The sequence below is a fragment of the Paramormyrops kingsleyae genome, chromosome 14, assembly GCF_048594095.1.
Source record: "Paramormyrops kingsleyae isolate MSU_618 chromosome 14, PKINGS_0.4, whole genome shotgun sequence".
In the NCBI taxonomy this organism is placed as follows: Eukaryota; Metazoa; Chordata; class Actinopteri; order Osteoglossiformes; family Mormyridae; genus Paramormyrops; species Paramormyrops kingsleyae.
The window spans coordinates 14,726,437-14,850,334 of record NC_132810.1 but is presented as its reverse complement, the minus strand read 5'-3'; the positions used below and the strand labels follow the sequence as shown (position 1 = coordinate 14,850,334).

The following is a 123,898-nucleotide window of genomic DNA, read 5'->3' as shown; positions in this document are numbered from 1 at the left end:
ATGCTCAAGTCCTCTGAAGCTCTTCTGCTGACTGGCAGTGTGATGTGTGATGCACGCTTGCAGCAGCGTTGCAGGCATGGTGCAAGATGGATAGTTCCCTCTTTTGTTTTCCGTTTTTTAAAACTTGGTTGGTCTCTTCACATTATGAGCCGTTGACAGATAGTACCGGCTCCCTTTCTTACTATTTATCAGGTTAACGTGCACTGTGCTGCCTTTCAGCTTTAGGTCTTAGGTCTGTAGATACAAAAATTCTAGCTAAACCCCGTGCAACCAGGTTAGACTCAGTACTACCATGAATTTCAGAAGCCCTGACTGCCAGCTGGTTCATTAGAGGAAGGCTCCTGCCGATTCGGGACCGAAGGCTCCTGCCGGTTCGGGACCGAAGGCCCCTGCCGGTGCAGGACCTACCACAACGATTGGGTGCTCCACGGATTGTGAATTTGATTTTCTCAAGTTTCAACAATGACAGTACATCACTCAGCCGAGAGGGACAATAGGTGTGCAAGACCTAAAACCAAAGCCAATACGGTCCACGTTACCCTGATACAGTTGTGCTCATAAGTTAAAAAACCCTGGTAGAATTCGTAAGATGTGCACCATTCTTTAAAGAAAATGAGTGATCATGCAAAACACACGTCACATGATGTCAATGATCAGCTGACATGATCAGTCTTTTTCGTCTCAAGAAAGAAACAAATCGATTCACAAACGTGCGCGTAGAAATCTGCATCAGCTCGGAGTAAAGGGTAGAGTTGCCAGCTTCTATACTGTTTAGGTTTAGTATTAAATGAGATATCGAGAGTATTCTGGCTGAGTACTGTGTAGCAACGATAGATTGAATAAGAGCTTTATCCATTATGAAGTCATCTATATGGAAGTAGGTTCGGGTTCCATGTGAGAAAAAGGAATGTGAACCTCCAGGGATCAATGTCACAATGTTGCTCCACAAAGGAAGTAAAGGGTTTGAGACATTTTACATTGTGTGCGGGGCCTAGATTTGGAGATCCTAGATCTGTCAAGCAAGGGGTTAAGAATGCAGGTTAGATCCCCACCAGGGGCGGATCTACCGGGGTGGCACGGGGTGGCAATTGCCACCCTGAGAAAAAGCCTTGCCACCCCATTTGCCACCCCAGCACTATTATCTCTGTGTTCTAAAAATAAGAGTTTCCCTGACCGATTTACAGCAGCAACGCTCTATTATGATGACATAAAAATAGCATATACCCGCAAATAACAGAACAAAATCGTCTTTCTATTAAAGCGTAGTCCGAACAAACGACTCTTATGAACTGCTTCGTTTTAGTGAATCAAAGACATTTAGTGCAACCAGCGGGATCATCACAGAGAAATTCCGGCATTTTTAACAAACCGAAGCAGTTAATTTTGATATCTTCGCGTATATCAATGACTAACAGTTTAACTGTAAACTATTTTCAAAAGTATGTTGTTCAGTAGCTTGCATCTTCAAGATTGTTCGAACCTTTGATAAGTGGCGTCACGTGGCAACAACGCCGTGTCCAGTCCATCGATATGCTGGAGTTGAGAAACAAAACCAGGTACTGAATTACTTTCATACTTAACAAATGAATGTTTAATTAAACATGTCTTAGTGTTGCCTGAGGTAGATGCTTGCTAGTTATATGACAACTAAACAGCAAGTATGTCTAATCAGTTCTATTGAACGTTAACCTGTATTACCTTGTTAGCTAGTGCAGCAATCAAAATATTCCATAGGAGCACATGAATTTACTGAGTTATTGTATAGCTTAATGTTTTCATATGTATTCATTAGGGAGGTGAAATTGTTCAGTGTAGTGCATGTTTAGAAAGCTATAAAGTCTAAACTGAAGATAATCAAAAATTACCTAAGGTCTACAATGACAGAGAGTAGATTGTCGAGTTTGGCTATTCTCAGCATTGAATCAAAACGCACCAGGGCCTTGAATTTAGATGACTTTGTTAAAAGATTTGCTGAACAACATAGCAATCGTCGCATTCAGTTACAGTAGGTTTAGTTACTTGCATTCTTTAGATGTGAGTAGTAAATATGTCTGCAACTGTACACATATGCACCAAAGCTGCTTGTTGGATGGTTTAATAGACTGCTGGTCATAACCTTGTTACACCAAAATTTGTAATTTAGTTTTCGGTCCATCCAAATTTGTTGGTTTTGTTAAAAAAAGAAGAGATACTTGGATTTAAAGGGACTTTTGTTGCTTTACTTGCACTAAAATTATTGAATTTGTTTTTATGTCTCATCCAAGATATTTGAATACTTTAAAATGTCATTTTGTTGCTCTTGTTGCACTGAATATTGTGATTTATTTTATTCATTTTGAAGACATATGTTGGTGATTTAAATGTGGTTTCTGTATATTTATTATGTGTTTTTGACTTAACGATCCATTGAGATTTTGTATCGATGTGCAGTCTGCATTGTTTGTCATGCTTAGTAAATTAAACTTGGCATAGACTTAAACTCACTACAGGTTTGCGTAAAACACAATAAAGAGAAGTTAAATATACCGTACCATCTCATTTAATTTATCTGACTTTCCAATCCAGATATCATATTCAACTCAATCACAAATCAGCCTTTATTTCATTTTTATAGAACAATGTAAAAATGTGCACCCTAGTGTATACACCGAATAAAGAATAGCATTCCTTGAATCCACAAAAACCATGCAAGGATGCTTGCTTCAGTGTTGCCACCCCTCATAATTTTAATGCCACCCCCTTGCCACCCCATGAATAATTTTCTAGATCCGCCCCTGATCCCCACCCAAAGCACATGGGTATCTAAAGGAGGAAAGGAGGAAGTTGTTTAGCCTGCTGGTGCTAAGAGAAATGATCTGCCATCTCCCCCTAGCCAAGTTAGCCATGTTAGCCATGTTAATGAGTCAGATATCCTCAGTGCTGCCAGGAAAAGGGCATCAAACACAAGGACTGCCATCTCCGTGCTGCCCCCATGTGGTTACATTAAGTATTCCGATAGACAGATTAATAACATGACCAGCAGATGGCGCACCTTTACAACAAATGCATCAAAATTCATACTGTACATGTCTTTCTGGGTCATGAAAATGAACCTGAAATTCGAAATTATCTCTATATCCTTATTATACTTAATGGATACCACTGCAAAGAGGCTCTGGTCCAAGTGCCTGTAAATGAAATTACACTGTGAGTGCAGTGGACAGTGGACACTGTGGAGGGGGGGGATGCACCTAATACCAAGCGTTGGTCCCAGGAGTCCATAAGGGGGGAAACACTATGTCCTGCGACCTTCTGCCAGGGAATCTTCACACCTTAAATTAGAGCCAGGATTTGAGGGATGACCAGCAGTTAGGGAGTGAGCTTCCAAACATCTGAGAAATTGCAGGATATAGCCCCCACCCCCAAGAAAATGCCTTCATGCAACCTGAGTCAGTCTAGCATGGGATAATGTGTTCCCGCTCCTGGAGAGATGCCAGCAGTGAGCTGACGTGTGATCCCTAACTCATAGGGTCCACCTCATTGTCTCAGTAACTTAACAAATGCAGCCATGTGACAGTGGTCTGGAGGGGAACTCGCACTGGACAGCACAGATGATGCCTCACTGAGCAGCGTGGGGGTCTAACTGGCTTGGATTTCCTCTAGCACTGGGGGAAAACCCAGTTCACTGATTATGTGTAAAAACATCAAGATGCAACAACCTGTTCCCTTCTTTCCACATCACTTCAGGTATGAATAATGAATTCGCTCTGGAAGGTGGAGCTTACAAGCTGTCCTGAAGAACCCTTTCTTGACAATTCTGCTGTCATATCTTACCAGCATTTGCTGTTTCCATAGATACCATGTAATGTCTTGTTTCCATGATGTCTTACAGTCAGTTCATTAGTGTGTGTTGCCAATTACTATGCCTGACAGGTGCAAGCCCATTGTGAGATACACATCTGCCAGGACAGGCACACGCCCATTGTGAGATACACATCTGCCAGGACAGGCACAAGCCCACTGTGAGATACACATCTGCCAGGACAGGCACAAGCCCACTGTGAGATACACATCTGTCAGGACAGGCACAAACCCACTGTGAGATACACATCTGTCAGGACAGGCACACGCCCACTGTGAGATACACATCTGCCAGGACAGGCACACGCCCATTGTGAGATACACATCTGCCAGGACAGGCACAAGCCCACTGTGAGATACACATCTGCCAGGACAGTGTTGCTGCATTATCAAAAATTTAAATGCTTCTTAGTTTATTCTACTTTTCGAAGTTCAGGGCCATCAAATTGGAATTAGTGCCGAATGGTTTGAAGTAGCATAACCGTGCAGAAAACTGGCAAACTCCCCTACAGGACATCAGAGGAGGACACAAATCCACCACTCCCAGCTCTGATGCTCGCTCATGTAACGGGCCATGGGAGGAGGAGTAGCTCAGTCAAATCCACCCAAGCAGAGCACTGAGGTTCTGCTGGGTCTCTGTGGACCACACACAAACATCTCGGTATAGTTCTTAGTGGGCCACTCTAATTGCTTTCCCTAATTAAATTCCTGGCATTAACCTGACACCAAGGTTTGCTGAAGCGTACAGCGATGCGTGGGGTAACAGAACGGATGCACATCCTGGTGACACACATGAGCTACTGGACACTCTGGGCTCCTGTCATTCTCCACCCATCGCTCACACACCTCATTGCGGCCCTAATGAGGTGCCTCCTCAATAAAGAATCTTGATCTTGAATTACGGGGATGAGGGGCCCCTGTGAGAGAGATGTGAAGGGGGCCATATCAGATGGATATGAGGATATGATAGCTGATGATGATTATTAATATTTGTTTTATTTTTTGGTACCTTTTATCCAGTACAATTGCATTTTTAAAGGTGAGTATCTGTTTGCTTCTCAACCCCTGCCTCCGCACAGTGTTCTTGTGGTCCCACACTGCTTCATAACAAACCTGCGGAACCTTCTGACTCTAGGTTCTGGTGTCCATGGAGATCCTCTGTGCGGTTTAAGTAAGGAAACCACAGTCTGCTCCCAGGTTCTGCTGACACCAGCACCTTGCCTGCACCTGCACCCCTGCTGTACCAAAGGTGGTGGCGACAGCGGGGCAGCAACCTTCTGTGTCAGCATTTCTCACGAAGAAAGACACGGCCTGCCTTGGAAATCACTGCAGACGGACACATGTGGCTTGATAAATTGCATTTTAATTCCGCACAGACACACAGCAGGCCGCAATGCTCCAAACACTGAGCACAGAACCTGACCGTGCTGAAGGGGGAGCCTGTATCTGGGGGTGGGCCAGTGGTGGGGGGGTGCTGAGTCACGCTGCAGCATGTTTCACACAGTGTACATATGACAGCAGGTGAGGCTGAGAAGGCACAGCACGGGCATGTCTGCAGAGGAAGCGCATGCGAGCGCATGCCGTAAACACCAAGAACAGCATCTGGCACCTGCAGTACTCGCATGCCGTAAACACCAAGAACAGCATCTGGCACCTGCAGTACTCGCATGCCGTAAACACCAAGAACAGCATCTGGCACCTGCAGTACTCGCATGCCGTAAACACCAAGAACAGCATCTGGCACCTGCAGTACTCGCATGCCGTAAACACCAAGAACAGCATCTGGCACCTGCAGTACTCGCATGCCGTAAACACCAAGAACAGCATCTGGCACCTGCAGTACTCGCATGCCGTAAACACCAAGAACAGCATCTGGCACCTGCAGTACTCGCATGCCGTAAACACCAAGAACAGCATCTGGCACCTGCAGTACTCGCATGCCGTAAACACCAAGAACAGCATCTGGCACCTGCAGTACTCGCATCGTTAATCGTATTTAGATTGTACGACCTTCTATCTGAAACTATATGACAGAACATAATATACACAGAACAGGGTGCCCAGTCCGCCATGCGGATAGCCGCTGGGTGGAGCTTATACAAACGCAGACATTTTTCAACTACCTCGTATTTACGCCTTTCTGCTGTGTCTTGCATTGAGTCTCTGTCATTGTTTTTCCTAACTGTTAATTTTCTATTGTTAGGGTGTCTCCAACTGCAGCAAGCTATGCCAACACTGATCTCCACCGGCCTTAGTCGTGTGCCAATACAGATGCTGATTCTGAAACACGGCTGCCATGTTGCTTTATTGTAAATCTGCAACTTTTGAAGAGCTAATTATAGGTTACATCATTTGTGTTGTCCTTCTGTGTTAAATAATAGGCAGTGTTTGCCTCAGCAGGTTAGTATGCTGTGCCTGTGATCGGAAGGTAGTTGGTTGAAATCCCAGAGTGATTTCATCCTTGGGCCATGAATCCCCAGTGTGACCCTGCCCCCAGTGTGACCCCGCCCCCAGTGTGACTCCGCCCCCAGTGTGACCCCACCCACAGTGTGACCCTGCCCCCAGTGTGACTCCGCCCCCAGTGTGACCCTGCCCCCAGTGTGACCCCGCCCCCAGTGTGACCCCGCCTTCTCAGTTTTATATTGCTTTAAATAAAACTGTCTGCTAAATAAATAGCAAATGTAAATATAGATGCTCCTCTACTTACAAACTTTCAACTTACGAACTTTCAGACATACGAACGAAGAGGTCCAAATTGTGTTCATTGGGCTCCCATTTCCTGTCCGCAATATAAATTTCTTTGCTGACGTCTGGCCGCTACTCCCACCGCGCAGCAGCGTAGCGTGCGTACTCCAAATATCCTAGTTCTTTGTACTTGCGTATACCCTTAAAATGATGTTGAATAACGACTTACGAACTTCGAGTTACGAACGGCCATTCGGAACATATCTCATTCGTAAGTAGAGGAGCGTCTGTACAAATTGAATAATTTAATATGTCAGTTAAATGAAAAGAAAAGTGGACTGTACTTCAAAGGGATTTAATCCCCTGGACCCTGATGATGCTGAGGGGACCAGTAACTCATTTTCTCTTGGAAATGATGCCCTTTGGATGCAGCCACCCCCTGCCGTGACTCGACAAACCCCGGGAGCCTCTAACAGAAATCAGCGTCACTGAGGCGTGACACACAGTGCAATGCAAATGTGTCCCCCTGTCCCCGAGTTGGTGTCAGCACCAAATGTTAACCGAGGACAGAGCAAAGCCTGATCTGATGTATAAACGTATAAAGATATTGGAAAAACTGTGTAAACAGCCAAGATGCAGCATCCTGCTCCTCCGCCCTGCCACCCCAGCGGCCCACGGATCTGCATCGTCCCGCCAGAGTCCCGGCGATCGCCAGTCACACAGAATCTGCTGGAATGCGCGATGATCCGTGCCCTCCTCTTAAAAACGAGAGGAGGAAAACAAAACAAAACAGGAAGAAGATGGCAGCATCCACCCAGGACGCACAGCCTCCACCTTCACAACTCTGCTTCTTTTACGTGTCAGGTGAGGAGCATCACCCCAGCATGGTGCTGCTCCGCGTCTCCTTTGGAGCCCATCTATGCTCCAGCTTTATTTGTCCAATCAGGAAGCGGGTCCTTGCGGTGGACGGACCTCGGCAGAGCGTGCTCACTGTAGGGGATGGATACGTGTGCGACAATGCTGCTCTCTCTCCGTCTCTGTCTCCATCTCACCCCTCTTGCGTTCCTCATCCCTCTTCCTCAGATGGATTCGAGAACATCGCAGGGCACAAAGCCCGTCTTCTTCCCGCTTGTCACCCGCAGGAAGCCGTTGCTTTCATTCTCACCGCTCACACAGACCTGACGGACACATAAGGAGAAGCTGTGATTTAGAACAAAAACAGTTCATGCTGCCCCATCTTGCTGGGAGCGCTGCGGTACCACACCTGGCCCTCCTTCAGCGTGATCTGGCCCTGCTCCTTACAGCCGATGAAGGTCTTATAGCAGCGGAACACTCTGTCGCCATGCTGCAACTGCTGGGCGAAGGAGGCAGGGAAGTAGCCGATCCGGTTGTCCATTACGCCCTGTGAGGGTCATGGGGGAAAAAGCTGATTCAGACGCAGACCCAAGGTGGAGAACACAGCTCGCAGCACAGCTGACTGAAGGCCAGTTTGAGGTTCCAATTGGCTTGTTTGAGGTTCTGGCCAGAATGTTCCAGCCAGCCTATTTGAGGTTCTAGCTGACCCATTTGAGATTCCTGCTGGCCTATTTGAGGTTCTGGCCGGCCTTTTAGAGGTTCCAGCCAACTTGTTTCAGGTTTTGGCCAGCCTATTTGAGGTTCTGGCTGGCCTGTTTGAGATTCCGGCTGGCCTGTTTGAGGTTCTGGGCCAGCCTTTTTGAGGTTCCAGTCAGCCTTTTTGAGGCTCCAATCGGCCATTTTGAGGCTCGGGCTGGGCTGTTTGAGGTTCCAGCCGACCCATTTGAGATTCTTGCTGGCCTGTTCAAGGTTCTGGCCAGCTTGTTTGAGTTTCCTGCCGGCCTGTTAGAGGTTTCAGCCAGCCTTTTTGAGGTTCCGACCAACTTGTTTGAGGTTCCGGCCAACCTGTTGGAGGTTCAGGCCGAGTTGTTTGAGATTCTGCCCAGCCTGTTTGAGGTTCCGGCCTGCCAGGCTCAGGCCGGCCCAAGCCAGCGGCATTTTGATTGCCACCTGCTGTGAGTCACGCGGTAGCTATTCTGACCTGTTATCTGTGTACTAGGCAGCACCCCTGGCTTCTGTGCCGTCCCTGTAATTACTGCACACACCCGTGTGACTTAACTGCGCTCGTCAGCAGAGCACGCCAGCGTTCATGTGGCACCTGAGATGGGCCTAGGTGGCGCTGGTTAGTATGCTACTCCCCTCAGACCTGCTGATCTCTGACCAGTCACTGCCTCATGCTAACCCCACTACTGCTGCTAAGAGTGACGTCTCACAGTGCTGTTTGAGGCACTTTCAGCACCCCCAGGGTGCTGGCTGCCGCCTCTGCAGCTTGGCCCGGTCGGTGTCCCTAACCGCCATTCTTACCTTCCACCAGTCCTCGCTGGAATTGTCCATGAGCAGGATGCGGTCGCCAGGCCTGTGGGGAAGGAGGACTTAGTGACCGATTCCGTCATCACATCTCTCAGGCTGGCTGTCTGACCTCCATCACGGCCTCCCTCTGCTCCCACCTGGGGTCATGTGTGATTTAATGGGAAGGGACTGCCCATGACTTTAACAAAGTCGCGGTGATGACGTCCCCAGCAGGGGGCGCTAATGACACTGGCACATTCTGCACAGCCATATCCCAAAGCTGTGGCGCTGATGTCCCCAGCAGGGGGTGCTAATGACACTGGCACACTCTGCATGGTCATAACCCAACGCTGCGGTGCAGACGTCTCCAGCAGGGGGCGCTAACGACACTGGCACACTTGCTGTCTGAAACAATCTGCCTCCTCTGAAACAGAAATGCTTCACTTACCCTCCCGACTTTACAGCATCGTCAGTAACTGAGCGACATCTGCTCCCATCTTCTCAACCCACCCCCCCCCCTTATGTGACCCCACCCCGATCCTTATCATCTGTCTCTCCCAGGCCAGTTCAGTGTGTCACACACTCGGCTTAAACGCCTTTCTAACGCCCTGAGTGCTGGGGCGGGTTCACCCTTCAAAATCTGATCTGCTGTTTAACTGAAAGTCTGATTGTACTGACACTTACTTGTGATTTTTCTCTTTCTGACGCTCATTTCCTCTTTATTCACTATTGTCTTTCTTTGGACTTTTTATGTCAAGTGGGTGACGTAAAGGGGGAGTTTTTCTGACAGCGCTATCTGCGTGTCTGACAACAATATGGTGTGAAACAGTATAATTATAATAAAACAGCTAAAAAAGAGACACATTCTATAATGAGGTGTGCTGTTTTGATGCCATAAAACACAAAAGCCACACATGAAAGCACCATGAAGGTGACGATCATAAAGAAATAGGGATAAAACTCAGCCACGCCTTTATACTGCCAGCAAATCAGCTGCAGAGATACTGCAGCCTCAGCCAATCATTCACAGGCATGGGAGGGACAAGTTTTCCCTGAACCGTCTGTTACTGGAGAACATCTGTGGGCGTGAGAAGGTCCAAAAGGCACGGGGAGGGGGTTCTCTGCTGAAGGCCAGACCCAAAGCAGGAGTGGACAGGAGAATCACACTGACCGAATGTCCAGGTCCTGGCTCTGCTGGGGGATGAACCTGTACAAGGCCACATAGGTGTCCAGCAGGTGGCGCTCCTCCCTCCGCAGGGTCCTCTTCACCTGGGAGGTGAGAGACGCTCAAGCTCATTTCATCAGAAGGTTCTAGAGGAGCAAGGAGGCTGTTCTGCTGCCACTCAGCTGCTTAGAGAGCAGCGGCCCGTGGTGCGGGTCTGCAGTTCTGGGGATGATGTTCTTGGGCGGGGTCTGGTTTCTGTCTTCAGCGGACGATGAAAGCCCCTTCCGGAAGGATGCCTTTCCAGCTCTCAGACAAATAAATGACCTTTTCCCAGCTGCCCAGAACCCCCCATTGGCTGCGGCGTTCTCAAACGAGGGGCTGTAATGCTGAGGGCGGATTGGGAGGGGGCACATGTTTGTCTGGGAATGGATTATTTAATGGGTCACCACAGCACTACAAAGCGCTGACCCCCCCCCCACCCCACCCCCCACTGCAGGCCTCCTCAGCTTTTGGGCGGTCCAATGAGGGTGTGTAACAATGCACATGTGACACAGACACCGAGCACCAAGGCCCCTGTCACCTACTGCCACGCGGGTGTGTGATGTTCCTTTTGTCTGACGCCCCCTCTGGATGAGAGTGGTAACGCGGAGACGCCTCGCCTCACCGAGGGACGTTGGATTCTCATGTCTCCTGCTCAGAGTGGTCACTGGTGCAGCGGCTGTGTACAACTGGTGCTAAAACTGGGCTAATATTTACCCTGCTGTGTTTGGCCCCGGAGCCAGCAGAGATCCTGGGGGTCTGGGAAGCTGGAGAAATTCAAACAATGAGACAGGCTCAAAGCCTACACTGCAGTGAGGGACTTTAGGGGTCAGGGTCACAGCCCACTCTCCAAACACACCCCCCGCCGCACTCTCAAAATAGCCGCCTCACTCCCACTGTACCCTGCCGCTCTCGTTACCTAACGGACGTCTGGGACGTCATCCTGGGGAGGCACCTACGCTCCCGTCACCCCCAGCAACATAGCCACCGCGCCCAGCCTCACGCCCAGCAGGGGGGGCTCACTGCTTACCGGCGACTCATCGGCTTTCTGATCTCCGGTGGCAAAGTGATCCGTTCCATTCTGGAGGGGCACGAATACTGAAAAACAAAGACCCAAAAGGACCCAGTGAGTGAGTAAGCCAAGGGCCCAGATGCCTACAGGCTGGGACATGGCAGAGATCACAACCCACAACTGGCATCAGGGAGACCCCCCCCCCCTTCCCCAGAGGTGACCCCTCATACACACCTGTATTTGGACGCCCACAGTGTGAATGAAGCATGCACTTCCCCTGTAAAGGTTAAGTGCGCAGTGATTTCTTGTCATGACAGTGCACATAAAATCGTGCCAATACCTGTGTTTAATCCTGCACAGCATCACAGTGGCACAGCGACAGCCCCTGCTGGCCAGCTAATGAGCTACAGCAAGGCTGCTTTTAGTGCAGAAGACAAGACCTTAAGGTGTGTAGTGGAGGGTGCAGTGGAAGGAGCCCCCCTCGGCCTGCAGTTGTGCCACACCCACCCCATACTGCCCCTCCCCCACGGGCGGCGGCACACCCACCGTTGTCGCTGTGCTTCCTGCCAAGATCCACTCTGCTTGCACGCCCCACCGCCTCCTCTGGAACTCCTGCCAAGTCGCTGGTCTGTGCAACAGGGATGGACCAATCAGGGGCCGGTTCCACGGACACCGTGGCCAATCAGGGGCCGGTTCCGCAGACACCACGGCGATAAGGCTGACGTGAGGATGCTTTGTTGTCTCTCCTATCTGAGGAGACGGGAGCAACGTGCTTTGGGCCCATTGTCATATGCAGGGCTGGGGGGGGGGGGCTGCCGGTAGTCAGGGTGCCTCTCTGGGCTGCTCAATGCTCCCAGCTGCCCCGGGATGCAGGCAGGGTGACAGGGACACTTCTCATGTCCAGAGAGGACCTAATGGCCATGACCTCTGATCTGCGTCACCAGTCGGTCACTGCTCTCCAAGGGACTAGTTAAGAGGTTTAACCACCAGGCTATAGGTTCAGGTCCTGTGGGGGAAATTAAGCTTAAAAAATATAACTAATTTGTATTTCTCCAGTAGATATTAGATTATAGATCTGAACTGACTGTGGGGGGTTCAGTAATGTCATGTTACTGCTGCTTGCCTACATGGATGTTAATTTGGAGACCCGACTGCCCATCCCTCTCTCCCACCCCCCCTCCCTTGATTGTGAGATTACTGAATTCCGGTGGGGCGACTCTGAGCCGGTGCTGGTCCGCTTGGTCTTCTGGGCCAGCGAGGTTCCGAAACGCAGGGCCTCATACACCGGATCCACTTTGCTGCCGCATGCTTGGGGGACGCAGAGGAACGCGGTCAGAAGAGACGGGGACGCCGCTGTCATGGTCACAAGCGGTCACCAGGGGGCACTCACCAATGGGCATAACTTCTTTAATGCAGCCAAACTGCTCCTGGATCAGCAGCGGCGAACTGCTGTAGCGGCGAAATCCTTTGGGCTGGGAGGGGCAGAGGGTCAGTGGGCAGATCACACAGCATGCAAAGCTCCTTAGCCCCCAAACTGAGCCCTTCCAGGCAGAGCCAGCGCCCTCCCACGGGTAGCTGACCTCTGCCGGGCCACCAGGCTACAGCAGCAGGCTTATCGCAATATGCGTCACCATTAATGTTGTAATTAGACATAGGTGCAGCACCGACTCTTAATAAGACATTCCAAGGCCTCATCTGCATTGTTGCAGGGATCACTGGCACACGCACGCAGCTCTGACTCGCATGCAGCTCTGACTCGCACGCGGCTCTGACATGCACGCGGCTCTGACACGCACACGGCTCTGACTCGCACGCGGCTCTGACACGCACACGGCTCTGACACGCACACGGCTCTCCCGGCACAGTGGGTTCATACACTAGGCACTCCCATGTACTTTGCATTAGCCAGAAACACAGTCAGACTTTGGAGCTGAACCTGCCCCACACTGCCCCGTTTCACCTGTTACACGCATCACGCCCAGGGCCTCATCACGCCCGTTACGCCCGGGGCCTCATCACGACCGTTACGCTCGGGACCCTGTCACGCCCATTACTCCCAGGGCCTCATAATGCCCCTTATGCCCGGGGCCCCGTCATGCCCGTGGTCCCCTTACAACTGCCACGCCCATGGCCATGTCAGCTTGGGCCCCTGCCTCCACAGGGTTCAGAGGGCATGTCCCCCACAGTCCATCGCCTCTCCATTCCTCTTCCTTCCTTCCAAGATTGATTCTCACCTCCCACGTGAAAGCTCACTTTCCACGCTGCATTTTCAAGAAAAACTGGTGCAACTTTTTTTTTTACCAGGGTGGAATGGGGGGCTGGAAGGAGACATGGGGATGACTGTGGATCATTTGGGGGGGGGGGGGGGGGTGGTATGTCCCTGTCCTTTTCCTCCCCGCAGAGGGACATGGGAGGTGGCTACGGCATTCTGTCCCACACGCATAGGTCTGTTTGCTCATTGGTTTGTTTGCTTGTTTTGTTCTTAACATAACACCAGTTCCGCCCACATCTGCCCCAGGCCCTGATCCATCCTGCGGCTGTCCGTCATCACAATCAGAGTCATGCTGCATGGGCTTCCGCTTCCTGTGGATCCATATGCCAGGGAAGCCTTTTACAGGCACAGAGATTAGCTGTTCTCTCACTAGCGCCTGTTCTGGGCCCAGAAAAGCAGCGTGGATGTTCCCACATCCCGCATGGAGCGCTGGCGAAGGGGAAAATGCCGTCATCACATAGTAATGCCCTTTTTACGTGTTTGGGCTCAGTTTAGTAGCCTGCCACAGGACTGCTGAATCACCGACAGACGTCACATCACCGTGTTAACTTACAAAACAAAATATATTAGAGCTCATTCCTTTACGGGACCAGCCTGCAATTAGCATGTAGTAATCATCAGCTGTATATTTATCTGACATTCTCGTTAGCAGAAAAAGACAATTCCCGTTATAAAAGTTTTAAAATGCTTCTGTTCAAGCCTCTTCACGGCCTCCATCTGGTGCTGCGTATTAATTATTTATCCTTATCAATTAATCTCAAAGCGCATGGCTGCCGTAGTAACGTCTAAGCAGGCCGGCTTCCTTCCCCATATGCTGCCATATGGAGGCACTTTCTTCCTGGCTACAAACACTTTAGTCAAACTGGCCAAGAGAAATAAACAGAGATACATGTTCTGTTTTCAGCCCTAAGTTTAGCGGCCCCTAAAGATAGCACTCTGCTCCAATGGGAACACTCCTCCTCTGTGTGTGACCCAACAACCTTATTTTCCATTCTGGAAGGATGCTGCCATGGGGGGGCGGAGGGAGCGGGGGTTGTGGCAGGTCACTGATTTTCTCCATGTGCTTTCCCAGCAACAGGACCGCACGTTAACCCCGACCGGGACCATGACCCTGTCCAGGACCGCACAAAACCATGACTGAGACCATAACCCCAACCAGGACTGCACATTAACTTTAACTGGGACCAGAACACCGCCCAGGACCATACGTTAACCCCAACCGGGACTATAACCCTGATCAGGACTGCATGTTAACCCCAACTGGGACTATAACCAGGACCAGGACTGCACGTTAACCCTGACAGGGACCGTAATCCCAACCGGGGATAATCCCGCCTGGCTGAGTTGCTGCCTGGCTATCGTACCAGGGTGTCTTTTCCTCCACTCACTCTTCCTATCCCCTCTACCTCCTTCCAGCAGAGTGGGCCCCCACCCCCAAAAGGTGGACCCCCCCGCCCCGTGCGCTGAGGGAGGATTGGGGAGGCGTGAGACTACGCCCTTCCCACCCTCCAATTACTAGATCAGAGAACTGGTGCCGTGTTATAAAAGTGAACCTCGCCTGTCGCAGCTGCCGGAGGGACGTGCTATGCCGGTGAATGCGACGCCCTCCTGCAGTGTGACTGCAGTGCTGCGCCGGTGGGGTAATGAATTAGGGGGTGGTGTTTACGGGCTGCACTGGAAATCCATCCTGATCCAAGAGACACCTTCGTCTGGTGCCTGGATGAGCCACGCACTCATACGCAGCACCTAAATTATACAGAGATTTCTGATCACAATGGACCCGCTGGATCAGTGAGATAATCCACTAGATCTTCACTGGAAATGGATCCCCCTGGTGCAGGTTCCTTCCGAATGACTTTCAAAGGTGCTGTAAGCACTGTGCTGATGTCTGACGCCTTCCTTTCACATCCACCTTAGAAACAGGACAGCAGCAGCCTAATTCTCAATGCGCCACCGTTCCACTGCACCGCATTTCATCGCCTGCGATCATTTTCCAACAGGCCAGTCAGGCAGGTCATCCAGATTCCCATAAAAAAAGTGGAGAAAGGAGTTTAATTCCAGGACCGGCAGGTGGAACACCCACGGCGGTGACGGCGGCGAGGAGAGCGACAGAGCTCACCAGCTTGCCCATGCAGCGCTGCTGGCCGGCACCATCAGTGCATTTGTGGTGGATGCTCATCTTGCAGGCTTTGCAGCGCAGGCCGTGCTTGGCGGTGCTGCCTGTAGTGCTGCCTGTAGATGATAGGGAGCGTCAGAATGCCATGGAGAACGACAGGAAGCCACAGGGAACCAGCAACATGCAAACCAGACAGACAAACTGGGATCCACTGTTACAAGACGGGACCTGATGTGATGTGACTGTGACAAACAGACAGACAGACAGACAGACAGACAGACAGGCAGACAGACAGACAGACAGACAGACAGACAGACAGACAGATAGATAGATAGATAGATAGATAGATAGATAGATAGATAGATAGATAGATAGATAGATAGATCTGAGTCTGCGAGAGTGAATGGTGTGTGACTGTGCCCTGTGATGGGTTGGCGCCCCATCCTGGGTTGTTCCCTGCCTTGCGCCCATAGCCTACCAGGATAGGCTCTGGACTCCCAATGACCCTGAATAGGACAAATGGGTACAAAAGATGTATGGATGATGGATGGATGGATGATGGATGAATGGAAACAGCAGAATGAAAGTGAAAGGTCACTGGGTTTCTGCTGCTGCTGCACTGACAGGACTCTGGCACAGGCTCCTCCTCGCTCCCCAAACGACACGCCACACCCTGCATGCTGCTCTGCGAATAACCAAGACGGCAGCAATCGGAGCCACTTCACAGACTGAGCAGGAGGGATTTCTCACAGGGTTAAAGCGAAGCTCCGAGACGAGGCCTGATCCGGCCCAAAGTGGAAGCAGCGCACAACCCAAAAACCAGCCCTTCGTGGGGTTTAACCTCTACTGATTTGCAGTGAAGTATGACTTTGGTTGCAGCTGCACACACCTGAAGAGGAAGGTTCTGGAAGCTGGTGAGGGAGTTACTGACAAGCCCCTCTAGTGTTGCTGGATGTGGGGGGTGGTTGAGATCAAGTGGGAGGGGTTAATGGGTGACTATGAGCAATAACTGACAGACCTCGCTGCCCCCATTGTATGGCCTCCTCTCTGTAACTTGACTTTAAAAGCTCCCCACAGTCAGGCTGACCCCCCCAGCTTTCAAAGACCTGAAGGTGTTCAGCCTCCAATCAATGAAATGTGACAGAGAGACCCCCCCCCCCCATGCCATCACAGACGTGTGACTTGAGCAAGTAATCACAGATTCATGAGGCTTAATTACTTCCAGAACATTCTCATTTGGGCAGGGGGGGTCATGAATGCTCAGAACAACTGAAATATACAAGAGAACAGGACCAGTCACCTAATCTCTGTTGCCCTATAATGTCAATGTAATGTAAGTACAGTAATTGAGCAACCAAATATTGCGGTGCTGACTTCCTGTTCATACTCATCAGTGTAACAGCTCTGCTTTTATGGTACGGCGGAATTGACGTATGTATGCTGAGGTCATTCTGTAGGCTGGAAAAAAGCATCACTGAGGTGTGAGTCACTGTAACGCGGTTCATCACTGACAGCTCACTCCCTACAAGTGATGTCTGCTGTGAGGCCAAGCCCACGAGTCTCAGCTTTCCGGCCCACGAGTCTCAGCCTTCCGGCCCATGAGTCTCAGCCTTCCGTCCCACGAGTCTCAGCTTTCCAGCCCATGAGTCTCAGCCTTCCGGCCCACAAGTCTCAGCTTTCCGGCCCACGAGTCTCAGCCTTCCGGCCCACGAGTCTCAGCTTTCCGGCCCACGAGTCTCAGCCTTCCAGCCCATGAGTCTCAGCCTTCCGGTCCACAAGTCTCAGCTTTCCGGCCCACGAGTCTTAGCTTTCCAACCCGTGAGTCTCAGCCTTCTGGCCCATAAGTCTCAGCCTTCTGGCTCGTGAGTCTCAGCCTCCCAGTCGATGAGTCTCAGCCTTTCAGCCTGGGAGTCTTGATGTTCTGGCCTGGGAGTCTCCGCCTTGTGGCCTGTGAGCAGTACTGGTCCTAACCAGTACTGCTGTCTCTGCCTTGTGGCCTTTGAGTCTCGGCATTAGAGCCTGTGAGTCTCAGCCTTGTGGCCTGGGAGTCTCAGCCCTCCAGCCTTGCAGATGTGTTGGCCTCACCTGCGATGTGTGAGGAAGGCCGTCACCCTGGCAGGGCTCATATCGGGTGAGCAGGAAGCCTTCCTTCACAGCCCTGGCTATGCAAGCAGAGATTATTCATCAATGACGTAGAGTACTGCCTGTGAAGTGGGAGGTAAGATGAAGTCCTCATATCAGCATCACTGTGGGAATGTTTCCTTTCCTCCAAAAGCACAAGAGGCAGGAGATGGGACATTCTGAACACAAACAATGTTTTTTTTGGCACAGCTGTTCTTTGAGGGGTGGGGGGGGGATTCCTCGCTGAGCTGCTAGCGCGTGCTGCTAAGCTAAGCCGCCTCACCTGTCCATTTGTCATTCACGCCGCAGTGAAATTCCAGCACCGCACCAAGCAGGAAAGTCACCTCCCTCCTTAAGGATGCCCCCCCCCCGCCATTGGTAAAGCACAGCCCCTTTTCTACTGGGCTAAGAGGTCATTTAACACAAAGGTCACATGTAAACAAAGGCTCAGGTTTAAGCAAACTGCATAACAGGATGATGGGCTGTGTTCACCTATAGCATGGAGGCTGTGATTATTTAAATGCCGTGATCAGTGCAGTACTGGCTTTGCAGTGTCACTGCTCTATCCGCAGGAATCACACTGAGGCAGTGGCTCAGTGGCAGACGACACAAACAGGCTTCTCAAGTTTGGGGGGAGGGGGGGCAGCCCCCCCATTAATGCTCCGGAACACGACAGACTTTGGTGTCATTGCAGAGTTCCACCTGGAGGGCACCGCTGCCCCCCCCCCCTCACTAGGACAGGGAACACGACGGCCAGAGCACGAGCCTATCTGTGTCGCGTTAAACGTGACCCCCCCCCCCCCGCGCTAGGACAGCCTTCACGACCGGGGCGGCTCACACTACCCGTGGGTGTCCCTCTGCAGCTGGGCAGCCGTGCCAGGCTTCGCACCTTCACCCAGGTGACAAGGGGAGCTCTGCTGCCAGCCCCCCCAGGATGGGCAGCTTACCGACCGCGCCCAGCCCCCCCAGGATGGGCAGCTTACTGACCGCGCCCAGCCCCCCCCAGGATGGGCAGCTTACCGACCGCGCCCAGCCCCCCCCCAGGATGGGCAGCTTACCGACCGCGCCCAGCCCCCCCAGGATGGGCAGCGCCCAGCACACATCATAAGCACCAAACAGGCACAGGATTATCCAGCCATAACCAGGACTTAACCAGCCTGCCAGCTGTGTCACTAGCTGTAGATGACAGTATCTCTTTAGCATCTAAATTATGTTTAATGTTTACTGATCTCCTCCTGCTCTGAGCCCAACCCCCACCCCCCCACTGCGTGTATCGCTGGAGGACAGACTACACAGAAGTCTCCTTAGTGCACCGTCTTGCTGACGACCTTCCACTCGCTTACGGTTTGTCTGAGGTCCCAGGAGGAAAGACTGTGAAACTTTTGACACGATTTACCCAAAGCGACCCGGCTTGGGCAGCCGCTTCGCGCGAACAGCTCGATCCGCACCCAGCCTGCCATTCATTTTCTGCTAAGTATGAGAAATGAAATTACACACTTACACATTTTATGTTTCAGACTCACAAAGAGCAACAACTGGACACCAAGTGCCCAAAACAACAGGGTGATGGTAAAGGCAGTAGAGTGATGGAAAAGGCGGCCGCCTGGTCTCTGACGGGCATGGGTTCGAATCCCTGGCTTTAGTGTCTGCTGTCAGCTGCACCCTCAAAGTTGTCATTATGGTCACTGGCGATGTGATGATGTGAGATTAATGGAGCACATCAGCAACACATGTCAGCAACTGCGAGAGCAGGAAATGTGACCGGAATGTTCTGCTGCACCTCCCCCCTTGCTGTCTCTCTTCTGGTGGCCCTTTCCTAATTACCCTCCAGATGTCACCCCGCCTCCCCCCCCAGCACGGACATGGAAGCCCAAACGCAGAGTCCACACAGCAAACCCCACCCCCCCAACCCCTACCACAGACACAGGGTGTGAGTTCCAGGATGAGTCCTGTCCCTCGTGTGCCTGTGAATGTGGTTCCATCCCGAAAAGCAGATGGTCATGAGGACTGCGGATAACAGCACAACAGGGCCGTGGTACACACCCACACGCAGGCGCTAAGGAGGGCAGAGGGAAGCGGAACATCTGCTCTGGGACCTCAGGAAGTCAGGATGGGGGGGAGCAGCTGCGACCTTCTGACTTTGAGAGCACCCAGACCTCCAGGGGACGGGGACTCCCGAAAGCTTGCCGCTGTGGGACGGAGAGTGGGTCCCACGCTCACCTACGATCATGTGGTTGCAGACGTCGCAGAAGATGGGCTTCTTGAAGATATGCTCCAGGAAGCTGTGTGAGGCGGCAGCGGCCGCCTGCAGGGGCGCCCGGCCCGGCGAGCACACGGAGACAGGCAGGGGCTCCACCTGCAGTCGGATGTCCCCACTGGCCCGCTGGAAGAAGTTATCTGCACTCTTGCTGCGGAGGCTCTTGGTCTTGAAGGAGAGGGAGCGCTTGAAACGCTGCAACTGCGGTTGGGGGTGGGGGGGGGGGGGTGGGGGGTGGGCAGGAAAGAGTTTAGGCTTTTAGACACACAGAGAAACTGTCTCCCTGTTACCTGACTGGCATGGCTCACCATGTACACTCTGGAGGTGGGTGGAGCCTGTGCTCCTGCCCCACCCACTTCCTGTATAGACCCTCTAAGCTGAGCCCAGAGCAGCAGCGGATCATCAGGGAAGCAAAAGTGTCACGAATCTCTAACTGGAAAGAGTCGATATGGGGAGGGGGGTGGTTATCCTGACGCACCCCCACAGCTTTTAATCTTCTTCTGTTGTCACTCTAGTGCCATTAAACTGCTGAGTTCCCCCGCTGAGCCCCCGCCCCCTGCCAGAACAACCAGCCTTTTAATGATCCACTTTGGCTGTTTGCTTCTTTCATAGCCTTTGCTGTGAAACGAAGCCCTTTCTGATGAATTTTTAATGAGTGATCGATGACTGCAAACGCCAATGGGAATAAATCATTTCGTTAAACTGGCAGGACTTTAAGCGCTAATAAAATGGAGGCTCTCATCTCGCTGTGAAGCATGTGGGATTTTATTCGTTATTTTATCCTAAATGTCAGGCAATGAAAATACTGCTTATAACACGCAGCACAAATACCCATTATACACACACACACTGTATATAACACACTATATATTACGCTGATTTGGGGGCCATTCAGCATCACGCATCACAGGTGTTAATGAGAGAGCAAACGCCACGCGATGCGTGCAGACGGTAACCCTGCCATAAGCTCCAATGTGGCCAGCCAGCTCATGAGCCGAGAGATCTTGGAGCTCCCGGCCTGCTGGGAGAGTGGGGTGCCATGCGAGAACAGAGATTTCTCTGCAGATTTCTCTTGACCCGAGACATGAAGCAAGACCGGGGAAGGGGGGGGGGGCATTTCTGCAACATGCAACAGAGTACATACTCCACGCTAATCATCTGGGACTCTCCTTCAAAGCCATGCTGTCAGGAATCTGCCTCTGACTGACAGGAAGGCCCGCCTCCACCTTCTGTGATTGGTCTTTAACTAGTATTCTCGTATTTTTGTGGTCATGTGACACTCTGCATGGCAGAGCTCCATTTCCGTCTGTAAGCGGACGTCAATGTCGGCATTGCTGCCCTCTGACCCAGAACAGGCCCCCGAGCCCTGACCGCCAGGGTCAGGAACGAGGGGGGGTCATACTGGCAAGCAGTGGCTGCCTCACACTGCCGCCCCCACTTATTGTCAGGGGGCATTCGATCCACCAACACTGCCACCCATTTTTGACATCATCCTTTGTGAGGAGTGAATTAGAAAAATGTGGAAAGTTTCAGCAAGACTGACATTCTGCCCTCAAAAATGATCTGCTGCCCTGCCCGGTACATCGTGGTTGCTCATGGCGCTGTGGAGCCCCTCCCCAGCAAAGCCACACCGCAGTCCCAGGTGAGCACACGGGCCCTGCCCACAGCCGCTAACGGGTAGCTTGTGGGGGCGGGCTGCTGTGAGCCTCCAAGCAAGACACTTCCGTTGTAAATCCCAGCAAAGGTGAGCGGGACAGAGCAGCCATGCTGACCTGAAAACCACACTCAGCTAATCACCCTGCCCAGGACGGGGACAGGGATGAGGGCCGGGTGACCGGGGGGCCACAGAGATGCCTCCATCCACTGCAAGTGTCCACAGGATTTTTGAGTTTGGTTGAGGGTCTCACTGCAGGAAACATGCTGCAGAGTTCCCCAAGCTCCATAAGGAACATTCTAGAAGGTCCGTCCATGTACCTTTGTGTGGGTTCACATGTCAGAAGGGGCACTTCAGTTGTGGTTAATTTCAGTACAACATAAATGTACATATTACAACAAAGTTAGATAAGGCACTCCGATACGGGGGCCAGACAAGCAAGTTAAACTTGACAGTAGTGATGTGAACAGGTATGGGTAGAGCATGTATTATAAGGAGAGAGACAGAACAGAGGGTCTCTCAGCAATCTCCCGCTTACCTACAGTGTTGCGCGAAAACTAAACTGGTCAACAAATGACCTACAAATGGTCGTGAACACTGTCAATAGTACATCCCCCCAATCCCCCATCGACACTGCAACTGGTTAACAATAACAGACACATGCCGACTCGGTTGTATGAATTATTCTTACTTCTGTATTACTTTATTCTGTCGTTTTCTCGTGTTTCTATTAACAGCATTGTGGTACCAGTGAGAATATGAACTTACAAGGTTGCAGGGTCACACTCGTGAAGAAGCATAGATGCACATGCCGATCGCCTGAACTCTGTCGGCTACGCCTGGGGCCGTTTGAGCATGAAAATAAATACTCTTGACATTATGCACATGCGACATGCCATGTGAATAGACAGTAAGGCAGAGTGGACCTGTGAAGCAAACTTGATTTTCAGCGAAGTGCGATCGACGTTTGGGAAACACGTTTAACTGCGAGCCGATGCGGCGGCTGCGATAAGCACTATTTGAAATTCAGGACCATCTGCTGTATGCATCAGTGCAGCTAAAGCCTTGCCAAGCAGACAGGTATGATTTTTTCAAAGTGATTTTGCGAAGACTTTTTTAGACGTGGCAGCTCTCCCCGGCATCGGCATGTTCGCTGGCGAGTGATGCGTAAACACGAAAGTGACGCATGTGTCCCAGTGAGAGCATTGTCCGGAGTGCCGAGTCGGGTCATCTTCGCCTACCTTTGATTCCTGCTGGTTTATGCTTGAGGTGGGCGACTGCGGGAGCTTCTCCCGTTCCTGCTCCTTGCCCGTGCTGTCATCTTGGATCGCATCCGCTGGGGGAATCATGCTTCCAAACGCTTTAAGGAAGTCGGACGGTCGCTCTTCAGAGCTCGGCGCTCTCTCCCGGTGGTGTGTCCCGAAGCGGAGATGCCAGATAGACGCGATGTCTGTTCGGTGGCAGAGGTATTTACGATGGTGTCCGTATGGATGTTTCTTGAAGAGAATAGGCAATCCAGAAACAGAACTTTGTCACCGAATTGTGACAGTTTCTTCAAAATGCTGTGTGATCTGCCAAAAATGATCAATCTGTAATCAGATCATTTAAGAAGTATCGCTCACTAAGAAACGGCACTTTCCTCGTCTTTCTGTGGCATCATGCATAAGCCCTCCAGCTCGCGCGCAGAGTGACAGACAGCCACGAGCACGCGGATGAAGTGCCGCGTGAGCAGTCAGCTGGAGGTGCGTGTGGGCGTGGTCTTCGCAGGGCGGGGTCTATGGGTCCCGTGGGCGTGTCATGGCGCAGACAAACCACGCCTACAATTAACAATACAGCTGCTATTTACGTAACGGCTCGCTCCTGAGCGTCGCGGTACGTTTATCTGGAAGTTGGAACCATGCAACTATAAGTCGCTAACGGAAGCTATTGGGAAACGTACCTCAGGTCGGTGTGGTCGAGGTCAGTGGTCTCGTGATTTTTGTGGTCACCCCCAGGGCTGTCACGGTCTTTATGGTTCCCCATCTGTTTATTTTGTGTTCACGGTCCCAGTGGACGTGGTTTGTTAATGAAAGCCCTGGAATTTTGTGTTGGTTTTTCCCGAGCTTGAGACACTTAAGTGTTTAAACGACTTTTGGCTAATGTTTGAAAAGCCACGAAGGTGCGAAAATATGAGGAGAGTTGATAAACTTGGCATTTGACGCTAATGTATGCATCACAAGTTGACCCTCGGCAGGAGTAAAATAAAAACAGAGGAAGATGAATTACCGGTAATGAGCCGCCTGGGTGTCGAGACCCGTGATAAAGACCACCGGCAGGGTCCTGAAATTGTGATTCAAAGTCGATAAATATAAAACTCCACTTCATCAGATTTATGGGCAAAGCACCTACAGTTTATAACCCATACAGGTTGCAGCACAAATTAACAGACTGCTAGCTTGACTACAGTACATCCATTAGAGTTTTCTGTGTAATTTTATATTGGAAATGAAGCAATCATTCACTAAGCCAAACGCAGCTACTCCTCAGAGCAATTTTTACACGTAGTATCACATATACACGGACTGACTTTAGTAAGTTGATAGGCTATTTATAAGCTGCATTGTTTTTTTGAAATGCTTGCTTTCAATGGGGCTCGCGCTGAATTTGAGATTAATCGTATACGGGAAATTGGGAAGGAAATGTGGAATACATGATTTTATGTCTTCCAGCGTCTGGAGTATAAATGTTTAAACCCATCCGCTGGGTATAACTGAGTATAAAATAATCCCGGAATGCCTGGTCAGCAATCCCCGGCGTTCCTTTAATTTAGGAATCCCTCGGAGACCGGCCGGGCCAGGGGACACGGGACCGGGGGACACGGAGCGAAACGATCAGCCGTGGCGTGACGTTTTTCGTGCTCCATAAGCACGGTATTCCTTCTCTTTCTCTAAACTAAATTATTCATAAATTACGAATGAAATTATCCAGTTATCGTATCGGTAAACATTCAGGGATGTTGCTCCGTCAGACTTCTAACCTTCGTACTATAGCAGGCCCCGGGGGCGTACCTAGCGGTTCCCCCCTGACAAAATGTCACCTTGGTCCCCGGCCAAATATTATATATAACTTTTACGGATTGAAGACCCCTGTCAAGTGCTGGGCCCCATGAATCTGCCAAGGGTATCCATGCCACTCTGATGCCTCTGGTGGTCATTGTAACGTTTTCAAACATGTGGCATATTTTGGCCACAGTAAATGCTTAATAAGGAAAGTTACTTAATCCCAGTAATGGCCTCTGTAATGTAATGAATTATAAATATTATAATCTTACCCTGCTTTGTTCCTATAGCCTCCAGGATAGGCTCTGCCCCCCCCCGACCTGAGTAGGATAAGCGGTTACAGAAGATGGATGGATGGATGGATGAATGAATGGGAATCTCATGTGCTTTAGCGTGATTGGCGGTTCATAATGATTAGTAATTGTATAGCAAAACGATGAATATGCCACTTAAGAACATTCTTATACAAAATATGAACATGTATACTGCTTTAACTGTTTACTGAAGTGAACATGCACTTCACGATGGAAGCACTCTTCTCTTGCGAATGGAGCGCGGTTGTATTTACGCCAGCGGCTTGAAAGGCCTGGCCAAACATGGTGTGCTCGCGCCGAACCCGGGCCCCCCCTCTCCCCGCTTGTTATTATCAGCAGAGCTGCTCCTCCACTGAGACTTGCGTCACCGTCGTCTCCTTTCCGAGTTAATTTAGACTTCTCAACTGATGGGTCTAATTCTATGGACTCTTACAGGTCGGCCTTGATCTGAGAGCACCAAACGTAGCCAGGGGATAGTTTCCATTAGTCATGTATGTCCCTCAGGCTTTTAAACTCTTCCTGTCTTACAAAGGGTTAATCCAAAGCTGTCATGTTGGGTTTATGTGCCTGTCTTTACATTTTAGTTTTCCATGTTTTAAAATTCAGACCTGGGTCAGTCTCACCTTTCCTTGTTTACTCTGTCCCTTGTTTGACCAGGGAACATTCTGGATTCCTGCAGCAATGGAGGGGAACTTATGGCTGTAGGTCTCAAGGTAGAGTCGGGAAACACAATGCTTTCGAGTAACTGGCTCCAGGACAAGATGTGGGTGACATAATTTTTTTTTTGTGATTAATATTAATATAGTTTTTGAAGAGTGTGAGGGGACCCACGTCCTACTTCACTTGATGACGCCCATCTTCACACTCACAATTAGCATAACTTCGCAAGCAATGTTACGAGAACATTGTTGGCAAACGGTGATAAGTGGCAGAGTGGTGGCTAAGCTGATGGGGGCCCACGGGCCCCTCCCCGCTCTCTGTCCTCCTGTGCAGACCCACAGGCCCCTCCCCGCTCTCTGTCCTCCTGTGCAGACCCACAGGCCGCTCCCCGCTCTCTGTCCTCCTGTGCAGACCCACAGGCCGCTCCCCGCTCTCTGTCCTCCTGTGCAGACCCACAGGCCGCTCCCCGCACTCTGTCCTCCTGTGCAGACCCACAGGCCGCTCCCCGCTCTCTGTCCTCCTGTGCAGACCCACAGGCCCCTCCCCGCTCTCTGTCCTCCTGTGCAGACCCACAGGCCGCTCCCCGCTCTCTGTCCTCCTGTGCAGACCCACAGGCCCCTCCCCGCTCTCTGTCCTCCTGTGCAGACCCACAGGCCCCTCCCCGCTCTCTGTCCTCCTGTGCAGACCCACAGGCCCCTCCCCGCTCTCTGTCCTCCTGTGCAGACCCACAGGCCCCTCCCCGCTCTCTGTCCTCCTGTGCAGACCCACAGGCAGCTCCCCGCTCTCTGTCCTCCTGTGCAGACCCACAGGCCGCTCCCCGCACTCTGTCCTCCTGTGCAGACCCACAGGCCCCTCCCCGCTCTCTGTCCTCCTGTGCAGACCCACAGGCCCCTCCCCGCACTCTGTCCTCAGTGGGTCAGGATGCTGTCCTTGTGATCAGAAGGTTGCCAGTTGGCTGTCTGCAGCTGACTGTCTCTCCTGACGCCTCATAGGCTGACTGCCGTGGTCACATCTGCAGCTGGCTGTCTCTCCTGACGCCTCATAGGCTGACTGCCTCAGCTAGAACTTACCAAGGTGTGTATCCCCCAGTGAAATCACACCTTTTACACAGTCCCAACTGCTTTAATATGCAGCAAAAGCAAGTGATGGAAGGGAAGGCTTCACTGTGTGCCTTTTTAAAACTATGGCATTTATCCAATGCCATTTTGCTGAAATACACGAGCTGTGTGTAGGTCCTTCACCTGACAGGAGGACGTTATATTTAGCTCCAGTGTCCCTACATGCCTCTATACTGAATAACTGACCCACTAGACCTCAGTATTATAAACTGTAACATGGTAACTGAAGGTTAACTTTATGTTTAGCTGCATAATGGGAATATGGCTCAGAACGGCTGTGATTTTTGAAAGGCGCCGAGGGAAATGGCCCAGGTTCACACAGAAAATGTAGTTTGGTGATATCTGTGATGCTTGATGTGTTCGTGATTACAGTGAGTTCTCATTGGCTGTGAAAGATATATTAATGAATGATTTCATTGTCATAACCATTTGGCTGGATGTGTTCAGCTGCATGTTGTTTTCGCTGGACAGCCTCTGTCACCGTAGCACAAAGCATTTAACTGGGAAAGATTCTCCCAATAAAGTTTACAAGAAAGGCAGCAAGCAGAAAGCTTCTGGATAGCAGTCCTGTTTTACTAGGCAGCTCAACTCCGCATACCGATCTCTGTGCCCGTTCTGTGCTTCTGGGACAGTGTGAGTGCCGGTGCTGGCCGGCCCCGCGGCTCTCCGTCGGTGCCGGTGCTGGCCGGCCCCGCGGCTCTCCGTCGGTGCCGGTGCTGGCCGGCCCCGTGGCTCTCCATCGGTCCTGGCAAATGGTGCCATTCCCCGTTTTTTTTCGTGAAAGCAGGACGGAGCAGCGAGCAGAATAACCTCAGTGGGTCACTTACATAACCCCGACTCGGTGTCCTGAAATGAAACAGCACCAGTGCATTTATAACTCCACTTCAATGTAATTAGATCTTTTTGATTATGATTTCTAATTCCAGAGACTGTGAAAGGGGGTCACCCAAATTGGGAGAAAATGATCTTCGCTCTGGGTCTTCGATCCCTGGATTGGCGGTGGGCCAGGCCGTCACGGAGGTTAAAACCCGATCTGTTTTATAGGCCGGGACACAGATAGACCGATAAATCAGGGACATTTGGACTGGGGTCGGGTCTGGTGAGACCTGGTCTGTGACGCACTGTTTGGCTGAAAGTGGTGGTGCTGGGATGGGAACCAGCGGCACGGTGTGTGTGTGTGTGTGTGTGTCTGTGTGTGTCTGACGATCTCATCGCTCTCAGTAGGCTCTGCATCCAGGACAGATGGCAGCCATGACCATAACGTGAGAGATCGAGAAGAATATATTTGGTTAGTCATCTGTCCATCAGTGGAGACAGTGCCATTGGTAGTGGAGTTGGGTATCATCTGAATAAGCAGAAGATGAGAGGAAGAGACGAGTGTGAAAGACGTGTCTCTGACTGTCTCATGGCTTTGTCTGTCGTCCACTAGGCCAGCAGCTGCACACAAATGTAATTTCAAAGCTTTAACACAAATATATCTGGGAGGGTCGGGTTGGTCCCCAACCTATAGTGGCCTCTGCGTGTCAGGAGATTGGGTCAGGGGCCCAAGGTCTCGTGGTCCAGTTATTAGGTGTCATGGCTCTCGTCAGGCCTGTAGATTCTCCATGGGGAAGTGTATCTTCAGTGTCCTGCGTGGGGGCTGGTGTCTGGCTCACTGAGGTCACTGCGTGTGAGGCAGCATCTACGCTGTAGCCTGGTGAGATCCAGATCGTCGTGTCAGTTACGTAATTATGAGCTGACCTAGCAGGGAAAGCAGAGCGCTGCGGCCCCCGGGGAGGTACGGCGGCCTCTCCCACCCAACACTGTTCCAGCAGAGGCGCTCCTTTACTCGGACGTAGACCGCATTTCTCACAATGCTCTGGGGCTCACAGCCCTCGTGCAGCTGGGGCAGTTTCTGTCTTGCTTTTCTGAGCTACCTCTGTCTGCCTGCCGTGATGGTTTGCTGGGCATCTCTGTCAGGACGTAGTTGGCTGGCATTGTTGAGCATCGGCATGCCCGGCACAGAGCTCAACACACACCACTTTGATCAGTGCCACAGCGAAGCTGTACGGCACGGCGGCCAGCAGCCAGACCCTCATCCTGGCATTCTGTGGGCATAGGTGCCAGCCTTCGAGGACCCCCGGCTTGTCTGCCCAGAGGGACTTGCAGCTGTATAACTGGGTCAGAAATGAGAAAAGTGGGGGGTATTTAGGATGAAGACGCCTGAGAATTAGCTTAGCATCATGGTGACATGCCGCAGTCCACCCCGAGGTCATATCAGGGTGGCCCTCTTCCCTGCCTGCTGGGGGCGCTGGTGAGCAGATGGCATTGTTGGCAGGCAGCGGGGAGGCAAGGAAAGTGACTCTGTATGTAACTTCCAAACATCATACCCTATGGACAGGAACTCTGTGTACCTGATGGGGCATGGGACCCAGAACAGGCACCTTGTATAAAACTCTCAGCATGTCCCTCAGTTTGCATAATGGCCTGGGGGGGGGGGCACAACACACTCGATGCTAAAACTCCCAAACATATGTCACAGGTGTGCGATTTCAGCCATGTGCGATCCCAGTGAGGGACAGCGCGCCCACGTGCGCGAGGGGAACCGCACTGCTAGCGGTACGGTCTGTCCCTCGGAGGACCTCACGCTGGGGAGCTTTTATTTCTGGCTCCACTAAACTGGGGAGCTTGTAGAGGCTGTAAGCGGACGCTCCCGCCGGCCGCCTGCTGGTTCGTCACATGGCGCGTCAGTGTGTGCGGTGAGGTGCACGGGCGGTGCCTGGCAGGCTCATTTGCATCCTAACAGTCGCAGTGATACAGGCCGTCTCCGGCTCTGCGTAACAGCTTGTTGGGGACGTGGCTCTGCTTTCCACAGGGATCTGTACCGTCCGCCTCAGGACTCGGGAAAAGGACAGTGAATAGTTTTTCTGTTATAAAAGTTTGATTTGGATTTACGATGACTGATAAGTCGTCATGACGACATGAGCTCTTCCACGTCATCATGCACTTTCTCCACTTCTAAGTGGTTCCATAGCTGGCTAGTTAAGGCGCACACTAGTGTGTGATGGACTGACCCCGGCAACCTGGTGTGCCCCGGTAGCTGAATGTCATGACCAGGCTTGAGCCTTGTGGTAAAGTACAGGAAATGGGCTTGTGTAACTTCCTGTCCAGCTGGCGAGATCCCTGTCAACAGGAGCCGCACAGCCACGTGCCTCCGTAGCTGCATCCCCGCAAGCTGGACCATCAGGGGTCATATGTCTTGCAGAAATGTCCCCGCAGCCAAATCTGACCTTTACACTTCCCCATCCTCGTCTGACTCTGTAAGCTTTGTTTTTATCAGGCACTTTGTGACGTGACTGACATCAGTGGGACTTTTCCAGCACGATTGAGCATGGCTGCCTGCCACTCTCGCTTCCATTGTCCGACGTTTCTGGCATATTTGCGCATAACTGTTGACATACTAACTAAGCACCTGTGTCTGGCTCTTCTCACACTGACCAGGCGGATGGCGATGACCCCACCTGGCACGTAGCGCCTCTTCGGTAAGGCTCTCTCGCTTTCTGTGACCATTTCACCTCTCCTCCATCTCAAGGGGATTGAGTGGGATTTTGGCTGACCCCATTAGGCAGAGAAGGATTGGAAAACCTCAAAAACAGAGGATGGGTGCAGGAGGGGGCGGTTGGATGCCCCCAAAGTAGGTGGGGGCCTTTTCAGATGATTTTCTGAGGAGTATAATCCCTGTGGTATAGCGGTGTGGGGGGGTGAAAAGGCCGGCAGGTCACTGAGCCATCAGCACTGCTGATCTCAAGAAAGAACATCAAGGCTTATTCGGGGGTGGGGGGGTGGAGTGTTTTATTTATTTGGTCCAATTAGGGCAGGATGATGACCTGACTGGCCTGAGCCTGTCTCAGTATCTCCCCTAAATAGCACATCACTCACCCCCTCTAGAGCCTCTGGGGGCCTCCTGCCTCACACAGAACCTCAAGGGACAGATCCACTGCATCTGCATCCCGCTGCCTCCAGCATTTAGCCTTGGCCCGACAGAGCAAGCATGCTGTGATTTTATGAGCGTGGCCGAGGCCGCCTTCTGCGCGGTGTGATTTTATGGGCGAGGCCGCGTTCTGCGCGGTGTGATTTTATGGGCGAGGCCGCGTTCTGCGCGGTGTGATTTTATGGGCGAGGCCGCGTTCTGCGCGGTGTGATTTTATGGGCGAGGCCGCGTTCTGCGCGGTGTGATTTTATGGCCGAGGCCGCGTTCTGCGCGGTGTGATTTTATGGGCCAGGCCGCGTTCTGCGCAGTGTGATTTTATGGGCGAGGCCGCGTTCTGCGCGGTGTGATTTTATGGGCGAGGCCGCATTCTGCGCGGTGTGATTTTATGACCTAGGCCATGTTCTGCGCGGTGTGATTTTAGGATTTTATGATGTTAAATGGCCTCAGAAGTGAGCTCCCCACCCCCCCGCTTGGTGTGCAGTGAACTGTATCTCCTCCTACTATATTGTGTTGCACACTGCTGTGCATATTCCACTTCTGCACTTATCAGTATGGTGAATAATACTTATTGCTCTTATTTACTGTACTGCAGTCTATTTGTGTATCCTTATCCCAAGTGCATCCTATGTATTACTTTGTTATTGGCCACTTCACTTATTCTCATCTGACACTGTCTTACTCTCACTGAACTACAAGCGGTTTAAGGGCCCTGTCTGGAAGCTGGGAGATATGTTCAGTGAAATTTCTCTGCCTGTCATTTCCCCCCTTGAGCTGATATTTGCCATCTGTTGACAGGGAACACATCTACACGTGTCATCGTAACGACATTTATTTATTATGATTGATTAGGGTAGCAGTACTCCTACACCTGGCAGGGGTCTCCCCTCTAAATGTGCGCCTCCTCCTCGCTCCAGGCTCCCCCTGGGCTGGCTTCTCCTCCTCACTGAGCCGCAGAGTCATAAAAAGGGCGCATTAACGTTTATAGCCTTGTGCCCTGCCGCTGCAGACATCAGTCTGCTGCCTGCTGTCTGCTTTTATTTCCTGAGTAGATTCTTGCAGTGGCAGTGCATCGAGCTTCGTAAATGGGGGGGATGGGACTCGGGCTACAGCCCTGGGGTCGGCAGCATATCTCCTCTGAAAAATGCATATCTGTGTTTGTTTACGGAGCGACAGTACAGTGGTGTCCGCAAACTAAATGGCCACAGCCGAGGCTGGCAGGCGGTCTCTCCTCTGAATTGGACCGCTTCAGGACCTGTGTGGGACCTGCAGATCTAGGTGTTCATTGCCTGCGTTTTCATTGGTCGACACCGGTCAGTCAACAGTCAAAGCAGACAATGTGTTCCTAGAAGTTCTAGATTGCAGCTGTATTATTTATTTATTTATTTATCAAGAAGAGGGACATCTAACCCTTTGGAATGAAATATACAAAGGGAAAACTTTACAATACAGAACATATATTTAACCCAGTCACACTGTGCAGTCGTGTGGTTGGCTTTGCCCATATTTGCTCGTCGATGAGCGGGCCAGTAGCTGAGCTCCAAATTTGGCAGGCTAAGAGGGTCCGCACACGACACTTCAACATACGGTAGATCCTTCTAGGACTTCTTACTATTCAGTAACACTCAGCTATAATCAGAGAGACCTACTTGAGTAACAAAGGAAGGACACCTAAAAATAGAAACTTGTAAGCAGATGAATGGGCTCCCTGATTTGGGGGGTTTCTGGGTTTGTTGCGCCCTGCTGCTCTTTAGCATGTGGCACAGGCCCACTGGATCAAAGCTGTGCTGCACTGTAGGCCCTGCACTCTCCATTTAAAAGGACTCTTTCTCCTGAGATCTCCCATTGGCTGTTGCCATGATACCTGCCTTCTGACAACTCTTATTGTGATGTCATAAGGCAAAGAAAAGGCATCTCTGATGGATGAACAGGAATCCCACTGTCAGATATTACTCCTACATGCACCAGCCTTGCATCATGCTCGCAAGCATAACAGAAGAGGAGTGAATTATTTTATGGGGAATATGCATGTTGTTCTAGGCTGAGACCAACAGCCAGCCTGCCTCTCACAGTTTACATTTTATGCTGTGACAGACGTCTCCAGAGAGGAAACCACCTCAGCAAAGCCACTTAACACCAGTGCAGGGAGCTCGCCTTTTCAGCCTGAGAGTTCTTTCTGTTGACCCCCCCCCCCCGGGGGACAGAGCATCGAATTTGACTGTGTGTGGAGCCCCTTCCCCCAAACCTGTCACATCGTCTCTGCTCGGCTCTGCTCCGACTTCCTCACTGCGGGTTTGGCTTGGCACCCCTGTAAACCCCCCAGCCGAGGTCACTGCGGGTTTGGCTTGGCACCCCTGTAAACCCCCCAGCCGAGGTCACTGCGGGCTCTGGCTTCCGAAAGTCAGCATTGGTGTTTCAGTGCAGAACTCAGCTCTGACCCCCCCGGCATCCACAGGCTGACAACGTGATGCTGAAAGGATGCTGTCAGGGAATGGCACGGGAGTGGGGGGGGGCGGCGAACCAGAATGAATTCTGCATTTTATCTTCTTGAACATCAGATCCTTTCTGTCATTTTTCCCATTTATCCAGTTCTCCCAGCTCCCGGGACACACATCACACTGGTTTGATTATGTGTAATAATAGTGTCGGGTCCCCAGGGGATTTAAATACGTCTTGAAATATGTCTTCGATTACAGTGACAACGTCTTAGTGTCACCTCTGTGCGCATATTTATAGGAGAAAGAAGCTGACACTGTGACACAGATGAACTCTCCACAGAGACGTCCCGCATCTAAAATAAGGAGCGGCTGGCGTTGCTGCGGAGGTAAAGAGCGGTGAAGTGGGCCAAGGACTCGTGTGGTATAGCTTCAGTACCGGGGAGAGGCCTGGATCAGCGGGGACCTGTGCGCAATGAGGCTAACTAGAAAGGAAGTCACTGCAAACCAGTGCGAGGACGGGTGTGGAACAGGTGTCGTCATGGGGCCGGAGACACCCAGAGACCGGCCTGACGGGGGGGCGGGCACAGGAATCAGTATGGGTGCGCTCTGTTAAGAGAGACCCAACTTGAAGCCCCAGTGTGACCTACGTGTGGAGCTGCTGGGATCCAGCCACTCATAAGGGATCTATAGTCGCTCGATAGATCAGCCCTGATGGAGCAAAATATTTCACTGTGGCTCAGCTGGAGCCGTCTGACTTGGCGGGTCAGTGATTTTTTTCGCTGATTATGCCGGCAGGATAGTGATTTTTCCAGCTCACTCTTACTGTAGCAGCTTACAAGGCAGCAGCAGCATAAATCAGGATCGTTATAAATGAAACCTGTTGCCCTAATAACATTTGAATATAAAAAAAACATTTTCTTGCTAATAGGAAGCTGCCAGCGATTATTCGTCCCACGTTTATGCTATTAAATGACAATACTGCCCCCTTGTGTGTATACCAGGAAATGACCACCAGGATTCTGGAGTTGTGTTATTACCAAAAGACAAATGCTGCAGAAGACAAAACCGATCACTATGAGCATCAAAGTAATAAAAATAAGGTTCGCAAAAAATGAAGTTAATGAAATGAGAAGTACTTTATTGATCCCCGGGGGGAATTTTCAGCAAGATATAGTAAGAAATCGTGTGACGGGACCCAGATTCTCAAAAGGTATCATTATGCGACTTGTTAAAACCTTCGCTTTTTTCATACAGAGGTTCCACATCACCGGGGAGCATGTATCTCACCCCTGCCGACAGCACAGTCCAGGGCTGAGGGTTAGGATCTGACCTGTGGCTTTCCGTACCCCTGACTGCAGACTGTCCTGTGGACTAGGTCAGCGACAATGCAACAGTGTACATGTACATAGGACAGACATATCCACCCTGCGAGGTGTTAGTTACCTCACCTAGTGCTTCTTTTGGGGTGGGGTGGGGGGATCAGTGCTCAGCACGGTACCTTCTACCTCTTCTGTGTGTGTGCGGTTTGCATGATCTCTGTTCTGTACAGATCTCCTCCACACACTCTCCTGCAGTCCAGAGACGTGCAAATAGGCTAAATGGCGTCTCTGAATAACCTGTAGTGTTTGGCTGTGTGCGGCCCCCCGGCTAGGGGGAGCCCTTGCTGTCTGCCTTACGCGGCAGGGACAGGCTGGGAGAACCCGGAGTCAGAGTCATCATGAGGCCATATAGCTATGAGGAAAAGAAAACGCTAAACATTTGGACCATTTTTTATTGCCATTTAAATGCAAGATCTAAAGGGACCGATTTACATTGTAACAAACCAAGCAGGCCTACCCGTCATTGCAAAGTGGGGAGCCAACCAGCAGCGAGGGGTAAGAAACCCCCCCCTGAAAACATGCCACATTCCCCAGGCCAGAGAACATCACGGTCAAAGGCAAAGCAGGACAAGCAGGAGGCACACACACACACACACACACAACCGGCCCCCCCAGCACTACTGACAGAAGCATGGGGATGCAGTGCCACAGGAAAGCACTGCCCCCCCTCCCAAAAGGAACACTGATGAGTCACAGGAAACTGACAGGAAAGCAAGTCATTGCCCATCCAAGGAGCAGTCAAACAAGCAAACACATTTCTTAAGAATTAATTCAATGGTTAACTACTCACTCAATGCATTAACAGTAATAATTACAATAACTAGAGTACTAGGCAAACTTATGTCATATAGGCCAGCTCAGAACTAATTGGCCCCATGAGGGAGCAGCACTGGTCCTAAACGAAAAGGCGGGGCTAGAGTGGGGGGGGCCAGATGGCGAACCGTGATTGGCCGATAAGCAGCTCAGGGCCAAGTGGCACGGCGGTTGCCAGGTCAGCCGAGCTGAGGGAGGAATTCCGGGCTACAGGGAGCGGTGAGCATGGAGATGCTTGTTTACCGCACAGCAAATCAAGTGATAAAAGCTACAGAAATGAAAAGGCAGTGTTAAGTAAGGCGTTGCTGGGAGTTAGGGGGGACAGAAATGTCACTATGTACCATACTCACACATACCCTTGTTCGAGCACCAAGACACACCACTGGGGGGCACTTTTCTCAACATCAGAGTAAGAGTAATCCATGAAGATAGAAAGTGCAGGCAGACGTATAGGCGATACAGGTACACCTGTGCAGCACCGTCACCACTGGCCAGGAGGCGCCAGGCCCAGCTCACGTCTTCCCTGTAACAGACGTCGTGTCCCCAGACACTCACACACAGTTCACATTTGTTCATAGTCCCAAACATCTAAGGAAAAATCACATACATGGAGAAGAAAAAAAATCTTCACCCCCCATCTCATAGTAAGTTGAGAAAGGTATGAGAACAAGCATCCAGTCACTGACGACACTCGGGAAGTTACAGCTCATCGTTAGCACACAATGATCTTGGAACTGTCCTCCATGGCGGCCATTTTCGTTCTCGTTTGACACGTGTATTGTAAATGCAGAAACCAAAGACACACAAGCTAATCCAAGGCGGGTGGGGGGTTAGGGTGCAGCAGGGCAAATCAGAACATGGTCAAGTCTGTCCCAGTGCTCAGCTCTTCTGGGAGTCGTGGTCTGCAGTCGCTGTATGCCCAGCCACACTGGAGAGGAACGCAGCCTCAAGAGAGACTCAGAGGCTGACGGTGTAGGAGGCGGTAATGGTCTAAAGATGGCGCGGAGAGCCCCAGCATGGCGGGCACCAGCGGGGCTCTTCGGGGAGTCGCCATTGGAACGTGGTCCGCAGGAACAAACCTAGCAACAGAGGGAACATATAACTAAGAGCAGAGAGAATCCCAGGAGAAACCAAAGCCCAGCCCAGAGTTGCTTGGTGTGAAACAGAAGAGTCAGGCCAGGGAGGAGCACATACACACAGACAGCCCGTCTCCGCACAGGAGGAGCAATCAGGCCAGGGAGGAGCACATACACACAGACAGCCCGTCTCCGCACAGGAGGAGCAATCAGGCCAGGGAGGAGCACATACACACAGACAGCCCGTCTCCGCACAGGAGGAGCAATCAGGCCAGGGAGGAGCACATACACACAGACAGCCCGTCTCCGCACAGGAGGAGCAATCAGGCCAGGGAGGAGCACATACACACAGACAGCCCGTCTCCGCACAGGAGGAGCAATCAGGCCAGGGAGGAGCACATACACACAGACAGCCCGTCTCCGCACAGGAGGAGCAATCAGGCCAGGGAGGAGCACATACACACAGACAGCCCATCTCCGCACAGGAGGAGCAGTCAGGCCAGGGAGGAGCACATACACACAGACAGCCCGTCTCCGCACAGGGGGATGTTCAGTCTGATGGTGGGAGTGTATTAATGCTAACTGGGCCAGTCAGGCCTCTACTGGAGCAGAGCCCAGACAAGGCACTAGAAGAAACTGCAGTGGCCATCTTACTTGGGGGAGGAGTGTAGTCCGGGGGATGGGGGGGCATGTAGCTGGGGAGCTACTTCTTTCCGGTCAGGTCCTCATCCTTCAAAGTGAACTTCTTCCGCAGTACCTCCGAGATGAGGGAGGCAGAGTCCTCCTCCCTCAGGGAGGTGCAGCCACGGATGTACCTGAGCAGGAGAAGCCAGGAGGACGAAGGAGTGAGGCAGGGGGGGGGGCAGGGCTGTGACGAGTCACGCAGCATTGCGACTAACACACTACTGACCTTTATACTGTTCTATTATTCATGGTGAAATTGTCTTATTCTGGCATTTGGACCATTGGACGTTTCAGCGTGCAGTAAAGCTTCAGCGTGCAGTAAAGCTTCAGCGTGCAGTAAAGCTTCAGCGTGCAGTAAAGCTTCAGCGTGCAGTAAAGCTTCAGCGCGCAGTAAAGCTCATCAGAACATACGCCTGCTGTGACAGGACAGGAGGACGGCACGGATGGGCCAGCAGGGCAGCGGGGCTCACCTCTCTTTGCTCAGCTTCACACGGTTCATGTCCTTGAGCATGTCCATGACATCGGCGAAGCTGGTGGACTTGGACAGCGACACCGTGTCCTCCTCTTGCTCCCGAAAGTCCATGGCTGGCCGGTCCAAGTCGAAAGTGGCCGAGGCGGTCATGGAGACAGGAGGGAGGGGGTCGGGTGCCAGCTCTGACACCTCCCCGTCCTCTTCGTCTTCCTCTTCCTCCTCTTCCTCCTCAGTGACGTCACTGATGACGAACGAGGCAGTAGGTGGCTGATAAGGGGCAGCCTCAAAGGCAGCCATTGAAAAGCTCATGCTGGTGTCGTCCGGGGACAGGAGCTCGGGGGTAAACTCACTGGAACCTGGGCCTGAAACCCAGAACAAAATAGTGAGGGATTAAGGAACACAGCTTAATTCCTGCTTTACTTGCTTTAACCAGTGGCCAAGCTACTTAAAATCAAATCAATTACTCAAGAAATCAGGAGTGGAGGTTTAACTGAAGACCAATAAACTTTAGACCAGGGCTGGTCAATCACATGTGCAAAGGGCCGGTGTGTTTGCAGGTTTTCGGGGTGACCTTCAGGTCAGCTGTTCAAACCCAGGTGTGAGGACTATTCAGCCAATCAGTCCTCTAATTAGTAAAGTTGCAGCAAAAACCCACACAAACAGCAGCCCTTTCTGGATAAGACTGGTCACCCCTGATTCAGACTCTGAAGACACAGGCCCTTAAAAATAATATGGTACCCAATCAAGTCCTTCCTCAGGAAGCCAGCTGACAGGGGCGTTAGTGTGAGCTCAATCGCCCCAAAAGTGGGAAGCCCCGTCCACTCACCCCGCCCTGCTGCCCCACCTGATTCCGCTGCCACGATCTTGGCGATCTGTGCCCGTAGGCGGCTCAGCTCGTCCTGCAGGGCTGTCGTCCGGTTCAGTGCCGTCACACCCGGCTTCTTCAGACCCTCCACCTTCTTTCCCTCGCGCCGGAAGTTTGGCACGGAGGAATTCCTGTGCAGCACCAGCAGGGGGGTGGGGCGCCACTCGTGCCTCAGGGGGCGTGTGTCACTCCTGCGGGTGGGAACAGGAGGGCAAGCGCACATCTTAATGCATCATGTGGAGGGTTTGATGCAGGGTCCCAGCCTGCACCCTCACCAGACAGCTCTCTCACCGCACTCTTGCATATGTCTCCTCCTCGTCTGCAGCAATCCAAGCGATGTCGGCCAGCGTGGGCACCATGGGGCCATCCGTGTGGCGCAGTGGGGGGAGCCCTGGAAGAACCTGCCAAGGAGAGCAAAAAATGGGGTACCTTCATGAATTGTGTGGGGCAGTCTCTCCTTAAACCGCTTTGGGCATTTCATCAGAACAGTCCTTATCTAAAGGTTTGCTCGTTAACGCTGGAAAATGAGATGCAATTTCCTGTAATTAAAATTGGAAAGATTGGAAACGGGATACAGGAATAATTTGTAAGCCAAAAGAGAAGGGATGAAGTAGTTTACCTGAAAACAAGCGCGGGGGCACGGCTTAAGGGGCAAGGTGGAGCCGATCCTCCTGACGACGCTGCGGGTCGATCCGTGCGGCTTATTCTGCCAGATGGGAATGACCTGCGGAGGAACGAGGCGCGTCTATCAGCCTTACAGAAAGATCCGCGTTAGCGGCTGAATGTGCGAGCCCACTTACGGTATCGGTCTCCATCCTGCCGGGCTCCTCAGCCGACGTCCTTCGGCTCTGTCGGACGTGCTCCTTCGGTTAGACAGAGACCAGCATCTAAAACCAGAAAGGAGACGGGACAGGACAGTTAAACTAGCACAGAAAGAAATGCCTCCCCATCTTTTGTGTTTTCACCTGTAATTGCTCAGGACACTGTCCAGATCAAGTGGGTCGTCAGTCACCTTATATTTTAACCTCACGACGTAGTCGGATATCTTTCTGCGATTCCTCAGCTCGGTTTCCCCAATTTGCTCATAAAATATACGATTCAATTATACAATAAAAATTACAATGTCATCATTCTGCAAAGCAAAGTGATTTTTGCAATGTTTGCTTGCGTCGTCGTTCGTTAGATTTAAGCCGTGGTATTTTAAGCAATTATGTAACTTAGACATTAAATGTGGCTATATCAACATGACTCTTACTTATTGTTCATTTAAAACTTTAAACAAGCCCGTCTTAAATTTTTAATTTCGCAGTTGATTATTCTATCGAAAACCGTTAATCGGCTCTATACGGTCACGTTAATTAAGCAGCAATTTGATACCTCCTGGAAAGAGCGATCGAGCCCTATTACAGGAACAGTCCGGCCGAAAATTAGATGTCCCTCGACCATGTACCCCACGATCTCAGCGCGCGAGGTGCCAGCACTTCAGATGACCCCAGGGATGCCGTCGATCAATCCTACCGCATAAAACGACACAAACAAATAGTTCGGCGGTGGGAAAGAAAAAGGATGGCGCTCAACTTACAGCTGTGATGATACAAAGCCTTAGTGAGTTCGCTAGCTCTAGGGTGTTTCTTTTTAATCAGCCGTTCTGCATTTCTGTCCTGGAGCTGTTTTTACCTTTGTAATACAGGCGCTTTCACTAGGCCCTGGAATGAAAAACACTCACTGTACATTCTCACATCTGATTGGACAGTGTTCGGCACTTTCGGGCTAGCAGCCAATGGCGTTTGGGCAGTAGCGGGCGTTGTAAAGCATTTAAAAATGCAGGAGGTAGAGCGACTCTGAGTGCCGCGCTCGTGCTAGCCAGGAGCTCATAATTGTTATACTGCCCCTACTGGCGGTGAAGTACTAGGCGTGCTTCCCTGATTCGAGGTGATGTACTTTTTTGGCTAGTCATGGGCTGCAGCTTCTTTGCGGAATTATCGATTTAAACATTGCTGGGTATACATACTCCTTAAAAATGTGTTCATAAACGTTTTGCTTTAACAGTTTAGGGCACGCTAACCGCCCTCAACTGGTTTGCTGCTCGGTATTTCTGGAATCTGACTGGTTTGTCAGCACTGTATCATCCCAAACAAAACACACCCTACGACATCAAATGCACAAGTTATGTTATCTATAATAGAAAAAAAACTATGACCCAACCCTAGTAAATATTTCCCGATTGCTTTCCCCAATCAAACGCATTCCTTGCAGCCGGATCGCAGCAAACCATCGCAACGGCAGATTAGGTGAGAGGGAACTAGACGTTTCCCGGTGACTGCGCCTTTAAGAAGCGTCCCGTGGGCGTGGCTGGGGCGGGGCTTTGACCTGCTGCGGTGGTCCCGGAAACAAACAGCGCAGCGTGGAAGCGAGCCGAGCGCTCGGTCCGGAGCGCTGCCCAGAGCTGGGTGAGTTCAACCAACACGCCCACCCGCCCGCATTGTCCGCTTGGCTGGAGGACACTGGTGTCTCTTCCCTTTTTCTAAGCTTCATTTAAGGGCAGGGAAAGGACACTATTCCGCCAAAATAATAAAAGGGATTTTTGCGGTTGACAAAGTTATTTGGAATGCTTGCCGTATGACTGAGTTATGTTAGTGCACTTCCAGACGAAACTCCGTTATTTTACTCTAGAGACGGGTGTAATTTCAATGTTAGATAATGTGGCGATTTGCGGCGTTTGTGCTGTTGACGTTTTCTTTGGCAGCCCTCGATGAAATGGGTTATACAGTTGATGACTTTTCACAACAGGAATTGCGAATGCGACACAGGCGGCAGTAATCCCCCGGGCCCGTGAACATAACAGAAATTACATTGTTGCTCTGCTTAATGGGGAATGTTTTAAATAAGCCATTATCTTGAAAGTAGCCCAGTTAAAGTAAATATATTGTGCATAGTTTGGCACGTTTTGAGTCTGCATCTAAATAAGTGAGCCAGACACCAGACGTGGCTGTGCTGAAATATTGAGCATCATCTGCCTACGTGAGCTGCAGACGCGCATCGGACAACCTGTCGATCCCTGTGCTGGATCGCTGAAGTGCGGTGGGTGTCTCAGCTTGTGATCATCACATTGCGCGTAACTGATTATTCATTGGCAGCCTGACGCAGGGACAGTCATGCCAGAGGACACGGACGCCATGTCCTTCACAGGGCTGTGAGGTTGTTCGTTGCCATGCCGGTGCTGAAACGGTTTGCTGGTTTATACAGCTGGGTATTTTGAAGCATTTAATCTGTAGTATTGGGGATCCAGCATGCCCCTAATCATACACCCTTCTCGTGTTCATTACTACGCTATCCCGTTACTGCTGTTATCTGCATGGCTGTATGAAGTTAGCATTGATGCTGCTGTCGTGCTTGTGGTGGGCGAGCCCACGTCTCCTTCCGGGGGGGCCGTGACTGGCTTGATAAACCCAGCCTGCTCAGACCCCTCTGTGTTATTGATTTCCTGAAAGCCTGTGCACAGCTTGTCCACTACGTGTGTGGTTTTTCTACAGCTCAGAATGCTGAATTGGCTCCATCATGGGGCTCAGCCTGCTGTGTGTTGAGGGGGGCTTGAAAAGATTATCTCCTGGTTTCTGAAGGAGCACCTTCTCTGCAGCCCTTCTCTGGGAATGGGCTCCTTCATCAGGCCAAGGAGTGGTGGTGCAGTGTCAGGTGCGGAGGGCCGTGTTCGGCTGCCCGGGGCCTTCAGGCCTCACTGGACTTCCAGCCCCAGGCACGCTGCCCACATGTCCACATCTGCCCCTGGGTTTCTTACAGGTCTGCAGTGCATGATGGGAGCTGAGCGGGGGGGACCCGACCGATGACTGGTCTTGATCGCCACGGTGACCGTCAGACCGAAGGATGGATAGCTTCCTAAACACCTCAGCGCCCCCTTCCTGCCCCTCCACCCGGACCATGGACCAGGGGACGCCAGAGAAGGCGAGAACCAGCTACTTCAGCAATGTCAAAACGAGGTAGTGGAACCTGAGCCGGCCTGCCACCTGCTGCCAGTTAGTGAACACTGCGCACACTCCTAGCCAGTTCCACACCTGCAGACCTACCAGTTGGGGGTGACATTGCTATCTAAGCCATAATGCCACCTTCAGTTAAGAGCAGGAACAGCACTGACCCGCCCTGCTGAAATTCATTCTCAGACTGACTCTTGTTCGTATTACAACTTCTAAATTTAAAGTAGGCCCCGCCTCTAAGCAAGGAGCAGTAGTCAGGTGGACAGGGGGCAATGAGTCAGACCCCCCCCCCCCCATATGCATTTAACCAGCTATCAAAAGGTAGTTCAGTCCAGTGGAAAATGGATAAAAGATGTGAAAGAGAAGAAATGACATGAAGGAAAAACAAACCGAGGAGAGAGTTTGATATTGGGGAGCACAGCTTAATAATTTAAATAAGAAGGTCTATTTACTGGGGGATGAATGGATGCAAATGAAACATTGGGGGGGGGGGGGTAGACATCTCCCTCAGCTCCTATGCTCCTGAGAAAGTGTCTGACAGCAGCTGTGTCTGCTTGTCATCACCTCCACCTCTGCTCCAGGTTAGCTGGTTTGTTTCTGTCCCTTCCCACCAGGCTGGGATCCAGTCTTCCCACTGATACCCCGCCAGTCGACCTCATTGTGAGCCCCCCGGGGCCCCCAAGAGCCACGGGCCGTGCCCTGGCCCGGCCCCAGCAGCCCCAGGTCCGACACCACGTGCCGCACATCCGGAACCCGCAGCTACGGCAGTACTACCTGAGAGGTGAAGGACCTGTGTAGCACCGTAACCACTGTGTGCCCTTTCTGATCTGACACAGCAGGGGGTGCGGCGAGGAAAGACCGGCCTGAGGCCTGTGTAGCACTGCTGCTCCTTCCCTTAGAGTTCCAGGATTAGCTTTAGCCTAGGGCCTGTCTGGAAGTGTGCGCCCCCTGGTGGTGCCAAGTGGACTGCCTCTCCGTGGCTTTAGCACAGGCAAAATAAGTCCCCTTGTAGTTAATCTGTATTCTGCTAATGCTGAATTTCCCTACTGCTTCCTCATTTGCATTGAAGGAAGAATATTGGACAGATTGTTCACAAGAGCAGATGTTTGCTTTGAATCTTCTGGCCAATGAACTGTCATGCTACATAAGGAAGCAGTACTAGATGTGCTTCACACACACACTCTCTCTCTCACACACACACACACACTCTCTCTCTCTCTCTCTCTCACACACACTCTCTCTCTCACACACACACACACGTACGCCTACACACTTAGTCTCTATTCATGGCAGTTTTTCAGGAGGATGCACCTTCACCTCATTAGCCTGCCTTAGAGTGCTGACAGGGGTAACTCTTTAGCCTAAAGACCCACAGAAACACCCACAGTCTCGTGGAAACTTTTGTTTGGTTGTGCTGATCACTGAGCATCAGGGTTCCTGCTCATGCATCCTCTAACCTCCGTCATATGCTAGAGGGCAAAGGTCAAGGGTGAGCTGCGGTAAGTGACAGCTGGAGAGGGCAGAGGGCGTGACCGCAGATTTGGTGTCTGGTTAGGGGGCGGGGGTGTGTGGAGGGGAGGGGGTGTGTGGAGGGGAGGGGGTGTGTGGAGGGGAGGGGAGGGGAAGGAGGAAGCAGATATAAATGTCAGGGGAAGTTAGAGAGAAGCTGAGGGCTGTTTGTGCACCTTCACCCGTTCAGAGGCATCGTGGGATTCGGACACAGCCAATACGGCGCTGGCAGCCTCCGGAGATCCCGCAGAGAGGAAGGCCGAGGACAGTACGGTGAGCCGAGTTCCCCACAGGCCACATGAACATGCGCGCGCGCACAGACAGACACACACAGACAGACAGACAGACACACACAGACAGACAGACAGACACACACACACAGACAGACAGACACACACACAGACAGACAGACAGACACACACAGACAGACACACACACACAGACAGACAGACACACACAGACAGACAGACACACACAGACAGACAGACACACACAGATAGACAGACACACACAGACAGACAGACACACACAGACAGACAGACAGACACACACAGACAGACAGACAGACACACACACACAGACAGACAGACACACACACACAGACAGACAGACAGACACACACAGACAGACAGACAGACACACACAGACAGACACACACAGACAGACAGACACACACAGACAGACACACACAGATAGACAGACACACAGATAGACAGACACACACAGACAGACAGACACACACAGACAGACAGACACACACAGACAGACAGACACAGACAGACACAGACAGACAGACAGACAGACACACACAGACAGACAGACACACACAGACAGACAGACACACACAGATAGACAGACACACACAGATAGACAGACACAGACAGACACACACAGATAGACAGACACAGACAGACACACACACACGCTCACGCACCAAGGTTTCGATAAAGAACGAGCCGGCAAAGCTGCTTGTGAGGGACGTCATACCACATGCAGCAGGTGCCGATAGCAGTGTGCAAAATCGCGGACGGGACGGTGCTGACCTTATGTTTCTTACTATTTTATCAGTGTCTGGGTCTGGGTAAGCCCTTGTGTTGGAAACACACTAACACTTTACTGCCAGTGGGGGAGGCAGATCTAGTGTGGCATGGGCATCTCCCTGGGGAGTCGGAGCTTTCAGGTTGTTTTGTTTCCTGTTATTCTCGGCTGCGGGTTTCGCTTCTGCTTTTGTTCACGACCTGACCCGACCCAGACTGAGCCGCTGGGTGTCGCTGTGCGGGGGGGGAGTCCCCCTTGCAGTCATACTGGGCGCCACCACTGCTCAGGTCGGTGATGAGGGCAGGCGTCCCGCGATCAGGGTCAGGTAGCTGGGGCATTATCAGATTCTCAGCAGCGTCTAGCTGTGGGTTTAAAGCTGCTCGTGGATGCGTGGAGCGTGAGGGGCTCACCTGGCACTGGGAAGATGCTCAGCGTGTAGCTGCGTGTTATGGAGCGTCCGCCGATGAATGTCTGGGCACAGCTGGCGGTGGCCTATGTGACTGCACTCGCCTGCTTAGCCAGGGACTTTTGGCCATGTTCCCTGTCCTCTGCAGTGTGTCACTCTCGCTGTCACCCAGATTAATCAGCTAATAACCCTTAAATGGACCACAAATGATTTCAGTGGCCCCGCTTTCTGCCCTCCACTGCCCCCGCTGGGCGCCGGTGCAGATACACCCTGGTGACGCGGTGTTCAGGGTGGAGGCCCAGCTCAGTGTCCCTCCCCGCCCAGAGCAGGTGAGGGACCCGTGTGCATGCAGCCTGCACCTCCGTCTTTCACTGAGTAAGCGCACTTGGCCTGCACGGCAGACTGCCAGCGCTCGCTAACAGAACGGGCCGGACAGTGTCCAGCGACGTTTTACCGCGCGTTTCCGCACCGCGGCCCCCCCTCGCGGGATCTGGCTGGGGCCGCCATTGCCCACATGCCATGTTTATCCACAGTGCTGCTCCAGCTGAGAGCACATTGCATGTCCACTTTTGTCAGTACTCAGTACTCAGTACTCAGTACAGACTCAATACTGTCACTCAGTTCTCGTAAACATATTGAATTTCCCCCCACATCCTACAAACAGCTGTCTGTTACGCTGGGATGGCGTTGTGCGGGTTGGCATGGCGACTCATGCGTCGAACGCGTGCCGCCTGACTCATCGCCCCATGTCCTCCCTGAGAGGCGGGGTCATAAAAGCGTAGAAATGGATGCTGACATAGATGCTCAATAGACAGGCTGCTCGGAGCCATATGCAGGTTTAGCATCTCACTCGACTTGCTCATCTGCAGGGTTCGCGAGCTCCTGAGACCGAGGCCCCTCCCACGGCAGCGGCGGACGGCACCCCTCCTACCCCCACAGCCCCCACCATGTCAGCTGCTGGCCTGCCTTCTCCGCTGCTGGATGCCGACTACGATAAACTGCTGGTGAGAGCCCCCACGTGGGTGCAGCCGCGGGGGCCACAGAGAGGGGGCGCTTTCTACAGCCGGCCATTTGTCCCCACCCCCATCTTTCTGTCTGTCTCTGTCTTGGGGGTGGGGGCTTCCTGAACCTTTTAAATTTTATTGGTATTTAAAAACACCATTCTGATCGCGGCCGATCTCCGCACCTGAATCCCGCTGCCCCTGCAGGATGTCGAGGCGGTGTCCATGCCCGATGGACGGCTCTGCTTGCTCGCCCTGCCCCCTGAGTGCTCTGTGGGGGGGGGCTCAGCCACCGCCCCTTACCTCAAGCTGTGCTGCCGCTACATCACCGATCGCAAGGTGAGGGTGCTGCCCGGTGGCACGGGGGGTCCTCGTGGGAAACGGTGCTGTGCGTCCCGATGCTGAAGCCCTTTTTTTTTCAGGGTGTGGTGTCGGGGGTCCTCCTGGTGACAGCCAATAAGATCTTCTTTGACCCCTACAAGTCCCACCCCCTGGTGCTGGAGCACGGCTGGGAAGAGTACCTGCTCTCCTGCTCTGTGGACAGCTTGGTGTCCGTGTCCTTCTGCCCCGACATCTCCCACGTGCGCTTCAGTGCCCCCACACAACGGTCAGCATCGCCATGGCGGCAGAATTCCAAAGGCCCGTTTCTCCCTGTGTGGCTGTCTGTCCATCTGCCCGACTCAAAAATACAACGTGACAAATATGACTAATCCAAGGCCGCAGTACGCTTCCTCTCAGCTCTGTACGTCTTATACATATCCACCCTCCCGTCTTGTTGTTACCCACCCCCCACCTTCCCCGCCAATCCCCCCCCCCCCCCCACACTCATATTATGTAGGCCGAAAAGCAGAAGGAAGGAGGCACACCTAAAAATGTCTAGGAGCCTGGGGAAGAGACAACAAGGAGACAGACGAGGGCCAGCAAGCGAACAGAAGGAGGAGATGCTCCTCGCTCGGGCGTCCTCAGCAGCTCAGAGCATAAGCTCCGCCTCTGACATGACCTGTGAACCTGCCCCGGATGGGCAGGGCCTGGGGGACAAAGAACAGGAGAGCCACGACATGGCAGAGGCCAAGAAACAGCTGGGGGGCACTGCGGACGAGCTGGCTGTACAGTGTTCGGGGATGCTGGGCACAGCTGTCCTTAGCAGTGCTGCCACCTTCTGTTGTGGAGGACTTGATGCAGGTGATATAGGCGACACAGAACAGGGCTCCACAAAGCAGTGTACAAGGAAAGGAACGTCAGGTAAGGAGGCTGGCATTTCACCACACGGTTAGCTGGTACCTTCAGTTAGAGCCTCGGTAACATTAACTATGGTTCATATTATTGGGTCTCTGCAGGGTCCAAAGCCTGCGGGGGCCACGGTGATCTGATGTTCGTCAGGCTGCGGTTCCACCCAACCCAGAGGAAGAAGCGGAACTTGGGCCCATCTAGAGCCCCTACCATGAAGGACGCCTGGTTCACGCTGTCGCAGGAGAGGTGCTGCTCAGGGCTGCCTGCGGAGCTTAGTTTATGTCCTGCCCACATGTGGATGTGAACCCGGCTCTCTGTCCCCCCCCCCCGCAGCTCAGACGACCTCTATGCCTATCTGACCCACTGGAGGCCTGACGTCTGCATCCTGGAGGGGGGGCAGGAAGAGGAGGAGGAAGATGAAGAATTCGTGCTGGTGGACAGCAGGGAGCCGGAGGCGTGCCAGAGCGAGGCCCGGGCTGGAGACGAGTGGGAGGTACGGGGCCTAGCGGATGGCGGTCCTACTCCAGAGGAGCTCGGATCTGCACCGGCAAAGCCGGCCGTGCGCAGCGTCCGCGGTCGGGTGCGAGTAGGGCAGTAAGAGAGCTGGCGGCACTGGTCAGGGTGCGAGTGGCGGCTGCGGTCGGGGTGCGAGCAAGGCCGGAGCTGGACCGTGCTGTACTGTGTTGGCAGATGGTCTGTGTGGATGAGGGAGGGGGCCGGACATCATCGCTGACCCTGGACAGAGAGCCGGAGGGGCTGGCAGACATTGTGCGCCAGAGTGTCATCCTGGGGGAGCACCAGGTCAGAGAGGTGAGTGAGCACGTTCATGCTAGTGACTCGATCCAGACGGGGCCTCTGCACACACCCAAACAAAGTGACACCCAGGCTGTTTTTTCTTGCAGATGTACAGCAGGCTTCCCCCTCGAACTGTGGGCCACGCATGGCAGCTGGCCTACAGCACGTGGCGGCACGGCGCCAGCCTCCGCTCCCTCTACAGGAGGCTGGCTGGAAGCGACTCGCCCGCACTGCTCCTCATCAAGGACTCCCAGAGCCAGGTGAGCTCCGCCCACCACAGCTCTCCAACCCCATCATGCCCCCCCCCCACACCCCACTCCATGCTCACGGTCATGTGACGCCACTCCTGGCGGTCCGCCGTGTCCCAGGTGTTTGGCGCCTTCCTGTCCCACCCCCTGAGGCCCAGCGAGACGTTCTACGGCACCGGGGAAACCTTCCTGTTTACCATGCAGCCGAGCTTCCAGGTCAGTGGGCTTGCAGGGAGAGCCCAGGGCTGCCCCCAGGGCTTGCCGCCGCCCCCAGGGCTTGCCGTCGCCGTCTCCCAAGGGTCTTGTTGCTGTGCCTCACCTCCTTTTCCCGCCAGTGCTTCTGCTGGACTGGTGCCAACTCCTTCTTCATCAAGGGAGACCTGGACTCCTTTGCCGTTGGGGGTGGGAGGTAAGGAAGTGTGGGCTCCCTGTTCTGCCGGAGGTCACGATGCACATAAAGACTTCAGTAGGCACAGCGGCACTGAGGTTGGGGGCCACCTGTTGGCCACAAACAGTCACTACACTAATTATTAAAGGTGCCATAGATTTTTTTTCAAATTGTTCACTGGTGTCTTCACAGAAGGTATGTGAAATAGGTGTGGTTCTACAGGCCCATTTACAACCCTATAATTTGGCTCGAGAATAGAACAGGCTGTTTTCCCTTATTTGGTGGGCTCATTAATATGTTGGTGACCTCTGCTCTGATTGGCTGGTTTATAGTGAGGCGATTTGCTGCACGTACCAACCAATTTTCTGCACTTATCTGTAGTCCCACATTGTAGGCACAACATTAGCATAAACATGAGTTTGTTTTCAGCATTGTAACAAGAACATTGAAATTATTTTTTATCTCACTCACCAAATGATTTTACGATGCTTTGTCATGCAAGTTTTAGTACCAACTCCAAGCAGCAAACTGAGCAGCTTGTAAATGTGTTATTTGTGATGAATTTAGAGTATTTTTTAACTGCAGTATTGATTAGATATTTCTTAAGCTAAACAAAAGCCTCTTGTCCGTGTCAGTGTAACAGACTTTGTGATGTTTACTATTCCCCTGCTAAACTGGGGTGTGTTTTTCCAAAAGCATAGCTGCTAGCAAAGTAATTAGCAACTGAACTGTTCCAACTATGCAAATGGGGGGCTTTTGGGAAACATCCCCCCTGATGAGCATCAGCCGTGCCTGTGGACAGTTCGGTTCCTTGGGAAGGGTATGGAATGGGTATGGAAAGTGCCGACAACCCCATCACAACCTCGAACGGCACACGGCACACTTAAGCTTCGTTCCTCACAGTACCTGCACAACTCTGCACAAGTCCGAATGGGGGGCGGCAAAGTTAGTTTTTGATTGGGGCCCCAGAAATATTATCTGTCCCTGGGTATGGACGTCTGGGGTGTATGATACTGCAGGCCGGTGGGTGTTCAGTGTTACGCCTGCTAGAAGCTACACTGAGGTCCTCCGGTACACCAGGGGGCATTGTAGGGGCAGTGTCTAATAGCCGCTCTCTGTCTCCCCCCAGTGGCCATTTTGGCCTGTGGCTGGATGAGACTCTGTACCGCGGGCGCAGCAGTCCCTGTGACACGTTCAACAACCGCTGCCTGTCTGAGACCGACGACTTCCGTGTCCTGGAGCTGGAGGTGTGGAACTTCTGCTGAGTTGGACCCCCAGGGAGGAGGGAACAGTCTCGGAAATGGGACGTTCTTCCCGATGGCTGTGGCAACCCCCCGCCCCCCCCCCCCCCCACCGATGGCCCTGTAAATACAGATTCCCGCTCCATTCTGTAACAGACATAAATCACCGGTACGACCTGCACTTGGCACCGCGGGCTCACCCACGCCGCCTACTTAGCGCACCCGGAACACAACCTAGCTGTGACCGTTGTAAAGGACTGCACTGTACAGTTTAACACGATAAGCCTGGAAATACTGTTGCTAGAATAATTTGAATTTGTTTAATTTAAATTAACTCCTCATACTCCAAATACTCAGATGCTCCGGGTGTGATATCGCGACCCCACACCGTACCTCGCCGTCCACCCTGTGAAGAATAAACAAACCTCTGAAGTAAGCCGTATTGTCCGTGCCTTATTGTCTGCCCCATTTTAGTACAGAGATCGGTGTGCATTAGCAACTAGCAGCTGGGGCTGGCTGGCAACAGCAGGGCAGTGATGAGAAGAGGCCATTTTAAAAAGGTCTCACTTTATTTAGCCAAATGAGAGAGAACCTTTCTTCAGTGGTATAAGGCAGGAACCGACAGCCTTGTTTCCATTCTGCTCCTGTGAAGATCAGACGGCCAGCAGAGTCTCCATCAGCCCTGAGCACGTGCAGCTGGTCTGCTGTGAACCAGCTTCAAGCACGGCTTGTTTGCGGGGGACCAAAGCAAAGCCCCCCACCCTCATATCAGTGACACATTCTTGTTTGAATTCCTTGCGGAAGTTGCCATTGCTAATCAAAGTACATGCAGCCATTGCTTTCGTATCCCTGATGTCAGGTGCCCAGATGGCCAACCTTCAGACCAAATGGATCGGTGGGGGGGGGGGTACCACTGTCCTCCAGAGACCAGAGGGCTGATGCTGCTCCTAAGAGTTTCAGCAATGACATCAGGCCTGGCCCCGTCCACTCGGGACTTTCGGATCAGGCCTTCACAAAATGCTGAAAGCCGAGGAAGCAGACGTTCAAGCGCCCCCTGTGCCTCGGAGGACAAATTGCGGCGCTGATGTTCACAGGAAGCCCAGGGAATGTACAGGGTTATCGTACGCCACTAAGAATACAGAATAAAATTTAAAAAATCTTCAGAGTAATAACAGATAGTGCAGCCTTCGCTTATGGCAGAAGGGACAGAATCTCAGTCCATCAAACAGTGTCTTCATAACCAGACCATCAGCATAATACAATCACCCTAAGGAAGAGGGCGGCTCCCACAGTGTGTTACAGGCGAGTAAGAGCTGAGGTCGACGGCGTCGTGTTCAACGTAGGATGAGTAAGGAGCCCTTGACAGGACGGGTATTAAGCAGAAAACGAGGCATAAACTCGATACTGGGCAAAACCCAGCAGCTCCTACAGAAACCGAACAGATAAGGTGAGACTCACTGTGGAGTCAACCAGCAGCCGGAGGGGGGGGAGGGGCTGAGTCAGGCTCCCCATAGTCCTTCCAGAGTTTGGAAAACCTCTGGAAGCCAGGTTGGACCATCGTTATCTCTACAAGTGTGTAGATATGTTCTCTAAAGTATCTTATGACCCTAAGTAATCTTTAGCTTTCTCCAACCCTTCCTGGAGGAACTGGATGTAGGTGGAGGTGGAAGGGTCCTCAAACCCCCCCGAGAAGCTGAAAGTGGTATGTTCCTCCTCCTCTGGCTTCATGGCTGTCTGATCCAGGAAGTAGTTTGCATTAATGTGGTGCACCTGTTAGGGAGAAAAATAATCATCATATTAATCAAAAATGACGGTGTCATGGTAAGGCGGTGTGGGACTTGGAGCACTAAGCACTGCCAAGCCACTCGCCAGGATCAGCCACTCGCCACGGTGCCATTGGGCAGCGCCAGGATCAGCCACTCGCCACGGTGCCATTGGGCAGCGCCAGGATCAGCCACTCGCCACGGTGCCATTTGGCAGCGCCAGGATCAGCCACTCGCCACGGTGCCATTGGGCAGCGCCAAGATCAGCCACTCACCACGGTGCCATTGGGCAGTGCCAGGATCATCTCCACGGGGAAGTTGTACTTCTCCAGGTGCAAGGCAGCCAGGCGGCTCAGGGCGGGATTGCGGGGGTCAGCCTGTCAGGGGGAAACGATGAAGACGTCATGTCCATGTGATGAAGGCTAATACAGAAAAGGGACTGGAAGGTCATTCGCCAACCCAAGTCGGCTTTTAAATGAGCAAGTGAACGAAACACGCCAGACCGGGGCGGGCGACCCTGATCCGGAGGGCCGGTACCCAGCAGCTTTTCTATCCTTCTAGGATCAGGGCTGCCTGGTCCTGCACTCGACCTTCCTGTTGGGGTCTCCATCCTCTGCATGTGGCCATGTGCACCCCCATGCGTTCTCCTTGTGAGAAGCACAGGTTCTCTCGTGTGCCGTGGCAAATAGTTCCACAGCTACTAACACAAGGCCACGGTTGCCTTGCTGAGCAGCAGAAAGCCCACCCCCCCGACTAACCTGCAGGTCCTCCAGCTCCTTCACCAGGGACCAGCTGCTGATGAAGCTGTGGTTGAGCAGAGCCAGGACGGGCGAACTTTCCAGGACTGTCTCCCGGAGAGTCCGCCCCGAACCTGCAGAAGGAGGGAGAGGGAGGGAGGAGACCAAACTCAGATGCAGGCTGGAGGTGCACTGTCACTCAGTGCTGTCCACAGAGGCTGCGGATTCACTGGGAGGTGCCATGCATACAGTGGGACCCCAGTATCCGGGGTTTATCGCCGTCCGAAAAACAAAAATTGGTTAATTCCAGAAAAGATTCAAACTGCGCGCCAAGTAAGTTCAGGCTGCAACATGGTGAGATCCAGCAGCCCAGTCGCTAACAGACGTCTCCCTTTGCCTCCAAACCCGTGCTTCACACAGAGCTCTCATTCAGCCTGCCTCTGCCGTTCTCCCCAATCACATTCATTGCCATGTTATTATGGCATGTTATAAAAATGAATAAAAATCATGATTTTCATTGCTCTATAGTCCCTTGAGAATTAGGCTAAAAACTGTCAGAATCCATTTAATTTGAGAGAGAGTACACTACTACAGGGCTATATAATAATGTACAAGGTACTTTATTTTTACTGTATTTATCACGTCTTACTGTGCGTAATTTATCAATTAAACATTACCTGAAAGTCACATTATATATGTTGTCTGAAGATTGTTCCCTATTATCTGCGATTTCAACTTTTAACGGTACGTCTTCGACGTATCACCCACAGATATGGGGGACTACTGTATATACACACGAACAGCGACTGCGTAAAAATGCAACTTTCCGTTTCACCTCAGCAGGACTGGTCATCCAGAGCCCCCCACAGCAAGATGGAGTGCACCAGCTTCCTCTCCGCCTGGGCCCTGTCGAAGGCCTTGGGGAACGGCAGGTAGGACACCTGCGGCAGAGAGAGCGGTCAGTTCAGCTGGTACAGGAGGGCTGAGAGCTGCAGGCTCCGCTGGACCGGACCGCAGTAGAGACGCACCTTCTTGAAGGGGTAGAAGGTGACTTCCAGGCGCCGAGCCGCCTCCTCACGACTGATCTCCGACTTCCATTGGATCTCCTCAAACACGAACTGGACGGGGTCCCCGTCGGCTCCGCCCACCCTGCTGTCAATCACGTTCCCATGCTCGTCGTGTATGAAAGTGGGGACGGAGGGTCCCGTGGCCTTCAGCTCCATCTGTGGGCGACAGATAGCGAGCGCTCAGCTCCAGACCCATACGGATCCGGTCCCTCTCAAGGTCGGCTCTAGTACCTGCCGCTCCACATTCTCACTCTGCTCACTGTTACCTGCTTAAGTGCTCAGATGAAGGACAAAGGCCCTTTCATGTGGGGAGCCTGTGCTTAAAGGACGTTAACTCCTTTTAAGATTAATGTGTACCCCTGTAATGCTGGCCAGAAGAAGCAGCTGATAGAGGGAGAGAGGGAGGGAGGGATGGAGGGATGAAGCTGTACTGCACTGGGCAAATCAAAAGCCAAATGCCAGAGCGTGGGAGGAAGATGGGAGCCGTACCTGGGGCAGGTAGCCGATGTCGACCTCCATGTTGCTGCTCTCGCTGGCTCCGTACAGCCACTCCATGTCCACGTTCAGCGACCTGAGCAGCAGGCAGGCAGGAAGCCGCGTGGCCATTAACCCGGAAGGTTCTTCTCGCGTCTCATGTGGCGCAAACGGCACAGTGCTGACCTCAGCGGCACCCTACCTGTCACTGGGAACGTAAAGGTGGAACTCACGGACGTGCGAGGCGTCCCGCGAGACCACGATGCTGCCGGTGAACTGGCCTGGCGTGAACCAGAAGGGGTAGTTGGGAATGTCGTTGAGCTGGAACTCGGCGTGAATCCTGCGGAGGAAAGCGGGGAATATCAGAAACGGCCGAGCTGAGGAGGCCGGCTGACAGACGGAAAGGGGAGTCTCTCACCGAGTGGTGGGGCTCAGCCAGTGGCACTGCTGCCCCGATTCTGGCACTGACTGCATTCACTCACCAGTACGCAGGGCTCACAGGGACGTGAGCGTCTTGGCAACAAGCCAGCAGGCCAGCCTGAGCCCAAAGCCCCTCACCTGAAGACGATGTCGTAGTAATAATCACTGGCTGCTCGGATGCAGGCGACTGCGCCTTGAGGGCCAAAGCGAGACTTGATGAAGGGCCGGGGATGGAACATGCTGAGCAGGGAGTGGATAATCACCTGGAGGAGGAAGGAGGAGAAAAAGGAAGAGGAGGAGAGGAAGATACATTAGACTCTTTTACTATTAGAGTTTTGAGCAGCAGGTTTGCACTAGCAAACAGTTCTTAATAGAGGGCAATATTCTTGTCATTCTTGGGCAGGTTGGCGACCAAATAACTTCTAGAGCCAGAAGCCAACAAACAAAGTGAAATTTAGGCTGAAAATTGTTATAAGAATCACACTAATCTGGGATTCACACTTTTTAGTGAAAGCAGTGCAAGGTCCTGCAATCACTGGTACTCCTGGTGCGCAGTGCACTACTGTCCCAGCACCCTCCCTGGTGACGTGGTACCTCTTTGCCCCGCGGGGCTGGAGGCTGGTAGCGGTTGTTGGGCAGGTACCCAGTGAAGATGTTCAGCTCACTGGGGATGATCCACCAGGGATCACCCACGTCCAGCTTGTTCTTGGGAGGCAGGAAGGCCTTGAACTGGCTGGCGGAGAAGACGGAGGAAGGTACAGCAGGGCTCCTCCAGGACCGCAGGCCGCTCAGGGAGCTGTGAGTGACCTGGGGACGCATCCGGCAGTTAGGGGCCCTGCTGGCTGGCGGCTCGGCAGGAGACTGAAGGAAAATCACATCAGATCCAAACAGCGAGATTTCTGCTAAATCCGATCCAGCTGCCTGTGCAGTCGTCCAGACATTACTTGGCTCTCACTGCAGCTGCGGGCAGCAGACAAATCCACAGAATTTGTGGGGATACTGCTGACCTTTGGTGGTTTTTCCAGAGACAGAGAAATGCTTGTTTACGCTTTTTTCCATTTCACATCTAAGCCAACAATCCAGTTCATATCGCATCTCCTTCCGCAGACGACTTTGGCATTTATTTGAATCGCGTTTCTTTTAACCCAATTCTACAGGTAGGAAAAGAGATTTCCTGAGTAAATAAGATCACATTACAAAGGAAGCCACTTCAACCAGAAGACTGTCCAATTAAGTTATTTTGGGGGGGGGGGGGGGGGATTTTCTCCCCTGACGGCTTTAGGCGACACCCCCCTCCTTACCCCCAGAAAGCCGTCCTTGCTTTTGGTCATGGTCTCCATCTGCAGGGGCTGCATGATCGCCTCCACCGTCAGGGTTTCACCATTGGGGTCCTCAACCAGGTCCTCCTCAAACTCCACTGGAGAGGACATACCTAATGGGAGGGGGGAGGGTCGGTCATAGCGTGGGGAAAGGGGTGGGACCTGGGAGAGGCCCAAAGATGTCGGCCAGACCTGTGAGTTTCTCCGCAATGGGCTTAAACTCTTCTGGGCTGAGGTACAAGTCATGGTCCGTGTCCAGTGAGGAGAACAGGAACAACCCTTCAGTGCCCAGGGTTCGAAGACCTGCTTCCTGTTGGGAGACAGATGTGAAGTTCAGTTCACGCTCTTGTGCCATTTGATGACTGGGTTGTGTGTCAAAGTCCTCAGCTGGGTCAGCACTAAACATCGTATTCCAGGTATGTTCTCAAAAGTACTGCACATATCATCCAGCAAGGAACTGCACCACTGTTGCTGTGGTCTAACTTTAGATGGTGTATTGATTTGTGTAATATTTAGTCTTTGTTTTCAGTCAGTCCAATACCACCCCCCCCCCCCCCTTTAACCTTTATTGATACTCTTTTGCCTGATTCAGATTTCACTGCAAATTACTCCAGTATAATTGAGAATGTGACCAAATCTTACATCTTAAAGATGGAGACAAATAACAGTTGCCATCCAAAGTAAAACAAGGGGCTTGAATGACATTATCAGCGCGCCATTATTAAAACACGGATTTTCCGCGTTGGTGCCCAGAAGACACCGTTTCTTTGACAGACTTCGTGACTAAGCGCAGCTCCTCAATGGACGATCCGCCGCACAGAGGAAATCCATTGGCAGCTGCAATAAGCCCCCCGCCCACCCCCTACAAAAACAGATGCGTGATGTTAGCGCTAACTTTCTAGCTTCCAGAAGTTAGTACGTGGCACTTTTAAAGCCCAGAGGTAATTAAACAATCCCGAGAACATTCAGGACTTCCAACGTTGACAATCCAGGTCGCACATGAAATGATCAGGAATCCTAACGTATCTCTGCAAACCCCAAAACCTCAAATTACAATACAAGCGGATTTCATGGGGCTGAACAACACGGCAGTAAAAAGAGACAGGAGCAGCGTGCCTCATCCTTTATGCGTTATTAAGCACCTTAATGGGAATAGCGGTCGTATGCATTTCATTAATTCATAACCATTCGCAGATTGGAGGAAGAAAGCATCGCCCAGCGACTTACATGCCGCTGAAGAAGCTGCACCCCTTGGTAGTATCTGTATCCCATGCCGGCGATGGGGACGGCCAGCAGCATCAGTAACGTGGGGAATAGCCTCGAACAGCTGGACGCGGCGGAGCCTCGGCGCGCTCCCACGGCGTCTCCGGCGCTACCTTCTGCCTGGTTGCCGTCCGAGGCCACCTCTCTCTTCGCCGCCTGGCTTCCTCTTTTCCTCACGTCCGCGGCCATCCTGTTACTCTCTTCTGCACATCCACAGACGACCGGGCTCGCAGCTCTGACCTATTTTCAGGCTCGCTTGAACTTGCAGCTCATTTATACTACTCCAACAAAACAAAGCCACCGCATTGGATCCATGCAAACTGCGGCCAGACTCACACCGAGAAAACAGCGGCGACACCGCCTTGGCAGTTTTCCTCCGGCTCGGTCCCCCGGGGGGCATGGAGGGTTGGCTCTTGGCTGCTCTAGCTGCGGCATCTTAAAGGGCCAGCGCACGCATTCCTTCGCTGTTGTCGCCAGACCTTAATTACACTTTACAGGATATTTTTTCCGTATGGCCTTATGAGCGCATTGGCGTGCGTTTTGGCAGATAATTATTACTTTGGCGCATGTAATCAGGTCTATAAAAACTCGCATAAAAATAATTCCATTATGGTGGTTTTATGTTTATAATTGTTACATAAATTGCATGTATTCTTGGGGCTAAAATGCTGTAATCCTGTCAAGTGTCGTATACACATATATTTCGATCAGCCATAGCATTAAAACCACTTGCCGCCAAAACAGCTCTGACCCGTCCAGACATGGTCTCCACGAGACTCTGAAGGTGAATGTATCTGGCAGGAAGAGGTTAGCAGCAGATCCTGTAACTCCTGTAAGTGGTGAGGTGGGACCTCCATGGATTGGACTTGTTTGTCCAGAACATCCCACAGATGCTCGATTGGACATATCTGGGGAATCTGGAAGCCAAGTCAACACTTTGCAATCATTTTCATGTTCCTCAAACCATTCGTGAACAATTTCTGCAGTGTGGCAGGGTGCATTATCCTGCTGAAGAAGGCCACTGCCATTGGGGAATACCGTTGCCATGAAGGGGTGTACTTGGTCTGCCACAATGTTTAGGTAGGTGGTACGTGTCAATGTGACATCCACATGAATGCCAGGACCCAAGGCTTCCCAGCAGACCATTGCCCAGAGCATCACACTGCCTCCGCGGGCTTGCCTTCTTCCCATAATGCATCCTGGTACTATATCATTCCCAGGTAAACAATGCACATGCACTTCGCCATCCACATGATATAAAAGAAAATGTGACTCATCAGAATGGCACTCTGTGTTCTGACACCTTTCAATCATAGCCAGCATTAACTTTTTCAGCAGTTTGTGGTACCGTAGGTCTCCTGTGGGATCAGACCAGAGAGGCCAGCCTTCGCTCCCCATGCACATCAGTCACCCTTGGGCACCCATGACCTCTGGTTCACTGGTTGACCTTCCCCCACAAGACTTACGGTATATCACGGTATTACTTTTTTCTAAGTTTTGGGAGGAGTGGTATGTACTGTAAATTAATGTGCATAATTGCATACAATCAGTTTATTTTTAATTTGTCAATTTTTTCACAACTTGGCATCAGAGTGTGTTTGATTCACACAATGCAGATAAACCGGTTACATATACCTGATAAGGACAAGTATTCAGATTACAGCCCGCAACACCGGCATGCCACCCAGCCTTATCTTCCACTATCACATCACCAATAGTAAACGTTCAGACCTTTATTATGCCTGTAGGCCACTGTACACAGATTATACACAAACCTGTTATATTTACATGCGTGTACATAAATACGCAGACAGCGTTTCTGTCGCACCATAAAAGCCCCCTGGGAGGGATAAAGGGAGCTACCGCCTCCCCCCTTGGTCGCATCACAGGCCCGGAGGGGGCAGAAGCCCGGCCCCCGTGCAGTCAGCTCATTTCCTCCTCCACAGGCTGCGTCTGCACATGCACGCTTTGGGGGGGGACGTAGGAGCCCATTCCTGCTGCCCTCTCAGCCTCCGCCTGGGTGTACGGCTCCACCCGCAGCTCCTTCAGCCTGTGGGGTGGGGGGGTTAATGCACAACACCTCATGACGGTACTCAATTATCAATTTATTTTTACACAGCGTCTTTCACTTGACGAGCTTGGGGCACGAAACGCAGGAAAGAGAAAGAATGCTGGAAAACAACAGCGGAGAGGAACCAAAAACTCCCCAGTAAGGCAAAGAAAAATATCTCTGGACATCTAAGGTGGACTGGCTGCCCACCCCCAGGGGCGTGCTAGAATTATAAAACTTGAAGAACATTAAGTTTAATGAAAAGCAGGGTGTGCTCATCGTAGGAGTCCACGCCTGTGGTGGGCCCCCAGACAGCTCTTTGTAAGCCAGCAGGTCACAGGCCATACTCAAAAGTACTCACAAGTACTCACAGACACTCACTCTTATAAGGCCCAGCAGTCTGTCAGAAAATACACTTAAACGCACTTATCTGTAGATAGAAATGGATATTATGTAAAACTCACCGTTTTTTGTGTACTTTGGTCTTGAAGTGCTCCTTCATGGTTTTCAAATCTACAAAATATCGCCTGCCAATGAAAATCAAGTTTTATTACTAATGTTGTAATTCACAGTGCACCTTCCATGGCATTGTGTCGCACAGATTGAAGACGTCACTATGCAGACGCGCTACTCACGCGCAATGCAGGCAGTAGAACTGAGCGCACCCCGTGACATCATAGTCTGGCTCCTGTTTAAGCAGCCTGGCTGCATTGTCAGGTTTCATGTCATCGTGAATCTGATCGAGGTCCTTTGTTCGACGTTTCGTCTTCCACGTCTTGGCAATGTTCTTCTTCTTGTCACTTTTGTGGTTGCCCGTCTGCTTAGATTTCCCCATGACCAATGTCAACTCTACAACAAAACGAATGCACAGACAGCACTTCAAATCGACACGGTTGCTCAACAGAATTCAGATGACTCCTGCAGACTGAACAACGGGCGGATCTATACTTATCGTAGAGTACCCAGTTATACAAGAACATGTGTACTACATATACGCAAACATTTGTTGTGAATTCTCACCATGTGGTATAATCGAGCTAGTAATGTCCAAAACATAAAAAGTCCTTTACTTTGGTCCTCCAAAAATTGTACAATGTAGCGAGGTTGCTAGTTCTTAGCCTTAGATAGCCCACTTAAGCTATACCAAAATTTAACAATATAAATACGCTTCAATTTGCACAGTCCAGTCGACTCTCTACTTTTATCCTTCTCCTTATTATTATAAAAAAAGAAAACTTACATTCAGCCCGGTAACGCTACGCCACCACTACTTTTCTGCGCTGTAGATTACGACTTCGCGGAAGACTTCCACACCTCTGCCACTCTGCCATGTGAGCTTCATGACCCTTTTCTTATCGTTTCCGGGTTATTACCCTATATTAAAAACCACCGGCAGGGGGCGCTCGAGTAAAACGACTAGCGGTTAATGAGAAACTGCGCGTCCACATACTAGCTGTTTAGGAAGTGTCAATATACAAAGCAAGGTGTGCAATACTTAGATAGGGATGGGAATATTTTACGCATCACACGTGGGTTTAATATAAACCCAAGATTTGCAAATTGTGTTTTATGAAAAAAAGTTTTTGTACATTTTGTGCAGGCAGTGGCTGGTTTCGGGTGGGCTAAGTTGGGCTCCGGTGCAGCCCCCTTTACGTCGTTCACCAGATACCGATACGTGGCTTTCTGTAATAGTGCGACAATGCATGCCATCGTAACTTTTTAACCATTAACAAATATCAAAACGTATCTGTTTCTGCACTGAAAACCTGCGATTTTTCTGGCACTTGGGGAAATATTACCTTCCCTAGATGAGGCATCCCCTTAAGAAGCCTGGCTGAAGGAGGGGGGGGGGTTCCCGGGTTTATCCTCGCTTGGTTGCGCACGCGCTGGCCGAGCCCCCCACCTCCTAAAGTCTTGCTCCCATCACCTCGACACCTGAAGCCCCCCCCAGTCACGTGACGCCGCGAGTGCGTACGCGCAGTGGCTGAGAGCGAAGATGGCGGACGGGGAGGGAGAAGTGAGCCCAGGCTGCAGGGAGCAGCCACTTGGCGTCACGGCCGACGGTCTCGCCACCATGGACGGCTTGCTGGCCACGCTGCAAGGGCTGGAGGCTAAACTCCGGCAAGGGGAAATTTCGGACGATTCATCCGGCCAGTACTGCAGCAGCTTCTGTCAGGTTAGTCCGCGGGGGGACCGCGCATGAAATCGCTGGCCGACCGTGGCCTCGTTGGAATCGGGCACTGGAGAGGGACCGTTCTGGGTCAGCCGGGAACGGGCGCCGCAGGTGACGGCGGGGAGAGTCCGGCCTTTGGGGCTGCTGGCTTGGTGGCGGCGCCCTGAGTTGGCTAACCCGTCGGCTAACGGACTGTGCAACCCGCAGGCCGGAACGCGTCAGTTTGTATGTTTGCAGGACTGAGGAAATCCTGTTTGCAGCTACGGCTTGGGGATGGAAAGGCCGGTTTTTAAAGCCTAGAGACACGAATATGCGTGCTTAGCATTGCAGGACAGTTAAGGCTTCGTTGATGCATTAAAGTAACTCATTTTCCTGTGCAGCAGGCGGGTGGCTACGTATGACCAGCTCCCCGACTAACTAGTGGGTCAGCCCCCGTCACCGGGTTTGTAAATATTGGGTGGCAGTACAGGGGCGGGGCAGCCTGCAGTTAGCGCCAAGTGGCCCCGTTAACAGCCTTCTTTCCGGCATGTTTTGGTTTGGTGTCGCCTAACGGTCCCGCCCGGAGGAGGATGAAGATGGAGAGGAGCATGGGGAGGAAGGCGCGCGGACCTTCTGTCGTTTCCTAGCAGCGGAGCGACCGCGCTCCCGTGCAGAGGCACCGCACGTGTGGGCTGTCACATGCTGAACCTTCTCTGTTTTGTCATATTCAGAGTAAAGATCGGTATAATGGTCGCGATGGTCACTGAAAGACAGTGCAGGGTTTCTCAGCCAGAGATATGGGGACATGAACAGCTGTACTGAGAGCGGTATTCTTACCATGTGGCTCCAATCCTTTATGGGTTAATCCGAGCTGGACATACTAGACTCAGATGACTGCTGAATGAGAGTCTGCAACGTCATATGCAATAATAATGTGGTAATAATGGTATTCATCACCATGAGTCCAAGCAAATGTAACACTCTTACATTATGTGTAACTTTCTTACATTGTGATGTGTACCCGTCTGGGTTGTGGTTTGAGAAAGAGCCTGAGATATACTGACTAATGTAATAGGAGTCCTATTCTTCAGTGTCATCTTGGATGATTAATTTAGGGACTTCATATGAGGTCCTTTCTGATTTTTCTTTTAAGAATGTGATGAAGAAGTTTGCTATTTTTTAATCTGATAAAATGTTTTTACCAAATATGCAATGTAAAATTCCAAAACCCCACATAGTTTTGAAACTCTTAATGTATGTGCTTTATTTTTCGTGCTGTTCTGTACTAATTATTTGACAGGGTGGCTGAGTTTACGGCAGCATTTCCTTTGATAAAGGCCTTTTTATTAATGGTGGCCGTACTTTGTTGAAAGGCATTTTCTTGCTGAATTTGGGTGTCTCCTCTGGGTATTTTCTGTATCTCTTACAGATAAAACACAGACACAACTTGGCAGAGACTCCTCTGCACAGGAAAGTCTTCATCTCCCCCCTTCCACTTTGTACACTGGCTTTACTTTACTATGGAAGGTCAATACTGTCCATGGTTAAACAAAATAACTTTATTGTATCTGAATGTGTAGATTTAGAAAGTAATTCTTTCTGTTCCTCTGGCAGTAAGAAATGCAGATGTAGTCACTGAAGCTGATGCGTGATGTTAAGTTTGAGACGGGTGCAGGTGGCAAAACCCGATTCATCGGCATCCGTCTGTGAGGACAGTGAGTTTGTGAGTGTTAGTGTATTTTGTTCAGCTGTTATACTAGAATGTCTGCCTGTTTCTGTCAGATACAGAAATGGCCCAATTTAGGAACTGGTGTCTAACAGTGTTACTTCTAGTATTGAAACAAAAAGAGACTCTGGTGGGTCTGTTAGCGCCTTTGGACGAGCGCGGTTGCGTGCACAGACACGTTAGCCGGCCTGCCAGCGGCTTTTGGGTCTGTTCGTTTGTGTGTCTTTGCATTCCTGGTTTTTGGGTTGCTGGAGAGAAGCTCTTTGAGTGTAGATCTGTGAACAATCTTCACGAGCGAGGTGTGTTCACTGTCCTTCATCTGTCACACTCATGTTTTCATTTTATAGCCCTTAAAATATTTCAGATGTACTGGCAGACTAGTGTCTGTACTTGTAAAAACTTTGAAAAAGGTCAAATTTATAAACACTGAATGTATACAAAATATTTTATTTTTTTCCCTCTTCACCAACTGATGAACCGTAAAAATGCTTTAAACGTGACAGAGTGGGGGGGTATTTTTTTGTTCATTTAGGGCGTCGCTGTCCCCATGCCAATACCGCAGGTGTTACCCAGGAAATTAGTAGGGTAGGAGCCTCCCCATGTGGATTTGGGGCCCCTTTTCTGTCTCCCCTTGTTTGGGGTGGGGGGCTAGATACAGGCTTGTTGTTTACTCACAGGTGGGAGTCCCTGCTGGGTTGGGTTAGTCCAGGTCGGCTGCAGTCTAATTCTTTGTGCCGTAAATGCCGTCCTAGCTGAAGGCTCCACATAATCTGAGTTTTACACTGGCTCGGTGGGTCGGGGATTAGCAGGGAACACTAAGCGCACGGCTGCTGGCAGAGAGGAGGAGTCGCGCTTCTCTCGCAGAGCCCGTGAGCGCGTCCTGGGTATTTTACTGTGTTAATGTGCCACCCTCCTTAGTTCATTCCGCTCCCTAAAAAACCCTTTGGTCATTGAGGCTGAACGTGCCGAGTGGTTGTTTCCTGTTTATTACTGGGAGAGAATTAATCTGGGAAATACTGGTCTGCTTTATATTCTCTCAGTATTCTGTACCGTCCACGGCAATACCCCCAAAAGAACCTGCCCTTCAGTGTGCCTTGGTTTGGTGACCTGTGTTATACGTTATTAGCTGGGTGTAGAAGCATCTGCACAGCATGTTTATAGTGGGTTATGTAGCACAGGCGTAAAGCTTAAAGGCACTGAAGCTGGGCTCTTCTGAGGTGAAGGTCGCATCTCTGGGTGCTGGGCTGCCCGCACAGGGCTCCTCTGTTTGGGACATTTTCAGAGAAATGCACTAGTCCACGTTTCAGTGTACAAACGAAAGTGGAGCCCCACACGTCACACGAGGCGTGATTCTGTCATGTGGTGAGTTGTATTAAAGTAAGAAGTTCCTTACTACAAGTGTACGGAGAGGTAGTGAGGAGATGAAAGGAGGGAGGACAGGCTGTTCTCTGCCGGGACGGAAAGGGGATCTTGCAGTAAGACCTTGGGGAGTAGATGGGTGTGATAGACCTCCAGGAGGCAGACTGCTTATTTGTTGAGCTATAGTCTTGCCCCTCGTCTCCTACTGGCTCAAGTCCTGTCCCGTTAAGTTACTGTCAATTGCGTTTGTTGTGTAGTATTAACGATTAGCATCTCCAGAGATTCTCCAGCATCATCCCTCTTATGCATTAAGGCAAACTACAGCTCAGTATTAAGGGCGTGTTCTTGGGCTCCCTGCAGAATTTGCATTGTTTACCAAAAGGGGGGGGTTATGTCATTACTTGGAACTAAGAATCAGAGATTCATTCATGCGTGAAGAAGACAAGAACCTTGCTGCAGTCATACATAAACATTTTCAGACAATGATCAGGCTTTATGTCATGCGTGTGCCTGTGTGTGTCAGCTTTTGCTGTGTGCAGTTGCCGGTCAGCGCGACGTGCTGCATGTGTGCTCTGCACCTAAACAGTTAATGTATTTGGGCTGCAGGAAGGCGCAGCCTGGTTACCCATCATCTTCACTCCAGCTCCCCCCCCCCCCCCTTCATTTGGCTAACCCACTCCCCAGAAAAAGGCTCTGCGTCCATATCGACTCCCCTTCAGACTGGTGCATCGTTGCCATGGCAACCGCTCTGGCAGGCATTTGGATCGCCCTGGGTCCTGAGTGGGGGGGGGGTGCACTCCCTCCCCCGTTTGGGCGCCTCTGGCTCTGGGCTCCTGTGCCAAATCGGGCTTCAGTGTCACAGCCTGCCGCACCCTGTCGCAGGGACCCATCAGCGCAGGCACGCGCCCCTCGTGCAGTGGGGTGACGGCGGGCAGGTGTGAGGTCCGGCCGGTGAGGGAACGCGGAGGGTGTGCGATGTGTTGGCGAGCGACATAAGTGTGACAGAAAGTGAGGAAGTTGGGCCAGTATCTGCCCGACGTGCGTTTCTCACACCTAAACAGCTGAAGTTCGCTCACTCTGAGGCGTCCGCCACTTCTGATCTGTTCATTCACTATTCTCCTTATTATTCTTCCAATGGCAGTGTGCTGCAGTTATCTGTACAGTAACTGTCTGTAACTGTCACATGCCTGGCTGCACAGGTGCCACCACGTGCCCCGTGCCTTTGCGCCATTGGGCTCGATGCTCTTGTTTCATCGCCCTTTTCCTCGTCGCACATCGATAAAGTGACCAGGTGGAGATATCGCACGTGTAACGCCGCTGAGTCTGCGCCATGCGACCTGGACGCCTCCCGTTCACCTCCCCGAGGACTCCCAGGGGAGGGGAAGGGGGGGGGGGGCATCCTCTCGGGTCACAGCTGTGAAAATCAGGCCCTTCTGTAAAGGGGAAAAAAAAAAAAAAAAAGACTCGACGTTAATTGGATTGCAATTTCCGGAGTTTAAAAATACCCAGGGCTGGTTTCCAGGGCTGTGCTGGCCCTGAGGTAAAGTGCTCTCAAATTAAGACAGGGGGGTTAAATATAGCTGTCGCCTCATCAGAGAGCCCCTCCCTCCAGACTGAGGTGTGGAACAGAGGCAGCTGCTCACCTGTCTGGGCCCCCGCCTGCCTAGTTGCTGCATTCTCCTTAGGGGGGGCTGCAGTTTGTGCTGTTGTCATTGCTGCAACTCAAACCACATTAGCAAACAAAGATATGCATCTTTAAAAATTACATGTCAGTTGACGTTGGCATCACCTGGTATTTAAAAATGAAGACCTCACCACTGGTGCGATGTATCAGTCTCTGTCTGTAATGCCGGCCGATTTTAAGTCAATATTCAAAGTTAGCAGAACAGTTTTTTCTACTGTTTTACTGCTGTTTTTTAAAAAATTTTTTAATATACATTACTTTAAATTCACCAGTGATACACTCTGTAATAATCACTGTTTAGCAGCAGTTTTGTGTTTATGACCTGTAGTGTAGGGGGCGGCATGGTGGTGCAGTGGTTAGCACTGTTGCCTCGCACCTCTGGGACCTGGGTTCGAGTCTCCGCCTGGGTCACATGTGTGTGGAGTCATGGGGTTTCCTCCGGGTTTCCCCCCACAGTCCAAAGACCAAGTCATGGGGTTTCCTCCGGGTTTCCCCCCACAGTCCAAAGACCCGCCTGGTCACACGTGTGTGGAGTCATGGGATTTCCTCCGGGTTTCCCCCCACAGTCCAAAGACATGCTGAGGCTAATTGGTGTTGCTAAATTGCCCTTAGGTGTGCATGTGTGAGTGAATGGTGTGGGAGTGTTCCCTGCCTCGTGCCCGTTGCTTCCGGGATAGGCTCCGGACCCCCCCGCGACCCAGTAGGATAAGCGGGTTGGACAATGGATGGATGGGACCTGTAGTGTTTCCACATCATCAAAAGAGGCACCGCACCGCATGTAACGTTCATCTCTCCTTCATATGCTGCAGATTCTTTCTTCGATTGAAAAACACAGAAAACACAAACACAACTCCAACACGACTGACATTTATATTGTCCTGAGTCAGAGTCCACAGGCAGGGTGAGGGGTGACTGCACATTTCACACACGGTGCGAGAATCACCACGGTAAGAAACGTGTGAACCGCTCCCATCTCCTCCCGCAGGCGCTGATGCACTACGCGGGGAGCAGGAACTCGGTGGAGCACGGCCTGCCCCTGCTCGAGGTCTACTGCCTCTCCATCACCTGCTTTGCTGCCGCCCGGCCGCACCTGACCGGGGACTCGGATCGTGTGGCCCTAGTGCTGAAGAGGCTGGCGCTGTGAGTCCTCAGACTGTCGGTCCGCCTTCTCTGACCCACTGGTCCTGCCTGCGTGATTAACCCTGTACCTGCCTGTGTGCAGATTCACTTTGACAGCCGAGCTTGAGGCCTGTTCCGCAGCACCATGCCATGCTGTACCTGACGAGGTCTTCCTCCCATTTTTCCTCCTCCTGCAGGAGCTGTTTCGAGCTCCTGCTGAACGTGCCAGAGAGCAACATTTCGTATGACACCTGGGTGCAGTTTCATCGCTCTGTGCAGGTGAGAGAGGTGCTGAATGGGCTCTCGTCGTTTGTGGGCCAGCTCACGTGCGGTTACCAGGCACTCACGGTTACTCTGCGTTGCCAGGTCAATATTGAGCAGAGCTATGATTTTCCTGAAGGTTTGTTATAGCAGAATAATGTACGTTCATGATGAATGGAATGTCGGGTTTTGGCTCTGTGGTGGTAAATCCTCTTTTGGTGTCTTTATGTCTGTCCTGCAGGCAGCTCACAATGCCCTCTTGGAATATGGGAGTAGTGATCTACAGGCTTTGCTGCAAATCACGGGGGAGGGGGGCGCGTGGAGCAACCCCGTCCTTGTCGCCCTTCTCACCGGTCAACAGACCAATCAAGACGAGTGTATGTACAGCCAGACGGACATGCCTGCTATTTTGTCTTGACTTTGCAGGCCTTTTATTTTACCCGAGTATGCCTGAGTTCTTGGGCTGGCGTCCCTGTGGCGCTGAGGGTGAGTGGCTTACATGGCATGGTCCAAGTCACTCGTGTTTGTGTCTTGTTTCAGTGGACAGGTACATTGCCCTGGAAGGCGAGGGCTTCATGGAGATGCGTGTGAAGCACCTGGTGAAGGTCGGCGAGCTAGACAAGGCCACGGTTCTGGCTAAGGTCTGCGCCGACTGCTGCCACGTCTCTAACCGCACCACCTTCCGGCAGATCTACGTGGCTCACCTCTGTGGCATGCTGCCCAGCGAGGAAGCCATCATGGAGGTCCGTGTTCCTGTGGTGTTTGTCTGGTCCTGCTGCTCTGCCTGCTTGGTGGATGGCATGGATATCCGACGGGCCTTTCAGTGGCCTTCAGTGCTGAAAGAGGGTCTGTGGGGGTGTCTTGGGTGAAGGAGTCTGCTGCCAGCTGTATAATCTGCCCCCTGCTGGCTGTTGTGTGAAGCATCTCCACCCAGCCTCCCACATGCTGACTTTGCTGTGCTGCTGTCACTCATATCAGATTGCTAAAGTGGATGGTAAGGAGGTGCTGGACATCATCTGTAACCTGGAGACTGAGGGGCAGGAGAACCTGGCCTTCATCCTCTGTACCACCTACCTGACCCAGCACCTCCAGCAGGAGAGCTTGTACTGCTCCTGGTGAGTCCAAACGGTTCAGCACATCGCCTTGGTAATGCTCAGGGACATTTTTTGTGGTAAGTGTGGAATGGAAGTTCAACAGTACAGAGTAGGTTAGCGAACTTGGGCTGAGAAACTTGGTGTTGAAGTGGGGAGGGACAGTGACCGCTGTAAGGAATGAGGAGCTATGAAGCTATTACTGTGGTGAAGCTCTATCCTCACATGGAGAAAGACCTTCTGAGTTTTTTTATGCGTTCGTTTGTAAATGTTTTTATTGTAAATTTTACATCCTTAAGATTTGCTACGTTATTTTCATTTTCTCAGAGCCATTAACAAGCTTTGGTATTTCTTAAGTAATATAAAGTGATTATCCATTCCTAGTTATTCCCTGGGTCTGATATCTTGGTAATTTTTTGTCTTCCGGCATGGCACACAGCTGCAAGAGCATTCCACTACCGACCTAGAGTCACTGGGCTTGGCCCTAATCTGCCCAGACTGCCTGCCTTTAATTGTGCCCCCACCCCTTCCCAGGGAGCTGACGCTCCTGTGGAGCAAGCTGCAGAGGCGGGTCGACCCCGCTGTAGAGTCCTTCCTGGAGCGCTGCCTGCAACTGGGGGCCATCGCCAGGACGGTCTGCCATCTGCTGCTGCTGGTCCGCGTTATCCAGGCAGAGGTAGGGGAGGGTGCTGTTGGGGCCCCCTGGTCTATAAGCAGCAATGCACACAGTCAGAATTTTAACCTTCCTTGAACATGGTCATTTAAATTGGCTTTGGTTTTGCTGCCTTACCTAAAATTAATTGTGCATAAAACAGTTTGGGTTCATTTTTGTAGTACTTGTGGTTATGTTCATGAGAAGGTTGTGCGTTTGCTCACTTCATTTTGCATGCTCTGCCCTCTACAGGCAGACGAGCTGGGCCTGGTGGCATCAGTGGAGCTGTGTGTTAGAGCGCTCCAACTTCCCAGCCAGGAGGATGCAGAGACAAAGACTTCAGTCTGCAAGACTGTGGCCTGCCTGCTTCCTGATGATCTGGAAGTCCGCCGGGCCTGTCAGCTGACTGAGTTCCTCTTAAGCCTGCTGCAGGCAGCCTACCACTCTCTGGAGGAGCTCTACCTCCGGCCTGATCAAAAGTATGACGAGGAGAATGGCATCATTCCCAACTCCCTGCGCTGCGAGCTGCTCTTGGCCCTCAAGGCTCATTGGCCTTTTGACCCCGAGTTCTGGGACTGGAAGACACTGAAGCGTCACTGCATCAAACTGCTTGGGTTGGAACCTGAAGAGGAGGAGGAGGAGGAGGAGGAGGGGGAAGAAGAGAAGGAGGAGGAGCGTCATGAGCAAGAGGGGAAGCCAGCAGATTTGGTGGAGAACGAGCAGCCCAGTGGGTCCAGAGTGGGTGTTGATGAGCAGAATCTGGATGGAGTGGAAAACAGTGAGAGCACTTCAGCCCAGAAGGCAGTGTCCAAGAAGAAGGTAGGAGGCCCTTCAGATAGGTACCTCCGCTGGCAGAAGTACAAATTTTTCTGCCAGCTGTGCCAGAAAGAGGTCATTGAGGCGAGAATTCTCCATCACTCAAAAAAGCACGTGAAGGACGGTGTTTACACCTGCCCTGTTTGCCTGCAGACCTTCCATAGCAGACAGGAGTTTGTGCCCCACACAAGCCAGCACACCCAGATGCCTGCACGGAGATCCCTGCCTCAGAAGAAAAAGAAGGTGAAAAAGAAGGTTGACCTACAGAAGGAAATGGATGATGATGACCTGGAGGACCTGGAGCCTGGTGAAATCACCCTGGACCCATCACTGCTGATGTACTACCAGACCAGCCAGGATCCCGATGTTCTTGAGCATCTGATGGAGCAGGCTACAGCCACCCCCAGGAAGCCAGCTGATGATGATTACATCACCTTTGACTATATCAACACCTATTTCCAGCTTCAGGACCGAGAGGTTTACCCCTGCCCTGCCACTAACTGTAACAAGAATTTCAAGCAGTTCAAGTACCTGAGTGTGCACCTCAAGGCCGAGCACAGCAGTGGGGATACCAATGTGAAGCACTACTTGGAGATGAAGGACAGACGAGAAAAGTGCACCTTCTGCCGGCGCCACTTCATGACCGCCTACCACCATCGTAAGCACCGACGTGTGCACTACGGCGAACATCCATACATGTGTGTGGTCAGTGGCTGTGGGGCTCGCTTCGACACCACCAATGAGCTGATAGCGCACAAGCAGGGCCATGGCTTCCGCCTCAACTACTGCTGTGAGCTCAAGGGCTGCAGCCTCTCCTTCTGTGACCTAGGGCAGCTCTACCATCATGAGGCCCAGCACTTTCGAGATGCGGCCTACAGCTGCACCAGCCTTGGGTGCAAGCAATTCTACTACTCTAAAAAGGAATTCATGAAGCACTTGGCCTCTCATGGCCTCACTTTCACTGAGGAAGACTTCGTGGCACAGAGAAATGAGAAGCGCAAGCCAGTAGATCCTTTCTCAGAGGAGACTGTCGGCAGTAGAAAACTTGGTGCCCCAAAGTCCACTGTAGAACTCATAAATGGTGTGAGGAAGGCAACTGCAGAGGATTCTACAGCTGGCATTTCCTCTTCAGATGAACACTCCAGGAGCAGGGAGCCCAAGACCTCATTGGCTTGTGTTGCTGTGTGCTTTGATGGTAAAAAATTCACTTGTGGTTTTGAGGGTTGTGGCAGAACTTTCCCTCAGGCCCGAGATATCCAGAAGCACCTGAAGTCTGTTCATCCGGCCCAACTTAAGGCTGAAAAAAAGGGACACAAAAAAGCAAACAGGGAAAAGACTGCAAAGAGTAAATGCCTCAAAGTTGAGGCAACCAGTATTGAGACAAGCACAGATAGGCAATCCAGCTGTGCCCCTGTCCCAGTGTTGAACCCCAAAAGTTCCCTCCCTCCTGTGGAAGTGTCTGCATACCCTGTTGCAGTACCTGACTCAAGCCTTATAATTGATGACCCCATTAAGGACATTTTACTGGGTTTCAGCCAGTTGAGTCTACAGCCTTCCGATGCGAGAATTTCGTTGACTGATTCTTGCCATCCTATCTCAGGGTCTTCCATTTCACAGGTGTCTTTCCCTAGTGCAAGTGTCAGCTTCCCTGCCAAAGTGGTGAGAAAGAAGACGAAATCCCAGCCGAGCACAGCTGGCTCGAATCCCGAGTCTTCATCAACCCCATTGCCCTTAGAGCTGCCTCCTGAAGAAGACCACCAAATAAACCACTTTCTTGTTCAACCTTCCACCAAGCCTTATGCCTGCGAGATCAAAGGATGCACCTATAGGAGTGTGACTAGCCATGCTCTTATGTGCCATTACCTGCGGAAACACAGCTTTTCCAAGGAGAGGGTGAAGGGCATGGAGCCATTCAGAACGAGCAAATTCAAGCCGTTTAAGTGTCATGTTTGCCCTAAGAAATACAGACAGAAGTCGGAACTGAGGACCCACTTGATCCAGATGCACAACATCAGCGAAGCTGTAGTGGACCAGATGAGCTGTTCTCTCAAGAGACGTGAGGAAGGCAAAGCCACGGAGCTCCCTCAACCCAATACTGGTCTTAACCCTAACACGCAGATGCAGAATAAGCCACTGCTGAACGCATGGCTGAAGGAAGCGCCCACCTGGAAGTACCAGAAGAGGAAAGGGAGAGAGTGGACGTTGAAGTCCGAGTGTGAGAATGGAGTCGTGAAATCTGAAGACAAGAGCAAGAAGGTGGACTCTAAAGCCGAGCCCTCCCCAGCCTTACAGGAGGCGGATGAGGAGGAGAGAGTGCTGCGCGAAGGGCGCGGCAGCAGACGTCTGGTGGCAAAAGGAAACCTGTGCTACATCCTGACTAACTATCACAAGCCTTTCCACTGTGTGCATAAGGACTGCAACTCGGCCTTCACCAACCAGAGCGGCTTAGTTCGCCACCTGCAGTCTGTGCACCATTACAATCGTTCTCAGCTGTGCCTAGAAGAGGACATGGATTTCACTCACGGCACTAGGGTCAAGGATGGGACGAAACCTCCCCAACTTGCATGCAAAGAAAAGGGCTGCATAAGGACATTCCACAGTTCCTCGGCCCTGCTGCGCCACCACCGTAGGCAGCATGCGACAGACAGGAGGATTCTTGCTGCAGCAGGGGTGTCAAAAGCTGCTAGATCTCCCACCATCCAAGAAACGCCTAACCCACTCTCAGAGGAGCCTATACCGCAGTTCAGATGCAGCTATGCTGGTTGCAGTGCCACCTATCACCTCTATAGCAGCTTACTCCGACACATGAACCATGTCCATCCTGACCAGGCACCGCAGAAGTTACCACCCCAACAAGTGCGCTGCAAGTTTGACGGTTGCACTCGTGTTTTTTCCCAGAACTCCAGCTACAAGAAACATGTGTTCTACAGGCACTGTGACTACTACGACACCCTCGTTTTGCATCTGCAGAATACCCACAAGAAAGACAAGTCTGATAGTGGGTGCCAGAAGAAGTTGATTGTTCCTGCAACATCGCAGCCCCTGCAGTCATCACAGAAGGACGCACCCAAGCTACCTCTCAGGCATTCTTTGAGGCACGGTCCCAAGTCTCAGGATGGCATGAAGATTGAGTGTGTCGAAGAGCATATTGAGAAGAATATTGCTGTGTCTAAGCGCATCAAACGTAAGAGTAGTAAAAAAAAGCATCCTGAGCTAGTCTTCCGCACACATGAGGAGGCTTTGCAGATGTGCCAGGATCGCTGTTATCCTCTAGCATACCCTTGCATGGTCCAAGACTGTGACTCTGTGCTCACTGTGGAAAGCAGCATGCGTCGGCATTACTTAAATTGCCATAAAATGAAAGTTTCCAGGTTCACAGCAAACGTTGAGAAGTTGGTCAACAATGCAGAGCAGCTTGAGGAACTGATCCAGAAGAAGTCCGCTATTGCTGGAAGGCCAGATGTTGATCGGGCTCCAAATGGGGTTCTTAAGATGGAATATCAAGCAGAGCCTGAGAAACCTGGTTGCCCATCACTGCCCATGAGTTTGCATTCAATCAAAACCGATGCACTGGATAGTCAAGATCCATTGGGTTTCACTGAAGATGTGCCCCCAGAGAGTAGCTTGCTGGTTGGGGCTGATGATTTGCTTTACGGAGAGCCCAGTGGACACACAAAAGAACTCCTGACCCAGCGTAGCTGTAGTCGGGATGATAAGGCTAGGCCACCTTCTCCCACACCTCCCTTAGTTGCTCCTCCTCCACTGGATCTCTCTCCACCGTCATCGCTGCGCTTCACAATTGATGACGGCTTTATGGACTGCTCCAGCAAGGAATCTGGAGGCAGGACAACATATGTTCCCTCCTCCATCACAAACCCTGCACCCTTCTCTGCCACTCCAACCCGCCAGCCACTGAAGCGTAAGAATGAGCTTCCAGAACCCCTTCCCTCTCCCACATCGACTCCAAAGGATGTCCAGCCCCTCAGCCCCACCCCCCGCACTTTTGATCTGACAGCCTACAAGCCCATGGGTTTTGAGTCATCGTTCCTCAAGTTCATCCAGGAGAGTAAGGACAAGGAGGAAGAGTTTGAAGAGAGCGGACCCTGGGGGTCACCTCATCGGCACGAAGCCCCCGCGCAAGTGCTACGTCGCAGGGACTGTTACCGCCGTAACTCCGTCAAAGAGAACAGTCAAAGGGGCCTCGGGGTCACCCGCAGTCGCCGGGTCAGGTCTCTGAGACCCTTGCTATCGGCAGGGGAGTCTGTCTCCGTCCAGAACCTGCGTTCTATCCTAGACCGAGCTCTTATGGGCTGTGGAGACCTGGCTATCAAGCAGCTGCAGTACCTCAGGCCTGTGGTGGTGCTAGAGAGGTCCAAGTTCTCAACATCCCTCCTCGATCTCTTCCCCTCAAAAAAGACTGAGAAGCTTCTGCTTGGGAATTCGTGACTGAAAAAATCCTTCAAAATATAGCCTATGGACAATTTGTCAAACTGAAATCTCTTCCAGTATTTTTTTCTATTAATCAGTCTATTGCTACAATTGTTATTGTTTATTATTGATAATATTATTGCTCTTAAGTTGCCAAATTGAAGTTGCTCAAGTACCTTAACTGAATTATAATGGTTATGAGTTTATACATGTATTAATAAGATTACAGGTCTACTAACATGTTTGTTTTTTGGTTGTTTTGTTTTTTTGGAAAGTTAAATATCCATTATATACATTTCAGTGGTATCCAATAGGTGCTTTTTCTTCCATTATTCCCTTTTCTCACAGTCTGAGCTTGTATTAAAATTTTAAAATAAACTTGCATCCCTCCTGTTTCTGTACTGGGCGTGTCAGCAAGCTGAGGTGTTTGTTGAGCAGACAGGATTGGGGGTTTATTCCAGCACCACATGTTACATTTGAAGTCGCGGCCGCCTGATCCAGACGCTACATTTTTTTATGACGGTCTCTGTGCTCATAAGGTTCATTGTGCAGCTTCAATTGGAAGGTCCCCTTTCCCGTTATGCAAGGCAGCATTCTGACTTCTCTAGATTGTTCCACATGACGTTGACCATGTGTGTCCCTGCCATACATATGCATTTCACTTATTAAACTAAGCTTGAGATTGCTAGGAAAAAGGTCAGCGTAGTACAGGGAGATGCTGCATTTATACCCAACTGGAACATAGCTCATGATCAGAGGAAACCACTTCATTCTAAGTATGTCTCAGCTGAGGGGGGAGGGGGGGGGGGTGCCGAATGGGGTCCAGTAAATGATTCCATGACATGGTGGTAAAACGAAGCTGTGTTGCTTGGATGTGTGCATGTCCAGGTGAGGTGCCTTTTGTAGTGGACCATGGGGGGTTTTGATCCCCGCTAACGCGTAGCATATCCACACGGGGGCTGCTCGCCCGGCGTGCTGCTCCACTTCACACACAAGGCATGTTGCTGGCACTACAAATTCAGTGGCTGCTTAAGGACAGAGCTGGTTGCTGTATTTAAATTTCCTGTTCGTTTGTAAGGGGATGTCTTGCCCTAAAAGCCTAAGAAATGGCCTGCCAGTGAGCCATCAGGGAACGCATTAAGAAAATGATCCCTGATGTTAACCCGCAATAAACATGACCCACATGGAGCATGGTGTTTTAATTCTGTACTTGTGCTTCCTCTGGCTTATTATGCTTATAGGATTGTAACAATTTCTTTTTGTGGATACTGGTACTTATGCTGAACATTCCACAAAACATTTAATTTATCCACGGGAGTGGACAGCTTTGTATTTGGCGTTTTATTTTGCCGCCTATCCTTTAAAAATGTTCACAAGGCTTTTGTTTGTGTGAAAGCCAGAATTGACCAGCGGGTCCTTAAGGGAAGAGCTTCTGTCTTCTGTAGCAAACTGCTGCACACAGACAAGTCTGCAAACCTACAGGCCCGCCTTTGTCAAGCTAACGCCGTGGTTTACTTCCAGAGTTAAGGGGGGGGGGGGGCATTTCTTGTGGTTTAAGTCAGTCAGCTTTATGTGGGAATTTGTGTAGATAAAGGGCAACCAAATATTAAGCTGGTGAATAACTGAAACCAGGTTCCAATGAACACAAATTTGCATTAAGGAAGCAGCAGAGTAGCAGTCTGCGTGACGGGTGGTGTCCCTCATCTCACCATGCCGTCCTGACTCCTCACACTCGTTAGTTTAATGCAGGGGTGGCCAATCTTATCCGCAAAGGGCCAGTGTGTGTGCAGCTTTTTGGGATAACTTGTAGGTCAGTTGTTCAAACCCAGGTGCGAGGATTCTTTCAGCCAATCAGTCCTCTAATTAGTAATCCAATTAGGGAGTTGCAGCGAAAACCCGCATACACACCGGCCCTTTGCGGTACCCCTGGTTTAATGCATTAATACCCTCATGGCTTAATTGTGTTTGCGTAGTTTGTGTGGGAAGGTACTGAACTGCCAATTCTGGACTGTTTATAGGACAAAATGTAGCCAGCTGTGTAGAAGGAAATAAAGGTGTGATTTTTCTAACCAGTGTACCTTGGTCATTGACTGTTGTAACAGTACCACTATTCTCTTCTTGCCAGTAACTACTCATTTTGTTTTATTACAGATGTTTGACCTCTGAAATGCCGCTCAGAAAATACTTACTGTTTGACGTGTTTGTTGCCCATTGAGGTCATCCTTTGAGAATATGCAATTTTCATTCAGATCATCCCTATATATTTATTCACATGGGCTATAAATGTACTCTGCTGCCCCCTGGTGGCTGCTCGCTTGTTACTCTATCACTGGAGACCTTGCTGCGATTCCAGGTTGCTCCGAAATGTGCCGCTAGTAAATATAAGATGTTCGGATAGTTTGTGTGCGTGTGGTGTAAAATGGTTTTACTGGTACGTACTGGTTCTGATCCACTGGTTTCCAAGACCTGTCAAGTTTAATTTCGAATTTCACAATGTGTAATATAGAAATGTGTTTAAAACGTGAAGCACTTAAATAGACAGATGTACTTACTATGGATGCTCTTTATGAGTTTTAGTCGCTGACAGGATCTGTTCTTTTTATCTTTGTGCCCAAATTTCACTGCCTGCCCTAAATCCACCTCACGCCCCTTCACGTGCACACACCCCAGGATACACCCCACTGCCCCTTCACGTGCACACACCCCAGGATACACCCCACTGCCCCTTCACGTGCACACACCCCAGGATCCACCCCACTGCCCCTTCACGTGCACACACCCCAGGATCCACCCCACTGCCCCTTCACGTGCACACACCCCAGGATACACCCCACTGCCCCTTCACGTGCACACACCCCAGGATACACCCCACTGCCGCTTCACGTGCACACACCCCAGGATACACCCCACTGCCCCTTCACGTGCACACACCCCAGGATACACCCCACTGCCCCTTCACGTGCACACACCCCAGGATACACCCCACTGCCCCTTCACGTGCACACACCCCAGGATACACCCCACTGCCCCTTCACGTGCACACACCCCAGGATACACCCCACTGCCCCTTCACGTGCACACACCCCAGGATCCACCCCACTGCCGCTTCACGTGCACACACCCCAGGATCCACCCCACTGCCCCTTCACGTGCACACACCCCAGGATCCACCCCACTGCCCCTTCACGTGCACACACCCCAGGATCCACCCCACGCCCCTTCACGTGCACACACCCCAGGATACACCCCACGCCCCTTCACGTGCACACACCCCAGGATCCACCCCACTGCCCCTTCACGTGCACACACCCCAGGATCCACCTCACGCCCCTTCACGTGCACACACCCCAGGATCCACCCCACGCCCCTTCACGTGCACACACCCCAGGATCCACCCCACTGCCCCTTCACGTGCACACACCCCAGGATCCACCCCACTGCCCCTTCACGTGCACACACCCCAGGATCCACCCCACGCCCCTTCACGTGCACACACCCCAGGATCCACCCCACTGCCCCTTCACGTGCACACACCCCAGGATCCACCCCACGCCCCTTCACGTGCACACACCCCAGGATCCACCTCACTGCCCCTTCACGTGCACACACCCCAGGATCCACCCCACTGCCCCTTCACGTGCACACACCCCAGGATCCACCCCACGCCCCTTCACGTGCACACACCCCAGGATCCACCCCACGCCCCTTCACGTGCACACACCCCAGGATCCACCCCACGCCCCTTCACGTGCACACACCCCAGGATCCACCCCACTGCCCCTTCACGTGCACACACCCCAGGATCCAGCCCACGCCGCTTCACGTGCACACACCCCAGGATCCACCCCACGCCCCTTCACGTGCACACACCCCAGGATCCACCCCACGCCCCTTCACGTGCACACACCCCAGGATCCACCCCACGCCTCTTCAAGTGCACACACCCCAGGATACACCACAAGCCCCTTCACGTGCACACACCCCAGGATCCACCCCACTGCCGCGTCACGTGCACACACCCCAGGATCCACCCCACGCCCCTTCACGTGCACACACCCCAGGATCCACCCCACTGCCGCGTCACGTGCACACACCCCAGGATCCACCCCACGCCCCTTCACGTGCACACACCCCAGGATCCAGCCCACGCCCCTTCACGTGCACACACCCCAGGATCCACCCCACGCCCCTTCACGTGCACACACCCCAGGATCCACCCCACTGCCCCTTCACGTGCACACACCCCAGGATCCACCCCACTGCCCCTTCACGTGCACACACCCCAGGATCCACCCCACTGCCCCTTCACGTGCACACACCCCAGGATCCACCCCACTGCCCCTTCACGTGCACACACCCCAGGATCCACCCCACTGCCGCTTCACGTGCACACACCCCAAGATCCACCCCCCTTCACGTGCACACACCCCAGGATCCACCCCACGCCCCTTCACGTGCACAGACCCCAGGATCCACCCCACGCCCCTTCACGTGCACACACCCCAGGATCCACCCCACTGCCCCTTCACGTGCACACACCCCACGATCCACCCCAAGCCCCTTCACGTGCACACACCCCAGGTCATTGCTGAGTTTATACTAGCAGTAGCTGAATATATTTCTCTATTTTATTCTTCTCTATTTTTTAACACTTGAAATATTTTTCAGAAGTTGGCTGCAGTATGGGCCTTATGTGCAGTGCATTGTTGTTTTTATAAGTTGTTTTATTATTCATTTTAAAATTTTCTTTTGTGATATCTTGTTTTCAAATAATTAGTAAATAATAATAAATCTCATTTGCACTAAAACCGTCTTGCAGAAAACTTTGTTTTATACTATTTGATACACTATTGTTTTATTGTGCCAATAAAATTTTTATAATATTAAGTGTTGCATGAATTGCAATCAAGACAAGCCAATTTTATTTACATTTCAATACATTTCATGCTGAGGCTAAATTCAAAGTAAAGTCACGGACAAAGCCGAGGGATACGGCGTGGCCTTGAATAATGTATACAATGCAAATTATTTGACATCAATTCCAGCAAAACGAATAATTTAGTGTTACTAAATCTAGTCCACGTGCAAAATTATGCTGGTGGGATGTTTAGATAAGACTGTATCAGATTCAGACTAAATCATTATCCTAGACATTTTGCGGATAAACCTAGTAAGCCCCGCCTCCTAAGAAAAAAAGGAAAAAGAACGACGATTAGCCATAAGTCGTTATTCCTATGGCTACAATAAAGTCAGTCATTATAATGCAAAGTTTTTGTAAAACTTTAGGTTTTATTGACCTGTGATTGCATATCAGAATAGCCAACGAAGCCCCAAGATCAAGACCAATGCAGTCAGATTTCAAAGGTAGATCACAAAGATGCCAACTTCCAGGCATCTGGCGTGGCGTAACAAATCCTACGGCAAAGCGTTGGGGTACTTTGAAAAATCTACAAACTATTAAAACAAGGTATTAAAGCTGTTACATACATGTAATTTTAAAAATCTCACTCCACGAAACTGACCAAAGTTGGCAGCCCTGGTTCAGTTATGACAATGCTGTCATTAACGATTATTTTCTAAAGGGGAAATCCTTCCCTGGCTGCTGGGTAGGAACCACAGTCATTAAGGTCTCGGCGTGCAGGGGCGCGGACGACATTCTGTGCCGCACGCGCATTTTGAGTGAAATCGGGGATGCACCGCGGAGAATGAGTTGTCATTATTAGCGGCTTCACAAATTTATGTCTATGTCAGAAATTGCAGCGCAATTCATATATTTACCTAGGGAAGAGGCGACTGTAAATATCCCCGCGTTCAATTTTTTGATGCCGATTGCTTTTTACTGACATTGAAAGCGTGAAGATTATAGGGACCTGGTAACAAAAAATAGGGAAGGAAAATGCTGCTAACGTTGTATGAACTTTCCGTCGAAAATAAGATTTTTTACGCCGTGCTTCTCTTCTCATGGACGGTGTACCTTTGGGAGGCCTATCTTGCCTCCAGGCAGGTGAGTAAAAATGCAAGCGATTGCAGTCCGCTCCGCTAAGCTCAAAGAAACGGGCTTTTAAAGGGATCAAACATTCTTTAAATGGAATACCTTTCACTACATAGCCGTCTTTTTTTAAACCCATGCACATTATGGTTCATAATTTGTTGATATATATTTCCTTCTGTTTAACCAAAGCGGAAGATTTATAAGTCCACCATTCATGTCCCGGTTGAATTGGGCAAAATCATGGACAAGGAGACCTTCGAGAAGTCGCGCCTGTACCAGCTGGACAAGAGCAACTTCAGCTTCTGGTCAGGGTTGTATTCAGAGGCCGAGGGGACGGTGAGTTGTTTCTTTTTTGTTTTTTTGACGATGGTGTCTGGACATCGACCTGGGTCCCAAGAACCAGCTGGATAGTGAGGCCATACAACATGGGCTGAAAGTGTTCCTTGTCTTGACTGTTCTGTCTCCCCAGCTCATCTTGCTCCTTGGGGGGATCCCTTTTCTCTGGGGGGTCTCTGGTACGATCACTGCCCGGTTCGGCCTTGGCACTGATTATGAGGTGGGTGTCATAATGGCGCTTGGCATATTAAACTGTGCTGTAGGGATCTGATAAGCATTTGGCAGTCTTGGTTGTGAGGTCACGCTGGTTTTAGGTCTTGACGCCTATTTTCTTGTAGATCTCCCAGTCCTTGGTTTTCCTGATGCTAGCCACACTCTTCAGTGCGCTCACTGGCCTGCCTTGGAGTGTCTATAACACCTTCGTCATTGAGGAGAAGCACGGCTTCAACCAGCAGGTGAGCCGACAGCCTCTGGTGGGGGCCCAGGCCAGCTGGATGACCTCTGCCCTCCCCCGGGGCCCCGAACAGGAGCTGACAAAGTCCTGGGAATGATGGAGATGGTCACCTTGTTGTTGAGTCACACTTCCTGACTTGCCTGCAGGTAACCTTGCCCAGACGGCTCCCTTTTCTCATAATCTCTCTTTTTAGACACTAGGCTTCTTTCTGAAGGACGCGGTTAAGAAGTTTCTGGTGACTCAGTGCATCCTCCTCCCCGTCACCTCGCTCCTCCTCTACATCATCAAGATCGGTGGCGACTATTTTTTCATCTACGCCTGGCTCTTCACACTCGTCGTCACTCTGGTGAGTTGCTGTCTTCCCTCACATAGCAGTGACCTTGCTTTCCTGGGAGCAGAAGCTGGCGGAGTTAATAAAGCCCCTTTGAAACATGCAGTGCCACCATAAACTTCTAGACATTACACAGAGCTGTATGTGTGAATGCCAATGTCTGAATCAGTCGTACTCCGACTGATTACTCTGACTTCTTACCTTTATTTTTATTTCTTTCTATTTTTACACAGCCACATAAGGGTGACACAGAGATGCATTTCACTGCATGTTGTATGTATGTGACAAATAAATCTCTTGACTTGACTTGTACTAGACACCTGCTGACTCCTTAGTACAAAGTCCGGGTAATTTCTGTGACCCCCATGTGTGATTGGAGCAGGGAATTGTTCAGAGAATTCACCGTGAGCAAGTGTTGATGGTGTTTCTATCAAGCGTGTGGTACAGAAATGGAATACAGACAAACCTTACACATACAAACCTTCTCAAGCTGCTGCTGGACACAGATTCAAAACGCTGCAGATTTCATTCTCTGGTGGGATCTGTGTATGTGTAGTGTAACTGCTTTTAGTCTTTTCTGCTTGCCTGTGTTTTGCTCTGCATTCTTTCGGTGATATTGCAGATATGTCCAAACACATGTAGAATTGATGTTTCCGATGTACGATAAATAAAACATGGAGATTTCTGCCGTGTCTCCCTCATGCTCCACCCAAGTGCCGCCCCTTGTCTAAACCAACTGGAGTATTTCTAGTAGGCATGAACACGTCAGACAACGTCTCCGGTTGAGTACCACGTGTGAAAGGAATTCACCAGACACCGTCCGGAGTTCATGTATGAGAACGATGTAAGACACCCAGTTGCCCCACTTTTCCCACTTCTCCACTGGGCAGGTTCTGGTCACGATCTACGCTGATTACATCGCCCCACTGTTTGATAAGTTTACGCCTCTGCCGGACGGAGAGCTGAGGAAGGAGATCGAGAGCCTGGCCCAGTCCATCAGCTTTCCCCTCACCAAGGTCTACGTGGTGGAAGGTAAGGGGATGTGTGCTGCCTCTGACCAGACTGACACGGCCAAGAGATGTGTGCTGCCTCTGGCCAGACTGTGACACGGCCGGGAGATGTGTGCTGCCTCTGGCGAGACTGTGACACGGCCGGGAGGATGGCGTTTTTGAGATGCCTTTTTCCTCTGCTCTCACCTCAGGGTCAAAGCGCTCGTCACACAGCAATGCCTATTTCTACGGGTTCTTCAAGAATAAGCGCATCGTGTTGTTCGATACCCTGCTGGAGGATTACTCCCCGCTGAACAAGGGCCCCGAGGTGGAGCCCCAGCAGGGGGCAGGGGACGAGGGGGACGAGCAGAGCAAGCCAAAGGCCAAGGTGCGCACCTCCACGCATCTGACAGAATGTGATGTGCGTGATGTGCAAGTCATACCCCTGACCTCTAACCTCTAAACTTTGCAGAATAAGAGGCAGGGCTGCAACAACCCAGAGGTCCTGGCTGTGCTGGGACATGAGCTTGGCCACTGGAAACTGGGACACATGGTCAAGAACATCCTGATAAGCCAGGTGCGTGCCTGTGCGTCTCACATCTGAGTGTGACATGGCCATCCAGCTGCTACCCCCCTCCATCTCCTCCTCCATTTCCCCTCTTACAGATGAACTCCTTCCTGTGCTTCTTCCTCTTTGCTGTCCTGATTGGCCGGAAGGAGCTCTTCATGGCCTTCGGTTTCCATGACAGCCAGCCCACTCTGATTGGTCTGATGATAATATTCCAGTTCATCTTTTCGCCCTACAATGAGGTAATGCCTTAATCGGTATTTTCCCCCCAAGGTCTCTGAACCTAGGAGGACCTATTTTTGATACGTGCTCTTTGATACGCAGTGTGTTAAGCAATGTGTGTGTGTGTTTCTAAACATGCTTCACTATGCTCCTCTTCCCCTTGGCAGCTGCTGTCTTTCTGTCTGACGGTGCTGAGCCGCAGGTTCGAGTTCCAAGCCGACGCCTTCGCCCGTGCCATGGGCCAGGCCTCGGAGCTCTACTCCGCCCTCATCAAGCTGAACAAGGATAACCTGGGCTTCCCCGTGTCCGACTGGCTCTTCTCCATGTGGCACTACTCCCACCCTCCTCTGCTGGAGCGCCTGAGGGCTCTGCGGGGCCCCAAGCAGGACTGACGCTGCCCGCGGAGGGAGGCGGCCCCCCTGCCTAGCTACCCCAAAGGAGCAGCCTTTCCTCCAAAGACCCTCTGATACTCCAGCCTCTCCTACCCCACCCCCTCTCCCGCCTCTCTTCCTCCTTCATTTCTCCTCCATCTTGATTTTGCTTTTGTTAGCTCACCTGAATGTCAGCATCAAACGAAGGCGTTTGCTGTAGGAGAGCCAGGCTGCGGCTGCTGCTGTGGTCTGTCAAAATGGTTTGGCTGAGATGCTCCCCATATACGCTTTACTTTTTTAATCCCTTGTGTCTATTAGACAGACTATTAATATGTAACAGGCTGTCTGCTGTCAGACCAGGAGCCTCTGCCCTCTTTGATGCTTGTCTCGTTGCCCACCGTGTGTCTTATCCACTGAGTGATGTTACCGTCAGTCTTATGTCAGACCTTTCTGTGGTTTCGTCAGATCAGTTTGGGGAAAGTTGACATTGCAGCATTTTTAAAATCCCATTATGACTGTACTATGGACGATTAGCAAAGTTTGTCTGTTCCAGAATACTATGAAGTGGAGGCGTTTGTCAGTTTTTAAACAAGGATTATGGAAATATTTTTATTATTTTTAATATTTTTGATTTCACCTGATTTGAACAAAATCGCCTGAAGTCTTTTTGTTTGGTTAGTAGGAAGGGAGGGTCTGACCATAAATTGTAAATAATTGTTCAAAAAAGAAACCTCGAATGAAAAGTCGAGTATGTTAACATTAGCTAGGAATCTTAAGTTTTGCCTCGTATGATTTTGATTCTTTATGTTCGTGCCTGCGTGTCTGCACGGAGCTGACGGAGATTTGGGTAGAGGCCGTGTGGGCGTGGTGGCATATGTGGCCGGCTGGGCGGAGCCAAATGGGGCGTGGTGGGTGCGGCCGGCTGGGCAGGGCTTCCCTATCCTCGCTGAGGTCCATTTCCTCACGCTGCGTAAATGCGAGGCACCCTCGTTATTTCAAGTGTTTTGAGTTGAATCTGAGTGATGTACTTTCATTGGGAAAAATGTGAATAAAACTTTCACAACAGCCTTGCCGCCTGCGACCGTATTTTTCTGTGCAGACGTTTCAGAAGTTGAACTATCTCGATATGCGGCTTACGCATAACACGTTGCAATTACACTTTGTGTAACAAGCAATACTTGTAGGCAACATTTTTAAACACTAGTAGTCCATCTGCATGTTAATTTAAGTGAATGAAATAATTTTAATTTTAGTCTTAATTTTAGACAGTCACAAAGACTACGTTTTTTTTAAATACATAACTGCATGTTTCAAATACTTTGTCGGGTTATCTTGGCCTTAGATGAAATCATTCCGCTACTTTTCAATTGTATGAAAAATATATCAGGCAATGTACTAAATATACATTTCAAATTTTCAATTTTTAAATGGTAGTGGGATGCTGTAACGAGTGTTTTGGACACCACAGACATTTGGATAAGTCAGGTTGATCACTGTATCTTACGTCATATAACAGCGCAGTATACTATGGCATGCAAGCGTGTAAAGCAGCGGTGGCCAGTCTTATCCGCAAAGGGCCGGGGTCTGTGCAGGTTTTTGGGGTAACCTTTAGGTCAGCTGTTCAAACCCAGGTGTGAGGACTCCTCAGCCAATCAGTCCTTTAACTAGTAATATGATTAGGGAGCTGCAGCGAAAACACGCACACACAGCGGCCCTTTGCGGATAAGATTTGCCACCTCTTATGTAAAGATCACGAAGGCATTGGGGCAGCTTCGTCGCATATCAAACACGCACCCACTGATGAAGGGACACTTTCTGACTAGCCGACCGAACCATTACGCTGAAACTACAGTGACCAGTATTTTTGTCTTTATATTTTATGCAATATTTTCAACGAAATCAAAGAATATGCATTTTTTCCACGAATAGATGTCCGTAGTTTCGATTGGTTTAGTGAAATGGGTTTTTCTAGGTTGTTGAAAGGTTTCGTAGCACCCCTGTGTTAGTATTTGGTGGGCCCTCTTCCATCCGTTATAGCGGACAAGGACACCAGCCCTTCCTTGATAGTAGAGAGCGGCTCCACAATCAGTCGCAATGTCACGACTGTTAAGATCCAATTTGAGGGGTTTACTGACCATGCAGATCCGGATGTCATCCGACCAGGTAAAACAGTAACCTGTGCTCATCCGTGGACCCTGCATATGTATAGACGTATATGTATTTGTACTGGGACGTCGGGTTGAACGTAAGTGTACTGGATGTGTATGTGGGAGATGGAGGCCTTGGGCTCATTTTCATTCACTATGCTAATAGATGAAGGCCAATTTAAATGTTGTCTAAGTGCTGTTTGTTAGCTATCCTTGGATCAAAGAAACCCGCTACGTGGTATATTTCCATTTTTGTTTAGCGTGTGGAAAGAGAACCACAGGCGTATCCGACCGGCTTTGAAGTTTGAAATGAATCGCGGCTAGATAATGCATATGACGGAAAATAGTTTTAAATGATTAATTTCTCTATTCATACCCGGTAAACAGTTGGCTAAATCGTAGTAGGACTTAACTGATTTATTTTAATGATAATCATCTTGCACTGACTAGCAAAATGGCTTGTTCTGTTTTGTAACTTGAATGTACATTTGAAGATATAACCGATAGGGGAAAAGCTGAGTTATTCTTTTCCCAGTTCCGGACAGTCCTGTTTGGAAAAACCTAACCAGGTCGCTTCACTCTTAAGTGACGAACTAAAAGCTTAAAAATGCCTGAGTTATTTTCAGAAGGTTATCCTGATACTAGGATCCACACATTGCAGTTCCCAGTGTTTATACCGGATTTGTCTTTTGTGTGCTTTAAAGCCTTGTGTAGGATATGAGTCGCATTAATTTTGTCCACAGTGGATTTTGGCGAAGTGCTTGCATATTTGTTAGTGTTGCAAAGTGCCAGCTGTTTCCTGAGTCCTTTTAAATGTGTTGTCCTGAACTATGCTGTGTTACATTGTGATGGTGTATGACTTCCCTCCCCATCTGTGGTTTAGCTGGGTGAGCTGGGCAAAGGAGCAGGTAAGGGTGGAGGTGCTGGAGGCGCTGTGCGAGAGGCTGGAGGAGCTTTTGGCAAAAAGCAGGCAGCTGAAGAAGAACTCTACTTCAAGTGAGTTATGGGACCGTGTATGAAACCCAACATCACTGTCTGTGATGAAGGGGAAAAACTCAGCCATTTCACTAATTAGGTTGCATCTAATTTGCGATATCAGAGCCCCCTTTATATCCATCGGTAAATTGTATGTCTGGATAACTTGAAATGGGAACATCATGATTATAGCAGAACTGCGGCACGTGTAGGACTCACCTTCAGCTTTGTGCTCGCAGGCGTAAGGAACAGGAGCAGTTGGCTGCACTTCGACAGCACCACCAAGAGGAGATCGAGCACCACAAGAAGGAGATTGAGCGGCTGCAGCGCGAAATTGACCGGCACAAGGGCAAGATCAGGAAGCTGAAGCACGATGACTGACGGTCTCGCTGCCGTGGTGCTCTGCCAATGTACTTGAGTGCCTCCGGGGCCAATGAGACGACACTCCATGTCCCCCTGCCAGGCTCCCTCCTCTGACAGGATGCTTCGCCTTTGTGTTCCACTGCATGTGTGCACACTTTATGATTATGTGCTTGAGTTCATTAAAAGAAATTTTCTTCTATTAAAGTGTCTTGGCTGTGGTCATCTTAATATGGCAAATTGCAGGATTTGTTTTACACAAAATTAACCTGATGTATAATATAATGAGGAATGAGAATCAAGATTCAGCGTAGGTCCAGTTGGGTACCACCTACTAAGAGACGCAGGCTGGACGTGGCCAAGATCAGGCTGTTTTTAATGAGTTTGCACACAGTTTGTGTGAGGAACCTGCAGACTTGGGTTCAACTGCTGATTCTAAGGTGATGTGGGAGACCGTCTGTGACAAGACCCTGAAGATTGCAGAGTGCTGTGTTGCTGTTGCTGGTGTTCCCAGAAGATGTTTTTTCTTGCTAGGCACCCTGGATTTTGAGAGGAGTCGTAGCACACGACTTGATGGCAACTCTGGTCTGTACTGGGAACTGAGAAGGAAGGCTGCGAGGGCTCTGAGGGCAGATGAGGTGTTTTGTTAGAGGGATCCGGGAGCAAGTGACGGACGATCTATGGTCTAGCGACCCACGTCCTGCTTACAGAGGAATCGAAGCATTATGCACATACGAATCTGTTCTTCAGTTGCAGTCAGGGTGGGTGGAGGTCTTAGATGACACTGCAGTTGTGACCTGCTGGGCCGGCTACTTTGAGAAGCGGCTTCAAGCTGGTCCTCAGGCTATGATGTCACCTGAGGGTGATCTGGCTCACAGGACCGTCATTGCCGAGAATCCGAGCAGCTGTACCAGGCCAAGGGGGCACCCATGTAACACCTAGCTGTGGCAGATATATGGCCATTTCCAGGGGGGTGGGACGGCAGTGTGTGTCTTGTTGCGTATGGGGACACTAACTGGAATCCCAAGGTGTTTCGTTATGTGATGGGTGCTGCAGCGTGCTGTACCAGTGATGCTCCCCGACCAGAATGAAAATGGGAAATCAATAAGCCAAATGCATGTTTCAGCTTTCTGAAAACTAGTATTTCATGAGATTTCCCCAAATTGCCCCAAGAACTATGTCCTTGATGTTCAGGGAATAGATTAACTAACTAGACATTTAAAAATCAATTTATCTGTATGACTCTTTTCTACATTTGAAGCAATGGCCTTCTGAAATTCAGAATTCAGAATCACAATTCTGAATTTCAGAAATTCCATAATTAGTTTCAAATGTTGTCACATATATGTGTAGTGAAATATTTCTTCCACCTGCTTCATGGATTGTACGTAAAGGCGAAACACGTAATATAAAGAATAACAGTATATACCAGGGTTCTTCAACTCTGGACCTCGATTCCAAATCCAGGCCGTGTTTTCAGTTCTCCCAGGTAGTTGTTTAATAATTACTGATTCTGATTGGTCAGAGGCTTCACACCTGACTGACAGGTAAAGGAAGGCTGGAAAACCAGCAGGGCTCGGACCTCGAGGACCGTGAGTTGAAGAACCCTGGTATATACGATCCGCAAAGAAAATGGCTAATTAAAAATCCAATGACCCCGACGTGATTTGAACACGCAACCTTCTGATCTGGAGTCAGACGCGCTACCGTTGCGCCACGAGGCCCGCGGCGATTAGGCCGTTTTCTTCTTAATTTGTAGTTTAAAAAATTGACGTAAACTAGGAACGTAATACGTATGACAGTATCGTCACGTGGGATCCATCTAAGCTCCACCCCTCCCCTGATTTCTACACCCAGCAGCCCCGTTCTTCTTTCTTTTTCCTCATCATGGCGGACCGCTTCAATAAGGTGTGTAATGGTGTCACAGTAAACGGAACGAAATGTGAATTAAATTCGAAATAGTCGAGTGTTTATGGCGATTTCATGATCGCACCATTTTTCTTCCACGATATTTGAAAACTTGGTGCATTACGTGACATATGTTAGTAAATATTTCACTGGTCTGACAGTGGTAGCGCTGAACTGTGTTAGCTAAGGTAACCACGTTGTTTGACTGATGACACGCTAACCGGTCCAGCGTCTTTAGACGGAAATATTTCTTATCCTAAGCAGTTATGTGTTTCGTGTCAGTATTTTGGATTTCGTTCGTACATTTTGGACTTATGCGGATCCAGGATTTCTGTGCTTTATTTCGCTGGGCCGCGCTGGCTGACTTACTCTAGCGTTGCTCTGCCGCAGTATGTCGGCCTTTTTAGTTTTTTCACGATTAGCTGTAATTATTCTGTTTTATTTTACAGCCACACATTCATAGTCAGGGGTGCATATATGCTGTCGATGTTTTCAGATGTGACTGGCTGAATATGTTTGACCTTTTACGTGTGTTTAGCGCATAGAGGTATTTTTGGCTGCATGTATACGCGATTTCCATCAAATTTGCTAATCGTCGGTGATGTTTGAATACAGCCTATAGTTCGAGTTTCAACGACTATGAGAAGGCTTTTCATGCACTACCATCTGAGACGAGTGGCACCACGATAAAGAGCCGGCTCTCTGGTGCGCAGGCTCCGCATTAACTGTCTGTCTCGTTTTAAATCCCCAGGTTCTGCTGCTTGATGGCAGGGGCCATCTCCTTGGTCGTCTTGCCGCTATTGTGGCGAAGCAGCTTCTGCTTGGTAAGAAACTTATTCCAGGACGTATGGTGTGAGTAAGGTACTCAATTTGGTAACTGGGTAAATCAGGAGTAATTTCCTGCCTCGGAAAGTGTTAACTAGCCGTTTTATATTAAATCCATCGCAGTAGCTTAAACGAATGATTGTGTGCAATATTATTGCAGAGGCCTATATATGAACTAATGATAAATGAATCCTGATTTACCTCTGAGGTTGTTTTAAACCTAAAAAACATTGCTGTATTGGCTCGTCGTTGATGATGCATAACCTACATTGTTTGAGTTTAACTACCATGAGAAAACTCTCATGCACTACCATCTGAGACAGCCAAGGGTACTCAGAATGATGCCCGTGATCACACACCTCTGCTATTCTAATGGTCGTTCTTGTTACAGGCCAGAAAGTCGTGGTGGTGAGGTGTGAAGGGATCAACATTTCTGGAAACTTCTACCGCAATAAGTGTGAGTGTATTCTGATGTTCAGAATAGGGTTCTTTGTTTACCTTATGCCACCTTGTGCCTGCTGGTATGAGCAGCAGGAATTGTGACAAAGCGAGCTGAGTGGCCTCTGTAAATTTAGTGATACCACAAGTGTGATGAATGCTGGAAATTGTTGCCCAGCTCTGGAGACCGCCAGCTAAACTTTATGCTGTATGATTACTTGAATTTGATGTATGGAAGGTGATATAAAAAAGTAGACGGAATGAAACTCCTGTTGCTGGTTAGCAGGGCCGTAATGTTGCCATTTGCTTTTGGATAGTGAAGTACCTGGCTTTCCTTCGGAAGCGGATGAACACCAACCCTTCACGTGGACCGTATCACTTCAGAGCACCCAGCAGGATTTTCTGGAGGACAGTGAGAGGTGTGTGAGGGGCTTCGTCTGGTGCTCTTTCATTGGTCTGTCCCATACTATGATGAACGCTTTATCCCAAACCTGAATTTTTTTGATGAAACAAAATTACGGATCTGACTACTGAGTTGGGCAGTCTGCAAAATACTGTTTAAAAAAAAAAAAACTCAGTGTTGGCTGTAATTGGAGCTGACCAGTCTTCCACCTCACCAATTAGGTATGCTTCCCCACAAAACCAAGAGGGGACAGGCTGCCCTTGAGCGGCTGAAGGTGTTTGATGGCATCCCTCCTCCCTATGACAAGGTGAGTGGCTCCGGCTGTTTAATACTCCAGTCTGCTTTTTGAGTGCTGTCAATGATGCCTTTTTTTACCTACATTGTTCGATTCTTCAACATGAGAACATTTTACATATCTGAGTGGCACCCGTCACTTCTTCGCCACAAATGGTGTCTTGTCCGTCGCTCACCTGTTGGTTGCACTCTACAGAAAAAGCGCATGGTGGTGCCTGCTGCTTTGAAGATTGTTCGCCTGAAGCCATCTCGCAAGGTATGTTCCGGAAAAAATAAAATAATCCATTTTCCTGCGCATATTGGTTATGTTACAATTAGGATGGAACCTGTTGACAAAGTAAGCACTGTGAATTCCCCCCTCATTGCTGGGTGATATACTATTCTTACCAACTGTGTTTCTGTCTCGCTTGCCTCAGTTTGCCCTGCTTGGCCGCCTGGCTCACGAGGTTGGCTGGAAATACCAGGCCATCACAGCCACCCTGGAGGAGAAGCGGAAGGAGAAATCCAAGATGCGCTTTAGGAAGAAGAAGGCTGAGCGGAAGCTACAGAAGGTGGCAGAGAAAAACGTGGAGAGCAAAATTGCAAAATACACTGATGTTCTGAAACAATATGGCATCCTTGTATGAGCTGGCTTTGACTCATCAAAATAAATGTTTATAGAAATTATTCGAATCATTTTTCCTTATTGCATGTGTGAGTGGAGGGCCTTAAAATTTGGCCAGTTTGCTTGTGCATGTATGAGGAGGATTGTATTAGCATGTCTGTTCTCAAGTGGACGGACAGATTTAATATCTACATCTGTTTACGATCCCGAGACGGTGCTCCCAATCCCCACAGGCAAGTATGCAGGTGGCATGTGAATCCAACAATGCCAAAGAACCTAGGTTACAAAGGAATCGCGCCGTCCCGCCCATTTCTTTGCTTTCATTGGCTGAGACTTTACGTCCATCACTGTGGCACTGTGTGATTGGTTCTTAATTTTCTTACGCCACGACCCTGGAAAGTGGCATTGGAAACCCCGCGGTGGAGTTGCGTGCGCGCACCCATAGTCAGGGTCGGGTTGACCGCGAGGAAGTGCCGTGGACGATCGTCGGCGCCGTCTTGAGTGTTGCTCCGTGGGCAGAACCAAATAAAGACTTATCAAATTCAAATCAACCACGTCGAGCCCTTTCTTCCATAACCTGCTCCGAGACGTGAACTGCGGGAGGCTGCAGTGAACAGCATTTTGTGAAGGAGCGGTAAGTACTCGCCGGGTTTCGTGGTTTTTTTTTCACCCTCATGGCTGAGGGATGGCTTGTTTGGAGGATTTTAGTTAGGCCCCTAATTTTTAACTAATGCATGTGAGTGAATACCAGGTAAAAAGAGCATATGTGGAATTTATTTTAAGGGTCGCTGTGCACTCTTCAATAACTGAGTAGCATTCGCGTTTTGTTTTGCTACTAATTTCGGTTTTCTAAAGGCTGGCAGAAAATCGAATACCGAGGCGTACAGTTTGAGGGGGGCGGAACGGCTTTTTGTGTACAATCAGCCTCAGTCGCGCCGTAACCATTGTGCTAACACCGATATGCTTCGCACCGCTTCGCTTTACGCCTCGTTAAAAGCGGAACCCCCCGCCGGCGATCCGGTAGGATTGGCGCAGTAGTGCCGCGTCTCAGCGGCGGCTCCGTTAGCTAGGCGGCCGCCGCCGGCTGTTTTTTTTTTTCGTAACCCCCCATGAGCCGCCGCTGCCGCGCGCCGGCCGTGACGCGTCTCCTCGGCTCGTGCGCCTGTGCGGCGGATTCTGCACGAGCCGGTGCAGCGGAGCCGGCTATCCGGAGTGTGATGGAGGGATCGCTCCGACGCCGGCTTTGTTCACTCACTCGCCGTTAGCCGGGCAGGAGCGGCTTCACGGCCTGTCTCATGGCGGTCGGAGATGTCTCCCGGTGAGCGGCAGCGTGTGGACGAGTTAAAGTTGCAGCAACGAAGAGGATCTGGTGTCCAGACTGATCCAGCCGTGATGGGCTTCGTCCCTTACGCCTGAGAGCTTTCTCTAGACTGATTTATATTATATTAGCACTGATCAGATACTGATGTAGTTCCACTAAACTTACACGCATTCTCGTTGTATCAGTTCTTGCCCTGAGATCTGGCTTTGCTGTGATCGGCAGGAGAATGGCGGCTGAGGTGAACGGCAACTCAGCTCCTGTGAAGGAGGACGAGGAGCCTATGGACATCACTGTCACGCACACGGAAAACTACCAGACGCTCCTGGCCGCCGGCCTCCCGCAGAAAGTCGCAGAGAGCCTGGACAACATCTTTCAGACAGGTGGGGGGTGCTCTGTGCCTGCGCTCTGCACTTTTAAAGATGCTGTATAGGATGTTCAGGAGTTGGGAGATTGTAAAATGTATTACTGACCCTCTAAATGAGTGCCGGTGGCAACATGGGCATGCTGGTGGATGCATGACTGCTCTCTTAGAGTCATGTGTTTTCTCAGGGGGTCAGTCATTGTGATGCCTGACTCTGAGATAGGAACCCTGTTAATAGCATTTACTTTAAACCTATAATCTTTAGGCCTTGTGGCTTATGCTGACCTGGACGAGAGGGCCATTGATGCTCTGAGAGAGTTCAATGAAGAGGGGGCGCTGTCTGTTCTGCAGCAGTTCAAGGAGAGTGATCTGTCCCATGTGCAGGTAGGCATGTCTGCTGAAGGCTCCCCATTCCTCCTGTACTTGTGCCATTGTGGTGGGCATGTCCTCACATGCTAAATTTCCCCTGATTTTCTTTTTCTTTTTAATGTGCGGCCCCTTTCAGAACAAAAGTGCGTTTCTCTGCGGGGTCATGAAGACTTACAGGCAGAGGGAGAAGCAGGGCAGCAAAGTGCAGGAATCCACCAAGGGGCCGGACGAGTCCAAGATCAAGGTGATGTATCGCCTGCACTGCCCAGCAGAGGGCCTGGCCCCGGGGCCCTGTGTCATGGCATTGTTTGTGCTTACCTTTGTGGCCCCACGTCATCCCGCAGCTTGTGCTCACTTTCGGGGCCTCATGTTATTGGGGCCGCGCATCATCCCACTGTTTGTGCTTAATGTACTTTCACAAATGGCTTAATCTGCTGACTTCCACGTGCTCTGAGCTCAATGCTGTAAGTGATAAGTGTAAATTAGCAGCAGTGAGCGCTGTTCTGGCTTGGCGCCTCTGCTCACTGCATGTACATTAAAGGCATTAAGGCATGAGCTGGATTGCTGTCCTGACAATGACACAGGCCTGCTTTACTCCTGAGCTGGTGGAAATACCAGTGGGACTGGATTGGGGCAAACGGGCCAGTTTTGTGGTGTGTTGCGTATGTTTATCCCGTCCTCCCTCTTACGGTGTGCCCCACAGGCGCTCCTGGAGAGGACAGGCTATACCCTGGATGTCACGACTGGTCAGAGGAAGTATGGAGGCCCCCCTCCTGAGGAGGTGTTTTCTGGGTCTCAGCCAGGAGTGGGGACAGAGGTAAGGACCCAAATCACCTTATTTTTCATTTGCTGAGACCATCCCATAGCGTTTCCATGTTTAGTCAGAGGCAAGCAGGTATCTATTGATGTGGGTATGAGTAGAGAAAGAGGGCTACAGTGGCAGCTATGTAACTTGTTTCAGTGGTATGGGAACACTGTGATACAGGCTTGTTTGTATAAAAATAAACTCTTATACAATTGGGTGTGATGGGGGGGGGTGGTGGGCAGGAGATGCTGACCTGACAGTTGTTTTCTGTGGTCATCCCAGGTGTTTGTGGGCAAGATCCCCAGGGACCTGTATGAGGATGAGCTGGTACCGCTGTTTGAGAAGGCAGGCCCAATCTGGGACCTGCGGCTGATGATGGACCCGCTGTCGGGCCAGAATCGAGGTTATGCCTTCATCACCTTCTGCAACAAGGAGGCGGCGCAGGAGGCCGTAAAGCTAGTGAGCTCATTGCTGTGGGTCTGGCGGGGAGGGGCTCTTCGGGCAGGTTCCGCGGGGAGGTGCAGGCTGAAGGTGCTGACGGAAATTTAATCCTCCCGTTGCCAGTGTGATAACTACGAGATCCGGTCCGGCAAATACCTTGGAGTCTGCATTTCCGTAGCAAACAACCGGCTGTTTGTGGGCTCAATTCCGAAGAACAAGACCAGGGAAAGCATCTTGGAGGACTTCAGCAAAGTGACAGGTTTGAGGGGGTCCACCTTTCTCTGTCGCTACCTGGTTTCTCTGCCCCATGTATGACTGGGTCTGGTTGATTGTTTACCCTTACGGCTAACAGTAGGAATTTGCCTTGGTTATCTCACTAAGAGATGACAACTGGCTCCCCTGGCCAGTGCTCCAGGGTTTCATCTCCTCTGAACCATTGGTCTCTCTCACCCTGTGACCATGACCCGTTTGCAGCTTGTGTTGACGCTGCAGTCTGTGTAAGTCTCTTGCTTCACTGCTCCCCAGAGGGCCTGGTGGAGGTCATCCTGTACCACCAGCCGGACGACAAGAAGAAGAACCGCGGCTTCTGCTTCCTGGAGTATGAGGACCACAAATCAGCCGCACAGGCCCGTCGCCGGCTGATGAGCGGGAAGGTGAAGGTGTGGGGCAACCCAGTCACTGTGGAGTGGGCCGACCCGGTCGAGGAGCCTGACCCAGAGGTTATGGCCAAGGTGAGACACCCATTGATGGCGTCCACTTCACGGTTCATGTCGCCTCGCAGATTGAACAGATGTTGAAGTCCGGAGTCGTTACGCAGATGTCACAGTACCTCAGCTGGTAGTGTGCTTGGCTGTTTCCATCAGGTCAAGGTGCTGTTTGTGAGAAACCTTGCCACGCCTGTCACAGAGGAGCTCCTAGAGAAGACCTTCTCTCAGTTCGGGAAGCTGGAAAGGGTGAAGAAACTAAAGGACTACGCCTTTGTCCACTTTGAGGACAGGGACGCTGCCGTCAAGGTTAGAGACTGACTCAAGTGTTACTTTGTAGACCATCAAGGTGGCATTTTTCCCGGGAATGACCATGGGAAGTAAGGGGGGGGGGTGGTGTCGACTTTCCCTGGCAATCAGCCAGTGTGAATCAGCAATCGATCCCTTGCACCCGCTAGGCCATGCAGGAGATGAATGGCAAAGAGCTGGAGGGGGAGGAGATCGAAATCGTCCTGGCGAAGCCACCGGACAAAAAGAGGAAAGAACGGCAGGCGCAGAGGCAGACCACCAGAAACACGGGGTGGGTCTGGGGGGGGGTCCCGCTCGCCCAGTGCGTGTCAGGCGGTCTCCATGCCATGCTGTGAAGGCTTACCTCTCTTCTCACCTGCCGCAGGTATGATGACTATTACTACTACCCACCTCCCCGCATGCCGCCGCCCGTCCGAGGCCGGGGCCGTGGAGGGAGGGGGGGCTATGCCTACCCCCCCGACTACTATGGATACGAGGAGTACTATGACGACTACTATGGCTACGACTACCATGATTACAGGGGTGGCTATGAGGATCCATACTATGGCTACGACGACGGCTATGCTGTGAGAGGGCGGGGCGGACGTGGCAGCCGGGGGGTCCCGCCTCCGCCCAGGGGCAGAGGAGCTCCGCCCCCTCGTGGCCGTGGCGGCTATGCCCAGCGGGGGGCGCCCATGGGTGCACCACGGGGCAGCCGAGGGGGACGGGGCGGCCCATCCCAGCAGCAACGGGGGCGTGGCGCTCGCGGCGCCAGGGGAAACCGTGGGGGCAACGTGGGCGGGAAGAGGAAGGCCGACGGCTACAACCAGCCAGACTCCAAGCGGCGGCAGACCAACAACCAGCAGAACTGGGGGTCCCAGCCCATCGCCCAGCAGCCCCTGCAGCAAGGTGGCGACTATTCCGGTAACTATGGTTACAATAATGACAACCAGGAGTTTTATCAGGATTCTTACGGCCAGCAGTGGAAGTAGACAGAAGTAAGGGTTTGGGGAAGCACTAAACACGCAGAAACGAGCGAGGAGATTGGCAACACAACCACGTCTGATTGGCTCTGTATCCTTTAACCTTTGTGCACAAACAGTCCAACAAAAATAACCGAGGCGAGAATTGGCTTCACATCATCCATGTGTTGATTGGCTGCGAGAGGCTGCAGTCCGTATTGGGATGAAGATGAGTGTAAATACAGCCTTTCTGAATTTTTTCATATCCTTTTGCTTTCCTTGTGGTTATTTGGGACATTTCTGGCTTTAAACGCTTAAATGCTTTTATTCCTTAAATTTTATTTCTTATTTTGTTGGTTTGTATTTTTTAATGCCTACATTTAACACTTTAAAGGTGGATTCTCATTTTCAAAAGTTTTTGAGAAGACGTAAATCATGAGTAACCTGCAGGAAGCAAAGACGCTCCCCCACTTCACACCTCCCCCTCTCCCCCCCCCCCCAGGACTTGTCCCCTGTCAGGTTCCTGATAGACGGGCTTAGCAATTTGCTTGTATATAAAGGCTGAAAGCCTGAGTTTATTTTAATCTGTTGAGCACCATTGGGGAAGGTTAACCAACGGGGAGAGATGAAGAATTTCCATTTTTTTCTTGTATTGGGAAAGTAACGTTACAGTGTATGTTTAGCATTTGTAGAAGTAGGTTAATTGTGTTTTTTAAAAAACTGTTATTACGAGCTTTCTCTCTCAAATTTGCCCTTTAGAATTTGGTTTGGCTGAACCGTAACAGCCCAGGCCGTTTGTTCTTTGATGTGTTTGTATTTATAAATTGTTCTTGTTACATTTCAATAAAACTCAACCATACATCATTCGATTATCAGCTACTTCAAATTCAGTTGTGTCATTGGCCTATTTGATCTCGCCAAATCCGACCTGCCTCAAGATGGAAAACTTACGTAATGTGAGTGATCCTGCTTGCTCAAAAAAGCATTGTGTTTTTGAAACAAAATCTGTATTTAATAGCAGTTCACTTTCTGCAAAAATGTCTGCAAAAAGACACGCTCCAACCAACCAACCGACCCCCTTCCCCACCAAAAACGACAGCAGAAAAACCCAAATACCAAATAGCTGGTTCGGTCAACTCTGTAGGACGGAACACCATCCCCAATCTCTCAAAATCAGGAATTTTAACCCTTTGCTTTCCAGCATTTCAGTGTTTTCTTTCAGCATCGCCATTTGGGCCTTCAGAAAATCACATGATAGTTTGCTGCACGTATATTAGTGACAAATGTACAACGATCTATTTAGACATCCCCTGTTACTGAGCACTTGCTTGTATCTTATTCTGTGGATTGAAATCATCAGGGAGTGCCTTGTCCTGAAGAGACCTGGTATAGCCATGGCAGTGTAAGCTCTATTAAGGCTTTGTGTCTGCTATCGGACGACTAGTAGCTCATTGCCAGTAGGGCAGCACCAAGGAGAACATGCCAAAAGTGAACAGTCTGTGTGAACGCATCTTATTCAGCCCCTCAGAAACATCAGCTGCTTCTGGCAACCAAAGGGTTAAATCCGATTATCTGATTAAACCATAGTCTGATTATCATTCTGCTTCGTTTGGCTGCACTTGAAACAATAAAAATACTTGTGTGTAAAATACAAACATTCCCTTTCCTATTAAAATGGAAGTCTGCAGCTCATTTTTCATTTTTGTTTGTCCTTTTCCCCTCTTTCTTTTTAATTAACATGGGTTTGTTTATGGGTTTGTTTTTGTTTGTTTAAGTTTCTCCTTTTATTTCGAATCACCCAGGTGAAGACGCGAGAGGGGCAGCGATTGCGTGAGTGAGGAACACATCTATCTCTGCTGTGTTCTTCCCAAAAAGGGTGAGCTTGGTCTACCTCTTCAACTCTAACTGGAGTTCTCTCCTTCCCGGGGACGACCAGCGTGCCCCTCCCTCACATGTTTTGCTCAGTAAAAATGAATCGATTTGATTTGATAAGGAGTAGCATAACAACTTCCTGGTTAGGCAGCTGATCTATGAAACATTGATGGCTTACGTCTGACATTCAGGACATCTTTGGTTGGTGAATCTCTTTTTGGTTGGCTATGGACAGCATTCGTTGTAAACCCTCCTTTTACCCTGAGAAGGATCTATATTTTGAAGGAGGTATGTTTACCGAAGAGAGTAAATGTTTGTTTACTGAACAAAACATGGAGTACTGTTCAGATGAGGCCTTCAGTTGTTAAGTCCCCACACTAGTGATGTTCACTGCTCACACCAAAACGACCAAGGGAAGCACTGAAGCTGAAAAGAGAGGAAAACCCAGTGGCCCAGTGTTTGTAGGGGCTTCATCCATCGTCCTCAGAACAACATGAGAATGGGTGATGGAGAATGGATGAGATCCCACTAGATAAGGTGTATTCAGCCCTGGACCTGGCTGGCTGGGCTGCTTCAAAGTGTTCACTTCAGCCAAGCCCTTTAACCAGATCTTTGCTCAAATGGGTGGATCCAGGCTTCTCCATTAGGACCGAGGTTGGTTGGTTGTCTCTCTAAAGTTAAAACCGGCACGTGCCGCAGCTCTTCTAGGGCTGGATTGACCACCTTGGATGCAGCCTTTTGTGGCACTGCAAGCATGCTAATGTCCACTAGGTGGCACAGGCGCTACTGCAGCTTGTCTCTGCAGGACTGTCATTCTTTCAAGCATGTGCAGAACTACAAATGGACCAAACGATCTGATCACCTGCTGTTCTGATTGGCTGTTTTACTTTAATCTCTGATTTGGGATAAAATGTAACACTGTTTTTCACTGCATTAAATATAAAAACAGTAAAAAGCTTGCTATCCTACAATTGTCTCTTCCGTTATCTAAATTATATATACGTCTATGTGCGTTAATGAGCTAAGGAGTTTGGAAACTCACATTTGACGCAGTGAAACCACAGAGTAGCAATTATTGTTAACCGGTGTGCTGTGACTCCTAGCTAAACAATCCAGCCTCCAAGATGCCACTATGCTTAGGATGTGCTGTTATTTCTTGCAGGGTAAGTATATCCCCTTCTGCACTGTGGTGATTTTGTCATGATTTGAATGAAGTTTTCCCTGAGTGTTGACACTGACCAAAATAGAATTACAACCACCAACCCCCTTAGACTCTTGGAAAATTACTCACACACTCGCCAATTTCATTCAAATATCAAAATGAAAATCATTGACTAGCACGTCTCTTACACTGGGGATAGATTTTTGTAAATGGCCAAAGGTTGGTTATATCCAGCTCTCATTAGTAAAGAGTGCCAGCATTTACACTGAGTGTTTCTCTAAGTGCTTCCCCGAGAGTGTAGCAGCACCCCGCCATTCACTGGTCCCAGCAGAGGCGTCTGCCCTTCTGCACCTTTATGCTGCACCCAGGTGTGATCTTTCCACTGGGAAGCAGTGTTTCGTGATGATTCTCTGCAGTGACTTACTGCCTGGCTGCTGGGCTTCTATGCCGGGAAAAGCCGTATTGAACCACCTGTGAAAGTATGCTGGCCTTTCCTCTCTGTGAAGTGTATGGATGAGTTTCCCAAATTTTGCTCCAGCCTTTACGAACCACCAAGAGCTGAAAATAAACCCAGCGCCACAGCCCTCCAGGGACATTACAGCCCTCTGATCTGAAGTCTGGCTGCGTTTGGAATCACTAGCCTGGCAAACTGCTAGTCTGTGACAGTTATGGGAAGATCCATTTCCAAACGAATGGGGAATGAAAGCTGGTCATGTGACTATCTCCTCCCTTCTGGTAGGATATTCAGGTCAGTGGGTGTGAGGGTTTCCCCCCTACATGTCATGCTTATCAGAATGGAAACCACAACCAGCCTGTCTTCTGGCTCTTCAGTCTTATAGAGAACATTTGACAACACTGAAAGTAGCCCCCTGCCATGTTTGGGACACACAGGACAGTCAGACAGAAGGAATCTGAGTTGCGTCAGATAACCTCAGGCAGCGATGTGCAGCTTTTTTGTAATCTGTCGCCTTGCCTTTTTTTTTTTTTTTTTACCTGGCTTATCTATCAGGCTCGTGTGAGGAGGCCCCCGCCCCTGTCTTGTCACGATCTGGACTTGGTAGGTGGGGCTTCGAGACGAGGCAAAGATGAGGATTTCTGGGTAAGGACATCCCCTCCCTCACTGTTTATCTTTTATTTATTCCTATATTGTTGTCAGGATTGAAAAAGTTTGAGCTGCCGATAAAGGGGCCATTTCATACAGAGGGTCTAACCCCCCCCCATTTCGAGCGTGTAGGAGTAGGTTTTGTTTGTGCGAGACTTGAAAATGTCCCATGGGTAACATGAGGCTGTAATCGTAGCCTTCACACGGGGGGGCTCAAAGAACATTCCAGAGCTGCTTCGGGAAGGGGGGCACCTGAGGGGCCGAGCCCAAGCCCAGGCAGCGTATGGCAGGCAGAGCGACCCCAACATACGTGGATGTCAGCAAGCTGCCTTGAACGTGCGTTTGGGGCACTGAGCGCCAGAACCCTGCTGTGGAAGCCAGGACTGAGGGGATGGAGAGAGCGAGGCCAGGTGATGCCCTCGGTCCTCATCGTATGGATATTCCTTATCTCTCAGGGTTCCCCTCTCTTTTTGGCATTTTGCATTCAAAACCACCCCCCCCCTTCCTCTCAGCGGCCCCCGTGTCTGCTGTGGCTAAAAGGATTACAGTGGTTGTGGGCCGCACATCCCCCCCCCTCTCTGTGCTGGCGTCCTGCCTGCGGGCCAAACACAGCTCCCCGACCCTCAGGATGCATCAGGTGGACTCTCAGGAGCTGAGGTAGGTTAGAGGTGCCCTGTTCCCTTCCGCATGCCCCACGTCTGCAAGAGGACCCCCTTCCACAGTTACCTGATCCTGCGGAGGGCATATTAGCGCCGACCGTGTCTCTCAGCCGTCAACATCGTGCTGCCTGCCCTGGATACTGTTGCCCCCACAGTGTTTGAAGGCTGCATGGTCATGTTTTCGTCTTTCAGTCATCTGTGTTTTACTGGAGGGAATCTGCAAAATCAAGGATATCCTACAACTCTCACACACACCAGCAGCAGTATTTGAACATGTCATGTTACCTCCAGTGTAATTTTAATAGCCTGTTTGACACTGGTCTGTAAACCAGGAAGACGGCGGTCCACTCTGTGTGCGTTTAGTGTGACTCGCGTCCAGGAGATGCTTTTAATCATGACCGTCTCCATTAGCAGAATGACTTATCCAAGTGTTATAAATTAACATGTGGGTCAGTTCTGCTAACAGCCGGATCTGCTGCACCTCCCATTTACTGTGCTGCACTACAAATTAACACCGCAGAGTTCCACCAGGAATTTATAGGAATTTCAACTTGGAACACATGGAAAGAAATATAAATACACCAGGCGATGCACCATTTTCACCCCGTCTGCTTTTAAATTATCACTGTTTGACTGTTTGTTTTTGTGTATTGCCAGTTGTTAAGAATGCATGTACACAATAATAAAGTGTTTAACAACCAAACTTTATCTCTGACTGTGGCTGGCTACTCCCCTCTCAAGTCGTCACTGCTAAGGACTATGATCCTGTGGTGTTTTTCTGGGGTTTGGGATGGATTTCTGCACCGTCCTGTCTCACTTCCAAATGTAGTTCATTTGTCACTTGCATCGCACAAGCACTAGAGGGCATTGTAACACTTCACATTGCTTGCCTGAGGCCCAGGGATGGTTTAGTCTTCTTCCTTGCAATCTCTTTAGTTTTCCTTAGATTTAATAAACGATTTGCTAATTAAGTGGTGGGCAGTTGGCAGCGTGCCACGTCTGACCGGAAACACCCTGATGGCAGGTCCATTTCTGAAACTCACTTTTTTTTAGTGTTAAAAAAGGAACATGCGGAGGTCATACAGTTACTCGGGGCTTTAGAAATCTCATTTGAAAGATTCTCCCATAAAGATGTGCGAGGTCATGTTAATGGGCATTTAGGCACCGGGGATGTGCTGCTTACAGGGGACTTCACAGGGACGTATGGGACAATGGGTAACGTTAAACCGGACGCCGACTCAGGCCAGCGGAGGACGTTTATTCAGGGATGGCATCATATTTTTGAGTCCGTGACCTCAACATTAGCTATCTGTATTTGTGACAATGTGAGAAATATGATTATTTTAAGGTTAGCAAACCTGTTACTGTGTTATCTCAGGTCAGGCGGTGAGTCACGCCTTCAAAGTGCCGAAATGCTTCTGATGCGGTCGGCGTTACCATGGTCACTTATCACCTGCTCTCACCTTGATATAAGATGCTTCCTTGACTTCCTTGATGTCTGCTGCTGTTTTTCTAGAAGTATGCTTCGTGTTTGTTTGTTTGTTTCTCAGCAGCATACGGTTGGTGCTCCGCCGTCTCCGGCAGGCTTTACTGCATTGGGTCACTATAGGAGTTCAAGGCCCTGTACTGCTTCACATCGCTGAAGTGGATGTTTGCCTAACAGGTGAATGAGCCTATTGTACCGGGAAGGCGAACCTGATCCATGGAGAGCCACTCAGCCAGTGATAAAGCAGTGGTTCTCAACTTCAGTCCTGGGGGGCCACTGTTATTGGCTTGAGAGGTCATCCCAAACACCTGCACACACAGCGACTCTCCATGCATCCAGTTCACCCCCCCCCTCCCTAGCTATATGTAAATGAATATAACTGGGAGTCAGGTTCCTGCTGTGGTCTCTCAGTCAGGCAAACTCTCCTGAGGAAACAATGGCAAGTGGCAGGAAGCAACTGAAATTCTCGTCTCCTATTGGAGGGATGCCAATGAAGGTGGAGTCATTCAGCAAGACGCCGGTTCCCCGGCCCTTTTCCAAAGATGGAGTTAAAAGTGAGGAATGGTTGTTTCTTGAAAGGACCTGCATAGTGACTGAAGAAGGAGGAGCCACGCTTCTGGGCAAACCCGTTTCAGAAGCCATCTATTCTTATTCTAGGGGGTTGGGGCATTAGCTGGGCCAGAAGTAACCTGTTCTCCTTTAATTGGGTTTGTTTCACTGCTGAAGTTTCCTTTTTTCAGTGATAAAGCCTGTCATCCTGTCACCAGCCTGGAGATCGAGGGTATCGAGCTGTTGCTTCTACCGTTGATTAAATCTGTGTTCTCTGGGATGGAGTTTGGTCCATCTCTTGAGAAGCTACTCCGGGGTTAATTGGACATGTGTTTTATTGGTCGGCACTTAATTGCTTACCTGTTTCCTTTTATAGCTGGTTTGCACTGCACCTGTGCGTAAACCAGGCCATTTGATCTGTGGAGAAGTTTATAATATTGCCCACATGTGGAATCGTTCGTACATCCATTTTCTAAGGTTCAGTTATGTTTTCCTTTGCAGTTTCTATTATGACTATTTATTTATTTATTTTACTTAATGATGCGTGCAATGAACCTCACATTCTTGTGTTACTTATCTATCCTGTAAAGTGATGTTCAATGGGGAAACAAGCTCTCCTAGGATCCGTGGTGTTAATGTGAGCAGATGCTGAGCCCTGGGTCATTGACTCTGGTTCTGCAGCAAGTCCTGGGAGGAGATGATCAGAGCATTGGTGGACCTGCAGGGGGGGGGGGAGAGAAGGTTCTACAGCCATGGAGAAGAGGCTGAAGGGGATGTAGGTAAACAGATCCTGCCGTCTGAGGCCTTCTGTCAATCTCAGAGGAGTAGCACTGTAACTGTATACGTTTGACTGTAGTCTTGTGCGTATAAATCAAATACCATTACAGTGTGTTTGCATTCATCAGTATTTGCACATATTTGCACAAGTGTCATATTTGCATCTGTTACTGTTTGTATTATGATGATGCCTCTTAGATTAGATGAGGGATAGCAGGAGGCACTTAACCTTTTATTAGTGGTCTCTCTGTCTTTCTCTCTCTCGCGCGTTAATGTCTAACAGCCGAGGCCTGGGTGGAGCTGAAGGTCTAGAAGTAGCATCTTCACCAGCGGTGGTGCGAACTGCTGTAGGCCACCCAGGATGTCTGCAGAAGACCAGGGAGTAGTCGGCGTCTGCATCTGTGGAAATGGGCACATCGCAACAGCAGATACGCGGATGTGGGCTTCTGTGCCATGCGAGTGTGGGAGGTGGGGGTGAGGGTGACCCCCCCCTCCGTTAGCCTGCACACCGGCCCTCTCATTGTGCGGCTATTCAGCTATTGAAATGGTTTCCTGGCAGGTGAGCATGGTTGGGTGGGTGGGGGGGGGGGGCAGGGCTGACTGTTTGCTCTCGCCTGCAGCCAGTATGCCACACGGTCCTTTGTTGGACAGATGCGCCCCCTTTGTTGTCTTATGTCTATTTTGGGTGCAGCTCGAGCTGCAGGTGCCCATTGATTGATGGGACGGGTGTCCAGGTGGGGTGGGGGGTGTTTGAGGGGGAAGGTTATGTAGCTGCACCCACTGGGGCTAAACGGGGGTAAAGGAGCAAACTCAGGTCTGCCAGCGGGTGACGGCCACAGATGGACTGAGCCGGGTTAGACTACTGCGTGTGTGTCTGTCTGTCTACTGTGTCTCTGTGTGTGTCTGTGTGTTCGTATTTGTCTGTCTACTGTGTGTGTGTGTGTCTCTGCGTCTGTCTGCTGCATGTCTCTGCTGTGTGTGTGTGTGTGTGTGTGTGTGTGTCTTCCTGTGTGTTATTCTTTTGTTAATTTCTATAAAAGGCCTCCCTTTTCCTGGCTCCTGGTGACATGCCTCTCAGATGCTATTTTGTGCTGAATTTAATTTCCATGTTTGTGGGATGTTGGCCGTCATTGTAACAGGCAGGTGTCACGCTCTAGATGCTGCGGTGCCCCCCAGCCCTGTCTCCCGTCCTGTCAGGGTATGGTAATGACAGTTGCCCTCTGGTATTCAGTGAACTTGAAGGGATGTTGATGTACTTGTTAGAATTAACGCCACACTTACTGCTCTCTGATTGGCTCTTTGCGGTCAGATGGTGGGGAACCAGTCATTGTCAGATGCTGAGCACCGGACTTAAATGGAGTCACATATCCTACAGGGATAAAGAGAGTTCAGCACAACTGAATTGCACGCAGGGAGTCCGACCAGGGGGAGTCCGGTCGGAGCGAGTCGCATGCGGGGTGTCCAGCCGGAGTGAGTCATATGCAGGGAGTCCAACCGGGGGGAGTCGAATCGCACACGGGGAGTCCAGGCAGAGCGCCACTCACATGTGGGGATTCTGGCCAGAGTGAGTCACAGAGTGACTCAGACATGGCAAGCGAGACTAGGGCTGAAGACCCAACATCCAGCAGAGAAAATGCCCTCAGTGCCTCCTTATCAGATGACTCTCCTCTCACTCCCAGATTCTTTTACGCTAAAAATAATCAGTCATCCAGTAAAAGTAGTGGGTACTGGTATCTAATTTGTCTTGGTTGTGTGATTTGATCTGTAATTTCCTTGTCCTGACAGGGACAGCAGTCCCATATATCTTGCTTTGATCTGGAGCTAGTGAATCCCAGCAAGCTAATGAACTGGCCTCAGCAGCAGTTGGGTGGTGCATATGTACAGCGTTAGTCTCCATGGCGATAGGAAGCACGTATATTGGAGCGGCAAGGTGCAGGATGTGGGGGAGGAGATGGGGTACTGTGCCACCCTGAGCTCTCAGCTATGGCCTCTGTAGGCAGGGACCGGCTCCCCCTGAGGGCCAGGACCCCGTGGGCCTGACAGGGTGCCGGAGCTCTGCCTGGCCTGGGGGCACTGGGCCGGTGCGTGGTGCTTTGCCGATGAGCTCCTCGGGGGGGGGGGGGGGGGCTGAGGCTGCATTCAGCCATCGCTGCTGGGCACGTGTCCTGCCTGCTGAGAGAAGCTCCCGGCTGCTCAGCTCAATCAGAGGTTCTACGTGCTGGTGGTGGATTAGTGAAGCGCAGCCGGATGCGGCGTCTAGTAGGTGTCCATCTTAAACGCGACTGTAACATCATACTAGTACAGTATTATCTATAGTGAGCTGTTGCAGTTTCTTTGGCACTTCAGAATCACACAGCAAGGGGGCGCTGTCTTGTCACAGACACCCGCCTCAGAGTTGGACCCTCCCCACCACCTGAAGAGACTAAGAGAATTGATTTAGAAAAAATCCTAGCTTCCAGCTGTCAGTGTACAGAAGATGCAGCCTTCTGCTGGTAAGCGGATGGGCTCTGCTGTTTGCAGGCTGACCTGCTGAGGGGTCTGCGGGATGAGCATGCTGAGGCCGCTTAGCTGGATCTCACCGTGAACTCGTCAGGGACCTTTAGGTCTTTGGGGTTTTCTGCCTGTTTGCAAGTTCCTCAAACATTTCAGCAGTTCAAGACATGGTGTGACCCAAAGGACAGGGCACGGGTGTGTTCACACGCACGGGCGTGCTCTGCTTCTGGATAGCGGGGTGGCTGTCTCGGTCCTCGGCCTTGTCATTGTCAGTCAGAGTGACGGTTCTATCTGTGACAGGAAGAGGGAAGGTATTGTGATGCTCTGCAAAGTGCCGTAGAGCTCAGCTCGTTCCACGATTCTGAGCTCTGCCTGTTTCCCACAGAGACAGCAAGCCAGAGTGCCAACTTCTCCCATTTCAGTCCATCCTACGGTCAGTAGAACCCCTGTGGTTCTAGTTGGTTCTGCTGCCACTGGTGTAAGTGGGCAGCCTGGCCCCCCCACGCCTCCCTGCTGAACCCTGTGATTCCCGCGCAGCCAACAAACAAATTCTGCTCTGCGGGCCCATTTGCATCAGTGTCATGTGCCAGAAAACCCCTTGTCAGGCAGCAGTGGCTTGTGGTGCCGCTTTCTGTGGAGCGGCAGAGAGCCAGATCCATCATTACCGGGCAGCTGTTGGTCTGTGTGATGTCATCCTTCAGGTCATGAGACTGACGGTAAGCCACGCTTCTGGCTTTCTCCAGACGTCTGAAGTCAGACCAGAGTCATTTTACCAGCTGACACTACTGTTTGTTTAAAGAGGGAATTGCCAAAAGCACTAATGTGAGTGATCCCAGTACAGACAGATTCTGCATCCACAGTATATTGCATATCTGCGTTGTTTAATGAAGCACAGAATAAATTCCGGTTTGCCATGTTCCCTGGTGTGGGGGCAGCAAGGCACTTGCCATCTTTGCTGTGAACGTTTTCCCGCATAGAGCAGGAATCTCATGGATGTGTCCTTCGGGAGAATCATTAGCATTGATCCTTGTGAGCTGGCGTCTGATTGGCTATCCCGGAAACTGTCCCACAGAGACTCTCGCTCTTCGGCGGCTGGCCTGCCTGCGTCCGTCATGCAGAGACGGCGTCGCCCCCACGGCCGCCCGTGCATGCACTCTGCAGCGCATTGGGTACCCAATGGCGAGCAGACCCGTTCAGGTGAAGGAACCAGCCGACCGTGACCCCGGGGAGCACCGCAGACTCCTGAAACTCCCTTCATTCCCTTAATCATCTTGGTGGCTCAAGTAATATGAGAATCCGCCGTGCAGGGATGAACCTGCAGCAGAAAAGAACAGAGACAGAATATAAAACAAAGGATTAACATATCTAAGGCAGAGACGCTGAGCTCCCTCTGTGGCTCAGGAGTGCTGGATCAGAGTGGGCATGCGGGTCCTCAGTGCAGCCCGGAGCTTCTGCAGTGTCGACACCCAGGCGGACGTTCGCTGCTAGGCTCCTTCAAGCTGAGACGTGAATTCCCTGCGACTGTCACAGAACGTTACGTCCCTGGCTCCGGGGTGGAATAAGCACAACCTGGTTGGTTCAGTAGCCCCGCCTACAACATCTTAGTCAAATGTCCGGTTTCTCTTAATGTATATCGATGGAACATGTTTCCCGAATGTGGGTCACAGCCCACTGGCCCAAGGGAGGAAGCAGAGATGCTGAGAGAGGATGTAAAGATGGATGCGCCACTGTGGTATCGCCGCGGGCAGCATCCACTCGTGGCCCATGTGTGTCTGATGGCCTTTGCTGGAACGGTGTAATGATGAGGGCACTGAGGGCTTTTAATCCATTCTTACCAGCACACAGACTGGCCAGGCCACTGCTTACGGTCTCCTAGCCATATAAGCATGCACACGCACACACATGCTCACACTCACACACACACACACACACGTCCCCGCTCCTTTTGAAGCAGAATGGGCTTAGCTGACTCACCCGGTGACATTTACCAGCCGCACGACCCCAGATGGCAAAGTAAACGGCCTGCGGTGTCATGCGGCTTCCTGCTGCACCGTATTAACTGCGCGCCAGCAGGTGGATTTTACCGTTTGGAGCAGCTCTTTGGACATAGTACAGTGACAATAGATGCCTGCCCCTCCCCCGCGGCGCATTACAGAGGAGTAAACAGACACGTGGCAGTGCTGGGGCCCACGGGGCCGCCGCGGCCTGCCGCCGGGGGGCAGCAGCGAGCACTGGAGTGGTATAGTGGTGGAGAGGCTGGGAAGTGAGTGACCCAGAGCCGGGGAGGAAGTGTGTCCAGCTGATGGGGATAAACGGAGGAGGGAGAAGGGGAGCAGGCGGAGGAGGGAGAGGGGGAGGCAGAGAGCTTTAATCTCAGACGTCCCCAGAAAGGCGTCCAAATCAAACTGCGGCTGACGGGGGGAGCAGCTTCCATCCCACTCGTGTTCATGTTCTCAGTGTCATCCTGGGCTCTGAAAAAAGTGGCAAATCGCTGTGCTACATATCATCCACGGGGCGCTTGGCTGTTCCATCAACCATGCATCTGTGTGATACCAGCAATGGTGGCAGGTAAACCTCGTGGGGGTCTGGGTATCTGCATGGCAGCCGCTCGCGCCACAACCTCCCCTCCACCCAGACCGGCCCCCGCAGCCGCTCTCGCCACGGCCTCCCCTCCACCCAGACCGGCCCCCGCAGCCGCTCTCGCCGCGGCCTCCCCTCCACCCAGACCGGCCCCCGCAGCCGCTCTCGCCACAGCCTCCCCTCCACCCTGGTTCATGTGTGAGCGATGCAAGGCCGGGATGGCAGACCAGCAGGTCACAGGGATAACTCTGGGATGACACCAGCCCCGGCAACTCACTCAATTCGTTCATCGATCCCCCAAAATCTCATCTCGGAGTGTACAAGTTCCAGGTGAGCTCTGCCCCGAAGGCGCATCCAATGGATTTTTCCATGTTTGGCAGGAAGCAGATCAGATCGCTCACTTCTCGTGTTTTCTGCTGTGTCTTAGATCATATCAGCAACAAGTCTCATGTCCCTACAGCAATATTAACATTTCTTTAAATGGATGTTTTCCTTTAGATGCTGGTTTCTGGTCGCCTGACTTGTATGATGGGCAGAGCATAGCGCTTTGACTCCAGATGCACGTCTGTATTCGTGCTTACAGGGCAATGTGAACTGTGATGCTAACTTTGTGACATCAAAGCCTGCATCTCGGGGTGTCATCCTTACTGACAGTGCGCTGTCACTCAGCCATCGATCTTTCAAAGCGTCTGGCTGATCCAGCTGTCCAGCTGTCTGTCTTGCAGCCGCACAGGGGTGCGGGAAATGTAAATAAGCTGGGGTGTAATTAATTGGGCTGTTTTGAGGTCGTTATTTAGTTGAGAATGGTTTGCCCCGTAGCTGCGAGATGATTGAAAGACTGAACACAACAAAGTATTTTGGGAACCATATAGGAGAAGCTGGTTCTTGTAGACTAATAACGCTTAACTTTAATCTAGGAAAATCACGAGGAGGCCGAGATGGGCGCTGGTGGGTCTCGTCCTGATAAGAAGCATGACGGCAAAAACTATTTTGTGTGTTTCTGGGGATATGGAAGCATCAATATAGAATCCTTTTTACATGCGCCGCATAGAAGAACATCTCTTTGGTTAACGTTTGCCTGTTGATGGTCGTGAGAGCAGTCACAGGAATAAGGTCTAAACGGAGTCTGGAACAAGCAGACCATTCTGCGGATAATCTCTGACTCGCAGGATTGGCATAAGCACTGACCCTTGCGTGTACGATCTATCTAGCCGTTATTTCTCTGTGCTCTTTGAAAAACAACCTGGCAGATTCGGCGGGAGGCTTGCCCAGCGTGCTTAATGCCACGTGCGCGATGGCAGTGGGGAGATGACAGGCAGACAAACACAAGACGGGCTACTGATCTTCTGTGTTATTATCATTATAACTGATAGCTGTTGTTATTGATCCCTGATAGCAATATATGCATTGTACACATGTTCTTTTTCCTTAACCTTTTGTCCAGATAGTGCAAAGTGATCATTTTGACATTTCCAGCTAGCTACGCTGTGACTGCTCGCGCAGACGTGAATACCTGGTCGTCATGTCCTAGTAAGAAGGCGAATGAGCAGCGGGCTGCAGTGATCAGGACACCCCGGCTCCGTCACTGGCATTCGTGGACAGCGAAGTGATGGCGCGCTCTGCTGTAGCTGGGGGTGGATTCCGTATTTATGCCAAGTGACACCTCGATGCTGTAGGTTGCTTTTATTTTGCTCCCATTTCATAACTTCAGCGGGAGTCGAAAGGTGGCTCCTCCCTACGGCTGAGCTGTGCCGTGTCGGGCTGGCATGTAACATCATACAGAAACGTTCAGCTAGCACAGTGACGCACGGGCCCTGCCACGAGACCACGCTCTCATGCTGTCAAGCTCATTTCGGGACGTTTGGCTGGTTACTGAGCTGGCAAATACCGGAAGGTTAGCCGGTCGTGCAAGCCTCTCCCAGCATCTGTCCTTGGTGTGAGCTGACAATATGCCCTGTGTGTGCACCAGGCAAAACCAGGAAGGCTCTAGCCTGTACGGGGAACTTAGGCTGTCATTTAGGGTACAGATCTCATGCACAGAAACCACGCAGCCCGCAGCAAGGTGACCTGAATTTCATCAGTAAACATTCACGCTGGAACAGATAAAAGCGTGTCATCGTAAGCTGCTCTGAAAGAAAGTGTCCTCAGTGCAAATACATTATGTAAATGTCAGAATCCCATTTTGCTAAGATTACATCCTTTACAGATTTGGAAGAACGGCATACTAGAAATTACAAAAAAGGCAAAGGCATGAAATTAATTAAAACGGCGGTGTGGGATGTTTACAGCCTGGGAATGTTTGTGTATTTGTGTCACGTGCTGAATGCTGATTGTAGTGATGTTCAAACAACAGGAAAAAAAAAACCCCACTGGCAAACACACACACACACGTACAGGGTCACATGTACACACACACACACACACACACACACCATCCATTTATTTCAGTGGGAAAAACCCTAATCCCAACAATGACAAACTTAACCCTAACCCAGCTCTAATCTTAGCCATAAGTAACCAAACAAAATACAAGACTTGTGACATTTTTAGTTTTCTGATTGCAGTCATAGATTTGTATGAAAATGGGACCGAAAATGTGCCCGCAGCAGAAAGTGAGTCCGTTTGTATTGCAGGTGCCCCGTCCAGTATGAACCTTGGCTTTTGGGTTAACAAGGGCTTTCTGAGGGAGTAATCAGGCTTGTTAGAGTAAAGAGTTAAGGAGAGCCGTGGGGTTTCTGGGATGTGATGCGCTTGAGCTTCCTTCTTGTTGGTTTCACCGCTGTGATGACGCCCCTGCTTTGTGATCTTTGGCTGCTGACATTAATCCTGGCAGCAGGAGAGAGCGGCTCCGCTGACCACGATCGTGTCTGGCACAGACCGGGCAGCGCGTTCAAGGCTACCACCGAGTGTGTTCACAGCACGGGTGGCGGCTGGGGGGCGTGGTGATCGGCAGCTGTGATGCACGTGAAAGGTCACAGGGGGGAGGTGGGTGCGAATGCTGCGTCCGTCACACTCGGCCACGTGTCACTCGCTGGTGCCAGAATGTCAGCCGGAACGGGGCTGCAGCCTGGTGCGGGGCGATACACACCTCCCTCCGTGTTCACTGTTCAGAATGGGAGTGCTTTCACTATCCAGGGAGGGAGATTGTACACAGTGCAGTGTAGGACTGCATTCAGTATTCAGGGTGGGAGTGTGTATACTGTACAATGCAGGGAGGGGCTACGTTAACTATTCGTGGAGGGAGTGTGTTAACACTCCGTGGAGGGAGTGCGTACAATATGCTGGGAGTTATGGCCAATCATTCTGCCTGTTGGGGTGCTCCATCTGTGGGGCCATGGATCCATCGAGGGCGTAGCTGACGGTGCAGTGCAGAGGCAGTGCTGCATGGAGCAGCACTGCTCATGCAGAGCCGAAAAACCGAACCGCACTGCTCATGCAGAGCCGAAAAACCGAACCGCACTGCTCATGCAGAGCCGAAAAACCGAACTGCACTGCTCATGCAGAGCCGAAAAACCGAACTCTACTGCTGACAAGAGCTGCCTTGGCTGCATGTCATGGATGCAGGCAGGTAGGCCTGTGTGAGTGTGTGGTGTGGATTAGGTTTATGTTACATTGTGGGGACCAAATGTCCCCCACAATGTGATAAAAAAAAAAAACCATTATTTTGATGGTATGGGGACCATTTTTCAGGTCCCCACAAAGATCCGTGAATGCAAGCAGAAAAGTGCTGTTGCAGGTTATATGTGAACTGCGTGTGTCTGTTTGTGTGTCTGGGCTATGTTTATATTACACCCTTGTGCAAATTCATTGAAACAAGTAGTAATTTTTTAAAATCAGATTTTCAGTTTCATTCTGGAAAGCCAACAATATGCCTTCATTGGTCACTTTTTCAATGGGTTGGAGTTACATCATCATATGTAGGAGATTTCATCACTGTTACATTTCCTGAAGGGTCAGGTGCCTTTCAGCATGATCTAACCCTCTGCCATATGTTCAAAATGGTGAGGAGTTTCATCAACAAGAAGGAAAATCAAGGTACTTGACTGGCCTGGAAACTCTCTGAAATTAAAGCCTATAGAGAATCTGTGATCGGTCTGCAAGCGACGCCTTTGTGGAATGGACTCTACCACAAAAGAAGAGCTTATTCAGACACAAAGACACAAATACTGTGTAACTGCTGCTTTCTTGTCGATTAGCAATGTTGCATTAAACACTGTATGCATCACTGCAGTCATCATTTTAGTGCCTCTCTCAGCCCACCTTGCTGCCCATCACACGGGTCCAGATGAGCTTTGATTGGCCAGCAGTGAGCTGTCTCCTTGGGCCAATTTTTGTTTTCTGTCCTGGGGAGGTCTTTTCCTAGACCAGCATGCCTAGATGTCATCTGCTGCTTTATCAGCTAACTCAGTATTTGTGAAAATCAGCCCTTTGAACATCAGGAGAGAATGTTTGTATGATTCAGTTTCTAACTCCTAACAAACCCAGACTTCACTGTGATAAATGGATCACTGATTTCATTGTAACCTTTGTAGAACATGGATGTGTGTTTCTTAGCGCTGAGTGGAGTAAAGGCTAAGTAATCAAGCCCATTGATGAATGTGGTAGTTCCCAGCAAGACAAACCTGGAATAATCCTTAGAAAATAGATGTAATTATGAAAACACTTCAAAAGCATCCATTTTGTGTGCTGTTTTTATTACTGAGATTATGGATTCTTCAGTGGCATTTAAAGATGTCTTTGCAGAGTATTTGTCTGGCATGGGCATTGCAGAAAAGCCATGCAGGGGGCCAGTCAAGGCACGTGGCTCGGTGCCAGTGTTCAGTTCTGTTGTACACCAGACTTTTGTCATGTCACAGTCAGCTCATCTTCAAAAACACATCACAAAACAGCCCCGAGGCCAAGGAATGCAGATTTCCTGTGACCCGCAAGTCTCTGCTGACACCTGGCAAGGCAGGGAGGCACTGAGTGCCATTCAGGAGAGAAGCACGTTGTAACAAGCTGATGAATTTTGACTGGGGAAATACTTCTGACAGGTATTTATCCATACATTTCCACATGCCCTTCCTTACACGCACATCGCAGAGCCGGTATATGAGGGCACACTGGCACATGCTGGCACTGACACTGAACTTGTTATGCCTCTAATCTGCTTCTACGGCACTTTTTGTTGCACTTTGTTTACTCAGCTGAAGTTCTGCTATTTCCTATGTCTCTGTTATCCTTTCTAAATCTCTCTAACCTTTTCTAAAGTCAGAGTTCCATTCCACAAAACCGTAAGAGACACACGCACATATATATATCTTTATAAAGGCATCAAGATTCAAGAGGTTACTTGTCATTAGCACCGTAAACAGTTGCTTCCTCGCACTCTACACTCCTTCCGCTGCACACATTAAGACAAAACATCACAAGTGCTTATCTAACCTTGTGGCTTTTTTGGGCCCTTAATTCACATTCTGATGATGTGTGTTTAATTTTTTCTTTGTAAAGTATGTAAAAATGGTGAAGCTAAGGATTCCGAGACTGAAAGAGCCCGTCGGTGTATGAACCAGTCTTCATTCTGGCAGCATATTTCAATTTAATTTTAGTCTGTCTGACAAAAATACAATTTAGCTTTAGATATATTTTAATCAAGGGATGGCATGGTGGTGCAGTGGTTAGCACTGTTGCTTCACACCTCTGGGACCTGGGTTCAAGTCTCCGCCTGGGTCACATGTGTGTGGAGTTTGCATGTTCTCCCCATGTCGTCGTGGGGTTTCCTCCGGGAACTCCGGTTTCCCCCCACGGTCCAAAGACATGCTGAGGCTAATTGGCGTTGCTAAATTGCCTTTAGGTGTGCATGTGTGAGTGAATGGTGTGTGAGTGTGCCCTGCGATGGGCTGGCCCCCCATCCAGAATTGCCTTTAGGTGTGCATGTGTGAGTGAATGGTGTGTGAGTGTGCCCTGCGATGGGCTGGCCCCCCATCCAGGATTGTTCCCTGCCTCGTGCCCGTTGCCTCCAAGATAGGCTCCGGACCCCCCACGACCCAGTAGGATAAGCGGGTTGGACAATGGATGAATGGATATACACTCACCTAAAGGATTATTAGGAACACCTATTCAATTTCTCATTAATGCAATTATCTAATCAACCAATCACATGGCAGTTGCTTCAATGCATTTAGGGGTGTGGTCCTGGTCAAGACAATCTCCTGAACTCCAAACTGAATGTCAGAATGGGAAAGAAAGGTGATTTAAGCAATTTTGAGCGTGGCATGGTTGTTGGTGCCAGACGGGCCGGTCTGAGTATTTCACAATCTGCTCAGTTACTGGGATTTTCACGCACAACCATTTCTAGGGTTAACAAAGAATGGTGTGCAAAGGGAAAAACATCCAGTATGCGGCAGTCCTGTGGGCGAAAATGCCTTGTTGATGCTAGAGGTCAGAGGAGAATGGGCCGATTGATTCATGGGCTTTGACTGAAATAACCACTCGTTACAACCGAGGTATGCAGCAAAGCATTTGTGAAGCCACAACACGCACAACCTTGAGGCGGATGGGCTACAACAGCAGAAGACCCCACCGGGTATCACTCATCTAAACTACAAATAGGAAAAAGAGGCTACAAATTGCACGAGCTCACCAAAATTGGACAGTTGAAGACTGGAAAAATGTTGCCTGGTCTGATGAGTCTCGATTTCTGTTGAGACATTCAAATGGTAGAGTCAGAATTTGGTGTAAACAGAATGAGAACATGGATCCATCATGCCTTGTTACCACTGTGCAGGCTGGTGGTGGTGGTGTAATGGTGTGGGGGATGTTTTCTTAGCACACTTTAGGCCCCTTAGTGTCAATTGGGCATCGTTTAAATGCCACGGCCTACCTGAGCATTGTTTCTGACCATGTCCATCCCTTTATGACCACCATGTACCCATCCTCTGATGGCTACTTCCAGCAGGATAATGCACCATGTCACAAAGCTCGAATCATTTCAAATTGGTTTCTTGAACATGACAATGAGTTCACTGTACTAAAATGGCCCCCACAGTCACCAGATCTCAACCCAATAGAGCATCTTTGGGATGTGGTGGAACGGGAGCTTCGTGCCCTGGATGTGCATCCCACAAATCTCCATCAACTGCAAGATGCTATCCTATCAATATGGGCCAACATTTCTAAAGAATGCTTTCAGCACCTTGTTGAATCAATGCCACGTAGAATTAAGGCAGTTCTGAAGGTGAAAGGGGGTCAAACACCGTATTAGTATGGTGTTCCTAGTAATCCTTTAGGTGAGTGCATTTTAATCATTGGATTTTTTTTTTGTCTAGTTTTAGTCATCAAAAATGACAGGATGTTTACTTGACTAAATCTAGGCCTTCTTTATCTTAGTCTATTAAAGTCTACAGTATATGCAGCCCATGAAATCAACTGGTTTAGTCATAGTGTAATACATCATTTTCACCTTGTTGAAAATTTCACTTCGTTTTCTGTACACACTCACAGATTGGCTGTAGATTCCTCAAGGAAACATCTCTTATGACTGTTTCTATTCATCTCATTGTCTTCACGTTTGCGGTGACTTTCCCTGTCATTACAGCCTCATGTGGCTTCGCACTGAGTCTCATATGTGAAATTTTATGTAGGTGATTTGTTTCCTACCTAAAGCCGACTGTGGCACAGACCAGGCTTGGGCGGTGTCTAATTTTTCATACTGTCATACCCTCTAGAGATGTGGTATACAGTCCCCCATGATATCACCCAAGCCTAGCACAGTTAGATCAACATTATCCAATCATGTTCAACTACAGTCAACACTAACTAAAGATACTCCTTCTGATTGGATCATTTTAAAATTTGTCTGTTCCTGACATGTTTGTCTAGTTTTAATTCATTGAGGAAAGTGTCGGTACATTTTATCATAGTATTTGGCCTCATAAATATATATTTTTTTATTGTCTCATTTTCGTCAATTGAAAATCTTCATTTGCAAATCATCTTTGTCATAGTTTTCATCAACGATATGAACAGAGCCAGCAGGAGACAAGCAGAGCAGCAGGAATGTCAGCGGAGCACATGCTCTGAGCTCACCTCCGAGCTTCTGAGGATCCTGCCGCTCGGCTCAGTGGATCCGCCACGTTCTGGTGAGCTTGTGGTCCTGTGGGTTCCTGGCCAGCTGCCTGGAGAAACGAGCACTTTCTGCAGCTCCATCTCTCTGAGGGCCGATGCTCACCTCCTCTCTGAAGCTTCATTAGGGCCTAAGTAATGGAGACAGAGCAGGGGTGTATGCATAGCCCGGAAATGTGGGTTAGGGTTAGAGCTCAAAGGCTCAGAGGCTGCCGGGGGAACAACCATGAGATGTGCATCCCTGATGGGGTGAGATTAGGCCTGAAGGACCCCCCGCCTGAGCGGCTGTGGCAGGGGATGGGGGGCGTGACTCAAGGTGCAGGCTTTCAGCTCAGCTCAAAAGTGAAACCATTGTGTAATGAAATGCAGCACAGAATTTTCTGGTGAGTTGTTCTCATTTGTTAATGTGTGTCTGCAGGTGCGCCCTGGGCCAGCTGCTGAATGGGGAGTAGTGCTGCTGGGCATCGGTGAGCAATGGAGCCAGGGGGCATCATTCTTCTCCATGGTGCCACACTTCCTGTCACCATGCTGCCTTCACGCCTGACCCAGGTGCTGACTCTCTCTAGCACATGCTCAGGTGGCCCCAGAGAGCCATGGTAGGGACCTGGCCGTCCCTCATTGTCACGTGGCTCGATGGTGTGTGAGTGGCATTAGGAGATGCTCTCCGCTGGTTTCCTCATCCTTCTCCACATGGAAAAGGTGGAGTTGGCAGGTGAAGCTGGCTTTTTGACTCACTCCTACCTTCACAGGGGAACCCTGCTTGTGACGGTGGAGCCCTGCCTGTGATGTTGGGGGGGGGGGGGGGGGTTGCCTGTGATGGGGAGGGTCCTGCCTGTGATACCCGGTCAGGTGTGTCTGGTGTCCTCAATCATGCTGCAGTGAGCAGATTCCATGCAGAACTCTGTACAGCTTGTACAGAACTGCATGGTATCTCTGCAGAGCCAGTTACCCAGCTGCCCCCCCACCTCCTCTTAACTCCACTGGACCCTCCCACATGCAATTCCTCCAGCTTGAGCACTGAGTGAGACGGTGACCTGGGTTTGTCAATGGCAGGGTACCAGAGAAGCCAGCCTGGTCGCCCATGAGAGCATATCATCTCCGCGGTTACCGGCCTGCCGCCCACCGAATGGACCTTAATTGATCCCTTAAAAGCCGCTCTCATCCAATTGAAAGCTGTCGGCTGGGTGCTCAAGCGACTCCCCATACCAAGACATTTCTCTGGCTCAGATTCCCATTAGCTGAGGACTGCTGCTCGGCTGGTAAAAGCGATAATGAAATCAGGGGCTTTTATGTGCTGAACTGCTGTGGAAAATGCCATGGATTCTATAGACAGATTCACAAGTGCTCTGAAATGGAAAGAAACTCACTAAAACATGTTCTCACAGTCTTTTTTTACGTCTCCGAAACGGCCGTTAAATTTCAGTTTTCGGTTAGGCGGTGCCTTCTGGCATGACAGCGCACAGCGCTGTTTGATGTGAATACAATATTTCAGTCCTCAGTACCATGTCTGCAGAGGATCCAATGGTCCAGTGCATGGGTATGGATAAAACGTGGGCAGTCCTTGGGTCGGGACCCATATGATATCTCGTTCCTCAGTACCGTGCCTGCGGAGGATCCGGTTGCCTAGTGCGGTTATGGATAAAACCGGTCCGTGGGTCAGTAGCCTTGCTGAATGTTTGTAATGCCTGACCTCGTGCACGTGGCACCTTCAGCACAGCTGTTTCCTGCTCCACTGTCTGTTCTGGGGTCTATCCTATTGTCTGCTTCTGCTGTTTTATTTCACCTTCAGTTAGAGTCAAGACCAGCGGTGCTAGCTGTGTGTAGCTATCTTTTGGGCAGATATTTGAGGAAGTTTCTGTGGAGTATTAGCCTGGGCTGCCCAGAACAACACAAACCACAAGTGGAAGTGCCCTTTCTGTAGACGAGGAAACAAACACAAAGAAACCTGCATGGGTGTGTCGGAAATGAGCAGCTCACAAGTTCCCAAGGGGGTGTCCAGGAAGTGCCTTCGGTTAATAGCCTGAGAGTGACCCCAGCCCACCGTGGGTCACATGACTCTCTTTCCTGAGATGGCTGTGAGCTCCAGCCCAGCCAAACAATGAAGCATCACTTCCACAGAACAACATGCCCACTAGATGTTAGAGGAGCCCTTAATTAGGACTATGAGTCAAACCAATTACCACAGCTGACAGAATCAATGGCTTTTAGAGCCAGGATCAGCATGCAAAACCACAAATTAGCAGCACAATTCAGGCTCTGATACAGTCTGTCACAAAGGAATCTTTCCCTGGTTTGTGACACAAAAAACTGTTGATTTTTGGGCAAGGAAACTCCTGATCACAACTGAGCTGATGGTTCTCTCTCTCTCTCGCGGCGGGATTGTGGGTAATCGTTTCCGAAGCTTGGTCTCAGTCGGCGTGCCTCACTTGTATAGTCAAAATTTAGTAGAAAAGCACCACCTGAATAAGGGCGTAGCAGTGTGAGCAATGAATCTGTTTAACGACAATGCAATGTCCACATTTTTATATGAATATGTTTAGGTGCGTTGGAACAAATCATCTTTCCATTATTTCTAATGGGAAAATTTGCTTGGATATGCGAGTGCTTTGGATTACGAGCACGTTTCCGGAACGAATTATGCTCGCAATCCGAGGTTTTACTGTACTTCTGAAAGGGAGCAGAAGCAGGTCTCAAACATCTAGCTAGGGGGAAGCGGACACCGTGATGCAGATTTATGCTCTCGGCTCAGACGAAGAAAATGCAGTTGAACCGTGCAGATGACTTAGGATTAGTGTGTCTCTAAGTCAACAGATGATTGTAATTGCCTAACATTGCTGTAATTGCCTAACATTGAGCCCCAAAGCCAGTTTAAGCCAGACTGTGAGTAGGCAGTGCAGTACAGTGTCTTCTACAGTGCAGACAGGCCTGGGCATATGGTCCGGACCTGATGGAGGTAGGCCGAGGTTCACATGTACAATCAGGAGAGTGTGTAGAAACATGGAACCTGCAGTCACAAATAGCACTGCAGGACAGAGCTTAAAGCCCCTGAGAATGTTTGATTGGGACCCATATGGCATAGCTTGTATCATTCAGCAAAGGTACCCTGATTTTATTTAGGGTATTCTCATTTTCTGATGCATTTGCCGCCCCACTCCATGTACCCTGCTGGAATTAGGGAGAAGCTGCTGTTATGCAGTGATTACAGGCAACGGCATCACAGTCACATGAATTCTGCTTCTGCCGAGGGGGAGCGTGGGCCACAAGCGTCCTCAGTGCATTTCTGAGGTAATTAAGGGGGAAATGAAAGGGAGAATGTAATGACAGCCTTTTCTGATTATTATTATTATTATTTTGGCTGGAGGAGGAAAACAGCTGAATAGGCCAGATCAGCAGTTTGACTTCAACAGCAGCATGAAGAACAAAGCAATGAGCTGAACACCGCTGGACTGGCTGGCTAATGAACCTGTGTCCGAAGCATTAATTAGTGGGTGTCTGTGTCCCAGCATCTGGTACCAGAGTCTTAGGTCCATGTCTGTTTTCGTGTTGAGGTATCAGTCACTCTGATTCATCCATTAGGCTGTTATAGGTATTAATCACAGTGATTAATTCGTTAGGTTCTTATAGGTATCAGGCAGCGATCTCGATGAATCAGTTACACCAGGCTGTAGGCTGCCATCTCAGTCGGTAAAAGAGCAGAAAGACACTTCTGAGATAAAAAAAAAAAAAAACACCCAGGTGGGTCTGTTCACAGCAAACTGATTCATTTCTTCCAATAATTAACTTTAGCAGTAAAATAATGTATATGAATAATTTATGAGCGCCACCCGATTCAATTACTTACTGTTTGTGTTTTTTGATTTTTTTCCCCTCAATTAAGTGCTGAAAGTGCTGGGAAAGTTAGGAAACGAAGCTACGTGAAGCTGGGAAGCGTTAAATCCCAGTGGAGTGAAATCCCAGAAATCGAAAGCAGTCAAAAGCTCTTTCCACCATAAATAAATAATGTGGCAAGTATTATAAATTTATATGTGCAGGTTATCAGTATATCATTGAAAATGACCTCCTGACATCACGTGTCACGCAGCCCCTATCTGACTGGCTCCCGTCCTCCACGCCCCAGTAGACGTACCACCTCTGTACGTTTGTTCACCGCTTGCTTGTAGTCTAGTTCTTGTTAGGAGAGTCCTTGATCCTTTTTTGACTGTGGCACAGACTCCCCAGATCCCTGAGCTTAATCTTTTTTGTCAGCTTCTTTGTGAGGGTCTCTTCTGAAAGGCATCTGCCCGGCTTCTCGGGGAGCGTGCTTACCCTGTGGGTGCAGAAGGTGATGCGGCCTGGGTCGTGGGCCGCGATCACAGGCCGCCGATCAGAAGGGTTAGAGCAGCTACTCTGGAATGGGCGTCTGTCCTGAGCTCAGGGGAGACTGAGGTTTATACAAGATGCTCATGTTTAAACAATACAACAACGATAATGTGAAAATCACCCGGAAAGCCAAAACACTGGGGAAGAAACGTGAGAGGAATTTGAGTTTTGCCTCTGTGGCTCAACACTCACAGACTCGGTGGCTGTCAGTGTGTACAGATGATCCGACTTTACGCCATCAGAGTCGCTTTATTGGAACCCATTCTGAAAGAAAGACAAGCACACAAAGGGTGTCTTTGCTGGGCCTTAACTGGGGGGATTCACGGCTCAGGGTCATCAGGGATACACATCTGTGAACTTCTTCAGCCAAACGGCAGCTGTGCCCACATTCATCATTCTCAGAGACAGAGCTGTCTACCACTCACATGCTCTCACATGGACAGCAGAAGCAGCTTGGCAGGTATGATGAGGAATGTCTGGCTTCTGGGTGTGGAGCCCTATACCTGCCCCCCAGTCAAAAACAGGAGGGATTTGGCTAGTGTGAGACTGGGAGAGAAGCAGCCTCATGGCAGGCTGGGATCTGAGTCAGCCAGACAGCCTGATTTTCCAAAAAGAAAGAAGCAGACAGCTTACAGACAGTCATACAAAATGAAGCAGGCGGGGACAGAAATGAGTATAGAGACGCACATGGGGAGGATCGAGACAGCACAGGGCATGACATGGAGGCGGGGTTTCTGAGGTGATGACACGGAGGTGGGGTTTCCTAAGGGACGACACGGAGGCGGGGTTTCTGAGGTGATGACACGGAGGCGGGGTTTCTGAGGGCATGATATGGAGGCGGGGTTTCTGAGGTGATGACACGGAGGTGGGATTTCCTAAGGGACGACACGGAGGCGGGGTTTCTGAGGGCATGATATGGAGGCGGGGTTTCTGAGGTGATGACACGGAGGTGGGATTTCCTAAGGGACGACACGGAGGCGGGGTTTCTGAGGTGATGAAACGGAGGCGGGGTTTCTGAGGGCATGATATGGAGGCGGGGTGTCTGAGGTGATGACACGGAGGCGGGGTTTCCTAAGGGACAACACGGAGGCGGGGTTTCCTAAGGGACAACACGGAGGCGGGGTTTCCTAAGGGACAACACGGAGGTGGGGTTTCTGAGGTTAGATCTATACAGTCAAGTATCTTTAAATACAATCCCTCCTTTGTCAGAAGGAGACATTATTAGAATAGTGTGCGTCTCGTTATCTATGACCCTTTAATGGTGATGTCAGTAATAAATTTATCAGACCTTTTACTCTGCCTGTTTTGATAACTTGAAACACTGTTTTCAGGGCCCACTGTAGCTGAGGATATTAAGCAGGGACTCTGCAGGGTCTTCTATCGGGTCACAAGCCTCCACATATCTTTGCTATATGCTGTGAGGCAGCAGCTATCTGGCAGTGAAGGAACCAAAAGACCGCCAGTCTGGCCCTAGCGGGTGGACAGGAGCTGATGTTCTGTAGAATTTAGGAGACGTCTGATGTATGGATGGACTGATGCTTCTGAGTGTGGATGTACAGACTGGCTGGAGTTATGAATATAACCACAGGATCGCTTTGGGCACAGTTACACACTAGATATACAGTGACTCAGCACATGGGCCCGTGCACCGGGGAGGGGAGAGATCCAGCCCTGTCACAGGCACTGGTACTAGACGACAGCATCTCCAGCTGG

The 123,898-nt window shown here is 50.5% G+C and overlaps 10 protein-coding genes and 4 non-coding genes across 25 annotated transcripts; 9 read left to right on the top strand and 5 right to left on the bottom strand.

Annotated features, from left to right (window-relative positions):
* Nucleotides 1-6,435: 6,435 nt before the first annotated feature.
* stac (SH3 and cysteine rich domain) lies at nt 6,436-23,251 on the bottom strand. Its single transcript, XM_023834686.2, has 11 exons — nt 22,767-23,251; nt 19,835-20,072; nt 15,497-15,609; nt 12,496-12,577; nt 12,304-12,413; nt 11,652-11,733; nt 11,124-11,191; nt 10,061-10,158; nt 8,905-8,956; nt 7,790-7,927; nt 6,436-7,703 (listed from the first exon to the last, which is right to left on the bottom strand). Exons 1-11 carry the CDS (start codon nt 22,872-22,874, stop codon nt 7,605-7,607), a joined length of 1,188 nt encoding a protein of 395 aa, XP_023690454.2. The 5' UTR covers nt 22,875-23,251; the 3' UTR covers nt 6,436-7,604.
* Nucleotides 23,252-23,464: 213 nt separating this feature from the next.
* LOC111855552 (oxidation resistance protein 1) lies at nt 23,465-50,630 on the top strand. 3 transcript variants are annotated; one of them, XM_023834692.2, is made up of 16 exons: nt 40,704-40,799; nt 41,883-42,042; nt 42,148-42,344; nt 42,953-43,119; nt 44,038-44,120; nt 46,161-46,295; nt 46,500-46,631; nt 46,715-46,899; nt 47,131-47,534; nt 47,630-47,768; nt 47,856-48,015; nt 48,213-48,332; nt 48,425-48,577; nt 48,686-48,781; nt 48,901-48,974; nt 50,083-50,630. In XM_023834692.2, the coding sequence occupies exons 3-16, from the start codon at nt 42,232-42,234 to the stop codon at nt 50,216-50,218; spliced, it is 2,097 nt and encodes a 698-aa protein (XP_023690460.2). In that variant the 5' UTR covers nt 40,704-40,799; nt 41,883-42,042; nt 42,148-42,231; the 3' UTR covers nt 50,219-50,630. The 3 variants fall into 3 exon arrangements, with proteins under 3 accessions (XP_023690461.2, XP_023690459.2, XP_023690460.2); XM_023834693.2 differs by lacking the exons at nt 40,704-40,799; nt 41,883-42,042 and adding an exon at nt 23,465-23,484; XM_023834691.2 differs by lacking the exon at nt 41,883-42,042 and having other exon boundaries at nt 40,652-40,799.
* Nucleotides 34,818-40,658, bottom strand: mtfr1l (mitochondrial fission regulator 1-like). Of its 4 annotated transcripts, none has more exons than XM_023834696.2 (9): nt 40,555-40,658; nt 39,727-39,863; nt 39,150-39,236; nt 38,969-39,073; nt 38,641-38,750; nt 38,329-38,540; nt 37,483-37,846; nt 36,983-37,143; nt 34,818-36,331 (listed from the first exon to the last, which is right to left on the bottom strand). In XM_023834696.2, exons 3-8 carry the CDS (start codon nt 39,162-39,164, stop codon nt 37,032-37,034), a joined length of 918 nt encoding a protein of 305 aa, XP_023690464.1. In that variant the 5' UTR covers nt 39,165-39,236; nt 39,727-39,863; nt 40,555-40,658; the 3' UTR covers nt 34,818-36,331; nt 36,983-37,031. The 4 variants fall into 4 exon arrangements, with proteins under 4 accessions (XP_023690464.1, XP_023690463.1, XP_023690465.1 ...); XM_023834695.2 differs by lacking the exon at nt 40,555-40,658 and adding an exon at nt 40,027-40,133; XM_023834697.2 differs by lacking the exon at nt 40,555-40,658 and adding an exon at nt 40,076-40,095.
* A 114-nt stretch (nt 50,631-50,744) lies between the features above and the next one.
* selenon (selenoprotein N) lies at nt 50,745-57,652 on the bottom strand. Its single transcript, XM_023834627.2, has 12 exons — nt 57,202-57,652; nt 56,167-56,284; nt 55,957-56,087; nt 55,250-55,462; nt 54,794-54,918; nt 54,438-54,575; nt 54,251-54,332; nt 53,723-53,917; nt 53,530-53,635; nt 52,716-52,828; nt 52,233-52,334; nt 50,745-51,964 (listed from the first exon to the last, which is right to left on the bottom strand). Exons 1-12 carry the CDS (start codon nt 57,424-57,426, stop codon nt 51,794-51,796), a joined length of 1,719 nt encoding a protein of 572 aa, XP_023690395.2. The 5' UTR covers nt 57,427-57,652; the 3' UTR covers nt 50,745-51,793.
* A 1,303-nt stretch (nt 57,653-58,955) lies between these two features.
* On the bottom strand, nt 58,956-60,661 carry znf593 (zinc finger protein 593). 2 transcript variants are annotated; one of them, XM_023834682.2, is made up of 4 exons: nt 60,528-60,661; nt 59,923-60,136; nt 59,752-59,814; nt 58,956-59,287 (listed from the first exon to the last, which is right to left on the bottom strand). In XM_023834682.2, the coding sequence occupies exons 2-4, from the start codon at nt 60,120-60,122 to the stop codon at nt 59,161-59,163; spliced, it is 390 nt and encodes a 129-aa protein (XP_023690450.1). In that variant the 5' UTR covers nt 60,123-60,136; nt 60,528-60,661; the 3' UTR covers nt 58,956-59,160. The 2 variants fall into 2 exon arrangements, with proteins under 2 accessions (XP_023690450.1, XP_023690451.1); XM_023834683.2 differs by lacking the exon at nt 60,528-60,661 and adding an exon at nt 60,308-60,516.
* Nucleotides 60,662-60,990: 329 nt separating this feature from the next.
* rlf (RLF zinc finger) lies at nt 60,991-74,953 on the top strand. The gene is made up of 8 exons (XM_023834681.2): nt 60,991-61,463; nt 67,194-67,348; nt 67,525-67,606; nt 67,830-67,965; nt 68,129-68,331; nt 68,567-68,703; nt 69,214-69,355; nt 69,584-74,953. Exons 1-8 carry the CDS (start codon nt 61,284-61,286, stop codon nt 74,591-74,593), a joined length of 6,045 nt encoding a protein of 2,014 aa, XP_023690449.2. The 5' UTR covers nt 60,991-61,283; the 3' UTR covers nt 74,594-74,953.
* Nucleotides 74,954-80,195: 5,242 nt separating this feature from the next.
* zmpste24 (zinc metallopeptidase, STE24 homolog) lies at nt 80,196-84,905 on the top strand. The gene is made up of 10 exons (XM_023834626.2): nt 80,196-80,579; nt 80,757-80,903; nt 81,037-81,123; nt 81,242-81,358; nt 81,551-81,703; nt 82,579-82,720; nt 82,890-83,065; nt 83,150-83,254; nt 83,344-83,487; nt 83,635-84,905. Exons 1-10 carry the CDS (start codon nt 80,472-80,474, stop codon nt 83,857-83,859), a joined length of 1,404 nt encoding a protein of 467 aa, XP_023690394.1. The 5' UTR covers nt 80,196-80,471; the 3' UTR covers nt 83,860-84,905.
* A 735-nt stretch (nt 84,906-85,640) lies between these two features.
* On the top strand, nt 85,641-87,527 carry atp5if1b (ATP synthase inhibitory factor subunit 1b). The gene is made up of 3 exons (XM_023834634.2): nt 85,641-86,001; nt 86,869-86,981; nt 87,200-87,527. The coding sequence occupies exons 1-3, from the start codon at nt 85,933-85,935 to the stop codon at nt 87,339-87,341; spliced, it is 324 nt and encodes a 107-aa protein (XP_023690402.1). The 5' UTR covers nt 85,641-85,932; the 3' UTR covers nt 87,342-87,527.
* A 1,445-nt stretch (nt 87,528-88,972) lies between these two features.
* trnaw-cca (transfer RNA tryptophan (anticodon CCA)) lies at nt 88,973-89,044 on the bottom strand. The gene has a single exon. It is a non-coding gene; the product is annotated as a tRNA-Trp (tRNA).
* A 70-nt stretch (nt 89,045-89,114) lies between these two features.
* rpl13a (ribosomal protein L13a) lies at nt 89,115-91,854 on the top strand. Its single transcript, XM_023834633.2, has 7 exons — nt 89,115-89,228; nt 89,980-90,052; nt 90,445-90,510; nt 90,809-90,910; nt 91,116-91,201; nt 91,385-91,444; nt 91,605-91,854. The coding sequence occupies exons 1-7, from the start codon at nt 89,208-89,210 to the stop codon at nt 91,812-91,814; spliced, it is 618 nt and encodes a 205-aa protein (XP_023690401.1). The 5' UTR covers nt 89,115-89,207; the 3' UTR covers nt 91,815-91,854.
* Nucleotides 89,820-89,904, top strand: LOC111855578 (small nucleolar RNA Z195/SNORD33/SNORD32 family). Its single transcript, XR_002840924.2, has one exon. It is a non-coding gene; the product is annotated as a small nucleolar RNA Z195/SNORD33/SNORD32 family (small nucleolar RNA).
* On the top strand, nt 90,295-90,377 carry LOC111855577 (small nucleolar RNA Z195/SNORD33/SNORD32 family). The gene has a single exon (XR_002840923.1). It is a non-coding gene; the product is annotated as a small nucleolar RNA Z195/SNORD33/SNORD32 family (small nucleolar RNA).
* On the top strand, nt 90,955-91,028 carry LOC111855579 (small nucleolar RNA SNORD50). Its single transcript, XR_002840925.2, has one exon. It is a non-coding gene; the product is annotated as a small nucleolar RNA SNORD50 (small nucleolar RNA).
* A 355-nt stretch (nt 91,855-92,209) lies between the features above and the next one.
* LOC111855551 (heterogeneous nuclear ribonucleoprotein R) lies at nt 92,210-102,541 on the top strand. Of its 6 annotated transcripts, XR_002840920.2 has the most exons (14): nt 92,210-92,426; nt 93,336-93,493; nt 93,740-93,858; nt 93,980-94,087; nt 94,547-94,660; nt 94,931-95,107; nt 95,213-95,348; nt 95,615-95,820; nt 95,953-96,102; nt 96,252-96,373; nt 96,467-97,005; nt 98,846-98,919; nt 101,087-101,176; nt 101,376-102,541. XR_002840920.2 is itself a non-coding variant. In XM_023834690.2 (13 exons), exons 2-12 carry the CDS (start codon nt 93,340-93,342, stop codon nt 98,875-98,877), a joined length of 1,857 nt encoding a protein of 618 aa, XP_023690458.1. In that variant the 5' UTR covers nt 92,210-92,426; nt 93,336-93,339; the 3' UTR covers nt 98,878-98,919; nt 101,087-102,541. The 6 variants fall into 6 exon arrangements, 3 of the variants coding, with proteins under 3 accessions (XP_023690458.1, XP_023690457.1, XP_023690456.1); XR_002840921.2 differs by having other exon boundaries at nt 98,846-101,176; nt 101,692-102,541; XR_002840919.2 differs by having other exon boundaries at nt 98,846-101,176.
* Nucleotides 102,542-123,898: the final 21,357 nt, after the last annotated feature.

Bases quoted from the DNA above. Each gene is read 5' to 3' on its own strand.
- stac (XM_023834686.2), bottom strand. From the start codon at position 22,874: ATGATTCCCCCAGCGGATGCGATCCAAGATGACAGCACGGGCAAGGAG. The intron at 11,192-11,651 runs GTGGGTGTGCCG...TTTGTTTTTCAG, and splicing joins CAGGAAGCACAGCGACAACG to TATTCGTGCCCCTCCAGAAT. The intron at 7,928-8,904 runs GTAAGAATGGCG...TGACCCTCACAG, and splicing joins CCAGCGAGGACTGGTGGAAG to GGCGTAATGGACAACCGGAT.
- mtfr1l (XM_023834696.2), bottom strand. The intron at 38,541-38,640 runs GTGAGAGAGCTG...TCCCACCCGCAG, and splicing joins GAGACATATGCAAGAGTGCG to GAGTGACACACGCCCCCTGA. The intron at 37,847-38,328 runs GTGGGGCAGCAG...TCTGGGTTTCAG, and splicing joins GATCGTGGCAGCGGAATCAG to GCCCAGGTTCCAGTGAGTTT.
- LOC111855552 (XM_023834693.2), top strand. From the start codon at position 42,232: ATGGATAGCTTCCTAAACACCTCAGCGCCCCCTTCCTGCCCCTCCACC. The intron at 48,578-48,685 runs GTGAGCTCCGCC...GCCGTGTCCCAG, and splicing joins TCAAGGACTCCCAGAGCCAG to GTGTTTGGCGCCTTCCTGTC. The intron at 48,975-50,082 runs GTAAGGAAGTGT...GTCTCCCCCCAG, and splicing joins TTTGCCGTTGGGGGTGGGAG to TGGCCATTTTGGCCTGTGGC.
- znf593 (XM_023834682.2), bottom strand. From the start codon at position 60,122: ATGGGGAAATCTAAGCAGACGGGCAACCACAAAAGTGACAAGAAGAAG. The intron at 59,815-59,922 runs GTGAGTAGCGCG...TTTCATTGGCAG, and splicing joins TTCTACTGCCTGCATTGCGC to GCGATATTTTGTAGATTTGA. The intron at 59,288-59,751 runs GTGAGTTTTACA...CCCACCCCACAG, and splicing joins ACCAAAGTACACAAAAAACG to GCTGAAGGAGCTGCGGGTGG.
- rlf (XM_023834681.2), top strand. From the start codon at position 61,284: ATGGCGGACGGGGAGGGAGAAGTGAGCCCAGGCTGCAGGGAGCAGCCA. The intron at 67,607-67,829 runs GTGAGAGAGGTG...TCTGTCCTGCAG, and splicing joins AGTTTCATCGCTCTGTGCAG to GCAGCTCACAATGCCCTCTT. The intron at 67,966-68,128 runs GTATGTACAGCC...GTCTTGTTTCAG, and splicing joins ACAGACCAATCAAGACGAGT to TGGACAGGTACATTGCCCTG.
- zmpste24 (XM_023834626.2), top strand. From the start codon at position 80,472: ATGCTGCTAACGTTGTATGAACTTTCCGTCGAAAATAAGATTTTTTAC. The intron at 81,704-82,578 runs GTGAGTTGCTGT...TCCACTGGGCAG, and splicing joins TCACACTCGTCGTCACTCTG to GTTCTGGTCACGATCTACGC. The intron at 83,255-83,343 runs GTGCGTGCCTGT...CCCCTCTTACAG, and splicing joins AGAACATCCTGATAAGCCAG to ATGAACTCCTTCCTGTGCTT.
- atp5if1b (XM_023834634.2), top strand. From the start codon at position 85,933: ATGTCACGACTGTTAAGATCCAATTTGAGGGGTTTACTGACCATGCAG. The intron at 86,002-86,868 runs GTAAAACAGTAA...TCTGTGGTTTAG, and splicing joins TCCGGATGTCATCCGACCAG to CTGGGTGAGCTGGGCAAAGG. The intron at 86,982-87,199 runs GTGAGTTATGGG...TTGTGCTCGCAG, and splicing joins GAAGAAGAACTCTACTTCAA to GCGTAAGGAACAGGAGCAGT.
- rpl13a (XM_023834633.2), top strand. From the start codon at position 89,208: ATGGCGGACCGCTTCAATAAG. The intron at 90,053-90,444 runs GTAAGAAACTTA...TTCTTGTTACAG, and splicing joins GGCGAAGCAGCTTCTGCTTG to GCCAGAAAGTCGTGGTGGTG. The intron at 90,511-90,808 runs GTGAGTGTATTC...GCTTTTGGATAG, and splicing joins AAACTTCTACCGCAATAAGT to TGAAGTACCTGGCTTTCCTT.
- LOC111855551 (XM_023834688.2), top strand. From the start codon at position 93,340: ATGGCGGCTGAGGTGAACGGCAACTCAGCTCCTGTGAAGGAGGACGAG. The intron at 93,494-93,739 runs GTGGGGGGTGCT...TATAATCTTTAG, and splicing joins GGACAACATCTTTCAGACAG to GCCTTGTGGCTTATGCTGAC. The intron at 94,088-94,546 runs GTGATGTATCGC...TGTGCCCCACAG, and splicing joins CGGACGAGTCCAAGATCAAG to GCGCTCCTGGAGAGGACAGG.